Source organism: Eptatretus burgeri, chromosome 8 (assembly GCF_056783735.1).
Source record: "Eptatretus burgeri isolate ZD-2024b chromosome 8, Ebu_testis_v1, whole genome shotgun sequence".
Lineage (NCBI taxonomy): Eukaryota > Metazoa > Chordata > Myxini > Myxiniformes > Myxinidae > Eptatretus > Eptatretus burgeri.
In genome coordinates, this window is record NC_140968.1 from 104226580 (window position 1) to 104358806 (window position 132227).

Genomic DNA, 132227 nt, shown 5'->3' on the forward strand with positions numbered 1-132227 from the left:
ATGAGAGAATTCCATTAATGGCCACACATTGACTGCAACATGAGAGATAGTCTGCAAGCCATGAGTGGAGATTACCTTGGATACCATAGGAAGAGTTTGGTGAGCAGGGCAGGGTGCCAGACTATATTGAAAGCACGTGATATGTCGAGGGAAATGTCTCTGATCTCATGTTTAGCATTTTGGACCTCCATCCATTGTTGGGAAAGCAGAAGCAGTATATTCAGGGTTGAGTGACCTGGTCTAAATCCAAATTGATGGTCAGAATTCAAACCATTGGAGAAGAGGAAGGATTTTATGTCATAAGTGATGATGGATTCCATGACCTTGCTGATGATTGGAGCATGCTGATTGGTCTGTAGTTGCAGGGATCAGTTTTTGCACCTTTTTATGCAGAGCCGTCATGTTTGCTGATTTCCAAGCAGATGACAGATGACCTTGAGTAAATGAGAGGGTGAATGGAACAGAGAGAGGGTGAACAAGAGCAGCAGAGCAGGTTTTTAGGACACGTGGGCTGATGCCATCTTGACCGGTTGCAGAATCTCATTCGAGGTTTGACAGCAAGCTCCCCACCTTGTCAGGAGAAAAGGACACACAGTCCAGGAACAGCTAGCTGGTTGTGACTGCGTAAGGTGGGTACAGAAAGTGATGGGTTTGGGACACAATATTTAGAAGCAAATGCAGAGTTTAGGCATTCAGCCTTTCTGCATGCAGTCAGCTGTGCAGCCATTTCAGTTAAGGGAGGGGATGGAGGAGGAACATACACCAGAAACAGACTTAATGAGGCACCACCAGGATTTGGAGGAGGAAGACAGGTTTGAGAATTCAGACTTGAGATTAAAAAGATGTTTCCTGGCTCTCCTGAGGGAAGACACACACTCATTCTGAGATTTGTGGAAGGAAATGAGATTGCCTTCAGTAGGATTTGCCTTCCAAGAGGCGAAGGAAAGTTGTTTCAGGACAACAGCCTCGCCACAAGCTTCAGTGAACCATCGGCATGAGGAAGGGTAGGACAACTGAAGATGAGATGGGATAAATCTGTGCATGAGAGAGAGAGAGAGAGAGAGAGAGAGAGAGAGAGAGAGAGAGAGAGAGAGAGAGAGAGAGAGAGAGAGAGAGAGAGAGAGAGAGTGGGAGAGAGAGAGAGAGAGAGAGAGAGAGAGAGAGAGAGAGAGAGAGAGAGAGAGAGAGAGAGATAGATAGATAGATAGATAGATAGATAGATAGATAGATAGATAGATAGATAGATAGATAGATAGATAGATAGATGTGAAAAATTCCCAGGATGAATTGATGTTGGTGAGAGTAGAAATGTGAGACCAGTTTAGGAGTTTGATGGCTGCCCCAGGGGATCCAAAAGACCCAGAGGACATAAAGTAACGAGAGGACACAAAAGACCCTGAAGACCCAAAATACCTAGAGGACCCAAAAGAACCAAGGGACCCAAAAGACCCAACGGGACTATCTGGGACCCATGGAAATTCAGCACAATGCAAAAAGGTGATTTCATTTCCCTAACCCCTCCTACACAAACACACACACAATCCCAATTCATTAACCCCCCTCCCAACTCTGGCCTCTCACTACTCCCCAACTATCACCACACCAAAAACTCTGTGCTCCCCTTCACCTTTCTTCAAATCCTCAAACCCCCCTCCCAACCCAATGTTCTCAACTCCCCCCTCCCACCTCTCAAAAGCTTCAAACACCTCAAACCTCTGGCTACGGCTTCCCCTCCTCTTCCACCTAATGTTTTTATGTATGTTGTACCAACCACGAAACAGTGATGACTCCATTTACACCTCACTATCCTAAAACATGGACCAACTTCTATACTCTCATTCCAACTCTCTCTTCCTCATATGTGGTGACTTCAATTGTCATCATGCCAGTTGGCTAGGTGTGGGTACCTCTCTCACCTGCCATGGCACTTCAGCAAAAGACTTCTGTGACTCAATGGGACTGACTCAATCGGTCAACTTCCTGACCCGGATCTCAACCAATGGTACTCCATCTCTTCTGGATCTGATTTTGACAAATTTCCCTGAAAATATCTGCTGCTCTTCCTCCGCTCCATCGGTTCTTCTGACCATGTGCTTGTCAAAGTGGACGTCTCTCTGACTATTACGAGAGAACCACCTCAGTGCCGTTGAGTCTGGCATTTCACTCAGGCTGACTGGCAGGACCTCCAAGCAGCCATCAAACTTCTGGACTGGTCTCCCATCGCTACTTTCTCCAACATTAACTCATCCTGGGAATTAATTCAAAAAACTTGCTGTCTCTCATGCACAGATTTATTCCATCTAGTCTTCAGTTGTCCTTCCCTTCCTCCTGCCCATGGTTCAGAAACGCTTGTGGCGAAGCAGTTGTCCTGAAACAACTTGCCTTTGTCTCATGGAAAGCAAACCCAACTGAGGGTAATCTCAGTTCCTTCCATAAAGCTCGGAACAAGTGTGTATCTTATCGCAGGAGAGCCAGAAAACAACACCTTTCTCATCTCAAGTCTGAACTCTCAAACCTCTCTCCCTCCTCCAAATACTGGTGGTGTCAAAGTAAATCTGTTTCTTGTGTATTTTCCCCCTCCATCCCCTCCCTTACCTCAAATGGCCGCACTGCTGACGCCACAAGTGAAAAGGATGAATGCCCAACCTCGGTGTTTGCATAAAAATCTTGCATCCAAAAACCATCGCTTTCTGTACCCACCTTACCCAGTCATGCCCAACTGTCCCTGGACTCTGTGTCCTTTTCTTCTGACAAAGTGGAGAGCTTGCTGTCAAATCTCAACTCAGGTTCTGCAACCGGTCCAGACGGCATCAGCCCACATGTCCTAAAAACCTGCTCCTCTGCTCTTGCTCGCCCTCTCTCTGTGATAGTCACCTTCCTCTCATTTGCTCAAGGTCATCTGCAATCTGCTTGGAAATCAGCAAACATTACTGCCCTGCACAAAAAGGTGCAAAAACAGATCTCTGCAATTGCAGACCAATCAACCTTCTCCCAATCATCAGCAAGATTATGGAATCCATCATCACTGCAGACATTGAATCCTTGTCCTTCTCCAATGGCTTGACTTCCGATCATCAATCTGGTTTCAGATGAGGTCACTCTACCCTGAATATGCTACTTCTGCTCTTTCAACAATGGATGGAGCTCCTCAATGCTGGACATTAAATCGGAGCCATATCCTTCGACATATCAGGTGCTTTTGACATGGTCTGGCACCGTGCTCTGCTCACCAAACTCTCTTCCTGTGGTGTCCAAGGCCATCTCCACTCATGGCTCGCAGACTTCCTCTCCTGGCACAGCCAACATGTGGCCCTAAATGGAGTTCTTTCATCCCCTCTTCCTGTCCAGGCTGGAGTTCCTCAAGGCAGTGTGCTGGGACCTGTTCTTTTGCTGGTTTTCATCAATGATCTCTCCGACTCTGTGAAAAATCCTCTTTATCTCTTTGCTGATGACTCCACCCTCTGCTGTACCATCTGTCATCCCTCAGACCGGCAAGCAGCAGCTTCTTCCTTCACTGCAAATCTGGATAAAATCACAAACTGGTCCAACATGTGGAACATGTCTTTCAATCCTGACAAATCTCACACTCTCACTATGTCTCTCCGAAAGGACCGTTTGGAAAAAAAACCCCCATACACTTTCTCAACAATCCTCTTGAAGAAGTCCTTTTATTCAATCTTCTGGGTCTCACTATCTGCCATGATCTTTCCTGGGAAAGCCCCATTTCCAATCAGGCCTCCACAGCTAATCTTCGAATGGGATTCGTCCATCGTGCAAAGTCCTTCCTTGGCCCACCTGAGCTCCTGACCACATTCAAAGCTTTCGTCCACAACCTGATGGAGTACTGCTCTCCCCTCTGGGATGCTGCTCCTGTCTCTCACCTTTCTCAGCTTCACGCTGGGAAACCAAGGCATTTAGGATTATTGGTATCTCCCACGGTAGGGCTGAATCGTTGGGCCTCTCACTCTCCCACCATGGGCAGGTCGGTAGTCTTTCTGTCTTCTACCATCTCCTCTCCGGTCCCCCTTCCCCCTCTCAGTCTGTGATATGTCCCCACCCCACCCCACCCCCCCCCCATACTTCCATAGGGAGGTGAATGTCCACCAGCAACCCCCTTCTGGTAAAACTACCAAAATTACGAATCACTGCTCACCTTCACTCTTTCGTTCCTCTTTTTTTCCCCACCTTTTGAACAAAGTCCCACACTCTCTTCAATACCATTCTTCCCTTCAGGCCTCCAAAACAGCCGGTCACCACCACCTTTTGTCTTCCCCCATGCAACACCTCGATCTTTTCCACCCCCGTTAATCCACCCTAACCCCACCTCTTTCAAATTCCCTGGTTTCCTTCCTGAAAGTCCCTGTAATGTCCAGCTTGTATACCCCGTGTTCCCGGCCCCATCTCTGTCCGTTTCACAGATCTCCTAATGTCTCTGTTCCCCACTGTTTTGTTCTTCCCTCTCCAGCTGCTTGTGTCTCCTGCCCCCCCCCCCTTGTTATGCATTGTGTTTTAGCTCTCATACGAGCCTCGACAATGTATACATAAAAAAATCCCAACTCTGTGCCCTCTCTGCCCTCCCACCCCCAAGCCAACTCTCTTATCCCCTCCCCCTTTCTTCTTCAAGTCCTCTACTGCCCCAAACCCGAAGTACTCAACTCCCCTTCCGACCCAAGTCCTCAATCCCTCTCCTTCCCAACATCTCAATCTCCCTTTTCCAACTTCTTACACCCTCACCTTCAACTCTCTGTCCTCCCCTCCCCATTTCTTTCTGTTCTTAACAATGTTACACAAAGACACACAAGGGACTTTGGCGCATGCGAAGGCTATTTGGCCTGTCATGGCTCCGTTGTTCCTGTCCCTGTTTGTGAATTTAACTGTTCATCATTATTTACTTTTAACATTGTTCTTACCAATCACTTCCTCCTTTTTCACCTTGTCCTCACTACAATTCTCGGACTGGTGTTTGTGTGTTTTTTGTTTGTCATGCGACTCCTGCAGTTATGGGCTGATTCCATCCAGACTTGTTACGTAGGATCAGCATGACACCAATTCGTGCACAAGGATGTTTTTATCTTTGCCAGTGGTCTTGGGGGGGGGGGGGTGAAGGGGATGGGATGCAAATGATCTCGGTAGATGTTTATCGTGTAGCGCCGCCTCCAGATGGTTGAGGGTATTACAAGTCTCCACCATTTACAGTGCAGTATTCCTGTCTCCACGTTTTTCAGTGCAGTGAGGTGTTTTGAATTATAAGCAGTAGGTATGTTTTTGCTTCATGCACATAACTTCATGGGTTTTGGGGTTTTTTGCCAACACAGAACTATCAGTTGCCTACATACCACCCAAATAAAGGCATGCGTCAGAAGAACGTGTTCCATGCTTGTGTGGTGGAAAATAACTCAATTTCCACAAGATGGATCACCATACCAAAGGAGAATCTTTCATTTTGTATATACGGAGGAAGAACATTCAATGATTCACTGAAACATTCGAATGGACTTCACTGAAACAGATGCCCGAAGCAATTCCTCTTATACACAATTTGACATTCCAAAGAATGGGAGGGCGAGACATTTGGCAATTCAACTCCAGGATGAGCTGATAAGCATGAGGCAAAATAACTCAAAAGTTTCCACTTTGGGTGGGAGGGAGAGAATGACACAATCATGGCAAAAGTTGCAGTGTTATCAACCAGGTCACCCTGGCTCTATACAGCGAGGAAGACCTTTTTTCAGAGGAAGTTTTTTTTTTCTTCAATATGTTGGTCAAAAGACTCTTGAGAAAAGGGAAACATCACTGAGATCCAATTCAACTGCAGTACAAAAATTAAATTTCTAAAGTACCAGAAACAATTATAATTGAGAATACATGAATATAATTATTTTTCTTCCACATTCCCCCCTTTTTTCATTTCAGGAACATTTTGAATAATTATATTACACATGATCACCATACCCTGTTCCTAGAGGAGAAAAGATATCCCTTTCACAAGTTCAATCAATAATGGCAGCAAGCGCTCATAGGAGAAGAATGGTGGATGACGACCATTTCAATAGTGTTCCAGCCAGGTTAGTGAATGTGTTTCCATTTAATTCATGGCCTGTTCATCAGCAGGTGTCATGAATCGAGAATACGTGCTACCTGATGCCAGAAGATAAGCAGGTCAGGGTGGATATAGAGCAGCACCCAATGGGAAACAGTCAAAGGTGCTCTTTGAGCTGCAGAGAAGATAGATCTTGGCAGGTACAAGCTTCGGCCTGACACTGGGTTGCAGATGACACTGGGTTGAAGGAGATGAAAAGGACTCAAGATGTGACCCAGAGATCCCAGCCCCAGGAGAGTTTGGGGCCTCATAGCAGCAGTGCGAGTTGCCGAGCTGCGGACCACACTTTGGCTGCAGAGCGTCCATTTGGAAGCATTTGGGAATGAACTTGACAACATGGTTAAGAGATACAAAATTTCTCCAAACAGTTTAAACACTACCAAATCCTAACGTTCTTTCATCGATCTGATGAGCGTCCATTTCTTTATGGTCAATGGAGCTGAAAAATCTCGGAAAAAATAATCTCTAACCAACCTTTCTCATCACTATTCGCATCACTATTCACTATATGGCCTATGTTGACCTTTTGACCTAAGATAACCTCAAAAGTAATAGGTGATTGAATTCAATGACCTGATACGCAAATGCTGTTCAAATTTCAAGTCGATCGGATGAAATTTGAGGATTTTAGAAAATTTGGCTCAAATTTGCCGATTGGCCTATGTGGACCTTTTTGGTCAACCAAATCTTACGAAACTTCAATGCTCGACCGTCGCAGGGTGGGTGACATTAATCTCCGAAAATTTCAGAACGATTGGTTGAGCAGTTTGGGCTGGAGGCGAGCGGACAGACAGACAGACAGACAGACAGACGCAATCAACATACTTGTCAATTTTTAAAAAAATTTTGCCAAGTAACAAATGCAATACCCACTCCGAATCCTTCGGCGAGGATAAATATCATGCTAAACTGTAATATAGTTTTTGGCCAAATATCTCAATGGTGAAGAATCAATTTTAAAATAAAATAATTCTCGTATCCAGATCCGGATCTTCACCAAAGTCGAATCAATTCGCCCATGTGATACACCCAACGTGTCCACCAAGTTTCATCCGAATCCGTGCACAACTTTTTGAGATATCCTGCACACAGGCAGACAAACAGATCGACAAATAAACAAACAAACAGGCAGGGAGGGGTGAAAACAAAACCTCCTTCACCTTCTGTGGTGGAGGTAATGATCTGATTAGATGCATTTTGCGGAGCAACAAAGGCAATTCTTTTCTTGCTCGCTCACTCAACACACCCATCACAAAAAAACACAGAAGACCTGATCCTTGATGCAAGACTACCTTTATCTCAAACGCGTCTGAGCAACAATTCCTCATAACCCATGTCTTAGTACCCCCATGTTTCACCTCAACTATCCGTACTCGTCGTGCAGGTACCTCCTTATTCCACAAACTCCAATACGTTACCTCATTGGAACCCCATCGTGTTCTTCACACACATCCACAAACTCGCAAGACAACTCGCTGTTCACTTTCAAAAATGTTCTTTGTCTCTACTGACTAATGAAGATTGCATCTGTTGTCCCCCTTATGGTCATGAACCCAAACTGCATCCCATTAGTCACCGCTCACTCTCTTAGTCTATCATTCCTCACCCTATGCAATCCTTTGAACGAAATGCTCCATCAGTGTAGGATACCCTTGTAATTTCCTCACTCTGTAATATCTCCGTTATTCTTGTACATGACCACTAATAAACCCTCCTGTCATTCCTTTGGTATCCTCTCCTCTTCTCAGATCTTAACCGAAATTTACCAGAGCAACTGTACTCAAACATCCACCAAATCGCTCATTCATCTCTGTCCATAGGAGGACAATTGTCCCTGGGATGTGGGTCGAGTGTCCGAAGAGAAAGGATGTGGGCACTCGTGTTCAAGTCGAGATTGTACATCAGCAACTTGTACATCTCTCCTGGAAGGTCACTATCTATTCACTGGCTATAAGGGGTGAACCTCAATGGGTGATTGGCCCAGTGTTTCTGTTTCTCCTCCTCCTTCTCCTCCTTCTCCTTCTCCTCCTTCTCCTCTTCCTCCTTCTCTTCCCTCAAAAAGGGGGTGAGGTCCGATGGCACCAAGCTTCTGCCCTGCTTTGACCACGATACATCTCCACTTCCCTCTATCCTCCACCTCCCTCTATCCTCGACCTCCCTCTATCCTCAGCCAACTCCATCCACTCTCCAACCACCCCTGCCTTACAGATACCTAGATATCGGTGTGTGCATTGATAAGCTCATTAATTATGTTCGCACACATTGCATCTTCAGAAAGTTCATTCCTATGATGAACAGCCTTCTGGTTCTGGGAACTAAATCTCGAGCAAATAAGTTATCTGGGTGAAAATTAAGTAATCTGGGAATAACTTATTACTTGGTGAAGGGCGCTGCCCCTGCAGAGTCCCTGAGCCCACAATATTGACTAAAGTTGGATCCAGGTGATATGCTAAATACTTATATGATAACTTATGTTCTTAGCAAAAGCTTCTGAGCTTAAGTTGAATTTATAAAACCTCACACTAAACTGTTGACTTTCCTACCCATGCTTTCATTTGCCAATCATTCTTTTTAGCTCTTTCAGGTACCACAAGTATGCCTGTGGTTTGCTTTGGAATGAAACGAGAGACACAACTTGTGAAACGGGCTTGTTTGCTTTGTTCCTATCCCCAGGCAGATTCATGATGTTTCTTCAGAAGCAGGTCACCCAGGTAAATAGACCTGCTATGGGGAAACAACCTTAGGGGTGGGAAGGTGTGGACCGGGGCAGGTTATCCTCACCGACAGCAGTTGAGGTTTATCTCTCAAAAACGTACTCATTTGAGTCGCTGTTCTGAAGTTGAACTACTGATGGAATATAGTTTGTGTTTGCTATTCCATAAGTTTTCAACAACTATCTTGTTCAACAGAAAATATTAAAATAAACTCAGGTGATAGAACTATTCTCGACAGGTAAACTTGTACTTTTTGATTCCGACACAAGCTGAACAATTTTTTTTCATTCCAGGTACAGCATTCCCATTTCCTTCAGTGTTCCCTAATCCGGACACAACGTATAGCAGGTCCATTGGGGAATTGAAGAGGAATGTGTCGATATATACAACCCGTCGCTCCATTGATGGGAATATTAAGATAGAGGGGGGGAGGGGGGAGAGAATGTGGCCTCAACACACAACGCTATATACTTTGGGAGGGGGTAGGGAGCAAATAAGATGGGGAGGGAGGGGAGTAGTGATGAGGTGAATGGGGTGTTCTGGACATGAGTTTGATCCAGGGACTTGAGGGAAAGCGGGGGGGGGGGGTGGTGCCCTTATGCTGGCATTAGTACAGGAATGAACGAAATTAGGTATGCCAAACAGCATGTTCAAACAAGTCGAATTAAACAACGCCCCGACACCGCCCAGAGGCATCCTTGAGGGGTGGAGGGGCTTTGGGAGGAGGTGAGCATGAAACCACGCCAGTGTTTGTTCCTTCATTTAATTTCCACACATGCCATAAGCTCGAGAATCCCTTCATGTGAGACGAATTGTGAATTGATCTGAACAGAAGTTCTAACTGAAAAAAATAAAATAAAATAAATCTTTAATTTGTCCAATTTGTGCATTCATTGACACCCCTTCCTCTCCTCAACCCCTGGGGAGGGTGTTTGGGAGGCGGGTGTCGTGACGGGAGGGTGCGGAAGGGAATATGAGGGAAGGGGAGGCAGCGAGAGAGGGGGATGGGAAGGTGGCATGGGGGGGTGGATGGGAAGGCAGCGTGAGGGGAGGGAATGGGAAGGCGGCGTGAGGGGAGGGAATGGGAAGGCGGCGTGAGGGGAGGGAATGGGAAGGCGGCGTGAGGGGAGGGAATGGGAAGGCGGCGTGAGGGGAGGGAATGGGAAGGCGGCGGGAGGGAATGGGAAGGCGGCGTGAGGGGAGGAATGGGAAGGCAGTGTGAGGAGAGGGAATGGGAAGGCAGTGCGAGGAGGGGGATTGGAAGGCAGCATGGGGGTGGGAAGGCAGTGTGAGGGGAGGGAATGGGAAGGCGGCATGAGGGGAGGGAATGGGAAGGTGGCGTGAGGGGAGGGAATGGGAAGGTGGCGTGAGCGGAGGTAATGGGAAGGCAGCATGAGGGGAGGGAATGGGAAGGCAGTGTGAGGAGAGGGAATGGGAAGGTAGCGTGAGGAGGGGGATTGGAAGGCAGCATGGGGTGGGAAGGCAGTGTGGGGGGAGGGAATGGGAAGGCGGCATGAGGGGAGGGAATGGGAAGGCGGCGTGAGGGGAGGGAATGGGAAGGTGGCGTGAGGGGAGGGAATGGGAAGGCGGCGTGAGGGGAGGGAATGGGAAGGTGGCGTGAGGGGAGGGAATGGGAAGGCGGCGTGAGGGGAGGGAATGGGAAGGCGGCGTGAGGGGAGGGAATGGGAAGGTGGCGTGAGGGGAGGGAATGGGAAGGCAGCACGAGGAGGGGGGATTGGAAGGCAGCATGGGGGTGGGAAGGTAGTGTGAGGGGAGGGAATGGGAAGGTGGCATGAGGTGTGAGGGAATGGGAAGGCGGCGTGAGGGGAGGGAATGGGAAGGCGGCGTGAGGGGAGGGAATGGGAAGTAGGAGTGAGGGGAGGGAATGGGAAGGCAGCGTGAGGGGGAGAATGGAAAGGAGGAGTGGGGGAGAGAATGGGAAGGGGGCATGAAGGGGGGGAATGGGAAGGCGGCATGAGGGGAGGGAATGGGAAGGCAGCATGAGGGGAAGGAATGGGAAGGCGGCATGAGGGGAGGGAATGGGAAGGCGGCATGAGGGGAAGGAATGGGAAGGCGGCATGAGGGTAAGGAATGGGAAGGCGGCATGAGGGGAGGGAATGGGAAGGCAGCATGAGGGGTGGGAATGTGAGGGTAGTATGAGGTGGAGTGGGAGGGAACCCAGTGTAAGGGGAGGGTAGGCAGTGTACCAGGGCGTTACTGCAGCGATAAAATGCACACAAACATCAATGTTTTCTTTTCAATTGCCTTGTTCTATATAAAACCGGGCGGTAGCATTTAAAAATAAAAACCCATGCTGTCCACCTGGCAAAAGCTTGCCTGCATGCTCCCCCTCCCCCACCACCACCACATGCATTCCCCTAACCTCCTCACACACACACACACACACACACACACACACACACACACACACACACACACACACACACACACACACACACACACACACACACACACACACACGTCCATGTATGCCATCTATGTTCCTTTTCATTTTCAGCAACTGCGGACTATTAATATATAGAGTATTTTAACAACTATTAGTGTATTTGTATTAATATTTTGTGATGAAAGCAGATCGCACAAAACGGTGAAAAAGAAAACTATGTAGGTAATTGCCAAAAATAAGGACCCGTGTGGACTGTATCGCCATGGCTTGCAAAAATAGTTTACAGATCAAGCATGAATAATGAGTGACAATGAAATTTTCTTATAACCCTCTCCTGAACGGTGTTTCTCCACCACTTAATTTCTGACGTCTTTGGAAAACAACTTGGTCTTCCTTTTTGCATTTTTGGTTGACCAAGTGAGTTGCACTTTAAAACTCCTTCGATAAGTGGGGGAGATTATTTTTTAAGTTAAACCACTGATTACATACAGGTGAAACCTTTCAAATAAATAACTGGTCCGGAAGTGATTTAGGGTGAATTAGGTAAAGGCTTTGAAATCTTATCTAACTGAGAATCATCTGATTTTCTCAGTTAATCTAACTTATTCACATTTTATCTGAATTTTTTTTACCTTTATCACTTTGTAGTTTTATCACCCCTGGTGACTAAGTCGCCGGTGGCATTATGTGTTTTTGGTTGTCCGTCCATCCATATGTACATATGTACGTACGTCCATCCGTGCATGCAAATTTTCTCTGTTTTCTCTACAACCGCTTATCCAAGTGACACAAAATATTCACCATCGATGTAACTACTCATGCGTAATTTTAAAATGATAATTACGACGTCATGGATCATGGTGGGTGGCAGCTATGTTGGAAAAATGGAAAAACTTTGGACCTCTGTATCTCTGAAACCGCACCATGGAAAATATTGAAACTTGGCAGCTGATAACTGTGCTACATAGGGAATAAGAGTGATTTGACTATGACACCGTCGGTGTGATCAGTATGAAAATTTGTTAAGCTCATCGAGGGATAGATTGGTGAACAGAATTTTTTTTTGACGTCATTGGTCATGTGGTTTGGCATGATATATATATATATATATATATATATATATATATATATATATATATATATATATATATATATATATATATATTATCCCTGCGTTGTAAGAGGCGACCAGGGTTGCGTCAGGAAGGGCATCCGGCGTAAAACATGTGCCAAATCACTATGCGGATCATACGGATGATCCGCTGTGGCGACCCCGAACGGGAGCAGCCGAAAGAAGAAGAAGAAGATATATATATATATATATATATATATATATTTTTTTTTTTTAAAGGAAAGAAGAAGCTTCTCCAGAACCGCTTTAAAGATCAAAGTGAAACTGCACATAAATGATTGACTAGGCATTTTAATAAAGTTTGATAACTATGATGTCATAGGTCACATGGTATGGAGCCATCTTGGATTTACCCTCAAATCTTCAAAAATCTTCTTCTCCAGAACAGCTGGACAGATTGAGGGTAAACCTAAACTTCACACATGTATTCACCATGCCTTGATGATACTAAGGCGATAAAGAATAATTGATAAGTTACGTGGTTCGGTGGCCATATTGGATTGAAGAAAAATATTAAATAATGTTTTCTCTTGAACCACTCATCTAATCGAAGCAAAATTTACCAAATATCATTGAACTCTATAGCTGCATACATTGTGTGAATGATGACGTCATATGTCACGTCGTGTAGCAGCCATATTGGAGAGAAAAACAAAACATCAGATCAAAACGAAACGTCTCAAACACGATCCTCTACCAAATCATGGGCAAAGTCCAAATTTTCAATGCCATAAGTCATGTGGTTTGGCAGCCATGTTAGTTTAAAAACCAAAAATTAAAAAACCGTTTTCTCCAAAACTGCTTAATGGATCGATGTGAAACATTTTTGCCTTACATGGAGCAACTGCAGTGGATCACAACTGCAAAGTTTCACATCGATCTCCACAGCGGTTTCCAAAATATAATTTTTGAATATTATCCTTGAAACCAATGTGGCTGCTACACCGCGTGACATCATTTAAGTCAAATGTATGCAGCAAGGGCCGTGGATCATAAGTGCAAAGTCTAGTATTGGTAGGTTAAACGGTTTCAGAGAAATAATTGTTTAATTATCTCCTTGAAACCAATCATGACTGATGAGGTCATTCTTAAATAAAATATTTGAAGCAACAGTCGTGGATCATCACTGCAAAGTCTCGCATCGAAAGGCGAAGCGGTTTCAGAGAAATAATTTTTTTTTTAATATTATCGACTCGGCATTGGGAATATTGGTTGAAAATTTCAACATCATCAGTCACATGATCTCGCAGCCACATTGGGCGAAAAACCTTATCCGATGAACGCGAAACTCCAAATATGCGATCGGCCACCCATTCTGAATTTCATTTGATAAAGAGGACGTTGTGGGTCAGGTGTCCGATCGAAGCGTGGTTTAATCGAAGCGGGACGGCATGGTTTGTTTTTTTAACCATAGAAATTTCACTAAATTTTCACCATAGATGCAATGACTCTTGTGGAATGTTTTGTAAAAACTATGACGTCATAGGTCACGTGGTGTGGCAGCCATGTTGGAAAAAAGGAAAAAGTTTGGACCTCTGTAGCTCAAACTGCTCCATGGAAAAAAATTGAAACTTCGCACATGTCAAGTACTCCCCATGGGAAACAAGTGTGATTTTTTTTTTGATGACATTATACGTGGCTTCGTTATGACGTCATAATTGCAAATGTCAAATGCTTTATGCGATCAGAATGAAAATTTTTGAGTCATCTACGGCTAAATTGGTATTCGGCTAAATTGGTATTCGCAAAAAAAATGATGATGTCATCGGTCAGGTGGTTTGGTCACAACATAAAACCTTCAAAGATGTTTTCCGTAATGGCTGAACGGATCAAGGTGAAATTTTACAGGCACGATCGCCTATCCATGAGGAACAAAAAGTTCTCCACCTATGACGTCATAGGTCACATGGTTTGACAACTATGATTTTTTTGAAGAATAAACATTTTAAAATCTTTTTCTCCAGAATGGATTGACAGATCAAGGAGAAACTTCACGTACTTGTTCTCCAAACCTCGGGAATACCAGGGTGTTCACGAATATTAATAGTCACATGGTCTGGCAGCCATATTGGTTTGAACAAAATTCTTTAAAAAAAAAAAAACATTTCTTGAACCGTTTCATCAATCGATGTGAAACATCACAGTTATGATCGAGTAGACATGTGGAATATGTGTTTTGAATTTCAACCTGATCGGACGCATGGTCTGGCAACCATAATTATTTAATATTTTCAATCTGGTGTAAGTCAAACTTGATACAGAGGATACAGAAGACAGAGAAACCACCAAGTTGTCAGCCAAGTGATAAGCCCAAAGACTCAACTTCATCGCAAGAGATTCCAATGATCTTGGAAGCCTTGGTCTCCACGGGGTGTCGAGTTGATAAAGATGAGGCAAGGAAGCCAACCCAGTAGTCCATCGAGCTATGGATGTAAGCCTTGAATGTGGATAGGAGCTCAGGTGTACCAAGAAAAGACTTTGCATGACAGGATGCCCAGTTTGTGAAGACTACATATTGTTTGATTTGAAGGCATCGTGAAATGAGCTCAAGTGGCATCAAAATGTGAAAACTTTTTGGCGGGGGTGAATACTTTTGCAGGCCACCGTATGTAGCCTAGAGTGGTGCAGAGTATGGGTGGATTTTCAAGTCGAAACTTGCACCGAAAAGCTTTGTGACCTTTAAAAAAAAAAAAAACTTGTCAGACTACCAGTGAAAACTCGAGACATTTAATTGTTCGTATCTAAAAAGAGGATGAGCAAAATACTGACGATGCACAAGAATTGATAAAAGACCACAATTTCGAGAACAATTTGTTCTACACCTCCTGGGATATGAGGATGTTCTTTCTGGAGAATTTCAAACTGTCTATGGACGCGATTGGGCTTTCACTGCTCCATCAATCGAATTCCAAAGATGACGACCAAAAAAAATCTCATTGTAATCTTGGAGTATCATGTGCGAGTGCGTGGGAAAAAAAAAAAAACAAATTGTTTTGGGGATCCAGTGCAATAAATGTGTTTATCATGTATGAAGGTGAAGTAAGAAGAGAGTGCAAGGACGGAAATTGTGGACATAGTTGAACATAAAAAAATACCTGTGTGTAATTAATTAACAACAATTTAGAGAGTCAAAGTGTTGAATGGAACGAAAAGAGGTGCGGTGTGCTTTCGAGGATGACAGAAGATTCTGATCCTTGTGACCCTTTTTTGAGTTACAATGAGTAAATGAGGTTTATCGGTACTAGTGTGTGCCTAGACGATATAACAGTCAGATTGGTGTGTTATCGAGTGACATTATGATAGTTGAGGGTAGAAATGAACGTATTCTAGACGATACACCCTGTATTGAGAGAGACAGTTTTAATGATAGAGGAAATGTGCTCAGACATACCAAACGTATCGATGATGACTCTTAGAAATTTGGATGACCTATGATATTGTTAATTTCGATGAGCTTTGTGCTATTCGGCGATTATTTGGAAGAGAAAGAAAATCGTGTATTTTGTTAGCCCGTCTGTCCGCATCGTCGGAGACGGGGTTTTGCAATCGCTTGTGTGTCTGTCCAGGCCGTGACGTTTTTACCATTTGAGCTTTTGTCGTTGAATTTTCAACAAACCTTCATGATGAAAATAATAATGACAAATTAATAATTGGGTCAAAAAGGTCAAGGTCACAAAATCGTCAATTTTCATCCGATTGAGGTGAAATTTGAACACGGTTTCAATATTGGGTCTCTGAATTGGCTCACAAATCAAAATCTCGAAGGCTATTGTTTTTGAGGTCAAAAGGTCAAGGATGCATAACATCATCAATTTTCATCTTATTTACTTGAAATTTGAACATAATTTGCACATTCGGTTACTGAATCTGTTCACCAAAGAAAGGCTAGAAGACTATTGTTTTTGAGGTCAAAAGGTCAAGGTCACAGTGACTTTTTGCAAGTACCGGTCTCGGAATGCTTTTGTCTGTCTGTCTGTCTGTCCAGGCCATAACTTTTTTACCATTTGAGCTTTTGTCATTATATTTTCAACAAACCTTTATTCTGAGAATACAGAGAACACTAATTTCTAAATTTTTATTTATTTTCTTTTTTTTTGTTGATGTTTTCATCAAGTTTAGTTTGAGTACAAAGAAGACATGGATGGGCTTTTGCATTTTGAGATGCTTTGTAGTTTTATTACGGTTAAAGGAAAGTTTGTTGGCTTTGAACCACAGGGAGACCTTCCGGGACCTCACACACGTGAAGCGTAAAACGGGGTTCAGCAATTATTGGTTCATTTCGTTTGTCTGAATGTCTGTAGACATCAGTCTATTATGGAGGAATTACTTAATTTCAATTGAATTACGCATTTTAAGCAAAGTAGAACACAAATCGGAACACCAACCTGCAGTTTAGCAGTAGTTTGGCTCTGAATTTGGCAAATTGTATGGAACCTTGTTCTGATCAAATATGTGCAGAGAGGATCACATGTGATCAAACTTCTGAAAAAGAAAAACAAAAATTTCCTACAGCTTTTAAAATCTTTTAATTTATTTCAATTGAATTATATACTTGCACACTGTAGAACAGAAATCTCCTTCCTGGCACTTTCAGAAACCTTCTGTTTAGCAGTACTTGGACAAAATATTCATGCTGTCTCATGCCCTGAGGGTAGAGTAACTGTGAGGTTTTGCATTCAGACAAATATGGGGTGCCCAGCACTGTTTCACTCTCAGCGTTGGGGAATATCGACTCACTCACTCACTCACTCACTCATGACACTACTCGATCGCATAAGCTCACTGGTTTAAAGTCAAGGTGAGCTAAAAATAAATATCTGTTATTATCCTATCAAGCTTTGATTGAAGTGGTTAGTAAGTTTTGAATCTGTACATGGAGAGATTAAATAGTTCCAAGATTATTGTTTCATTGTTCACCACTTCTCTCTCTCTCTCTCTCTCTCTCTCTCTCTCTCTCTCTCTCTCTCTCTCTCTCTCTCTCTCTCTCTCTCTCTCTCTCTCTCTCTCTCTCTGTCTGTCTCTCTGTCTCTGTCTCTGTCTCTGTCTCTGTCTCTCTGTCTCTGTCTCTGTCTCTCTCTCTCTCTCTCTCTCTCTCTCTCTCTCTCTCTCTCTCTCTCTCTCTCTCTCTCTCTCTCTCTGTCTCTGTCTCTGTCTCTGTCTCTGTCTCTGTCTCTGTCTCTGTCTCTGTCTCTGTCTCTGTCTCTGTCTCTGTCTCTCTCTCTCTCTCTCTCTCTCTGTCTCTGTCTCTGTCTCTGTCTCAGTCTCAGTCTCAGTCTCAGTCTCAGTCTCAGTCTCAGTCTCAGTCTCAGTCTCAGTCTCAGTCTCAGTCTCAGTCTCAGTCTCAGTCTCAGTCTCAGTCTCAGTCTCAGTCTCAGTCTCAGTCTCTCAGTCTCTCTGTCTCTCTGTCTCTCAGTCTCTCAGTCTCTCAGTCTCTCAGTCTCTCAGTCTCTCAGTCTCTCAGTCTCTCAGTCTCTCAGTCTCTCAGTCTCTCAGTCTCTCTGTCTCTCTGTCTCTCTGTCTCTCTGTCTCTCTGTCTCTCTGTCTCTCTGTCTCTCTGTCTCTCTCTCTCTGCTACACAATGTCATCGGCGAGGCACCGAAGGAAGAGAGTACTCAGTTTTTACTCAGGTTGTTACTTAGAGGAAAAACATTTTCGCCAAGTATGTTGCTTTATAGCGTTTGTCTGTCTGTCTGTCTGTGTGTGTGTGTTACTTGGCGAAATATTGACTGTGTGACGAGGAATAATTGTTTCGATTTTGGTGAAGATCCGTATCCAGTGATTCGATAAATTTTTTTTTAAGTGATTCTTCACCATTGAGAGATGGCGCCAAAAACTATGCACAGCATGACATCTCTAAAAGTTGTGTACGAGTTATAACAAAACGAGGTGGAAGAGTTGGTGATGGGACAAGAAGAAGCCGATTTGATTTTGGTGAAAGTCCCGAATCGGATCCGGCCTATCAGTAGGATACAAAATGTGAACGATTCAGCCTGGTGGTGGTATGTGCTCTACCGAGTGCCGTTCCGATTCGCCAAGTGTCACTCCTTGAGTGATTTTGCCTTTGTTTGTTTGTTTGTTTGTTTGTTTGTTTGTCTGGGCGATATCTCGGCCATCCTTTGAGCTCGGAAGCTGAAATTTGGGGACAAAAGTGAAGATGTACTTTTGCAAAAACTCTATGTTTTTATGTTTGATGAATCAGTTAATTGATTAATTAATTATTATCGATTTCTTAATTATTGATTTTGCTTTCTCATCTGGGTAATACCTTTGATTAGACCCTAATCTATTGATACTTTTGTTTAATACTGTTGTTGTTGTTGTTGTTGTTGTTGTTGTTCGTCCTTCGGGTTCGAAGATGACCATGACTTCACTTTCAGTTGGAGGATTGGTGACTGTGGGTCCGAGAGTGACTGGTGAGGCCAATCCGGGCCCGGAAGGCACGCCCACACGTAGGACGTAAATGGATGGGTGCCGCAGTGGACGTGGAGGTAGCCCGGGCCTTGCGCGTGGTGCGTTTCTTCTGTGCCTCTGCAAGTGCTTCTGTTCTCTGCTGCACGGGCTCCTGTGGTGAGCTTGCTACGCCAGGTTGGACGGTCTAGATCAAGAGATTCCCAAGTGCTGAGGTTGATGTCCAAGTCTTTGAGGGACACTTTGAGGCAGTCCTTAAACCGTTTCTTCTGTCCCCCTACTGAGCGCTTGCCCTGACACAGTTCTCCATACAGTAGCTGTTTTGGCAGTCGACTGTCGGGCATTCTAACTACACGACCTGCCCATCTGACTTGGGCTTTCCGGAGAAGGGTGTGGACGCTGGGGATTCCGGTCTGTTCCAAGACCTCTGTGTCGGGAATTTTGTCCTGCCACCTGATGAAAAAGAGTCTGTGTAAGCAGCTCAGGTGAAAGTGGGTGAGCTGTTTGGCGTGTCTGCTGTAGACAGTCCATGTCTCACTGGCATAGAGAATAGTGGTGAGTACCACTGCACGATAGACCTTCAGCTTGGTGGTAAGGCTGAGTCCTTTCCACTCCCAAACATTCTCACGGAGTCGCCCAAAGGCAACGCTGGCCTTGGCAATCCTGTTGTTGACCTCAGCGTCAATGTTCACCACTCGCGAGAGTGCACTCCCCGGATAGGTAAAGCTGTCGACAGCCTGTAGATGCTGCCCCTTCACAGTGATGTGTGGTTCCTGGTAGGGCTTTCCAGTCACAGGCTGGTATATAACTTCAGTCTTTTTGGTGCAAATGGAGAGACCAAAGTTGTCACAGGCCTGTGAGAAGCAGTCCATTTCATCCTGTATCTTCTGCTCCATGCAGGCCTTGAGGGCGCAGTCATCAGCAAACGAGATCTCTGATGATGGTCCCCTTCACCTTTGTAACAGCTTGCAAGTGCCTGAGGTTGAACAGCACGCTGTCTGTCCTGTACCTGATGTGTATTCCATCCTGGCAGTCACGGAAGGCATCAGTCAGCATGGCAGACAAGACCATGCTGAAGAGTGTAGGGGCAAGAACACAACCTTGCTTCACGCCGTTTGTCACTGGAAAGGCTTCCGAGTCGTCTCCATCATCTAGCACTTTCACCATCATGCCGTCATGGAACTGATGGACAATCGTGATGAACTTGCTTGGACAGCCAAACTTCTGCATTATCTTCCACAAGCCATCTCTGCTAACAGTGTCAAAGGTCTTTGTGAGATCGACAAAAGTCACGAACAGGTCGCTGTACTGCTCGAAGCATTTTTCCTGGAGTTGGCGTGCAGCAAATATTATGTCAACAGTTCCACGTCCAGCACGGAAACCGCACTGGCTTTCTGGAAGGAGACCCTGCTCAAGGTGTTGATTGAGACGGTTGAGCAGGATGCGAGCTAAGATCTTCCCAGCTATGGGCAGAAGGGAGATGCCTCGATGGAAAAAGGAAAAGGGAAAAATTGAAACTTGGCACGTAACAAGTACTCATGGGGAATAAGTGTGATTTTTTTTGACGACATTAAAGGTGCCTTTGTTATGACGTCATAATTACATATGTAGAACACCACATCCCATCAACATAAAAAGTTTTGAGGGTCATCTTGGGATAATATGGTCCACAGAAAAAAAAATCATGACGTCATCGGTCAAGTAATTCAGCAGCCTTTTAAATATATATTTTTTTAATTTTCAAAAATCTTCTCTGAAATGGCTGAAAAGATCGAAGTGAAACTTTACACATATGACTGCCTGTCCATGAGGAACAAAAGGGTCACACATATGATGTCATAGATCGCATCGTTTGGCAGCCATATTGGATTTACCCTAAAACCCATACCAATACACCACTCAAAAGAAGTCCTGGCGAGGGTTTGCAATCTCTGATTGCTCTTTTTCTTCTTAATTTAACAAATTGAACCCTGACTTTCGAGACTTTAAGATGAGAAGGCACAGATACACGAAGGAAAAAAAGATTAAAGGTCAAGAGATAAAGGAAATCCCAACTTGAACCACTGATTAATTGGTTCCATCAAAGCCACAACTTTAGCGAGTCATCAATTTGGATAATTTCATCAAAATTCGTCTTGGCATTAGGAAAATTGAACTCTTGTGGATATGCAGATGATTCATAAGATATTATTGGATAAGATAAGATATTATTCATTTCACGCGATGTATTTTAACCTCCGCCACCTACGTTTTCATCCGTTTGCTTGTCTGTGAGCATGATGTCTCAAAAAGTTATGCACAGATTCAGACAAAATTTGGTGGGGAGGCGCAAAGATCCCAATCCCGCCACCCGGACCACTAAGCCAACACCAGGTAACAAGGACGAATTGATGTGATTTTGGTGAAAATCTGGATCCGGATACAATTCTTCAAAAATGAAAGATGGGGCCAAAAAACAGTATCTGGTATTAGCACGATATCTCAAAAAGTCGTGGACGATTCGGACAAAACTAGGTGGATGAGTTGGGTAGGTGACAAAAACAAGTCGATTCGATTTTGGTTCCATTGCGGACACAGATCCGGCCGATTGGTGGAGTACAAAACATAAACGGTTCAGCCTGGCGGAGGTACGCGCTCTCCCGAAGTCCCTTTCTGGTCTACCAGAAGCACCCGCTGGACGAATGGACCGACGGACGCTTGAAGGTCTGAGCTCCTTTTATGTACTGTATTAGATTAGTGTGGCTCCATGAGCCGGTGATGTGAGTCGATTTGTCCATTAAGGGATGATAATTGAAAGCGAAAAAGTGTTAACAAAGTCATTCCAGTGGTTATTTGATAGTACCTCTGACTTACTATTGTGGATACAGACACACAACGTCAGTCCAATTTAAAACATTTGTTGAACAAACAAACAGATTTAAATGTGCGCGCACAGGAAATTCTGGACAGACAGATTCACTCCAGATCTCTCCACATAACCAGAGAATCTTCGTCTTAATATAGTTTCCAGGAAGACACAGTTTTTATCATTTTCTGGCACTGATGCCAGTTTGCCCGGTCTTGACAATTTCCAGGTGAACCTTATCTTCAGTCTTCTTTGAAAGCTCCTGCTTAAATGGTTGGAACACATATTCAAATCCAGACATATTAATCGTACAGAATGCTGGAATGACATCAAAAGCCAACCCTAATGGCCATTAAAATAAGTTTCCATCTTATGTAGGTTAAAAAGTCAGCCTACTTCTCCCAAAACTGGGAAGATATATTATCTTGAAGTGACTAGAGCTTAGTGGATACATCTGGACACCTTCTCAAATCCACATTCCAACTTGTTTGTGTCTGTTTTTAAAATTCCTTTCGATAGCTTTTAAAATGATAGGCAATTCTTCTTGTATTCAACTTACTGGCAAAGTTCAACCTGATACAAACTGTAATAGTCAGGTGATCTTTCCATACAAAGGAAAAATATAATTATGTTAATTCCAAATGGATACATACTTAAAAAGAACCATATCATATTTGAGTACATTCTACTTCAGGTTTAACATTTTCATTTTAATACCAAGTTTTAATAATCATCGTGAATTTATTTATTTTATCACCCCCAAACTCATCATGATAAAATGTTTTTCTACACTATCAATATTTGCTCCATTTATTGTGCTTCACCACCATTAAGGACTCAAACAGGTGTTCGAATGGTTTGGGTGAAACAGGTGAACACCCCCTGGATCGACCATTGATTTTCTCAACAACGTGAAGCTCGGTCGTTTCCCTTTGAGTCCAGGGATGAATTGAAATTCCAGGGATGAATCGGTGGATGTCGTATGGGAATTTACAATGGTGTAAAATTGTTGGAGTTCAAGCTGTAAGATTAATATCCTCGATTCAAGTTTGATTGTTGGAGTGAGAACGTTTTCCTCTAATTACGCTGCACCTCTTGTTCTTCCAGGTTATGTGATGAATATATTTGGACTCTCTTTCCAGAAGAAGTATGAAATGGTTTGTATTCTGGTTCCAACTTTGCAGCAGCTTGCATTTTCAACTTTTCTTCAGGGGTTAAGTTGGAATTTAAAAAAAAAAATTATTTGCAAAACGATATCAATTTGGATTTTTCTTCTCTCTCAACTGTCTGAGCACAAAGCACACCATTCACCTTCCATTCCTCATAATCTTCACCGGGTTGTCTCGTTTTGGCATTTCTTATTCATTGGTGCAGAGAACCAATTTTTCTTGTGTGGGTTCCTGCATTTTTAGCTCACCTGGACTTTAGTCAGGTGAGCTTATGCGATGTGAGCAGTGTCCGTAGGTGCGTGATTGAGTGAGTCAGTAAACACTTCAGTCATTCTTACTTGAACGAAACACACGATTTTGATGAAACTTGGCCACAAGTTTCATATCTGATGCCGAACGATGGTGTGTTGACCGTATCAATACCTGCTCTCAAAAGTGGGTTTACAGGGGCGTTTTTGACCCCCCCCCCAAAAAGGTTTTTGTTCTCTTTTCTGAAATTACACACATGATTTCGATGAAACTTGATCACAAGATTCATATCTGATGCTGAGCCCACAGTGTACAAATTTCACTGAAATGATGCTTACACATGTTAGTCAGCCAGCAATTGTATTTTACCTCGTTTTTTTGCCAACTCTGGTTTTTCATTTTTTTTAGGTTTGTCCACTTGTCCAGGAACAAAATTCAACTTGTTGTCAAGTTCTCAGACACATTTTTGATGCAGTATTGACCTATCCAAAGTATCGATACAAAGTACGCTAAATGGGCAAAAACTGCAATATGTGAACCAGATGTTTATGAGATCGTAATAAAAATAACTCAAACTAAATGTTTTTAAGCAGTATTTAATCATTAAAAATACTTTTCTGATGTTCATTAATACATGCAAAAGACAACAATAATTCACATTTTGATGTAGTAAAACCCCATTTGTTCTTACAATATAACATCACCTAAATGTCGAAATTGAGGCTGCACATCACTTATCTCAAGACTTCTTTTTAACATAAGTAGATCAAACTGCACTATCTTTTCTGCACAATGTACCTTTTTGGCTTGTATTTAGCCATAATTGCACTAGATCATGTACAGTTATCAACCGTAGTTCTCAAATGCAAAGATGTAATATGAAAGTACTTAACTGGAATATCAGTCTGTCTCATCTATATCTACAGGTTTGTCCAGTACAATGTTCTCACATATCTCTCCACATCCACACAGGTCTGTGCATACCAAATGGTTCTTCTTGCATCCACATGATTGTCTGTTACAACCAGTTTTGCATTTACATTTCCTTCGCTCTAACAAGGCCTCTGGCTAGGGCGTAGCCAGGCTGAGGCAGACGAGGCGGTTGCCGAGTCGCTCATTTCCTGAAATATGATCTGGCCTGAGCCCTCTGGCCATCTGAGCTCCCTGGGGAGTAAACTATCAAAGCTACCCGGCAGTGCTCTGAATACTCTTATCTCCACTCCTATCACAATACCTAAATAGGACAATACCCCCCCTCCCCCGACAGTGACTGAACAACCCTCCTCCCAGGACACTGATCTCATGAGGACACCTTGCGCATCCTCAAGGCTTGGGATGCCAGTCTGCACAGAAGAGTGGCACTAGCCTTCAACCATCATAAGGATGATGAGGAACATTGTGATTGAATGATGAGAGAACATGTGGGGTTGGGCGTGGTGTGAGGGTGTGGGGTGGGTTTACCTTGGGGGCTAAAATGTTTTGACACAAACAAAATTTACTGTTTGACTGTATGGATATATATATATATATATATATATATATATATATATATATATATATATATATATATATATATATATATATATATATATATATATATATATATATACTTTTTTTTTCGTGATTAATCGGGTTGAAATGAACATTAACATTTTAAAATTTTGAGCATTGAAATTAGCCAAGAATAGGTTTCTGGGCATCAAAAATGCATTGGCTTCTGGGGGCCGCTCAAGGCCCCCAGACCCCTCGCCATAATGGCTTCACGCCGTTGGCGCTCACAACGCTGCGCTACACGCACCGTCACATCAACCAAGTTCACCTCTTTTCGCCTCATCGCTTTTGGACCTCTGGCTACGCCCTTGTCTGGGGCTGGTGCATTTACACAGAAGATTGGTTTGAGGTGACCCTCTACTGACTCCCAGCAGTAGTCCGTTGGTGAGGGTATTTTGGGACAAGGTGCTTTAGATAACTTCCACACAAGAGCCATATAGATCAGATGTGGACCTATTAGCCTGATATGAAGTCAGAGCAAGGCCAACTGAAAGTGGGGTTGTCTTCGGTTTTTGAAATTTGCCATCGGCTTTTGCTTTGTATTTCACTTGTCGCTTCGACCTCAATGACGATATAATGTGTTGAGCAAAATTTCTCGAGGATTTTTCTATTTCAACCTCTCGAGTTACATTGAGATTCGTATGAGGCCCACTGATCACCCATTTCAGAAATTATTGTAGCTTCATAGGCGTATTGAAGTCAAGAAATGATCCAGTAAAATGCCAGTCATCCGTTTTTGTGATTTCCCTGCGAATAATCTGAGATGCCTTGAACACAGTTTCCATCTCATCTCCTCCGACGTTTTCATGCATTTGCATCATTAACTTTTCCTTGGTCAGTGTTGAGAAAAATTTTTCTGGCTTCGGTCCACGCTTTGCAAAGTCTATTCCTGGTACTTTTTCCAGCAAGATATTCTTGATATGTTTCTTGTAAGATGTTTTAGGGTGTGTTGTCACACCTTGTTCTTCAAGAAGGAGTTTATATGTGTCCTCTACAGAATTCATGTCAAAGCTAGGAAATTCTGATTCACTATCATCTTTAATCATAAACTCTACAATTTATGTTATTTCTATATCACACACTGCCTTGTTAAAATATTGACAGCTGTCAGTAGTAGATGTGGATGAGCCCATAGCTCTTGTTTCATTTCTCAAGCAATTAATATGATATTTCATATTTTGAGCAAAAGCATCTTTTTCACTGTAAAGATAAGCAAGTCTAGCGGCAACTTCCTCACTTTTAGTGGACTTCTTGATTGCCAAAAAATTTTCCCCATGTCACTGGAGGAAACACTATGCACTGCACTATTTTCATTGCTTTGGCAAAATATGCAAAGCTCCTGATCAAATGTTTTTCTCGTTTAAGATGAAGAAGGCTCAATGCTTGTCCTCCCGCGTTTCTTACTTTCCGCAGCTGATGCTATGTCATCCTCGTATTTCTTTTGAGCTCGTACCAGATTACCTTTATGGCACAGAGACTGGTAACACTTTCTATGGTAGATGTGTTTGGTGTCATCAGAAAATATCAGATCTCTCACTCGGTTTAAAATATCAAAATTCTGTCCGATTTTAGTCCAGTCTTCACAAAAGGATTGTATGGTCTCTGAGGACTTTTGACTTGCAACTGAATAGTGACCACCGCCTGACTCTTTGCAAATGATGCATTCATCCATTTTTTCAAAGTTGATATGATCAAGCTGACAACAGATGTGTACCTACAGCTCACCAGTTGTCTTGAATCTGGAAAGAGAGACAAGATTTTGGTAGTATTATGATGCATACAATTTAAATAGTTATGCATGTTTTTAGCTTTTAAAATAATGAAATGGACACAGTGGCATTAAATTTGTTTTATTAAATAAAATTTTTGTGTAAAAAATAAATATTCTGGCAGAAATATAGTTTGCAATGTATCTAACACATGTAGTTTCCCATATGATTGCACCCGATATTATGCGAAAGTTTAAAGCATTGGCATTTCAAGAAAAAATTACATAGAAACTTGACAAGTTGAATTCCATTTATTTACACCTAAACCTTATGAATATGTAAAGAAACTGGAGTTGGCAAACAAGACACGAAGTAGTGCCATTATATGAACAAATGCCGCCTGACTATGTCCTCGACTACAAATGTCAAGATTATTGTGATCAGATCACCGTTTGTGGTTTTCGTTCCCAAAATAAGCAATTTTTAATTTTTTTTTTAAACTTTCACTTAGGTTGTTTTTATCAAATTCGGTGACATTTTAGAAGTATTTCATTGAGAACAACCTGCCCTCAAACCTATTATGAAAACGACCCATTGATGTAGGCTGTATTTAAGGGGTCAACTGCGTTTCTGTATGGAAAAATAAAAAAAGTATCGCCAATCTCCCAAAACTGACCCCTTAATCACCATAACAACCCCCAATATCAACAAAGTCATATAACTTGATAACTAATCAACATAGAAAGCTAATTCTGGAATCGAGCTGTTGATATTTGGATTGAAACCAAAATCAGACCAATTAGAACATTCCTTATTAACACTACTCCTAAATTACACTTTCAACGACTGCCAAAATGACCTGCGGTATCAACTAATACACCAAAAAATATCAAATACCATGTAATATCCGAGCTTGACTGATCCATCTAAAATCTAAAATGAGTACGGATCACAGTGATATCAAAAGGAACAGCGCGTCTAACCAAGATCCACTCGGCTAATCCACGTCTAACTAAGATCCACTCGGCTAATCCACGTCAAACCAAGATCCACTCGGCTACTCCACGTCTAACCAAGATCCACTCGGCTAATCCACGTCTAACCAAGATCCACTCGGCTACTCCACGTCTAACCAAGATCCACTTGGCAAATCCACGTCCAACCAAGATCCACTCGGCTAATCCACGTCCAACCAAGATCCACTCGGCTAATCCACGTCCAACCAAGATCCACTCGGCTAATCCACGTCCAACCAAGATCCACTCGGCTAATCCACGTCTAACCAAGATCCACTCGGCTAATCCACGTCTCACCAAGATCCACTCGGCTAATCCACGTCTAACCAAGATCCACTCAGCTAATCCACGTCTAACCAAGATTCACTCGGCTAATCCACGTCTAACCAAGATTCACTCGGCTAATCCACGTCTAACCAAGATTCACTCGGCTAATCCACGTCTAACCAAGATCCAAAATCCATTTTGGAGAATTTGGAAGTGGTCCCATGACCAAGTGATCCAATTTTGGGTCAAACAGGCAAGAACAAACCTAAATGTCTCGTGACGTTTCATCCCCTTCCCAGTAGACCTCCTCAGGCCAAAATATCTATGCCACAACACGTGGCTGCTTTTGTTTCCACACAGCCATTTCCAGTCACGTGCTGGTCCACGAGTGAAATGCATGGGTAGAACGTGACAGTCCATGCATGACACGTCAGGGTATGTGCAACACTGTGAATGTGGGGGATATGGTTGCAATATATACAAGTACAGTTATCCAGTGGTGTGGATTGGGTTCTCGGTAAACCTCTGTATCCAAAAAGGTTAAATTTCGTATTTTTCAATCTCTTTCATTAAAATCTATGCTGTGAAAGACTCGGTCTAACGTTGTTCGAGAAGTTCAAGCTAAAGTTGTTTGAGAAGGCGAAGCGCAGCGGTGAAAGTGTCATCATCATTCCTGTTCCAGTAGCGTCTCAGCTGGGTACCAATCTGGCTGTGAACGTCACATAAGGTCGGTTAAAACAATCGGACGATTGTAAAATAGTCGATGACAACAGCCGTTTGACACCAGATGATATTGTGGCCTGCTTGGAGACGTGTTTGAGTCGCACAACCTTCATTTACAATGAGGCACACCATCGACAGATATTTGATATGGCTACTAGTTTGCAGGTGTTTATGGTTGAGTTCTTGAGACCTGGCAAGTTAGAGTCCAAGAAAATTGTCCAACTTGGGAGACGTCGGATAAAGTCATGCAGTATGGTACCCATTCAATGGAGTGTCAAAGTGAAAATCTCAAATCCACTGCACTCACAGTCAAAGATCTGTTCTGGATGGCCGATGGAGCAGGAGAGTTGTTATGGATACATGGATGGCCGATGGAACTGGAGAGAACTGCACAGATTTATTACCGCGTCCCTTACATCTGCCAAGGTCTGAGCGAAGACATGTTTTTGTGATTTGTCACTTTTCTACACTTCTTTCATCTAGACTTCATCCTCATTCTTTGGTAAAAGGCGGACAATGGCATGGGAGATTAATTTAATTCAGAAGTGGCGGAGGCCTTCGTCGACATGACTCGGTGTGCACGATACCTTGAACACCAGGTGATATCAGTTGAGAAAGCTAAAGTACTACATTGCTGTGCTTTACGTTAAGACGAGCAACGTGCAGTCCATGAATGAAGAAAGGCAGAACTATTCTGTAAGAAATATACTGTTAGCACCCGAACCTTCCACCTCAAACTAAGGGAAATGCACTTTTGTCAGATTTTTTTTTTCACTTGTGTATGTATTTAAGTTTGTTTTAATGTGGTGGGATACATTTCAGTAATTTTTTTTAATGCATGTTAATGTTAATATATAATTAATGCTTGAGTGGTAGCCACGCAGTCCTGAGGAGATGAGTGGAGGAGTCGGAGAAGATGCCGTCGCGTGGTACCTCGCTGGGCTGGGTGTCTCCACACAAAACCGTGTCACATGTTCGTACGCTGGCTTGGTATGACGCACGCTTTGTAGAAAGGCACCATCTGGTGGAAAACATTCTTCAGGTGGTATTTAAGGCATTTACTGAACTGGTGAAGTGTGACCGCAAGAGCCGAAACGGCTGTGGAAGCAGATTCCTGGGTACGCGCACGGACTTGTCCGACTGATGCGGCGGTCATCACACTTTGTCTTCTGTCCTCAGAGGTCACGAGACTCGTCTTGGTTTTCAAAGTTGAGAAGTTCAAAGTTGTCTCGAATTCCGCTTAAAAACTGAGAAGGGAAAATACATCCGTTCAATACGTGCTGTTACTTAATGCGCAGCCGAATGCTTTACGTACGTGACACCTGCTATGATATGGGTAGGGTTGACTCAGCCTGTCATCCTTCTGAGGTTGCAACAGAACTTGCACAACCAACAGCTACAACCGAACTGAGACCCAAATTTGGACACAACATGTCTTTTGCCGAAAGAGTTTTGCTTGTCGAATTTGAGTGGTTTGTCAAATATGTTTACGTTAGCAACTAGAACGGCACTTGGTGGAGCGCGTACCGTCGTGGACAAAACTATTGGCACCCTTGCACTTTGTTCAAATAATTCACCATTTGTTCCAGAAAATTGTTGAAATTAAAAAAGAATCTTTTGTTCTCCACAGATGTATTTGTTTGGTTTGCGGTGGAACGAAACAAAAAAAGCTGATTTTTTTTTTTTTTTACTAAATCTTAGCTTTATTGCACACAGAAATCAGAAAATGGCCCGGACAATATTATTGGCACCTTTTAGAAGTTGTTAGAAAGAATTAGATTTCAAGCAGGTGATTCTCCTTCACTTTGGAATTGAACTCACCTGTGGTGAGTTGCTGGTGCCTGCAATATAAGAATTACTCATTCAACCAGTTTGAATTGAGAAAAGGAGTCATTCTGCTGTTTTGTGTCACTGTGTGTACCACGATGAGCATGGAGAAAAGAATGAAAATCAGAGAATTGTCTGTGGTCAGACGCAAGATTATAGCCAAGCATGGACAATCTCAAGGTGACAAGTCCATCTCCAGAGACCTTGATGTTCTTGTGTCCACCGTACGCAATGCTATCAGGAGGTTTAAGGCCCGTGGTACTGTAGCCAACCTCCCTGGACGTGGCCGCAAGAGAAAACATGATTGAAGATTGCAGCGAAGGATTGTTCGAATGGTGGAGAAAGCACCTCGATCACATGCCAAACAGATTCAAGCTGACATTCACACACATGGTACAACAGTTTAAATTCACACCATCCGTCACCAACTCAATGAAAGGGGGTTCTATGGAAGGAGACCCATGAGGACCCCGCTGCTGAGAGACAGAGAGCCATAAGAAAGCCTGACTGGAGTTTGCCCAAACACATTTGAACAAGCCACTGGGAGAATGTCCTGTGAACAGATGAGACAAAATTAGAGCTTTTTGGTGAAGCACATCATCTCTGTTTACAGAAAACAAAATGAAGCCTTCAAAGAAAAGAACACCTTCCCTACACTCAAACATGGAGGAGGTTCAGTGATGTTTTAGGGTTGCTGTGCTGCCTCTGGCACTGGGTGCCTTGAATGTGTGCACGGCATCATGAAAACAAGAGATTACCAAGGAGGCATTTTGGAGCACAATGTTCAACCCAGTGTCAGAAAGATGGGTCTCCGTCATAGGTCATGGGTCTTGTAGCTTGATAGTGACTCCAAACACACTTCAAAGAGCACCCAGGAATGGTTCAAGACAAAACACTGGACTGTTCTGACGTGGCCAGCAATGAGTCCAGATCTAAACACCATTGAACACCTGCAGGGAGATCTGAAAACAGCAGTTGGGAGAAGGCGCCCTTCAAATCTGGGAGAACTGGAGCAGTTTGTACAAGAAGAGTGGGACAAACTACCAGTAGTGAGGTATAGGAAGCTCATTCATGGACATAGGAAGCGCTTGACTGCAGTTATTTTGTCCAAAGACTGAGGAAATTGTGAGTTATTTGAAAAAAGTGCAAAAGGGTGACAATATTTTTGGCCACCACTGTACCTCCACCAAAGCTGAGCAGTTGTTGTTTTGTTTACCAGTGATAGGCTGGATCTGCATCCCAACCATTCATCCTTGTGACACTCCAAAATCTAATCGGCTTGTTCTTGTCACCTTACCCAACCTATCCACCAGATTTTGTCATAATCCGTCCACAACTTTTTGAGATACCATGCCATATCATGTCGTGTATATCGTTTTTGGCCCCACTCTCAATGTTTAAGAATTACTTGAAGAATTAAAACAAAAAAGATCCGGATGTTCACCAAAATCTAATCATTTCTTCCTTGCCATACACTCAACCTGTCCACCAAACTTCGTCCGAATCCGTCCAAAACTTTTTGAGATATCATGCTCATAGACAAACAAGAAAGATGTCTTGCATGGCATGATACTTGCGAAATCCAAATAAACAAAAGTTTCCATGGAAACATCAATTTAGTAATTTGGTATATTTGACCTATCAAGTGTTTTACATGATGGGATGTTTGGCATAAATCTGGTTGAGACATTTTCTAATTGTGGCCTTGTGGGTGTTTTACATGTTTTGGATGGCATTGACCTTGATCTTTGACCAATTTTGAGCAGATTGTATACACACACGAGCACAGTGCCCACTCCCCGGTGGGTCGAGTTTGCACATGACTTGCTGAAAAAAGTATCGTGTGTTTTGCAAGAAGACTATAGATGTTTGCTCAGTGTGCTCCTAAAACGTTTGAGATGGTCTTAAGGTTTAAAAGATGGATACGTTCCGATAGTAGTTGGGGTCTAAGTGGTCTAAAGCTCAAAATGATCAAAGGAACAAGCTGTCCAACATGTCTGATGGGTTTAAGGGGTCTAAAGGGGGTCAAGGGATTTAAAGGGTGTCATGGTCTAATCCAAAGGGTCTGTGGGGTCGAAATGTTTAAGGGGTCTAACGGGTATAAAAGGTCGAAAGGGTGAAGGGGTCTAAGTAAGCCTAAAGGGTCTTAAAGGTAAAAGGAGCCTTTTGTGGTTTTAGAGGTCTTAGGTGGGGTTGACTCAGCCTGTCATCCTTCTGAGGTCAGCAAAATGAGTGCCAGCTTGCTGGGATGATTGAGCCAATAGAGTATCCTGTGTCGGAGTGGCGACCCATCCAGGATTGTGCCCAATAGCCCAGGAGACTACTTCGGCAGCACCGACGCTCTGTACAGAGTATGGTCCCAATGGATTTGGATTTTTGGACGGGTCTTTGGGTCATAAAAATCTTCGATGTCTTTGAGGGATTTTAGGGGTCTTGGGGGGGTCTTTAAGGGTCTCATTAGTTTTAGGGGGTCTTGAGGTTTGAAACGGTCTTAAGGGGTCTTTGTGGTGTCAAGGGGTCTTAGAGGTCTAAAGGACGTAAATGTCTAACGGCGTCTCAAGGGTCTTAACGGATCTTCAAGGGTCTTAGGAGTCTCAGCAGTTTCAAGCGTTTGCCGTGTACTTTTCATTGGTGTCAATTTGTTTGTACTTTTAAATCATTAGCTTTGTTCCATTTACTTGTCCAACCAATGACAGTAGTGTAGGTGTGGTTTTTTTTTTTTTTTAAGTTGGTTTCTAACCAATCATTTTGCCCCACACTACTATCAGACTCTTGGACCTCTCCCTTGGGCGACGAGCGGTGAGCAAAGCTTTTACAAAAGTGTGACGATGCTTTCCTAACTGGCAGCTTGCATTTTACACCGTCATGGAAATGACTCACACACTTGAGTTTCACTTGAGTTAAATTAAAGTTCACTGGAGTTAAATTATAGTTCACTGGAGTTAAATTATAGTTCATTGGAGTTAAACTGCATTCACAGCCCTATCTTCAGTGACACATTTCCTCTCTTGACTCAGAGTTTCGTACCACGTATCTGTTCAAGACCCTTTCCTCCAGCAGCACTTTGCCCTCTGCACCCGCAGCTTCATACTAGGTTCCGCGTCGTGGCTCTATCTTCAACCACGGGACGATCATCAAACCCCTTTTGGTGAGTAGCTTATTCCCACGGGTACTGGCCTTTTATGACACCAGTCACCGTGTGGATCATATGATTTCTTGGACGTGATGCTGAATTGGTCCCCTGGTGATGCGCCATTTCTTGCTTCTGATTACCTCCGCCACTGAAGGTGAAGGAGGTTATGTTTTCACCCCTTTCTGTCTGTTTATTACTTGTAAAATGGAAGATTTTTCTAGTATGTCGGTTCGTCGATTTTGTTATTCTGTCTGTCTGTTTGTCTGTTTATCGCCTCTACTGTAAGTCACAATTTTAAACCGATCTTTACCAAACTTCACCATATGGTAGAGTTTGTCATAGGAAGAAGCCTATTGTTTTTGAGATCAAAAGGTCAACATAGGCCAAAGGTCAACAACTAAGGTGGGATTTCTAAAATCCTCAATGTTCATCCGATTGACTTAAAATTTGAAGAGGATTTATATTTCAGGTCACCGAGTTAAACCATCCAATTATTTTTGAGGTCAACATTGACCAAAAGGTCAACATCGGCCCATAGTCAACAACTAAGGTGATATTCCTAAAAGCCTCAATGTTCATCTGAATCACTTGACATTTGAAGAGGAGTTGCATATTTGGTCATTGGTTTGAAGAGGAGTTGCATATTTGGTCAACCACCAATTATATTTTTGAGGTCAAATTTATTTTATGGATTTTGCAAGTATCGTGCTCTGCATGTCATCGTCTTCTTGTTACTTATGAAATCTAAAGATTTCGTAAGTATATTGATGACTTCCATAATCTGTTTGTGTGTTTGTTTGTTTGTTATCTTGCCAAAACGAAGTTTTTGCAAGATATGTTAGTCAGCTTGTATGTTTTTATTTTTTTGTTACTTACGAAATCTAAAGATTTCGTAAGTATATTGATGACTTCCGTTTCTGTTTGTTTGTTTGTTTGTTTGTAGGCACGATAACTCGAGAACGGTAGAAGCTACCAATGTCAAATTACACCACGTGATTCAGGAGGGTCATGGCTAGTGCTGATTAGATTTTGGTCAAAATCGGTCAAAGGTCAAGGTCACAGTGAGGTCAAATATTCGATTTTTGATGGTTTGGTACAGATAACTCGAGAACAGAAGAAGCTACCAATGTCAAATTACACCACGTGATTCAGGAGGGTGATTGCTAGTGCTGATTAGATTTTGGTCAAAATAGGTCAAAGGTCAAGGTCACAGTGAGGTCAAACATTCGATTTTTGATGGTTTGGAACAGAATCATCGTAGAAACTTCTGGTTTGCGTCGCTACCTTCTCTAGAGACAGCTTTTATTAGATAAGGTCAGAGGTCAAGTTGACGATTTCGTAAGTACCAGTCTATGACTGCTTGTTTGTTTGTTTGTAATCACGTATAAAAAAATCTGCAGAGCACAGTTATCATTGGAAATTTTTGTAACCGCATATCAGAGGCCTATAGAGGTCCCTTTCAGTGCACAAAATTTTGAAGGTCAAGGTCAAAGGTCAAGGTCACTTTGTCGCAAATCAGGGGAGTCGACGAAACCCTTATTTTTTGAGTAATTTTGATCGGATCGTCTTCAAACTTCATGGGAATATAGTTCATGGTCTGGCACTCAGCTGATTAATTTTTGGTGGCGATTGGCCTTGACCTTCATATGTTTTTATTTTTTTTTTTGTTTGCTTCGGTCGATGTTACAAGTTCGTTTTAACTCAGATCGCAATTCTGTTTTCACTTTTGGTAACGGTTAAGTATGCTTAACACTCGGTTGTCGAAATTCTGGTAAAAATCGGATGTTTTATGAGATTTATGTCGGGTGTCTTATCTGAGGCTTAACTGAAGATTATGCTAATGAGGGGGATTGTAACACACGGCATTACGCGCTCGTTTTAAAGTCAATTTCAATCCTGTCTTCAATTTTGGTAACGGTTAAGTATGCTTAACACTCGGTTGTCAAAATTCTGGTAAAATCGGATGTTTTATGAGAGCTTTGGTACAGAATCATCGTAGAAACTTCTGGTTTGCGTCGCTACCTTCTCCAGAGACAGCTTTTATTAGACAAGGTCAGAGGTCAAGTTGACGATTTCGTAAGTACCAGTCTATGACTGCTTGTTTGTTTGTTTGTCTTTATTTGTGTACAGGATATCTCAACAAGTTTTGGACGGATTCGGATGAAATTTTGTGGGCAGGTTGGGTGTGTGACAAAGACGAACTGATTAGATTTTGGTGAAGATCGGGATCTGACTATGAGAATTTTTAAAGTGATTCTTCCCCATTGAGAGAAAGGATGAAACCAATTTCGAGCACGATTTCTCAAAAAGTTGTGGACGGATTCGGATGAAACCAAATTGATGTTTGTAGTCTTGTCTGCCCAGCTGGTGATTTTAACTGCACTTTCAAAGTCATCTCTGAACCGTAATGGTGTTGAACCTCACCTGAGAGCGCAAAACATTTGGCAGCTTTTCTCGTAAGTCTTTCGTAAGGAATAGAGTCTTTAATAGGAATAGAGAATAGAGTTGGTGCATGTTTTTGGATAGTGAGGTGAAGATGGAGTCATCACTGTTCGGTGGACAGTACGGTACACATATAAGCATGAGGTGGGAGTGGAGGGGAAGCCGTAACCAGAAGTATTCCTGGTGGTGTGGGGGAGTGAGGGCAGTGCATGGAGAGTGAGGAATAGAGTCTTTGATGAAGAGAGCAATTCCTCCACCAGGCCGAGGCTCAGGTCTGTCATACCGGAGGAGGGAGTAACCAGGGAGAGATACTCGGGAGTCAGAGACGTCTTGAGGGAGGAAAGTTTCTGTTCGGCAGATTATGTCTGGTTTGTCAGTGGCAATCTGTATGGAAAGATCTGGAAGGTTTGAGCGAAGGCCTCGGATATTTGAGGTGCACACTGTTAATGAAGAGGGAGGGGAGGAGGCTTTGGGTGCAGGGAGTGGGAGGGAAGGTGGAGGGTTGGACAAGAGAGGAGGGGAAGAGGTAGGGGAGTTGTTGAAAGAGTGTGGGGGATTGCAGAATAGCGAGGGAGGGGGCCGGATGAGGAGGAGAAAAGGCTCTGTGGTGCTGGGGGAGAGGGGGGGACCAGAGGGGGAATAAAGCAGTTGGGGATTTGAGGGGGTGGAGCGATAAGAGGGACGCGAGGGGGGAGTGGAAGGAGGCAGCGTTGTGGATGTGAGGGGGGAAACTTTGAGAAGGGTGAATGAGGAGGGTGAATGGTGGGAGAAGCGTGAGTGGGGAGAGTTGAGGGGGAGGGTTTGAGAAAGGTGAGAGGGAGGCTTGGAGGGGGGAGAGTGTGATGGTTACTTTGAGAGGGAGGGGTGAGTCGGCACTGAAGTTAGAAAAAAAGAATGGTTGATGTAATGTGAACATTCATAGCAAACTCGGGTTTTTTGTTTTTTTAGGTCAGAGATCCGATTAAACACAATTCTTGATGGATGCAATAAAGGCAAATTTAAGAGAACTAGTGTGGGCCCGTAGGTGCAGCTTCGTTCCTTCACTCTCGTAAACGACGACTGGATTGGGGCATTATTTCAATTAGATCGGCCCAACCGTATCATAAATGGCCATAACTTGGGAAACACCTGGGAAACATACTCAGGTCCCCAGCGTCAATTGTGACGTCATATCAAACGAAGAAGAAGAATTGTGACGCCCCTCTCTCTCTCCCCCCTCTCTCCCCCCTAGTCTCATCCTCCTCTCTCGCTCCTCTCTCTCGACCCCACTCTCACCCCTCTCCCGCCCCCATCCTCTCTCGAATTGTGACGCCCCCTCTCTCTCTTGTCCCTTCTCTCTCGCCCCCTCCCCAAACCTTGGGATTAATTAATAATTTAAACAATTAATTCTAACCTTGGGAAAACACAGCTTTCAAACCTTGGGAAACAGCTGAAACGGATGAAGAATGATATCAAACCTTGAAAAGGCACATTTTTCCCAGCGTCCATTGTCCCCAGCGTCAATTGTGACGTCATAGCAAACGAAGAAGAAGAATTGTAACGTCAATCGTGCAATAAATAAATAAATGTTAGTTGTGACATCATAGCACCGTGTCTTGTCATTGGTTGACAGATAAATGGCCGTAACTTGGGAACCGCTTGTCCGATTAATATCAAACCTTGAAAAGACACATACTAAGGTCCCCAGCGTCGATTGTGATGTCATTCGTGATGTCATAGCACCGTGTCTTGTCATTGGTTGACAGATAAATGGCCGTAACTTGGGAACCGCTTGTCCAATAAATATCAAACCTTGAAAAGGCACATACTAAGGTCCCCAGCGTCGATTGTGACGTCATACCAAACGAAGAAGAAGAATTGTGATTCCAATCGTGCAAAACAACAAAAAATATATATATTGTGACGTCATAGCACCGTGTCCTGTCATTGATTGTCAGATAAATGGCCGTAACTTGGGAACCGCTCGTCCGATTAATATCAAACCTTGAAAAGGCACATCCGCGGGTCCCCAGCAATATTCCTGGCAAGTTTCAATCAGATCGGACCGGGGGTCGTCGAGAAACTGCGGTCGCATACAGACACACATACACACACACGCACACGCACACGCACACACAGATTGCTGGAATTATAGATAGATGGAGAGAAGAAACGCTGTGACAGTTGGATTTTTTAGGCAAGGTATGAATGAAAGGTCGAATTGACAGCAGTCTGTTTAAATAGAAGAAGAGTAGTGAATTATGATACAGCAAAGATTACCACACGTGTGAAAGAGGAAGATGAAACATTATAAGAGATCGTTTTTATTCTAATTATTATTTTTTATTGAGAGTTTTCATCAGATCAGGTAATGGAAAGGTTATAAAAAAAATTGAGGTGAATTGGATTGGAAAACGCAGGGGGTGTAAACAGATCACGTGGTTACGGGAGAAGCACACGGCTATGGGAGGTGTATAGTCAAAAGTAAATTAATTTATTTATTTTAAATAAGGATTGTGGAACATTCAGAAAAGGGAAGGTTGAAGTAAAATTGTGGAGGTGTATGGTGAATTTGGAACGGTAAACGCAGAGTGAAGCTGCTGGGTCGATGAAAAGTATCAGGAAGGGGGTGGAGAGAGACACGTGGTTACAGGAGGTGTATAGATCGAAAAGATAAAAGGAAGGTTATAAATTTTTGAAGATTAGGTAAGACTCGGGAATGGAAGGTTGCAGGAAGAAATCGTGAAGGTAATGGAGAGAGTGTGTCAGCTCAAATAGAAGAAAGATGGTGTGCCAGCAGGAGGAGGAAGAAGAAAAAGAAAAAGAAAAAGAAAAAGAAAAGAAGAAGAAGAAGAAGAATTCGTGGATACGCAAGAAGGTATTTTTTTTCCTTAAAATTTAAAACAAGAAACAGTGTTTAGGTGGGAGGGATGGAGCATTGGGAAAGTGGGGAAAATAGGAATTGAAGGTAATAGGGAGAGAATACAAACAAAAATGATCGTACACCTTGAGGGTGAGGATGGGTAGGCCTCAAGGAATCCTGTAAGACAAGGTCGACGAAAACTCACAAAATAGCACGATTTTTGAAACAAAACCAAACTTGAAACACACAGTAATATAGAGGTGAGAAAATAAACAGTTAAAACAGGACAAAAATCAACCGGAGACTTAACTTTGAGAAAGTCAGCAGAGACCCCTGAGAGAACCTGCCGATGCTCCAAACCCGGAACAGTTGTCCTACCCTTCCACCCGCCCTTGGTTCACTGAAGCTTGTGGCAAGGCAGTTGTCCTGAAACAACTTGCCTTTGCTTCACGGAGAGGTAACCCAACTGAGGGTAATCTCAGTTCCTTCCACAAAGCTCAGAACAAGTGTGTATCGACCCTCAGGAGAGCCAGAAAACAACATCTTTCTCAGCTCAAGTCTGAACTCTCAAACCTCACTCCCTCCTCAAATACTGGTGGTGTCTAATCAAATCTGTTGCTGGTGGATGTTCCCCCTCCATCCCCTCCCTCACCTCAAATGGCCGCACTGCTGATACCGCACGTGAAAAGGCTGAATGCCTAAACTCGGTGTTTGCATCGAAATATTGTGTCCGAAACCCATCTCTTTTTGCACCCACCTTACTCAGTCGTACCCAAATGTCTCTGGACTCTGTTTCCTTTTCTCCTGACAAGGTGGAGAGCTTGCTGTTAAACCTCAACTCAGATTCTGCAACTAGTCCAGACGGCATCAGCCCACGTGTCCTAAAACCTGCTCCTCTGCTCTTGCTCACCCTCTCTCTGTGATAGTCACCTTCCTCTCATTTGCTCAAGGTCATCTGCAATCTGCTTGGAAATCAGCAAACATCACTGCCCTGCATAAAAAAGGTGCAAAAACAGATCCCAGTAACTACAGACCAATCAGCCTTCTCCCAATCATCAGCAAGGTTATGAAATCCATCATCGCTTCAGACATTAAATCCTTCCTCTTCTCCAATGGCCTGATTTCCGATCATCAATTTGGTTTCAGACCAGGTCACTCTACCCTGGACATGCTGCTTCTGCTCTCCTATCAATGGATGGAGGTCCTCAATGCCAGACATGAAATCAGAGCCATATCTCTAGACATATCACATGCTTTTGACACGGTCTGAACCCTGCCCTGCTCACCAAACTCTCTTCCGATGGTATCCAAGGTGAACTCCACTTATGGCATGCAGACTTCCTCTCCTGTCGCAGTCAACGTGTGGCCCTAAATGGAGTTCTTTCATCCCCTCTTCCTGTCCAGGCTGGAGTTCCTCACAGCAGCGTTCTGGGCCCTGGTCTTTTTCTGGTTTTCATAAATGATCCCTCCGACTCTCTGGAAAATCCTCTTTATCTCTTTGCTGATGACTCCACCCTCTGCCGTACCATCTGTCATCCCTCAGACCAGCATGCAGCAGCTTCTTCGTTCTCTGCAGATCTGGATAAAATCACAAACTGGTCCAACATGTGGAACATGTCTTTCAATCCTGACAAATGTCACACTCTCACAATGTCTCGCCGAAAGGACCGGGTAGAAAACCCCCTCCATCCACTTTCTCAACAATTCTCTGGAAGAAGTCTTCATTCAAGCCTCCGGGTCTCACTATCTGCCATGATCTTTCCTGGGAAAGCCACATTTCCAACCTGGCTTCAAAAGCCAGTCGCCGTCTGGGAATCCTCCATCGTGCAAAATCCTTCCTCGGCCCACCTGAGCTCTGACCACAGACAAAGCTTGCGACCGCAGCCTGATGGAGTTCTGCTCTCCCCTCTGGGCTGGTGCACCTGCCACTCACCTTTCCCTGCTTCACCCTGTGGAAACCAAGGCATTTAGGATCATTGGTATCTCCTGTGATGAGGCTGAGTCTTTGGGCCTCTCACTCTCTAAACCGCAGGCAGGTTGGTGATCTGTGTTCTACCATCTCCTCTCCAGTCTCACCCCCTGCTCTTGTCTGCGATTTGTCCCCACAACATTTCCGTAGGGCGCTCAAGGTCCGCAAACAACCCCCTTCTGGTAAAACTACCAAAATCACGAATCACTGCTCACCTTCACTCTTTCATTCCTCTTTTTCCTGCCTTTGGAATAAACTCCCACACTCTGTTCAATCCCATTCTTCCCTCCAGCCCTTTAAAACAGTTATTCACCACCACCTCTTATCTTCCCCATCCAAAACCTCGATCTTTTCTACCCCCGTTCATCCACCCCAAACCCACCTCTTTCAAATTCGCTGCTTTCCTTCCAGAAAGTCCATGTCGTGTCCATCTTGTTTAGCCAGTGTACCCCACCCCATCCCTCACCCTTCCACAGTCTTTGTTCCCCACTGTTTTGTCCTTCCCACTCCCACCCCTCTTGTCTCATGCCCCCCCCCCCTTGCTGTGCGTTGTGTGTTAGCTCTCACACAAGCCTTGATATTGTATACAAAAAAAAAATTAAAATGATGTGTGTCATTCTGTGCCGGGAGAGAATCTACGCATATGGGTTTGAAATATGTGCTGCAATCCTTCAACCAAATCAAGCTGGCGGCTGCACGAAGGTTGAAAATGATCTCCACCTGGGAATATAAACTGTGGCACCAGCGTTTGGAAATAAAAAAGAATTATGTCTCACTGAACACTATTTAAAGAACTCAACATTTCCATGCATCTCAGAGATCTGGAGAAAGACTGTATTCTTCTCTCCAGATTCCTCTATATGCACATATGTATTTGTGTGTATGTATTTGTTTATGTTGTTTGTTAAATCAATGACTCGAATGTACAGGATGACTTAAAATTTCTTCTACACATGCAATCACTCAAAAGTGTTAAAAGGAAGAATTTATTGACAAAATACAATGCTCCAAGATCTTTGAATGCATCAATGAATCAAAATATCAATATCGTGTTCATGTGAACGAGAAAACAGGAAAAATAACAATCATTATCATCATCATCATCATCTCAATGATCCCTGCTTTGCAGTTTCTTTATTTGCTGTCAGAGGTCCAGATGTTGTATCGATCCCTGCTTTTGTGGAAGAATGAAACCACACTGAATGAAGCTGTTCGCTTTGAGCAAACAATTTCATTTGTTCAGCCTCGACCTGTTGCAGGATTAGTTGGTGCCAAAATGATTTAGCATCTGGACGGTTTGCAGGAACGTCATGTGGGCAAAGTGCTCCGCTTCTTTCCTTGCATTACGGACGCCTATTTGTTGAAGGATTTCGTTGTTCTTTCTGAACCATTTTCCTCTTCCACCGATAAGGAAACCATGCACTTCAACGTAATTGCAGTTGAGGATTCTTTTTATCGTGTTTACAAACGAGGAGTAAGTTCGCCGCTTTTCCCTGTACAACTCGAGCAATGCCGGCAAGTCCTTTTCAAAAGGGACGATTACGTCGATGACAATTGCATGTTTGTTCTTCACAAAGATGAGGTCAGGTGTGCGAACATTGCTTTTTTCATCTTGGATTGTGGTTTTCTTTGTGCATGTCCAACCTGACGCTCGAGCTAGTCTCGCTAACCGATCGCAGATGCGTTGGTGTTGTGTTGTGCGAAATCGCATTATCGCCGGGCACTGGGTAATTATGTGTGACAACGTTTCTTTCTTTGCACTGCAATGGCGACACTTCTGATCTTTTTTTGCTTGTCCTTCACTCAGTGTTGCTTTGGTTTGGATCGTGTTTGACCTTACCTTTAGTGCCAAAATTGTTTCATTCGGTTGCCCAAATTTCAAATTTTTGAGCCAGTAATTGCTGATGGGATCGTTTTTGAACACACACAGCCCTGTGTCCAGCACCATTTGACTTCTCCAGTTGATCAGTTCGTCGCTTCGCCATCTGCTTTGGAAAATGCCAGTGCCGGTGAACTTGAGCCCGAGCTTGTCAATACGTCGTTTGAGCGTCAGGCCGGAGCGCGAGCCAAGCGCGATCACTCTACACACCGGGCTGGAGTCCAAAGTCAAGCTGATGTCCCTTTTAACAATCATCTCTGGAACGGCTTTAGCCAGTCGTATTATTCCCAGACCACCATCCTCCTCTCTGCAATACAAGAAACCATCCACAGTGTGAGGAGCAAGGTGAAGCAAGCTCTTCACTGCCTTTGCTATCAAATCATCCATAGCACACAAGGTGCTTTTCCGTGTAGTTTGATACTTCAACACATGCATCAGCCTGGGTATGGCATGGGACTTCAGGACGTCCATTTTTTGTGTTGGCTTCAACGGTGCACACTTTATTCTTTCAATCCAAGTCTGGAGAGTTCCTTCCATATCCATTTTATCCAGAGGAATCCAAGGGTACAGCTGTGGAATGAAGCTCTGCTTGTACTTATGAGTTTCAAGCACCGAAATTTCTTCACCATTCAGAATCCATGGACATACAGGGAGTGAATTGGTGTTTTGATTTAGTGGAGTCAGGAAGAAGCCACGCGTCTTACAGACATCGAGCTGAAGGCCGGTTTGCACACAAAATGTGCTTACTATTTTGAGGTTGTTTTGCATTCCTAACCAGCTATCACTGATCAGAATTATTTCCTCTGCAAAAGCTAGGCAGCACAATTTAACGGAGCAACTCCAAGAAAAATCCGTTTCCCTCTCCACCGTCACGTTCTCATCATTGAATACACCCAAGTTTGCTACCACAGTACCATCATCATGAAATATAAATTTGTACGGGGTGCCTGAACATTCAAGTTTATTGAAGAGATGGTCTAGAGCAAGTTTGAAGAGAAGAGGGGAAAGTGGATCACCTTGTCTAAGACCAGCATTTAGGTTTATGTGGTTTCCATCAATTTTGCCCAACGAAGTAGTTGCCCCAGTGAAGACATCAAGGATGAGATGCACAATATGTTCAGGAATATTCCTTGCACGTAGTGCCTCACGGATGTGCAAGTGAGATATTGTGTTAAGGGCTTTGTTACAGTTTATCTTCACCATAGCTAACTGTTCAGCATTGTCTTTAGCATGCCGCATGATGTTGGAAAGCGTCCCAATATTTTCACAGCAATGGGATATATTCATAAAGCCCTTTTGTAGCCAGTGAATCGGACAAGCCGCTCTCAGTCTTTCTGCAAAGATAGCGCTAAAAACCCGGGGGATTATAGAGCCGAAGGTTATTGGTTTCCAGTTTGTTATATCCTGCGATCCCACAGCATCAACAGTCTGGGGAATTAATCTGGAGTGACATTCTTTAATCTGACATGGGATGGTTCCACTTTTTAAAAAGCTGTTGAACAATCTGTGCAAAAAGTCAGTGTCTTTGTTCATCTTCACAAGCCGAGACAGGTCAAGTCCGTCTGGCCCAGGTGCACTGCTATTTTGCATCTCAGCAAGGCCATTTTCAATCTCCGCTTGGGATATTTCGGATGCAAGGGCAAAATAATTAAGGTCGATGGAGGGAACGTTGTGTTCAAGATGGACAAATTTATCATTCGGTTTCTCCCAGGTTTCTCGAAGTGTTTGCACAATGACACATGGCTCGAAGGGACATGTTCTAGCGTCTTTACTATCGAGGACAAACTGTGCCAGTAAATCTTTGTTTTGGTTGTATAACACTTGGTGAGAAAAATATTCAGTCTTCCTTAATGCTGTACGAGTGCAGCGTTCCCCAGTGCCACCTTTGGTTTTGAATTTGACACGTCTTCGTGGTTTTGGTGGTGGAGGATATCGGCGCGAAGATGGCAGTTCCTTGCCTTGGTCAACCAAATGTTGCCAAATTGCAATGCTCTCCAGAGTTTGGTCTTGAAAATCTTCATTTCTGGACATTTTTCCCACTGTCGATCATTTTTCAATGTGGATCTGTTTTATCGCCTTCCTGCAAAGGCAAAGAAAGGAGATGTATAATTACAATAGAATATTTTGAAGGATAAAGGGTAGTAGTTCATTCAAGTCAGGTCAGGAATGGGAGCATGCGCTGGAGCAGTGCATCGCTGTGTCCACTGTCCGCCGGTACTCCAGGGGCCTCCATCTCACCATCTCCCAGACAGATGCCTGACCGATCAAGCTGCTGCAACCACGAGGAACGTGGTCGGCCGATTGGCCTCCTCCACTCACGAGACTCCCTTGCTGAGAAAATCTGGTGAGCAGGATCAGCGTCAGGAAAACGAGCAACATGTCCATACAGCCACAACTGACGCTCACGGACAATGCAGGTAACAAATCTCATTTGATCATCTGGGAGCTTGGGATCTAAATTTCAGATGTTTACTTTCTTTCCCGGCAAAGGTTTGACAGTTTCATTTGATAGGCCCATCAACACAGTGTATCACCTGGGTGGCAGTGCAGAAAATTAGGTGGGTACAAGGTAGCTCCAGCTCGACAAAAAACAAATGTCAATATGCATCAATGGCTTAACTGAAGAAATAAGAATGGGGGTAAGAGTACGTCTTTCTATTGTAACTTTATGAGTTTTAACAGTAGAAATACAAATGACCCCTCAAAACATTTCCAGTGCCTCCAGTGCAATAACTTCCTTGCCAAGAACTTCGTATCATCGTTTCATCTTTTCGATGTTCGGCTGCTTTTAATAAAGTTCCATGCACTTGAGTTGGAAGGTCCTGTGACGTTACCCTTTCACCACTACATTTGGCCTGTTGGCAGATCAGACACAGGGACCAATTTATTAAGGAAAGAGACTTTCTGGTCTGAGGACCTGACGATGGATCTGCGATGTCTTCACCAGTAAAACCACACTCGGTACACGTAAGATTTCTTGCACTTGTATAGCTTGCGTAGCATGCTTTGTGCCATTTCACATCACCAACAGTCAGCAAGTTCTGATTTATTTCAGGCTCGATTAGCTGTGAGACTTCATCATCTGAAATGTGAAGCTTCAATGAACTTCGAAATGGAATATTGAGATGCCGTTTGCAGCTTCTGTCCCTTTATGTCTCTCTGACATTTAATTCATTTGTTGAGGTTACTTGATATTCTGCTTTTCTTTCGTACAAGTCTTATACCCGGACTCCTGCTTATACTGCTGTCCATTTTGAATCTGTAATCTGTACTAGTCTATACTATGAAGCAAAGCATTACTGGTTAGACTACATCTATTGAGTCGTTAGGTGTGGGGTTAGTCTATCGAAGCAATGTCTAATGCTGCATCAGGGGGAGACTCGTGCTCCTCATGCATTTACTTGGGACAGTCCTTCAGGACAGTCATACCTGAAAAAAAACAAAGAAAATATTATATGCTAATAGTTCAACAAGATTACCATTATTTCAACCCCAAAATATATACACAGGTCCATGTATAATTTGCACGAATATGCAATAATTAATAGACCAGGCGTAGTGGCGTGCGCCTGTATTCCGGCTACTCGGAGGATCGCTTGCGGACGGGGGCTCTGCGCTGGGTCGCGCTATGAGAGGGTGTAGGGCAGCCCGGAATCATGGCGAAACCCAATCCTTATCCCTGTGTTGTACGAGGTGACCAGGGTTGCGTCAGGAAGGGCATCCGGCGTAAAAAAAAAAAACCTATGCCAAATCAGTATGCGGATCATAACGGATGATCCGCTGTGGCGACCCCTAACGGGAGCAGCCGAAAGACGAACAACAACAACAACATGCAATAATTATTAGAAAACACATCACGTAATGTTGAAATATAAAATATTATTAACAAGTACACTTACAAATGTAGGAAGAATGTTTTTTTTTTTTTTAAAGTGAAAAAAAAAGAAACATTTTATATTTGTCTCCGTTGAGGCACTGAGTTTGCACTTGATGACCATTCTGTGATCTTTGCTGAAGGTTGAAGTTAATTATTCTGAGATACATTAACAAGATGAATGTCCCAGAAATATTTTGAGGAGTCATTTGTATTTCTACTGTTAAAACTCATAAAGTTACAAAAGAAAGACGTGTCCCGACACCCATTCTTATTTCTTCGGTTAAACCATAATTGACGCATATTAACATATGTTTTTTGTCGAGCTGCAGCAACCTTGTGCACACCAAATTGAGTGCACAAGGTTGCTTCACCAGTCCAGTGATGAGTCTGTGGGCGCTGAAACCATGAACCAGCCACCTTAAGTCCATGACCTTGGTTGTGATTCTCATTCACAGTTCCAGACCCATAGGGACCAACACATGTCTCATAACCATCCCTATCAGTTCCAGTCAATGCATTGACATCCACCAAGACCAGAAGAGCATCTCGCCTGTGGCACTGATCAACCACAGACTCGAGTGCGGCATCGAATGCATCCTTGACGGTGAGATCACTCGCCTCAGTTGGAGCATATACAGAGACCAGGGAAATGACACCCAAGGAATGGGAAATCCTTCATCTTATAATACACTCGTTGACCGGTGTTACCTCAATTATCATAGGAGTCAGTTTATTGAACACAGCTTCAGCAACTCCTTGGGCATGGTAACCATCAGAGCGACTCGACCAATAGTATTTGGAACCACCCGTCATGATTTTGCCATTATCTGGTCTCCGAACCTCAGAGAGTGCTGCAATACCGATGTTCAAACACGAGCTCAGATCAGAGACAGGTGATCATCCTCTCTTACGGATAGGACATTCCAGGCACCCACCCAAAGTGACCACCGTCTGATGGACAACACCTCAGCACCACCCAGACACACACTATCACAATTTGACCAGGGAAGGTTACCCCGTGGTTTTCTTCCTATCATCAAAGAGTGGGGGGTCCCAAAGGCTTTGCTCCAAACCTGTGAACCGGTGATTTGTCCTGCAAAGGGCAGCTGCACAGGAGGTACTCACACAGAGTGGGTTTTCAATTTTATTTGCATTTTTCTTGTTTTGCATTTTGAAGGGTTTTATGGTGGTCAGAGTGCAAATCCTGCCACCAAGCTCTGTCCATTGAGAGAGAAGATCTAATTCTGGCCTGACCTGACAATCTGGGTTGTGAAATGATCAATGACAAAGTGTCGGCTTCTGGTTACATCTGGCAGACAGGCAATCAAAAGTCTTAAGACTGGCTAACTCAGGTGACCCCATATTTAAAAACAAATACGAGACAAAAAAAATGTGAGAGATGGAGTGAATATTACTACTAACTGCTACTACTACGTTGCATTTTTCTTGTTTTGCGGAGTGAAGGGTTTTACGGTGGCTGCTGTTGTCAAGTCAGGCCAGATCAGATCCGTGACTTGCTTCAGGTGTCATGTAAACCTGTACTAACCTGTTCCATGGTCGGGTTGTCGGCGACTAAACAGTCTCCTCCACCAGCTTTTTTGGTGAGGAGGGTGTTTGGATATGGAAACCCAGCAGGATTAAAAACAGTGGAGTGGAGGAGCTCCTTGTGAGCCAACAGTCATCCATATTGAGTGCCCCAGTGTCTGCGGACGTCCTCCTGCAGTTGGGTTACTTCTTATTCAGAGGATTTGCACTCCGGCCACTGTAAAACCTTTCGTTCCGCAAAACATTCTCAAAGGACAAAAACAAAATCTGAAAACCCACTCCATGGGAGTACCTTCTGTGCAGCTTCCCTTTGCAGTGCAGCTCACCGGATGACGGGATTGGGGCAATCGGGATAGTTATGAGATGTGTGTTGGTCCCCATGGGTCCGGAACTGTGAACCTGAATAGCACCAAGTTCCTTGACTTTGCAAGAAGTCACAATCTTTGGGTGGCTGGTTCATGGTTTCAGCGCCCACAAGCTCATCGCTGGACTTGGTATTCCAACGCTGACGGTGTGGCAAAGGAGATTGACCATGTGCTCGTTGATGGCCGCTGGAGGATGATCCAGAACTGTAGGGTCGACCGGAGTGCTCAGTTCCTCAATACTGATCACAGGCTTGATGTAGCAGCACCTTAAATCCTGGAGAATTGTACCATTCCAGCCGAGGCTGGATGTTGGTAAGCTCAAGGATGAGAGGGTAGCTGAGGAGTTTGCGAACATGCTGAGTGGCGATTTTGGGGGGGGGGGGTCTGGGTGCTTTGGGAGATCCTGAAGAGTTGTGAAGTGCCTTCAAGACCACCTCCTTAATGTTGCCGGTGGATGTCTTGGAACTCACCGAAGGGCAAATAAGAATTTTGTCTCTCAAGGGACACTGGATACCATTGACCAGTCACAGGGCCAGGCTGAATGGCAGAGCTGAGCTGTTCAGGGAGCTGAGGCGTAAAATTGTACGTGTGCTAAGGGTGGACAAGGAGGCCGATGTGCGAAGAATCTGTGATGGGGGTGGAGCATCACCTGTGGTCAAATGATTCTCGTCCTGCTTGCAGGGGAATTCGCGCATTGCGTTCATCAAAGCCCATCCCTCGGTGTACTGCAGTTAGAATGGAAGGTGGTAGGCTCTTTACAGAGGAGTCCGAAGTGAAGGCCCGCTGGGCCAGTTACTTTGAGCGGTTGTACCAGGCTGATCCCCCAGCTCTCGAGTTGGACGTCAGGGGTGTTACATTCACTGTTGCTGACCCTCCAATCAACTGTGGTCCACCTTCGTTTGTGGAAACAAAGGCTGCGGTGAACCGGTTGAAATGGGGTAAAGCTCCAGGGATCTGTGGCATCCATGCCGAACTTCTCAAGGCTGGTGGAAATGCTGCACTCGTGTCGTTGAATGCAGTTCTGTGCTCTGCCTGGAACACAGGCATCATCCCAACTGACTGGAAGAGGGGCCTTGTTGGCCCTCTCTGGAAAGGGAAGGGTGATCGCCAAGACTACAACAACTACTGAGGGGTGACGCTGCTCTCAGTGCAGGGCAAGGTCTTTGCTTGGATAATTCTTGATAGGGTTCGCCACCATCTGCTTGACAAAGCAGTCAGGCTTTACACCAAATAGGTGAATGATTGACCATATCCTTGCTCTTTGGGTCCTCACCGAACCCAGACGAGAGTTTCGGCAGGGGCTGCTTGCAGCCTATGTTGATCTCTGTAAAGCGTTTGATTCAGTGAATCGGGATGCCCTCTGGAGGATTCTTGGTCTTTGTGGAGTGCCACCAAAACTGATCGATCTGATGTCTGAACTATACTCTGGTACTGAGAGTGCTGTGAGATGTGACTTATTTCCATTTGTAACTGGAGTTTGTCAGGGGGGTGTACTTGCCCCCACACTTTTCAGCACTTGTATGGACTGGATTCTGGGGAGGATGTTGGAGAGATCAAGCTCTGGTGCATCATTTGGGAATGTCAAGATCTCTGACCTTGATTTCGCAGATGATGCAGTCGTCTTTCTTTGACATGAGAAATCCTTTTGGGTGCCCTCGAGGTGCTGAATGAGGAGTCTGAGCCGCTGGGATTACGGGTTTCCGAGGTCAAAACTAAGATCCAGGCTTTCAATGACATATTGGATGCTGTTGTCCTGTCTGTGCCCGTTTGTGGTTTGGATGTTGAGGTTGTGGAGAGATTCACTTTCCTTGGCAGTGATATTCATGTCTCTGCTGGCTGTGAGTCAGAGGTCAATAGACGTCTGAGTCGGGCTTGGGGAGTCATGGATTCACTGGATCATGGGATGTGGCTCTGCTGGTACCTGTGCGGGACGACAAAAGTCCGAGTCTTCAGGTCCTTGGTGCTTCCAGTCTTGCTCTGTGGATGTGAGACTTGGACTCTGACCAGGGATCTGAGACGGAGACTTAATTCCTTTGGTACTAGGTCTCTTCAGAGAATCCTTGACTATCGCTGGTCAGACTTTGTGTTCAACAAGCGGTTGCTTCGAGAGACTCAAATGAGATTTGTTACCTGCATAGTCCGTGAGCATCAGCTGCAGCTGTATGGACATGTGGCTCATTTTCCTGATGCTAATCCTGCTCACCAAGGAAGTCTCGTGAATGGAGGAGGCCAATGGACCGACCACGTTCCTCGTGATTGCAGCAGGTTGATCAGCATCTCAAGGAGATGGGGGTGGGCCGGGCATCTGCCTGGGGGATGGCCAGACAGAGGCCCCTGAAGTAGCGGTGAACGGAAGACGCAGCAACGCACTGCTCTGGCACATGCTCCAATACCTGACATGGCTTCTACTACAACAACAACAAAAAAAATAATGTATTTGACCAGGCCAAAATGAATTCAGAAATACAAAACTCACAGCACTAGCAGTCAAACAAATGTACGAGACATACGCTGATACGTATGTGTATATAGTACTACACAGATTTAACAGTGTATGTAGAGTAACTCATGAGGAACAACTTCCAATTTCATTTCTTAAAAAAAACAAACAATGGAAAGCAAATCAAATTTTCATCCAGGTGATTGGACATACCAGTATTGTGGTGGGTCACATGACATCAAGTTGGCAGTGCACAAGAGAAAGTCCTACCCTCCTAAAATCCAATTGCTTTCCTCCAGTCTTAAGGCGCTGTCACACCTTGACGATTTAGCCAGCAATGGCAACGTATAAAAATGTATGTAAAACGTTGGCGTACGCTGAAATTTAGATGTTTTTTTTTTTTTTTAAGTTTTTGTCGTATTCATGACGTGTTGGTTGTATGCATAAGTTATTAGTAATGGGCACAGAACGTTTCGTTGTCTTATAGATAACTTATACCAACGAATGCTTTTTTTTTTTTTTTTTTTTTTTTTTTTTTTTGTATACCTTGGTCGAGGCTCGTATGAGAGCTAACACACAACTCACAGCAAGGAGGCATGAGACAAGAGGGGCGGGAGTGGAAGGGACAAAACATTGGGGAACAGACACAGGTGAACTGTGGAAGGGAGAGGGATGGGGATGGGACGGGGAACATGGCGAGGGGAAGATGGACATTAAAGGGACTTTCAGGAAGGAAAGCAGGAGAATTGAAGGAAGTGGGCTTGGGTGGATTATCGGGGGTAGAAAAGATCGAGGATTTGGATGGGGGAAGATAAGAGGTGGTGGTGAACAGCTGTTTTGAAAGCCTGAAGGGAAGAATGGGAAAGAATAGAGTGAGGAAGTTTATTCCAAAGGCGGGAAAAAAGAGGAATGAAAGAGTGAAGATGAGCAGTGATTCGTGATTTTGGTAGTTTTACCAGAAGGGGGTTGTTGGCGGACCTTGAGCGCCCTGTGGAAATGTGGTTGGGACAAATCGCAGAGAGAGAACTGGGGGCACGGCTGGAAAGGAGTTGGTAGAAGACAGAAAGACCACCGACCAACCTGCGGTGATTGAGTGAGAGGCCCAAAGACTCAGCTTCATTGCGGGAGATGCCAATGATCTTAAAAGCCCTGGTTTCGACAGCGTGAAGTCGAGAAAGGTGGGAGGCAGGAGCACCAGCCCAGAGGGGAGAGCAGTACTCCATCAGGCTACGGACAAAAGCTTTGTAAGTGGTCAGGAGCTCAAGAGGGCCGAGGAAGGACTTTGCACGACGGAGGATTCCCAGTCGGCGACTGGCTTTTGAGGCAAGGTTGGAAATGTGACTTTCCCAGGAAAGGTCATGGCAGATAGTGAGACCCAGAAGCTTGAAAGAAAAGACTTCTTCCAGAGGATTGTTGAGAAAGTGGATGGGGGGGTTTTGTAAACGGTCCTTTCGAAGAGACATAGTGAGAGTGTGAGATTTGTCTGGATTGAAAGACATGTTCCACGTGTTGGACCAGTTTGTGATTTTATCCAGATCTGCAGTGAGCGAAGAAGCTGCTGCTTGCCGGGCTGAGGGATGACAGATGGTACGGCAGAGGGTTGAGTCATCGGCAAAGAGAAATAGAGGATTTTCCAGAGAGTCCGAGAGATCATTGATGAAAACCAGAAAAAGAACAGGGCCCAGAACGCTACCTTGAGGAACTCCAGCCTGCACAGGAAGAGGGGATTAGCCTGTTTTCGGCGTTCACAACCTATGCCCAACGATAGTTTAACTTAGGCATAGCGCGCTGCACGTATCGCCGACGAACTCGTGGCGTAGCCTGTTAAAAAACTGCCGCACGCCGATTTAAATCATAACCGCCTGAAAATTGAAAGTGTCAACCATGCAGTCACACCTTGACGATTTAGCCAGCGTATGCCGACCTATGAAAAATTTGCCGAACCAAGCTGGCACACGTCGAATACGGTATGGGTAAGTTGTGTATACGTTAAGAGCACGCTGAAAAACTATGAAGTACGCTGTCATATTTCGTGGTACGTCTCGTACGTCGTGAAATTTCAAGCATGCTGAAAATTTTACGATGCACTCGCCGTATGGCTCACACGTTCCGCTACGCTGGGAATAAGTTGTAGGCACGATATGCGATCTTTGACACACGTCGACACAACTTCCTTGTAAGTTACTCATCAGTCGAAACACGTCGAGGTAATGTTTAGCATACCCGAAACTTATTTTCTCCGTCAAGGCACATTTTTTTTTTCTTCTTGGCTCCGTGAAGGCACGTGACGAAATATCTGAAGTTGTTTTTTTTTTTAGTCTATCACGAATTTTAAAATGTATTCGGACATTTGCTTTTAAGTTTCGACGTCGACGTGACAATATCCTCAAACAGAAAATATTCACAGAGGAGGAACTAAGAATAAGACATGAGTAAACTGAAGAGGCAATCGGATGTGACGTAACGGCACGTGACGAAATATCGGAAGTTATTGTTGTTGTTTAAAAAAAAAAAAACGCTGCCAATACGCCATTATACGGTAGTTGTAAATTAGAAACACGTTCAGTAAGTTCTGTGGTCGTCCGGAAGACGTCAATCAAATACGTCTACATACGTCAATATGCATTGGAGGTACGTTACACATCGGTTCAAAGCACGTTACTCATAGGTTAGAAATAAGTTTTGGGTACGCTAAACATTACCTCGACGTGTTACGACCTATGAGTAACTTACAAGTAACGTGCCTCGACGTGTGTCAACAATCGCATAACGTGCCTCGACGTGTGTCAACGATCGTGTAACGTGCCTACAACACGTTACTCAGAGGTTATAAATAAGCTTCGGGTACGCTAATCATTACCTCGACGTGGTTCGACTTATGAGTAACTTACAAGTAACGTGTGTCGACGTGTGTCAACGATCGCATAACGTGACTACAACTTATGGCCAGCGTAGCGGAACGTGCGAGTCATACGCTGACATATGTCGTAAAATTTCAAGCATGCAAAAATGAGGACAACCGCAAAGTACAACGATGAAAGCCAATGTACTACGACGTATGGCAGTGTTTTTCAGCGTGCCCTTAACGTATACAAACTTACCCATAACGTATTCGACGTGTGCCAGTGTTTTCGACAAATTTTTCACAAGTCGGCATACGCTGGCTAAATCGTCAAGGTGTGACAGCGCCTTTACCAACCATAAATCTTAACAGTAGTCTTGCTCGCTGTATGCTGTAATCGCTCATCCCAAAATGTCCATATCATACACCCTCCTCACCAGGAAACCACGACCGAGTCACCACATACCCTCATTTTACACTTCTTGTAGGTTTATCTAAAAGCTAGCTTAAATAGCAATCCTGGAACTACTATTATGCTTTCACGGCCCCAAGAATTCCCACCATTTTTTCAAATACAATCAAGCCCCGTATAAGAGCTAACACACAGAACGTTTCACAAGGGGAGCAGGAGACAGGAGGGATGGGAGAGGGAAGCAGAAAACAGTGGGGAAGACATATTAGGATATCTGTGCAAGGGAGAGAGATGGGGTGGGGAACATGGGGAATACAAGATGGACATTACAGGAACTTTCAGGAAGGAAAGCAGGGAATTTGAAGGAGGTGGGATTGGGGCGGATCAACGGGGGTAGAAAAGATCATGGCTTTGGATGTGGGAAGAGAAGAGATGGTGGTGAACATCTGTTTTAAACACCTGGAGGGAAGAGTGGGATTGAACCATAGACTCCTATAGAGAAGGACTGGAACGTCACGATCTCGGGGTTTGTAACTTGAGTCTGAAGGATTAACTTGAGTCCGGGGCTAAAATGACTTTGAGAAGGGCTGGAGACACGATCTCGGGATCAATACAGGGGCTTTTGAGGACGGCAAGTTCAATAGTGCCATTTTCAACACCACCTGAGGTCATATTCAAGGTCAAAAGGTCATATTTCAAGGTCAAATTACTGAATTTTGGTATTTTTTGTCTAACTCATAGAGGAAAACCTTTGTAAAGTCGATGACAAAACATGACATTGTGCACCTACTTGCTGATTTCTATCATCGTTAACTAATGTATGTTTTGTTTGTTTCTCTTTCAGAAACTGTCCAGCTGGTGATCTCACAGGATCTTTGTGTTGTTTCCTGCTTTGGTGACAATATGCCATGTCGTTGTAGCTGCTTTGGTTGGAGAGGAAACTATGATGGGACGCCTTATGTAAAGGTCATATCCTTCCCAAAAGATCCTGAGGTGAGGGAGAGCTGGATATTGGCAATGCCAAATGAGAAAGAAAGCTTGAGGTGCTTAAAGGAGATATATATTTGTGAGACACATTTCAATTGTGATTGGGTGTCAGTTCGGGGTGGCAAACGACCCAAAGAACCCCCTCAATATTTCCTGGAGTACCGAAATCAGCTTTGAAGCAGGTGACCTCAGCCCCCGCCCAACATCATCTTCGACGTCAGAATCAAGAGCTAAGAAGATGCAGGCAGCTGATGAGGCTGCAGACAATATCCAAGATTTCGACCACTTCTGTGCTAAAATCAGCTCCTATTTTCCTGGCTTTGACATCATAAAAGACCAGGAAAACCTTTACCTATCAAGAACTGATGTTAGTGGACAAACTGTCAAGCAGTTCTTTCATTTCCAACAAGTTCACTCACCTTTTGGATTTCTATTCTTGAACAGAGTTGAGAAAGATGGCATTGAGGTGCCCAAATGACTTTTTCCTTTGCAGAAGAACATCCTGCTCTCAAAATGCTCCCAGATTAGATCCATAACTGACCAGGAAACATCTATGAATGCACAAGCAAGGAAATTCTTCAGCTTGTAATAAGCCAACTCTGTTGGATGACTGAGGCACACGAGCTTCCTCATTTCACCTTCCTTCTGTCGCAGCTGCATCTTATGTTCAAACCTCTTGATCGTCACCGATTTGATACTGATATTATGATTTTCGCAATGCAGCTTCACAACATATCACCCAGTGCATACAAAATGATTCGTCGATCCGGCTTAATCATTCTAGCATCAACAAAAAAGGTAAAACAGATGCTTGCTAGTAGTCAGCAGGACTCCAACCTCAAAACCTTGTTCGACCAGCTTAAACCACAGCAGCATTTGGTCAATTTAATGTTTGACGAGGTAAAGCTGGTCGAGACATTGCGATTTTCTGGAAGGCATGTTGTAGGATATGCTCAAAATGCAGCAGCGGGTGGTGAACATGAAATGCTTCCTTCACATGCGATGGTTGTTGAAGTTGCCTGCCATTTCGGTGGTCCACGCTATATTCTACGCATTTTGCCCTGCAAAAAACTAACTGCCGATCAGCTGAAGGAACTCCTTATCGAAGCTGCATCTGCTGTAGTTGGTGTTGGCGGTACTGTGATTTCTTTGATACGTGACAATTGCAATACCAACCGCAGTGTTTATTCAAAACTTGGAGGACCAGGAAGTTGCCAAGTGCTGTCAATTCAAGGGCAATCTATGTTCTTCGTGTACGACTACGTGCACATCTTCAAAAATGTTCGCAACAACTGGATTACTGTTGATGGCAAGACACTCTCATTTGTCGTAGATGGTAATGAGTACAAAGCTTACTGGAGTGATATTCAGGTTTATGAGATCGACCGGGCTACTCCTATTCGTTTAACCAAGTTAACGCACACCGCTGTTTTCCCCAAGCCCCTTCAACGCCAGAGCGTACCATTGGTATGCCAAGTGTTCAATGACAAGACTGTCGCTGCTTTAAAGACCTTCAAGGATTCACTGGGCATCAGCAAAGGCACAATCATCCTCACCCAGATAATGAGTGAGTGGTTCAAGATGATGAACGTGAAAGACCGTTTCTCAGCTATCCATCTGCGCGACAAATCCAGACAGCCTTGGACAGCTGCAGACTGTACAAGTTTCACTTGGCTGGAGCAGGCCTGCCAAATTATATCTACCTGCGCATGGCAAGGAGGTGGTGGTCGTAAGCTAAAGCAAACTCAGTAAACTGCTGAAACCTTCACTGTGTCCACACGTAATAATGTCGATGCTGCCAAATTGCTTCTGGCAGAGAAAGACTTTGACTACGTTATTCCTGCTATATTTGCAGATGAAGCTTTGGAAAAGTTTTTCGACCAAGCCAGGCAAAGAAGTGGTGGAAACTTCTACATTGACGTCGTTGACATTATGGCTGCAGATAAAATTGTAAATTTGCAAACACTCATTAAGCATGACATTATGCCCGAATCTAGTTCTCGTGTGATTGATTGCGACAAGAACTGTACAACTTCCATAAATCCAGATGAGCGCAGTGAACTCATTGAAGAGATTACTCCTCAAGGCACTCAGGATCTCTTTGGGTCTGACGATGCCCTTAAGCATAAAGTAGTTTATTTGGCCGGACACCTTGTTCATAAATATGGCGATAGCACTAGTATGGAGGAGATCATTGATGATGAAGATGGTAACGAGGTGTCATCTGAGTTTCGAGATAATTTGAATAGAGGTGGATTGAGTGTGCAGACTATGACGACCGTCTTTTTTTGTACATAATGCCTATAATTTGTATGACAAGACTAAAATGCGTTACCGATTTCATTTTGCTGAGCTGTTATCCTCTGTAGATGCACCTTTAGCTAGTAGTAATGCTGCATGTACTACTTTAGCTAACATTCTATTGAAAGCTCATGTGCTCAATGTAAGTGACAAAGAAAAAGCTTTGGGATGCCTCAGGAGGCAAGAAAAGCTCTCCAACTAGTGATAGACATAGACATAGACATAGTTGTAATAGGCATAGTGTTGTGACATGCATATAATGTTTATGTAATACAATATATGACAATAAATATCAAAGTTTGACAGCTCTACACACTTGCATCTTATTATAATGCGCTATGAGAGGGTGTAAGGCAGCCCGGAATCATGGCGAAACCCAATCCTTATCCCTGTGTCGTAAGAGGCGACCAGGGTTGCGTCAGGAAGGGCATCCGGCGTAAAACCTGTGCCAAATCAGTATGCGGATCATAACGGATGATCTGCTGTGGTGACCCCTAACGGCAGCAGCCGAATGAAGAACACATTCAGTGTTTTCAGACCTCAAATAATACAAACAAAACAAGTTCATATTCATTTTTAAACAACGCAATACTAATGTTTTAACTCAGAAAGAGTTCAGAAATCAATATTTTGTGGAATAACCCTGATTTTCAATCACAGCTTTCATGCATCTTGGCATGCTCTCCATCAGTCTTTCACATTGCTGTTGGGTGACTTTATGCCACTCCTGGCACAAAAATTCAAGCAGCTCGGCTTTGTTTGATGGCTTGTGACCATCGATCTTCCTCTTGACCACATTCCAGAGGTTTTCAATGGGGTTCAGGTCTGGAGATTGGGCTGGCCATGACAGGGTCTTTATCTGATGGTCCTCCATCCACACCTTGATTGACCTGGCTGTGTGGCATGGAGCATCGTCCTGCTGGAAAAACCAATCCTCAGAGTTGGGAACATTGTCAGAGCAGAAGGAAGCAAGTGTACTTCCAGGACAACCTTGTACGTGGCTTGATTCATGAGTCCTTCACAAAGACAAATCTGCCTGATTCCAGACTTGCTGAAGCACCCCCAGATGTCACAAAGCAGAAATATCTTTGCCTTGGGGAAATCCCTCGTTTTTCAGCGTTACATTCATAACAAGGACAAATGTGTTCAAGAGCAGCATCCTAAAGGTTTTGTCGCAAAAAAAAAAAAAAAAAAATTCCGATATTTCGTCACGTGCCTTGATTAAGCCAATAGCGAGACCCGTCATAGTGTATTTACGTATTTACGAAATTACAACACATTAAATGGAATAATCTTTTAATAGTAACGTGAACTTTTCGAAACTTTAAAGCAAATGTCCGAATATATTTAAAAGTTCATGATAGACGCTCTCAAAAGGCACCGTCTATGTGAGGATGTGTACATGTGCTTAGGATTTAAGGATATCCGGATCGTGTATATAAAGGAGCCGAGTCCTAATAGAAAGGTTTTGTCTGAAGAACGACGACGACGACGACGACGACGACGACGACGACGACGACGACGACGACGACGACGACGACGACGACGACGACGAACAAGAACAAGAACAAGAACAAGAACAAGAACAACAACGCCGAGCGCTCTGAGAGCAGCGTCTCGCGTACAGCGAGTGCTTCACACGGGAATCACGTGATCAAGAGAAATCTCGACTCGCGGTTTCTCGTCAGTCGATTCGCTCCGTACCTTTTCCGACGTTAAACTCTTTTTACCCCAAAAAGCACTTCGAAACCTGATCTTACAGAGCCACCTGTAGAGACATGTCACGATCAACTCGAGGCCGTGTTGATATATTCCACGGCCTGGTTACGTGTTACAACCACATTGTCTCGACTTGTCTCCCCCCTCCCCCCCCCCCCCACTCCCATAGATCCAGGTGGATACGAGACGTTTCTCGAGTCAGGGAGGACAAATTACAACTTTGTTCGGAGGATTAGTCGGTAAAGAATCCAAACGCAAGTCTAAAAGGACGAGGGAGGATTTACCTGGGTCGTTGTCCCCGGCGAAAATGCTCTAAGCCCAGGACCTCAAGCTGGAACCTTTCACACACGTCCCAAAAGTCAAACGTCCACACTGCCGAAATGAAATTGGGAGCAGATATCGCGTTGTTACGACAACTACATTTTATGTTCAACTTTGTTCCTCATCGATGACGATACTTGCATGACTTTTGGAGAGAAAATGATTAAAACAAAATAATTACTTAAAAGGTAAAACGCGGATTTGCTGAACAAAAACGTGTTGTATACATCACGATATTTCAGCCACCGTGACGGCGTCATTTCGTCACCGCGTCACTGTCAGTACGTTTTGCGTCACTATCAGTACGTCACGCGTCACTATCAGTGCGTCACTGCGTCACTCTCATTGCGTCACTGAGTCAGCATCGATTCCGACACTTGAAAAGCGGGGTTAAGCAATTGATTCATGTCTGTCCGTCTGCCCGTCACATCAGTTTATGATCGAGGAACAACTTATTTAAATCGATTGTTATGTGTTTTTAGCACAAATCGGAACATGAACACTTTTTCTTGTCTGAATATATTCTGAAAAGTGCGTGCGTGCGTGTGTCCTCCAAATCTATAAAACCGAGCAGCCTAAAACTTTACATGCATACTAAGGGAAATCAAAGGAAGTGCAAGAGTGAAATTTGGGTGTTTGGGTTAATTAAAACGTCCCTTTTGAAGATAATTAACGGCATTATTTAATTATATCCTTCATCAGGCGATCCTCGGCCACCTCGCTCTCTGGGGGTCTTAAGGTGTTTCCTAGGCAACCTCACTGGGTCTGAAGCCGCCATGTTTTTGGGCCTGCTCAACAATGCCTTGACTTGGAACAGGCCGCAACGATTTCTGAACCATAAAGTTAATTTTTTTCACTTTCCTCACTCATATTATCGAATATGTATTCATGATAGCGAGGAATCGCTGTATACATCGATTTTGTAAGTACTATAGTTTTGAAATTAGGAGCTTGGAGCAATTTCATGCATTATATGATACTATTTTCCACGATCTACTCTCATGGACTAATTAAAGTATATCATCGAAATATTGTTTCGGTTTTGAGGATCGGATATCATCCGGACTAAATAAATGTCGAAATCTGTTGTGAAATCTGATAATTTAAAGAAATAATGAGTCTTGTAACTAAGCCGATCTACCTATTTACTTTAGAGTAAGCAAGGCTATGTTACCTCCTTCTCTGCACATACACAAGAAAATGTGAAATTTCCAAACATTAAACTGATCTTTTTCTACTGTTTGGAGAATTATATTGAGTGAACAAAAATTGCGGAACGTGCCAAAATTAACGAGCTTCATTGAGCTATATGATTTAATACATTCACTGCTGGATCACGCGGCCCTGTCTCCCAGAGGGACTGGCTCTCCATTGCATCTGCCAGATCTGTGTCTCTATTTTCAGAGGTTTCATGAGGTGCTCTACAGGGGATCTAAGCAAATCTGGTGAAAAATGGATGTTTAAAAAAAACAACGTTACAACTTTTGCGCGGACCCCGAACCGATGTACCACGTGACATGTGCACAGATGAACAGGCAAAATGGCGGATTTCTAGATTCATTTTATTTCATTAACTGCTGCATGTGCAGTGAAGACCGGCTTTGAAGTTAAAGGGATGCTTTATGGTATGCAACGACAGCCTGGCCAACCGTTCCTTATCAACCATTGAATTGGAGCACATAGGCCACTTGCCGAGCGCCCATTGTCGATAACGGCACCGCGCTACATCATTCTGAGTGAATCGTTAACTCATTGCGTATGCTTTTGCTGCGCCACGTCATTCAGAGTTAGTGGTTTGTGCTTGATCATTCATAGCGAGTGGTTCTTGCTCTATCATTCAGAGCGAGTGGTTCGTGCTCCATCATCCTGAGCGAGTGGTTCGTGCTCCTTCACCCTGAGCAAATGCTTTGCGCTCCGTCACCCTGAGCGAGTGGTCTGTGCTTCGCTGCCTTGAGCGAGTGGTTCGTGCTCTGTCACCTTGAGTGAGTGGTTCATGCTCCGTCGCCCTCAGCGAGTGGTCCGTGCGACATTGCCCTGGGTGAGTGGTTCACGCTCCATCACCTTGCGCAAGTGGTTTGTGCTGCGTCACCATGAGCGAGTGGTTCATGCTGCGTCACCATGAGCGAGTGGTTCGTGCACTGTGCCATTTCATTTTGTGTCATTTTCTTCCAAAATACATCATAAAATACATCATTTGACCAGCCAAGCCTGATGTTGGCTAAACCGTTGAGGTGACTGCGTTCAGATTGCAGGATCTTGAGTTCGAGCCCCTATCTTGCCATTACCTAACACCAGGTGAGTTGACTCAGCCTATCATCCTTCTGAGGTCCATGAACCTTGCATTGAGCTGGCTCTCGGCCTCGGCAGCATGAGCCCTGCATTGAGATGGTCCTGCTCGACACCATGAGCAATGAGATGGTGAGTGTGTGAACACCATCCATCTGCATTGAGATGGACGTCAGTCTCCACACCATGAGTCCTGAATTGAGATGGCTCTCGGCCTCAGCACTATGAGTCCTGCATTGAGACTGATGTCGTTCTCGTCAACATGAGCTCTGCATTGAGATGGATCTCAGTCTTCGCACCATGAGTCCTGTATTGGGATGGATCTCCGTCTCGGCATGATGAGTCCTGTATTGAGATGGATCCCTGTCTCGGGAACATGATTCCTGCATTGAAATGGATCCTGGTGTCGGCACCATGATCCCTGCATTGAGATGGATCTAAGTCTCGGTAACATGATCCCTGCATTGAGATGGATCTCAGTCTCGGTAACATGATCCCTGCATTGAGATGGATCTAAGTCTCGGTATCATGATTCCTGCATTGAGATGGATCTAAGTCTCGGTAGCATGATCCCTGCATTGAGATGGATCCCTGCATTGAGATGGATCTAAGTATTGGTAATATGATCCCTGCATTGAGATGGATCCCGGTCTCGGTAACATGATCCCTGCATTGAGATGGATCTAAGTATTGGTAATATGATCCCTGCATTGAGATGGATCCCGGTCTCGGTATCATGATTCCTGCATTGAGATGGATCTATGTCTCGGTATCATGATCCCTGCATTGAGATGGATCACTGCATTGAGATGGATCTAAGTATTGGTAATATGATCCCTGCATTGAGATGGATCCCGGTCTCGGTAACATGATCCCTGCATTGAGATGGATCTCGGTCTCGGTATCATGATTCCTGCATCGAGTTGGATCTATGTCTCGGTATCATGATCCCTGCATTGAGATGGATCACTGCATTGAGATGGATCTAAGTATTGGTAATATGATCCCTGCATTGAGATGGATTCCGGTCTCGGTAACATGATCCCTGCATTGAGATGGATCTCGGTCTCGGTATCATGATTCCTGCATCGAGATGGATCTATGTCTCGGTATCATGATCCCTGCATTGAGATGGATTCCGGTCTCGGTAACATGATCCCTGCATTGAGATGGATCTCGGTCTCGGTATCATGATTCCTGCATTGAGATGGATCCCGGTCTCGGTATCATGATTCCTGCATGGAGATGGATCTATGTCTCGGGATCATGATCCCTGCATTGAGATGGATCACTGCATTGAGATGGATCTAAATATTGGTAATATGATCCCTGTATTGAGATGGATCCCTGTCTCGGTAACATGATTCCTGCATTGAAATGGATCCTGGTGTCGGCACCATGATCCCTGCATTGAGATGGATCTAAGTCTCGGTAACATGATCCCTGCATTGAGATGGATCTCAGTCTCGGTAACATGATCCCTGCATTGAGATGGATCTAAGTCTCGGTATCATGATTCCTGCATTGAGATGGATCGAAGTCTCGGTAGCATGATCCCTGCATTGAGATGGATCCCTGCATTGAGATGGATCCCTGCATTGAGATGGATCTAAGTATTGGTAATATGATCCCTGCATTGAGATGGATCCCGGTCTCGGTAACATGATCCCTGCATTGAGATGGATCTCGGTCTCGGTATCATGATTCCTGCATCGAGTTGGATCTATGTCTCGGTATCATGATCCCTGCATTGAGATGGATCACTGCATTGAGATGGATCTAAGTATTGGTAATATGATCCCTGCATTGAGATGGATTCCGGTCTCGGTAACATGATCCCTGCATTGAGATGGATCCCGGTCTCGGTATCATGATTCCTGCATCGAGATGGATCTATGTCTCGGTATCATGATCCCTGCATTGAGATGGATCTCGGTCTCGGTATCATGATTCCTGCATTGAGATGGATCCCGGTCTCGGTATCATGATTCCTGCATTGAGATGGATCTATGTCTCGGTATCATGATTCCTGCATCGAGATGGATCTATGTCTCGGTATCATGATCCCTGCATTGAGATGGATCACTGCATTGAGATGGATCTAAGTATTGGTAATATGATCCCTGCATTGAGATGGATCCTGGTCTCGGTAACATGATCCCTGCATTGAGATGGATCTCGGTCTCGGTATCATGATTCCTGCATCGAGATGGATCTATGTCTCGGTATCATGATCCCTGCATTGAGATGGATCACTGCATTGAGATGGATCTAAGTATTGGTAATATGATCCCTGCATTGAGATGGATCCCGGTCTCGGTAACATGATCCCTGCATTGAGATGGATCTCGGTCTCGGTATCATGATTCCTGCATCGAGATGGATCTATGTCTCGGTATCATGATCCCTGCATTGAGATGGATCACTGCATTGAGATGGATCTAAGTATTGGTAATATGATCCCTGCATTGAGATGGATTCCGGTCTCGGTAACATGATCCCTGCATTGAGATGGATCTCGGTCTCGGTATCATGATTCCTGCATCGAGATGGATCTATGTCTCGGTATCATGATCCCTGCATTGAGATGGATTCCGGTCTCGGTAACATGATCCCTGCATTGAGATGGATCTCGGTCTCGGTATCATGATTCCTGCATTGAGATGGATCCCGGTCTCGGTATCATGATTCCTGCATTGAGATGGATCTATGTCTCGGTATCATGATTCCTGCATCGAGATGGATCTATGTCTCGGTATCATGATCCCTGCATTGAGATGGATCACTGCATTGAGATGGATCTAAGTATTGGTAATATGATCCCTGCATTGAGATGGATTCCGGTCTCGGTAACATGATCCCTGCATTGAGATGGATCTCGGTCTCGGTATCATGATTCCAGCATCGAGATGGATCTATGTCTCGGTATCATGATCCCTGCATTGAGATGGATTCCGGTCTCGGTAACATGATCTCGGTCTCGGTATCATGATTCCTGCATTGAGATGGATCCCGGTCTCGGTATCATGATTCCTGCATTGAGATGGATCTATGTCTTGGTATCATGATTCCTGCATCGAGATGGATCTATGTCTCGGTATCATGATCCCTGCATTGAGATGGATTCCGGTCTCGGTAACATGATCCCTGCATTGAGATGGATCTCGGTCTCAGTATCATGATTCCTGCATTGAGATGGATCCCGGTCTCGGTATCATGATTCCTGCATTGAGATGGATCTATGTCTCGGTATCATGATTCCTGCATCGAGATGGATCTATGTCTCGGTATCATGATCCCGGCATTGAGATGGATCACTGCATTGAGATGGATCTAAGTATTGGTAATATGATCCCTGCATTGAGATGGATTCCGGTCTCGGTAACATGATCCCTGCATTGAGATGGATCTCGGTCTCGGTATCATGATTCCAGCATCGAGATGGATCTATGTCTCGGTATCATGATCCCTGCATTGAGATGGATTCCGGTCTCGGTAACATGATCTCGGTCTCGGTATCATGATTCCTGCATTGAGATGGATCCCGGTCTCGGTATCATGATTCCTGCATTGAGATGGATCTATGTCTCGGTATCATGATCCCTGCATTGAGATGGATCTAAGTATTGGTAATATGATCCCTGCATTGAGATGGATCTCGGTCTCGGTATCATGATTCCTGCATCGAGATGGATCTATGTCTCGGTATCATGATCCCTGCATTGAGATGGATTCCGGTCTCAGTAACATGATCCCTGCATTGAGATGGATCTCGGTCTCGGAATCATGATTCCTGCATTGAGATGGATTCCAGTCTCGGTAACATGATCCCTGCATTGAGATGGATCTATGTCTCGGTATCATGATCCCTGCATTGAGATGGATCACTGCATTGAGATGGATCTAAGTATTGGTAATATGATCCCTGTATTGAGATGGATCCCTGTCTCGGTAACATGATTCCTGCATTGAAATGGATCCTGGTGTCGGCACCATGATCCCTGCATTGAGATGGATCTAAGTCTCGGTAACATGATCCCTGCATTGAGATGGATCCCTGTCTCGGTAACATGATTCCTGCATTGAAATGGATCCTGGTGTCGGCACCATGATCCCTGCATTGAGATGGATCTAAGTCTCGGTAACATGATCCCTGCATTGAGATGGATCTCAGTCTCGGTAACATGATCCCTGCATTGAGATGGATCTAAGTCTCGGTATCATGATTCCTGCATTGAGGTGGATCTAAGTCTCGGTAGCATGATCCCTGCATTGAGATGGATCCCTGCATTGAGATGGATCTAAGTATTGGTAATATGATCCCTGCATTGAGATGGATCCCGGTCTCGGTAACATGATCCCTGCATTGAGATGGATCTCGGTCTCGGTATCATGATTCCTGCATCGAGTTGGATCTATGTCTCGGTATCATGATCCCTGCATTGAGATGGATCACTGCATTGAGATGGATCTAAGTATTGGTAATATGATCCCTGCATTGAGATGCATTCCGGTCTCGGTAACATGATCCCTGCATTGAGATGGATCTCGGTCTCGGTATCATGATTCCTGCATCGAGATGGATCTATGTCTCGGTATCATGATCCCTGCATTGAGATGGATTCCGGTCTCGGTAACATGATCCCTGCATTGAGATGGATCTCGGTCTCGGTCTCATGATTCCTGCATTGAGATGGATCCCGGTCTCGGTATCATGATTCCTGCATTGAGATGGATCTATGTCTCGGTATCATGATTCCTGCATCGAGATGGATCTCGGTCTCGGTATCATGATTCCTGCATTGAGATGGATCCCGGTCTCGGTATCATGATTCCTGCATTGAGATGGATCTATGTCTCGGTATCATGATTCCTGCATTGAGATGGATCCCGGTCTCGGTATCATGATCCCTGCATTGAGATGGATCTATGTCTTGGTAACATGATTCCTGCATTGAGATGGATCTATGTCTCGGTATCATGATCCCTGCATTGAGATGGATTCCGGTCTCGGTAACATGATCCCTGCATTGAGATGGATCTATGTCTTGGTAACATGATTCCTGCATTGAGATGGATCTATGTCTCGGTAACATGATTCCTGCATTGAGATGGATTCCGGTCTCGGTAACATGATCCCTGCATTGAGATGGATCTCGGTCTCGGTATCATGATTCCTGCATTGAGATGGATCTATGTCTCGGTAACATGATTCCTGCATTGAGATGGATCCCGGTCTCGGTATCATGATCCCTGCATTGAGATGGATCTCGGTCTCGGTATCATGATTCCTGCATTGAGATGGATCTATGTCTTGGTAACATGATCCCTGCATTGAGATGGATCCCGGTCTCGGTATCATGATTCCTGCATTGAGATGGATCTATGTCTTGGTAACATGATCCCTGCATTGAGATGGATCCCGGTCTCGGTAACATGATTCCTGCATTGAGATGGATTCCGGTCTTGGTAACATGATCCCTGCATTGAGATGGATCCCGGTCTCGGTAACATGACCGGTTGCTCCTGTACATTAATTTCAAATTATTTTCATGTGATTATATTAACCGTAACCTCCTTATTTCATCGCCTCCTGTAAACACAAACTCGCGCAAAATGCTGACACATGATGGGGTGTGTGTCCCATTATCCACGAGCTTGCTCTGGCTTGCTGAGGCAGCCGATCCTCATATATTGTTTCATTGGATGGCTTGTTTGAGTGCTTCGGTCACTTGGCGAGCACTCCACAAGGTCATCGGTAAAGGAACACACCCCAGCACACGTGCTCGGCCTCGGAACCTTTTCTGCTCTGCCGTTTGTGATGAAGGAAGTTAATTTCAGGTGAATTTGTAACCCTTTCCCCCTGTTGTTGAGTTATTTTCTCGTTTTGGGTTAGTCCATTTACTAATGAGGGGGTGTTTTGGAATCGTACAATAAATTGTAGTGTGGATTTGATAAAACAATATCGATATTTATTAACATGAGGAATTGTACAACTATTATTTTGATGATTTTTGTATTTGTAAACATTAAACGTCGTTATTATTCCACTTTCTTCCTCTACTAACCTAACCTCACCCCCTAATTTTGTAATAGTCCTGCCTCGTTTAATATCAGGGGAAAATTATTTTGAATCCTTTCATGACGTCAGAGGGCTTTCTTTCCTTGAGAGATGAAGAATTCCCTTTGCGTTGTGTTTATCACCACTCACAAGGTGATATGTTTTGTTCGTAAAGTGAGAACCTCACCCTCGGGGACTATGTCTCAAAGGATTGTAAACCACGATCGGTCGTGTGAGGGCCACTTGTCATCTCGGGGTCCCTTGTCGGTCATCTCGGGGTCCCTTGTCGGTCATCTCGGGGTCCCTTGTCGGTCATCTCGGGGTCCCTTGTCGATCATCTCGGGGTCCCTTGTCAGTCATCTCGGGGTCCTTTGTCGGTCATCTCGGGGTCCCTTGTCGGTCATCTCGGGGCCACTTGTCGGTCATCTCGGGGTCCCTTGTCGATCATCTCGGGGTCCCTTGTCAGTCATCTCGGGGTCCCTTGTCGGTCATCTCGGGGTCCCTTGTCGATCATCTCGGGGTCCCTTGTCAATCATCTCGGGGTCCCTTGTCGATCATCTCGGGGTCCCTTGTCGATCATCTCGGGGTCCCTTGTCATCTCGGGGCCACTTGTCGGTCATCTCCGGGTCCCTTGTCGGTCATCTCGGGGTCCCTTGTCGGTCATCTCGGGGCCACTTGTCGGTCATCTCGGGGTCTCTTGTCATCTCGGGGTCCCTTGTCATCTCGGGGCCACTTGTCAGTCATCTTGGGGTCCGTCATCTCGGGGCCACTTGTCGGTCATCTTGGGGTCCCTTGTTGGTCATGTCGAGGCCACTTGTCATCTTGGAGTCCCATGCAATTGCATGGGATGCAGATCCCTAACATCGCCTTTTTTATGTGTGTTCATTGTCGAGGCTCGTCTGAGAGCTATCATACAATGCACAGCAGTGTGACCACTCCTTGGCTTTTTTCACAAGATCTTGGCTATTCGTTGTTCACCTTGGCGTCTTGATTTTCTATAGGTTTTCTTGGCGTATAGGTTTTCTATAATCATCGCTTTTCCGAAACCTTGTGAATTCTTGGCTTTTTTCATTGGCTCACCTTGGCATTTATGAAAATGAGGAGTGGTCACACTGACGCACAGCAAGGGGGGGGGGGCATGAGGCAAGCGGGGTGGGAGAAGGAAGGACCAAACGGTGAGGAACAGAGATATTAGGAGATCAATAAAAGGGAGAGGGATGGGGGTGGGGAACATGGGGAATACAAGGTGGACACCACAAGGACTTTCAGGAAGGAAAGCAGGGAATTTGAAGGAGGTGGGTTTGGGTGGATTAACGGGGGTAGAAAAGATCGAGGATTTGGATGGGGGACGAAAAGAGGTGGTGGTGAACAGCTGTTTTGAAGGTCTGGAGGGAAGAATGGGATTGAACAGAGTGTGGGAGTTTATTCCAAAGGTGGGAAAAAAGAAGAATGAAAGAGTGAAGGTGAGCAGTGATTCGTGATTTTGGTAGTTTTACCAGAAGGGGATTGCCGGTGGACCTTGAGCGCCCTGTGGAAATATGGTGGGGACAAATCGCACACAGAGAGGGGGGGAAGGGGGGTGGCGAGACCGACAAGGAGACAATGGAGGATAGAAAGACCACCAAGCTGCAGTGAGAGAGTGAGAGGCCCAGAGACTCAGCCTCATCTCAGGAGATGCCAATGATCCGAAATGCCTTGGTTTTCACAGCGTGAAGCTGAGAAAGATGAGAGGCAGGAGCACCAGCCCAGAGGTGAGAGCAGCACTCCATCAGGCTGCGGATGAAAGTTTTGTATGTGGTCAGGAGCTCAGGTGGGCCGAGGAAGGAGTTTGCATGATGGAGGAGTCCCAGTCGGTGACTGGCTTTGGAGGCAAGGTTAGAAATGTGGCTTTCCCAGGAAAAATCATGGCAGATAGTGAGACCAGAAGCTTGAAAGAAAGGACTTCTTTCAGAGGATTGTTGAGAAAGTGGATGGGGGGGGGGGTCCAAACGGTCCTTTCGGAGAGACATTGTGAGGTTTGTCCGGATTGAAAGACATGTACCACGTGTTGGACCAGTTTGTGATTTTATCCAGATCTGTAGAGAGCGAAGAAGCTGCTGCTTGCCAGTCTTAGGGATGACCGATGGAACGGCAGATGGTGTAGTCATCAGCAAAGAGATAATGAGGATTTTCCAGAGAGTCGGAGAGATCATTGATGAAAACCAGAAAAAGAACAGGGACCAGAACGCTACCTTGAGGAACTCCAGCCTAGACAGGAAGGGCGGATGGAAGAACTCCATTTAGAGCCACACGGTGACTGCGACAGGAGAGGAAGTCTGTCAGCCATGAGTGGAGGTGGCCATAGATACCATAGGAAGAGAGGTTGGTGAGCAGGGAAGGGTGCCAGACCGTATCAAAAGCACACCTTCAGCTTTAGGGTGGAGGATGATCTGAGATGGTGGTGAACAGGTGTCTTGCAGACTTGGAGGGAACAATGAGATTGAAGAGAAGGTGAAAGTTTATTCCAGAGGCGAGAAAATGGAAACGCAAAAGAGTGGAGGTGAGATCAGCGATCCCGGATTCTGGGAGTTACATTTACACCAGAGCTGGGTTACATTGACATCGAGTGAGCATCCTGTAACCATGTCGGTGCGAAGGCACCGACCTGGGCTCGAGCTCCAAGACCAGAAAGGAGAAGAGGTTAAAAAAAAAAAAAGGTCACCGTGTGAAAATGACACCACCTTGGTTCTTTGGTACACTGTATATACCGGATGGGGTTTGGGGGAGGAGTTAAAGGTTTTCGTCACATTATGCGTACGGAATAAACAGATAACTCCTCCTGCAACACAACACCACGTGGTATTTGTTGTTGTTGTTGTTGTTGTTGTTGTTGTTGTTTTAAACCCTCCACGAGCCTCGACTCTGTAAACAAGAACCCATTGTAAAACGTGCACAGACCGTCACGGTCACGTTTTCAGACCACGTGTCCACTCCGTCACACTCTACGCTTAACGCATAGACATACTTCCGGTTTCACTTGCGAAATTTACCTTTATTAGTATTAAAGTGTTTATGGGACTCCGGATGGCGATTTGCAAACTTGTCTTTTACAAAAACCGTTTTATAAACACCATTTTTATTTCCGCTACGGTCGAGAACGTCGAAACCGTGCGGAATACGACGTCCCATACACCATCCGAAGTATTAACATTATATATATATATATATATATATATATATATATATATATATATATATATATATATATATATATATATATATATATATATATATATATATATATATATATATATATATATATATATATATATATATATATATATCGCGTTATCCTGAGTTAATGTGCAGATGAAGGTGGAAATGTGTCGATTTCAAAAACGCGATGATCATCGGAACCCGATTTACCAACTCACCTGCTGTGGAGATCACACTCGGAACGGTTCAAGTTGGCTCAGACACTCTGACCTTATCGTTTATGTTTAGGAGAAGCTTCAACGGGAAGGATTGAAACTCTCGCGGAGCATCAATGTCTATTTGACGGTCCGAAGGTTCTTGTTGGAGACGAACCGACGGGGAGGTAGAGTAAACATGTCCACACTGACCATTCCTCGAATTAAATTCTCTTGTTCTCCTCTTCCCACGCGCGCTCTCTATCTCTATCTCTATCTCTATCTCTATCTCTATCTCTATCTCTATCTCTATCTCTATCTCTATCTCTATCTCTATCTCTGTTTATCCTCTTCTTCCACGATCCTCTCCTACGTTCCCCATCGTCTCCCTCTCTCCTCACACCATCTCTCCAACCCTCTCAGTCTATCACTCCTCTCAAACGTCCACTCACACTCACACTCTTCTCCCTCCTCCCTCTCCTCTTCCAACCCCCTTTTCTTCCTCTTCCAACCCCCCTTTTCCTCCTCTTCCACCCCCTTTTCCTCCTCTTTCACCCCCCTTTTCCTCCTCTTCCACCCCCTTTTCCTCCTCTTCCACCCCCTTTCCTCCTCTTCCAACCCCCTTTTCCTCCTCTTCCAACCCCCTTTTCCTCCTCTTCCAACCCCCTTTTCCTCCTCTTCCAACCCCCTTTTCCTCCTCTTCCACCCCCTTTCCTCCTCTTCCACCCCCCTTTCCTCCTCTTCCACCCCTTTCCTCCTCTTCCACCCCCTTTTCCTCCTCTTCCACCTCCTTTTTCTCCTCTTCCAACCCCCTTTCCTCCTCTTCCAACCCCCTTTCCTCCTCTTCCAACCCCCTTTTCCTCCTCTTCCAACCCCCTTTTCCTCCTCTTCCAACCCCCCTTTGCTCCTCTTCCAACCCCCTTTTCCTCCTCTCCGCACCCTCCCACGTAACCTTTTCACCCCCACCCCCTTATCAACCCCTGTCTTCACCATATCAACCTATTTACCCACCTCTCCCATATCAATCGAGTTGTACACCCAGACATCAACGTCTTTCTCTCCCCCAACAATCTCAACCTCATTTCCCCCCTGGCACCATATCAACCTCATTTTCTCCCCATCTCCTTTATGTCCCTCAAGTCGAGAGTGATGGAGGATTCCAACCCTCTCTTCCAACGGCGCTTCGAGGCTGCAGTGCAGGTCGTGAGAAGCTTACCCAAGAACGGTATGTGCACAGTGTGCGAAGCCGAGTCCTCTGAAACCACCCACTCCACCACCAATTTGATTGTGTTTATTTCTAATCACGAAGAAGTTGTGGTGAACACCATTTGGTTCATCATGCTGGTGTCATATCCTCACCCTGCTGTGTGATCTCAAACACCCCCAACCTCGAAACGCACACTGAACGGCACACTTCACACTCCTTTTTAAGGTTGGGGTGCTCCGTGATGCATGCTATCTAATTGGCACTGCTCCAGAGTGGCGGCTTGCAGTTATTTTACCCTATTGAGCATCGAGTCCAGATGATGTGAGGAAATTTTATCTCTGGGTTCAAATCCTGCTCTATCGTTGAATTAATACCAGGTGGGGTTGACTCAGCCTGTCATCCTTCCGAGGTTGGCAAGATGAGTGCCAGCTTGCTGGTATCCAGTCCTGTGTCGGAGTGGCGACCCATCCAGGATTGTGCCCGATAGCCAAGGAGACTGTTTAGGCAGCACCAACGCTCTGCAACGAGTATGGATGGATAGGTGGTTATTGTTGATATTGGGTCCTTCCGTGTCAAATCAGCCAAAAAAATGAAATTCTGCAGTGACCCCCTCAGATTTTCTTGAAAAAATTATCAAAGCTACCTTAACATATATGAGGAAGGTTTGCCAAGTTATAGCTCAAAATTCCAAGTAGTGTCCGAGATATGGCCCGACAAACACCCTCGGGGTGTTTCAATTCTGGCAGTCGCGAGTTGCAGATTTGTATCTGAAGCATTTTTGGAGGGCTGTAAATTCCAGTTTTACAAACAGAGTTCTGAAAATTCACACAAATGGTGTCTATTAGTGAGGCTTTCAGAATCTGATGTAAAAAAATGTTCTACTTAAAACACTTTTTAAGATAAGTACTCTCAAAAGTAGTGATTTGTAACATGCAGTCAAAAAAAATTGAGTTTTCAAATTGCTGCCAACAGTCAGTTTATTCATCATGAAGAATTTTGTTGCCTGATTTACATAATCTAGTGACTGGATCATTTACACAAGAAAACTGAAACCTTTTGGAGCAAAATCTTGGGTGCTATAGGTGTCTGAACTTTGCTCCAGACTCAACGACACTGAAATTTACCCTGGTTTTACCCCAAGTGTTCACCATGTTGACAGTTACACAGCTCTTTTAAATTTTTGTCACTTCAAGACACATACATAGGCAAACTGTGGGAGAAAATTCAAGTTGTTCTCAATCCCTTCTATTTTTAAACGAATTTTTTTTTTAAATGCATCAATTTCTAATGATTGTGCAGTCCCAAAAGCTACTTTTTTTGAAATAAATTTTTTACGAACAAACATATAGAAAAAATAAAGATATTGTAAGGAAGTATGACTTAAGTGGAATCTAACAATATATAAATCAGTTTATTAAAGCTTAAAGAAGTGTTAGAACCAAAATCATTTCCAAAGTTAGGCATGAAGCACAACTCTCTATTTAGGGTTTAACCTAATACACAGCCCTGTAGTAACTGCCAATGCTCAGTGTTACATTTTATTATATCCTGGCAATTATAAAACTAATCACTGTTCACTTTGTACAATGGATCCAAGTACATTTGTCCAAACAATTTGATATGAAATTACGAAAAAAAAAAGTTGAATGACATGTTGTATCTACATTTACAAATGGATGTAGACTTTCGTACAATGTACACGAAGTATATAAACAATTATATATGCAAATGAATATTTATAATGGTGATTATTATGATCACATTTTGTGTCTTAATTTGTAGTTGAGATTGGCGGCGGCCTTAAGCTAAAATATCCTTTAAAAAAAAATGTGAGCCAACTTAAAGGAACCACATACTTGTTCTGACCAAAAAACAACAATTTGATCATTGTGGTTCCAACTTATGAATGTTTGGCATGGCTTCCACTTCAAAAGCACACCTATTGCTTTTATTCTCCATCTTTCATCAAACATGTTTTTTTTTAAATAGTGGGCCTTTATAAAAATCGTTTAAAAATAGAAGGGATTGAGAACAACTCTTGAATTTTCTACCACAGTTTGCCTATGTATGTGTCTTTAAGTGACAAAAATTTAAAAGAGCTGTGTAACTGTCAACACGGTGAACACTTGGGGTAAAACCGGGGTAAATTTCAGTATCGTTGAGTCTGGAGCAAAGTTCAGACACCTATAGCACCCAAGATTTTGCTCCAAAAGGTTTCAGTTTTCTTGTGTAAATGATCCAGTCATGAGATTATGTAAATCAGGCAACAAAATTCTTCATGATGAATAAACTGACTGTTGGCAGCAATTTGAAAACTCCAATTTTTTTGACTGCATGTTACAAATCACTACTTTTGAGAGTATTTATCTTAAAAAGTATTTTAAGTAGAACATTTTTTTATGTCAGATTCTGAAAGCCTCACTAATAGATGCCATTTGTGTGAATTTGTAAAACTCTGCAATTTGGAGCCCTCCAAAAATGCTTCAGAAACAAATCTGCAACTCGTGACTGTCAGAATTGAAACACCCCTAGGGTGTTTGTAGGGCCATATCTTGGACACTACTTGGAATTTTGAGCTATATCTTGGCAAACCTTCCTCATATATGTTAAGGTAGCTTTGAGAATTTTTTTCAGAAAAATCTGAGGGGGTCACTGCAACCCCCGGCTGAAATGACACGGAATGAGCCTATTTGTGCCTTAATAAGTAAACTGGCTTTCCCAGTACCAACTCTTATATCGGTGGACGATAGTTAGTTAGAAAATGAAGAAAGCAGTAAAACATTTACGTGGTTTACTTCCATGGTCCACATGTGTTTACTGCGTTATAACATGGCGCTATAAACCTCCAACTAATGTAATCAAGTTTCAACTTTCAACAAGCAATAGAGGCCGATCTTTCCTTCGAGTAATTACAACATCTGTCAACAGATCCTGTGCGCACATCTAACTACCACAACTTCCCGACCTCGGCAACTACCCCGCTACCCTTCCATACATTATGCTGCTCAGCCTCTCACTCTTTCCTTTCCTACAGCCAAAGTGGATCGAATCGCCGATCTCATGGTCAGATCGTAAGTGATGGTGAATCGGCAAATCGCGCACGCGGTCACCGGCAGTAAATCGGTACCGATGGTCGAATCCTCCTTGGGTCGTTCACTGGGGATCGTTCTTTCTGTTGGTCGATCAGAATTGTGCAGCGAGTGACCGCTCATTGTTAAGCAGGTTTTGAGTGCAAATCGTCAACGAATCGGTCGAACTTGAGCATCCAGGCCCGGTTTTATTTTCACCTTATCGTACCCTGGAGGCAAGCACCATATTGGATGATCCGCTTTGGTGTCAGCATCCATTTACAGCAATTCCAAATGACAGACTGACCGAATGGAAGATGACTTGGTGACATTGTTGTCAACTGGGTCATTGATCAAGTGATGATCTGATGATCGGGGTCTTTTTTGTTCTCATCATGGTCAGTCATGAAACGTGGGAACTATAATGAAGACAACTTGTTGAACGGTAAATTAAATAATGCACTTTTCCTGTTAAAATCCATCCATCCAGATTCAGTGGCATTATGGTTAGAGTGTCTGCTCGGGGTTCGAGAGGGTGGTGGTTCCATTCCGACCCTGGCCCAGTCGTACCAAAGACTTTTAAAATGGCACGTGCTGATTCCTCGCTTGACACTCAGCATTTAGAGGATAGAGCAAGGACAAACCGTATGGGTTCCCACCCATGTGGAGGTAAATTTCTCCTTCAAAGCCCCCCCCCCCAACCACTTCTCCATCCCTGAACCGCAGAGATGTCACCGCCACCTCTCTATACCTTCGCCCGCACCCAGTGTGTTCCGTTAAGTTCCTTCTCCGAAAGTCAACGATCGTGTTTGTCTCGTGTCAAGTCCTGTGCTGTCTGCTCTCCGTGTCTGCATGTGAGTGCTTGATTTGTGTCACAGATCTTCCATGAGCATTCGAAACGGTATCAATGAAAACGAGAACTTTGTTTCCTGCTGTTTTGTTTGTGTTTTTCAGGATCTTATCAACCTTCTCAAGAGCTAATGCTGAGGTTTTATGGTTTTTACAAACAAGCCGTATGTGGTCCTTGTGATGTCGCCCGACCTGCCTTCTGGGATCCTCTGGGTCGTCATAAATGGTACGAGTATTTGTGGTGACGGACAAAACTTTTTTATACTCCTTCCTTTTGTGCGTTCTGATTCAATGTTGAAATAACAAAGCTCGGATTACGCCCTGGAGATTACTGTCGCTGCCTAACGTGTGCCGGTTGTGTTTCCCTTCAAACTGTTCGTAAGTTCAAGGCCAACAATGTCCCTTCGATGAAATTGGTCGACATCGTCGTTACTCGTGGTCCTTGTACAAGTTTATGGATGAAGGAGAAGAAGAAAATAGTTTTGCAATCACAAACCCAACCAACCAAAGAAACCCTGCGAAGGACATGAACCGGGGTAAAGTGAGCCACAGCTCGACCCTGTTTATCGGTGGGTCAAAGGGCATTGGCAGATTTTTAACAACATAATCATGTCTATCCATTCGGTGGATGTCTCTCCGGCCCTCCTAAAGGAAAATCGATCGATGTTGAGATTAGGACAGAAATGAAAACGATTCCTCGAATAAATCGGCATGATGGATATGGCACCCGATTTGATCTTGAACCACGTGATACTTGATTTCCCCAGCCAAGTGACACGTATCAAACTCTGCAATGGCTTTTACTAAGTTAGTGATATTATTGCAGTACAATATTGACATTGAAGGTCTATCAGATGAACTTCACTTTAATTATACTACGACAATACCAACTGGTGTATACATCTTATCTGTTTGGCTGGTCACATGCAAATGATGCCTTCATCTATCACCCAAGAAACTTGATAAACACTTTCGCTGTGACCTTCAAACGTTGACCTCTGAACCCTGATATTGATGTTTTACTTGTATCCGCATGAACCACTAAGTGAAAGATGAATTAGCTGCTGCAAAATCTTGTTGACAGAATGTAGCAGCTATTGTTGATTCTGTTTTTAAGAAGTGTTGTTATTGTTTTGTGTGTGTGTGTGTGTTAGGGATGCTTGGAAAGCTGTTGGGAACATGTCCAAGGAAGAGGCAATGATTTCCTATGTGGAAGAGATTAAAAAGGTGGGACTGCAGGTACATCAGTGCATGTCTGTTCGGAAATCGTTCTTTAAATGATTCCAACCTACATTCAAAAAGGTGGGACCATTTATTTATTTTTTGCTGTCTTTTTTTTGCATACAAAGTTGAGGCTCGTGGAACACCTAGAACTATAAGCAGATCAGGAGGCAACAGAAGAAATGGTACAGTAGAAAGAGTGGGGGGGGGGGGGGGACACAGCAGCGTTGAAGTAGAGGGAGATTTGGACAACAAATATGGGATGTGGGCAATACACATTGGGGGGACAGGATGGATACAGAAGCAAACTCTCAGGAAGAAAAATTACTTTGGAAGGATTTTGGCTTGGGGTGGGAGGGGGTGGGCGGTTGACAGGTCAGGTCAGGTATGGGAGCATGCGCCAGAGCAGTGTGTCGCTGCGTCCACTTTCCGCCAGTACTCCAGGGGCCTCAGTCTGGCCATCCCCCAGGCAGATGCCTGGCCCATCCCAATCTCCTCGAGATGCCGATCAACCTGCTGCAACCACGAGGCACGTGGTCGGCCCATTGGCCTCCTCAACTCACGAGGCTCCCTCGCTGAGAGAATCTGATGAGAAGGATCAGCATCAGGAAAACGAGCCACATGTCCATACAGCCGCAGCTGATGCTCACGGACTATGCAGGTAACAAATCTCATTTGAGTCTCTCTCAGCAACCGCTCGTTGGACACAAAGTCCGACCAGCGATAGCCAAGGATTCTCCGAAGAGACCTGGTACCAAAGGAATTAAGTCTCCATCTCAGATCCTTGGTCAGAGTCCAAGTCTCACATCCATTGAGCAAGACTGGAAGCACCAAGGACCTGAAGACTCGGACTTTCGTCCTCCCGCACAGGTACCGGCAGCGCCACACCCCATTATCGAGTGAATCCATCACTCCCCAGGCTCGACCCAGACGTCTGTTGACCTCTGACTCACAGCCAGCAGAGACATGAATATCATTGCCAAAGTAAGTGAATCTCTCCACGACCTCAACATTCTCACCACAAACAGGCACAGACAGGACATCAGCATCCAAGATGTCATTGAAAGCCTGGATCTTAGTTTTGAGCCAGGAAACCCGTAATTAGGGGGTTAACGAGGGTAGAAAAGATCATGGTTTTGGATTGGGGATGATCTGAGATGGTGGTGAACAGCTGTCTTGAAGACCTGGAGGGAAGAATGAGATTGAAGAGGATGTGGAAGTTGGTTCCAGAAGCAGGGGGGAAGGGAAACGAATGAGTTGAGGTAAGCAGTGATCCTTGATTTTGGTAGTTTCACCAGAAGGAGGTTGATGGTGGACCGTATGATCCCAACCCAAACCCCAGCGGGGTGGGGTGGGGGGGTGACAAAGCACAGAAAGAGCAGAGGGGCAAAACCAGAAAGGAGGCAGTAGAAGACGCGACAGAGACAAAATGGATGAAATGAAAACCACGACTGACTGACTCAAAATGAACGAGTGTGTTCCGTTTGCATTTTTATGGAGCAACACAATTCCAAACAAGAAAGAGCAATCAGAGATCGCAGACCCTCGTCGGGGCTTGTTTTGTGTGATGTATTTTGCGTGGAAAAGAAATGGAAGGATGTTCCAGAAGAAAGGTCTAAATGGCTCTTGCACCTTTGTGCCATGTGGTCATCATAACTACCAAGTTTGGGGAATTTCTGCACATCTGTTTCGGAGGAGATGGCATGACGGACAGACAGACAGACGGACGGACGGAGCCGATTACAATGTCCTCATTTTTTTGTTCCCCCCCAAAAAGCGTGGGGATAATTAGCCAACTCTACTGTTGAAGCCGGCATATCACAGATAAAATGCAGTTGGAGGTTGAATCCACGTCCACTCATTATTCCAAAGCATTCCGCAGCAGAACGTGCCCTCGATACTCCACATTCAAGGTCGACACCATTTAAGGTAAGATTATAATCCGATAATCAAATGATTGAACGTTGTTTTATTTTGTTTGTTTCGATCGTTGTACTTGGTTCTCCCAGTCCTACACGCAAGTGAAGAAATGTGGAGTAATTTGTAACAACAACAATTTTTCTTTGTTCACAGGTTGTGGTTGACTTCTTCAATGTGGGAATGAAAATGGTGTTGACAGAAGCAACATCCAAAAATCTTTCCCAATCCATGCTATTTTCACCCCTACAAGTTTCAATCTGATGAGCGATTTCAATTTGGAGTGGATTCTCCTCATCCGAGACTTCTGATCCAAACGTGTGGTTGAAGGTCGCCAGCAACTACTCTGTCCTCAAACAAAGACTTCTCAAGCTTCTCAATGAGCCTCGACTTTTTATACAAAAAAAAACGTTTTCATGATAAAAATGTTAAAAACTGTGCCTGTTTGGTGAGATTCACCTCCAATTTGAACAGCGATGCTCATTGCCGTGTTTCATTTGTCGTATAGATTATAGAGACCATGCCTGTGACAAAACATGTGGAGAAGTTCCTTCACCAGCTTGGACCTTTCTACGAGATAGTCGATGATGTTCCCAAAGCATCGAGTTTCCTTCCACATGGTACAGCAGGTGAACTTTCATTGTGGTACGCGTAGGCGTGTGGACTGTGAACACCTACCTGCCCTTTGTTAGCTTGGATGATTTTTTTTTTCTTTTCCTTTTGTATGTCAAATCTTCGCTCATGGAAGAGCACAAGGAGACAGAGGGCAAAAATGTACTGCCCTGACAGTGGGGCCATGGGGCAACAGGTGTATATGAGCAAACATGGGAATGAGAGAGAGAATTTACAGAAACCTACATGTAGAATATTTGAGTTTGGTGGAGTTAATTGGGTTGGTGGGGGGTGGGGGAGGGAGTGGGTAGAAAAATTCAATGGGGGGGGGGAGGTGTGTAGGTTAGAAAAGATAATGGTTACACGAGATGGTGGTATGCCACCAAATTGAAGGCCAAATTGGACGAGTGTGAATGAGTCTCAGGAAGGCAGTTTCAAAAGGGGGAGACAAGGTGAACAAAAGAATTGAGGTGTGCGGGTAAGCCTTGATTTGGGGGTTCAACCAGGAGAGGTTACTAGAAGAAGATTAGCATCCTGGGGGAGTTTGAGAGGGTTACGGGGCTGAACACACAGAGGGAGCTAGACTGGGGAAGAGGCCTACACCGACCTTCTTGCTATGCGAGGGTAGCAGACCTTGTGCACCAGCCTCATCATGGGAGATACCTATTACATGAATGGCAGGATGATTTGGTAGATTCGTTATTCCTTCCCATGGAATGTTTCTGTGGTTGCTGTGTAAGCATTGACTACAGAAGCTGAAATCGGCAAATAAAAAGGAAAATATCAGCGAACTGAACCAGTTACTCTACAGTGATACCCTAATCTTGAGAACGCCGTATGCATGTGAGTGGCTGCTCTCGTGTTTCCGTGACTAGTGTCTCTGCGTGTCCACTATGAGTGAGTAGAGTCGAAGAGTGTTGACTGTGCAAGAAGTGAATCGATTTAGTGGGAACAACGTGGGTTACAGCATTGGTAATAGTCGGGCTTTTACTCCGAATTCAACGTACCTGGTTGACGACAGATATACCTGTCTGCTTCGTTGAACAGAACAGACATCGAAAGCATGCGCTATGTGTGCCCCTTAGTATTTACAGGTTGCTTAGTTTGATTACAAGGGTCTCCTGTTAAAGTATTTACCGGATGCACGTACCCTTCTTTTTGAGTGATTCAAATGTACGGGATATTCGGAACATGTTCTTTTGTTACAATCTTTCAAATGGGAATGAAAGCTCATTCGTGTGAATGTTCAAATTCTCTCAGTGGGGAATGGTTTGATTCTGTTTTTGTCTTTTTCCTCATTGTTATTGCATTCGCTGAAGACTGCCTGGATAGAATGGCAGAATCTTTGCAAGGTAATGAGTATTCAAAGTGCCGTTGACATTGTTGCTTCGATTGGACAGCATGTACAGGGTGACCTTTAAATAGGAACCGTTGATATTTATCAAATATGACGAGTATACACAACTCTCTAGTTGAATATCAGATAGTTAGAGTGATTTTTGAAGTTTTGTTTCATACTCGACACGTCCATCTTCTCTTTCAATACACGTCAGGAGACGTTGAACGAAATTGTTCAAAACATTTGTACAGATGACATGGGATGTCCCCCAAACAGCATTCGTGATGGGATCAGGTAGCTCATCCAAGGAGTGTAAGCGTGTGGCAAAACTATGTCCTTATCATACAAACAAACGAGATCCCACAAACAAACGAGATATCTGAGATAACAAAGTGACCACCAAGCGTAAGCCCAGCCTGCTGCCCGTGATCCAATAATGGCAATATTTTGTTTGGATTGCCACATGACCTTGACCTTCAACATTTAGGGATAGTGTAAATTAAGAAAATGTGTCCTCATCTTCAGTGTATGCCTGGTGTTGGCTTCATGGTGAGGGTGGTGGGTTTGGGATCCAAGGATCCTGAGTTCAAATCCCACTCGGCTGTTGAATTAATACCAGGTGGGGTTGACTCGGCCTGTCATCCTTCCGAGGTCGGCAAAATGAGTGCCAGCTTGCTAGTATCCTGTGTCGGAGTGGCGACCCGTCCAGGATTATACCCAATAGCCAAGGAGCACCAACGTTCTGCACAGAGTATAGTCCCAATAGATGGATGGATGGATCTGCAGTGTATCCATAAAACTCAACATCATGAAAATCAGATGAAGATTATTCAAGTTGTGATCAAAAAGGTGTTTTTTGTTAATAAGGTCACAATTCAAAATGAGAAAAGAGCAATCGGAGATTGCAGACCCTCACAAGGACTTGCTTTGTGTGATGTTTGTGTAGTTTTGTGTGGTGTGTTACATAATTACTGTACTGGTGTGTTACATAATTAATGAGACATAACTAGAACTGCCACTTTATAACTGCTGGCAGTGATGATCGGGTGCCAAGATGTCCCGCTTTGATTGGGCACCTGACCCTGACCCAATATTTTTCCTTAATATTCATTTGAATTTAGAATGGGATTAAAATAAATTCAATTCAAATCAAAAGTAAGACCAAATGGGTACAGCCCTACATTGGAGGAATCAGAAGGAACCCGAACAAGCAAAAAGTAAAGATGAAGTCATCAGGAGGAACCTGGATAGGATTCACATTTCAGCTGTTACTCCTCTCCTCTCAAACCCATCCAGGAACAGCCAAGTGAACCTTATTAAAAAAAACAACAACAATAAATCAAGAAAAAAAAAAAAAAACCAGATCAAAAAATTAAATAATTCTGGCTGCCAGACCATGTGTCCAATCAAGTTCAAATTTAATATATGTATTCCCCATCACGACTGGATCATAACTTTGAAGTTTAATATCGATTGATTAAGCGGTTCCAGAGAAAACATTATTTAATATTTTCTTCAATCCAATATGTTTTCCAAACCATGTGACCTATCTATTGTTCATGAACAAACTTGTACACCCAAGGCTTAGGGAACATTTATGTGACGTTTCCCCTCGATCTGTCCAGCTGTTCTGGAGAAGAAGATTTTTTTAGTAGGTTTTAGGGTAAATGTAATATGGCTGCCAAACCATGTGACCGATGATGTCATATGTGTGAACTTTTTGTTCCTCATGGATAGGCGGTCATACGTGTAAGTGTAAAGTTTCGCCTTGATCTGTTGAGCCACTTCAGAGAAGAAGATTTTTGAAGCTTTTTTTTTTGTTTTTAAACAACATGGCTGCAGAATCACGTGACCGTTGATGTCATTGATTTTTTTTCTGTGGACGATTTTATCCCTTGATGGCCCTAAAAAATTTTCATACTGATCAGATGTAGCGTTCTACATATGCAATTATGACGTCATAACGAAGGTACCTATGGCGTCATCAAAAATCACACTTATTTTTGAGGAGTACTTTCCGTGTGCCAAGTTTCAATTATTTCCTTGCTGCGGTTTCGGAAATAGAGGTCCAAAGTTTATCCGTTTTTCCAACATGGCTGCCACACCATGTGACCTATGACGTCATAACTATCATTTAATCACTCTATGAGTAGTCGCACACATGGTGAAAATTTGGTCGCAATCCGACAAGCGGTTGCAGAGAAAAACACAAAAGTTCTGTGCAGACAAACAAACAGAGACAGACAGACAGAAACAAACAAACAGACCCAAACGCAATACCCACTCCTTCGGTGAGGTTAAAAAGGTGGGTTAAGGAAGCTCATCAAATATCAGGTGTACAACTTCAGTGCAGGTACACGATTATGGTGCAAGAACATCTTGGAACGTAAGTGGTCTTTGAGATTCCGCATTGGCAAAATTGAACGTTGACAACAAACGCGTTATTTTTTTGTTCAGACCGCCATTTGACCTTGACCTTTAATCCGGAGTGGTATGATTTAAATTGAGCGTACATGTGGCTTACTGTAGGCTATCTAGAGCAGGCAATTTCATTCCAATCAGGAAAAACCTGATTTGAGTTGTGATGAAAAAAAAAAAAAATGGGGTTGGGGGGGGGGGGTAGGAGAGGATGCATCATGGGATGAACAATATGGATACAGAAGGAAGCTCTCAGGAGGGAAAAATGTAAATTTTGAAGGGGGTGGTTAACGAGGGTAGAAAAGATCATGTTTTGGATTGGGGACATCTCAGATGGCGATGAACGGCTGCCTTGAAGACCTTTTGTGGGAAGAATGAGATTGAAGAGGATGTGGAAGTTGATTCCACAGGTGGGGAAAAGGAGGAACAAATGGGTGGAGGTGAGCAGTGATCCTAGATTTTGACCATTCAAAATTGGGGGGCACCAACTGTAGAAACAAACCTTACAACAGGTATAAGCCTCCCTTTATTCCATAGGGGGAGGGTTAAAATCACTTAGAGTCAGGTCCGGGGATCATGGAAGGGGGGGTGGGGGGTAAGGAATGGGTGCACCATGGCTGATTCATTTGTTGGTGAGAGCATTGAATCGAAAAATTCATGAACAGTTCCTTCACGAAAAAAAAAAAACAACAGAAAACGAAGGTAAATGGTAAAAGAAGGTGGACATGTTGAGTACTCAATAAAACTTCAAACATTACTCCAACTGGTCGATATAAATTTCAACTGGAGAATTGTGTTTGCTTGTTGTCTTTGATAAATAAAAATGGGTACCAATTTAATGGACATCCTGTACATCACCCTGTGTTTGCGCTATAGCTGTCTATGTTCCTGTTGCTTGTGCTTGGTTTTGAGAGTTTCTCCTCCAGGGTTGGTTTGAGGGATCCAACTAACCTTATTTAATATGGATGTCATGACAAGAGACTGCATTCATTGTTTAATTTCCTGCCAATATTCCTGCTTAGGATTAAATGATGCGTTGGCATCTTCAGAGGAGTTTGGAAAGATGAACGGACAGCTGCATGGCATATCATGCTCCGAAGACGGCCACTCAGACGATGAAGATGAGGAAGAAAATACAAACTTTGCTGTGCAAGGTAAAACCCCCCAAAAATATTTTTTGAATAGTTATCTCGAGGGCCAGCTGTGTGATGAGTCACCTGTGTGTTTCCCTCCCACCTTGTTCTGCCATTGTTGCTTGTGGCACAGCATGTGTCGCACATAAGCGTGGATGTGTTGTGCTTCTTCCCGTCCAAGTTCCATATATCACTCTTCAAGCTTCCACCTCTCTCCCCGTGCAGGTGTCCACCTCCTACACTCCCCCTTGTTTATCAGTGCATCCATAACTCTTGCACCCTCTCCCCCTCATCCTGGTTGGACAGCTGATGCTCCAATGGTACTGTCACTATCAATTTCTGCAAACATGTAACAAGCAACACTTGAGGTTAAGCGAAGTGATGTGACCATTGCCCATGCATGCACTGCAATCCTGGGTTTTGCACCAATTATCGCATGAGTGATGAGTTGTCTCTGACGCACCACGGGCCTGAGGCCATATAGGCGGGTGTGCTGAGGGGAAAGGAGTTTCCCAGATTCTGCATCGGAGAAGCTGCACTCCTTGGTTATTCGTTCCATTCAGATCTATGTCCTCTTCTCTACTCCAGACCAGACACCACGGGAACGTCACGAGACATTCCCCAGGCCAAGCTGCCGGGATAATAGGAGAACCCATGCTGCATACTGTTGGGTTTGCCCGCAACTCTCTTCTGTCTTGTCGCCCTACGTTTTGTCTCTCACGTTGTGTGTCTGACCGGTCCTTAAAGGCCCAGTCACACTTTGACGTTTTAGCCAGCTTATGCCGATTTTTGAAAAATTTGTCTAAAACGCTGGCACACGTCGAATACGTTATGGGTAAGTTTTGGAAACATTGAGAGCACGCTGAAAAACACTGCCATACGTCGTAGTACGCTGAATTTCATCGTTGTACTTTGCGGTTGTCCTCAAATTTTAGCATGCTTGAAATTTTACGACTTATGTCAGCGTATGACTCACACGTTCCGCTACGCTGGCCATCAGTTGTAGGCACGTTATGCGATCGTTGACACACGTCGACACACGTTACTTGTAAGTTAATCATAAGTCGAAACACGTCGAGGTAATGTTTAGTGTCAGTGTTCCAGACTCCCTGGTTTTTTTTTTCTTCGGTATGACGGTGATGTTGACACTTCGATTTCTAGTGCGGTTACGATTTAAATCGTTGAGCGGCAGCCTATTAATTATATTATATTATAACCGCACGAGAAATCGAAGTGTCAACATCACCATAATACCGAAGAAAAAAAACAAACCCCCCCAAAAAAAAACCAGGGGGTCTGGAACACTGACGCTAACCATTGCCTCGACGTGTTTCGACTTATGAGTAACTTACAAGTAACTTTTGTCAACGTGTGCCAACGATCGAATATCGTGCGTACAACTTATTCCTATCGTATGCGGAATGTGTGAGGCATACAGCAAGTACGTCGTAAAATGTTTAACACGTTTAAAAGTACAAGACGTACTCCACTTACTACGACGTATGGTAGCGTACTTTAGCGTTCTATTCACGTATACCAAACTTACCCACACCGTATTCGACGTGCGCCAGCGTTTTAGACGCATTTTTCAGAGGTCAGCATGCGCTGGCAAGATCGCCAAGGTGTGACTGCGATGTTAACACTTCCATTTCTCCGGCGGTTATGATTTGAATCATTGTGTGGCAGCCTTTTAATAGGCTACGCCACGTGATCGTCAGCGATACGTGCAGCACGCTATGCACAAGTTAGACTATCGTTGGTCATAGGTTGTGAACGCCGACAATAGGCTAAGCATTCATTGGTATAAGTTATCTATAAGACAACGAAACGTTCTGTGCCCGTTACTAATATGTTATGCATACGACCAACACGTTATGAATACGACCTAAACTTAAAAAGAAAAAACATCAAAATTTCAGCGTATGCCAACATTTTACATACATTTTTATACGTTGCCATTGCTGGCTAAATCGTCAAGGTGTGACAGCGCCTTAATATGTTATGCATACGAGCAACTCGTTATGAAGACGTCCGAATCTTGAATAAAGACATCAAAAGTTCAGCGTAAACCAGCGTTTTACATACATTTTGATACATTGCCAATGCTGGCTAAAAACGTCAAGGTGTGACTGGGCCTTAAGGTATAGGATATTTAAGGATCTCCCCGTTCATTCGTTTGGTTCTTGGACAAGTAAATGGTTGGAGTAAGGGTTTTGTTATTGATTTATTACATATACTCTATTGCTTCCTTGCATTTCCTTCCCTGTGCCATTTACAATTAAACTCACTTGTAATCGGGGTGGATTCCAGCTGTGGTAGTTCTCATTGAGTGAATAAGGGAACACCTGTTAAGGTGAACAAAACACTCGTCTCGGGCTCGCTCAGCCTGATTGGATGCTAGATGGTGGTGTTGATTGGAGTAATGCTGTGTCGATTCAGACTTCAAATCCATACTATCCATTGGGACCATACTCTGTGCAGAGCGTTGGTGCTGCCTAAGCAGTCTCCTTGGCTATTGGACACAATCCTGGACGGGTCGCCACTCCGACGCAGTGCACCAGCAAGCTGGCACTCATTTTGCTGACCTCGGAAGGATGACAGGGCGAGTTGACCCCACCTGGTATTAATTCACCCCCCCCCCCCCAAGTTAAACACACTCCACCGAGTTAACCCAACAGCTGAGTGGGATTTGAACTCAGAATCTCAAGCAAGCCCACCACCCTAACCATTAAGCCAACACCAGGCAAAAATTATTGCAAAATTAGGCACATAATTGACGGGGAATACCCCGAAGCAGTCAACCATATCGGTTGCATTGAAGCGACTCGCAAGATTCGAACCAGGCAACTGGGATGACTGGACGACCACAACACTATATAATAATTATATTATTTTTTGCTCACCTGGAATGTAGTTCCGGGGAGCTTATGGGATGGCGCGTCGTCCGTCCATCCGTCCACAAACACTTGCAACTTCTTCTCTGAAACTACTCACACAATTCCGATGAAACTTCACTGCAACCTTCATCACCCATGATGTACCATCGTTTGTTCACAAAATTAAGGACAGGTAGAGGAGATGAAAGGATGCCGTTGAGAGCCACATGTTCGCAATGAGAGTGGAGGAAGTCAGTAATCCAAGAGTGGAGTTTTCCTTGGATCCCACAGCGAGAGAGTTTGGAGAGCACTGCTGGATTGCAGACTGTATCGAAAGCTCAAGATGCGTATGTCTCGAGAGACGGCCATGATCTCATGTCTGACATTGAGGGCCTCCATCCATTGTTGGGTGAGTCGAAGCAGCATGTCCAAGGTAGAGTGACCTGGTCTGAATCCAAATTGATGATCTGAGATGAAGCTGTTGGAGAAATGGAAGGATCTTATGTCAGTTGTGACGATGGAGTCCATGACCTTGCTGATGATTGGAAGTAAACTCATAAGTGTGTAGGGAAGAGGATTCGTTTTTGCACCTTTTTATGTTATGCCGTGATGTCGTCTGATTTTATTTTTTTTGAAGCAAACACAGAATTGAGGCCTTCAGTTTTCTCACAAGTGGAGTCGGCTGTAGTGCAAACACCAGAGACCGACTTAACAAGGAGCCACCAGGTTCTAGTTTGAAAGTTCATTTTTGAGGTTGGACAGATGTTCTGGCTCTCCTGAGTGGACACACACTTGTTTCAGGTTTTGTGGAATGACCTGATATGATAATAAATGTGCATAATATGATGGAGTCTATCATTACTCAAAATCATCGTCCGTCACCCTGAAGGTTTGTTCTTCAGCATGCATTGTTACGAATGTGGCAGCCATGAGCACACAACAGACAGGTCCCCATAGCTCAGTTAATTCGTTAAGTATATGTGTATAGTTGGAATCCATCCCCTGTGACTAATGGGTGATTAAATGTTCATGTGCTGCGGAGTTATTTTGATAGTCAAGGTTTTCTTTTACATTTTTAACTACAACAACAACAACATCTTCACCTCGCTGCATCCTGATGCCATAAAGCTCGCGGTGGGCGGAGTTCAATGAAGGACTTGGCGTCTCTCTCGACCAATCAGAGAGATGCGAGCGAGTTTGCCGTCATTCGGCCAATGGGAGCCAATGCAGGACAATAATACCCATCTTCCGGTTTGAGGGCTGGTCTGCCGTGACACCCGCCACGCCCCCCCCCCCGGTCCAATCAGCGGACTTGGCGCCCCTTTTGGCCAATCACAGGGGCAATGAGCGGATCGCGCGCCAAAACCGTCCAGTAAGGGGGGGCGGGTTACGAGAGGGAGTCCCCTCCCCCCTGGATGGGGAGTGAATATAATTGATCGGCGCGATCCGACTGGAAGCGGTTGCAGTTGGGGGTTTGCCTGCCGGATCAACTCGGATCGCCTTGCCTTGCCTGCTGGCGCTTGCTGCCTTGTCCTTCCTCGCGCTGGTTGGCATCCGTCCTTCATCCTCCGTCCCTGGTACTTGGAGTGGCATCGTTGTTGCGGGTTCGAGTCCCGCCGATTCAGAACGTCGAAGACCACACGAGTTGGACAGGTCCAAGCTTGCTCTGGTTTCCAGCTCACCTTATCTCGAGCTGGAAGCCTTCAATAAAGACCCGACGGGGTCCATTTCTGGGTATCTGTGTGTGCGTGTGTGTGTCCGTGGGCCCCGTCTGATAAGTAGAATTGTTAAGTGCTTTTTGTTGTACATTATTTGCCTTGCTTATTGAGATAACTCTGCCCTTACGTGCTCCCCTCGTTCCCCAATTATTGTTGTAAATAAATTCCCCTTTTGTTGAATGTACCAGCTCGTCCTTGTCCTTTCTCTCATTGGTTTGCCGCGCTGCGAACGGGAATTAGGAGGCCTCATTGCTGCCGTAATCGTGCAATCGGCCTGGCAGGATTCTGGTACTCTCCACTTGGGGTACGACTCGGATCCGGCTCGGTAACAGCCCGGATCGCACAGATCCTGCCGAGGGTGAATTTCCCCAGTAGTTTGGACGACATGGGTATTTAGGTATATTGAAATTGGCAATTGACCCTATCCCACATGGTCGATCTATTGGCGATCTTCGGTCCGATAAGGGACCTGTGACCTTTCGGATTTATCTGAAAGGTACGACCTAAATTCCGGGTGTTCGGTGGAGCCGACTCTACTGCTCCATCGAGCGGTCGTGCTCGCTACTGAGACCCGGCCCCACAACAGTATCACTGTGAAATTGTATGAAATCCTCCGATTAAATAAAGACCGACTACATCCTCCAAGCCACACCACGGCTGCGATCTTGCTATTTTATAGACAACCTCCTTTTTTTAACAGATGAATATTCACTCAATGTGATGGACAGAGAATTGTAGAATTTTTTTTGTTGTTGATCAAATCAAAAATTAATATTTCTTCAGCCATTGAGAAGAGGTTCAGTGAAACCCTTGTTTAGCCCGGTTTGTTCATTACGATACCTTTCTCAGGTGGAACTGCTGATTGAATCATACTATACTTATGAGGTGAGATGTAGGTTTTACCATGTATTAATTTTGTGGTGTTGCCATGACGGTATGTCCTGTTCACCTGCCTGTGGTGCTCGGGGTACCCCATTTATCTTCTTTTTTGTTAATTGGAGGAGGGTGGTCGGTATTGTTTGGAGGAGGAGTGTTGACGGAATGAACTGTGAATACAGTGACCATTTCAGCAGATTTGTGTGTTCATTTATAACAAGACTCTGCTGTATAAATGGAACCTTTCATCATGCAAGTTTGGAGCAGAGCGAAGCTTGAGGTCGGACTACCGAATGGACTATTGGCTCTTCATGGCCAAAGGTAGTTCTACTGGCGATTTAATTCCAAATTGTTTACAGTATTTCCAATTGCATACAATTGTGGTCAACGGAGGTCTTTCAATCACGTGATTGTGTGACCCTACCTCCATTTTAACAGCCATTGTAGATGAACATAAAGGTAGCAGCGTTTTTAACTTGATGCAAACAGTTTTGGTGAATTTGCCAAACGTACGAGTTACAGAAGCATTCTCAGTCTCAGTTACACAACAAAATGGTAAATACTACATTTTATTAACTATTCTAAACTACGTTGGCAGGTCAGGTTAGATCTGTGACCTGCTATAGGTACCATGTAAACCTGTACTAACCTGTTCCATGGTCGGGTTGTCGGCGACTAAACCGTCTCCCCCACCAGGTTTTGTGGTGAGGAGGGTGTTTGGATATGGACACCCAGCAGGATTAAAAACAAAACCTGTCAAAGGGCGGAGGAGCTCCTTGTGAGCCAACGGCCATCCATATCTAGTGCCCAACTGTGTCTGCAGACGTCCTCCTGCAGTTGGGTTACTTTTTTATGAGGAGGTTGGTGGCAGGATTTGCACTCCGGCCACGGTAAAACCCTTCAATCCGCAAAACACAAGAACGCAAAAAAATCTGAAAACCCACTTCGTGGGAGTACCTCCTGTGCAGCTTCCCTTCGCAGGGCAGCTCACCGGATGACTGGATTGGGGCAAAGCCTTCGGGACCGCCAATTTTTGATGATAGGAGGGAAACCACGGGGTAACATCCCTGGGTCAGATTGCGGGAGAGTGTGTCGGAGTGGTGCTGAGGTGTCGTCCACCAGACGGCGGTCTCCTTGGGTTAACCTGAGGCGGTCCCTTCGGGTGGGTGCCTGGAATGTCCTATCCCTAAGAGAGGATGATCACCTGTCTCTGTTATCATCTGAGCTCAAGCGTTTGGACATCGGGATTGCAGCTCTCTCTGAGGTTCGGAGACCGGATTGCGGTGAGATAATGGTGGGTGGTTACACCTACTATTGGTCTGGTTGCTCTGATGGTTACCATACCCAAGGAGTTGCTGTAGCTGTGTCCAACAAGCTGACCCCAATGATAATTGAGGTAACACCGGTCAACGAGCGTATTATTAGATTAAGGATTCGCCACTCCTTAGGTGTCATTTCCCTGGTCTCTGTTTATGCTCCGACTGAGGCGAGTGATCTCACCGTGAAGGACACATTCTACGCCACACTCGAGTCTGTGGTTGATCAGTGCCCCAGACGAGATACACTTCTAGTCTTGGGGGATTTCAATGCATCGACTGGAACTGATAGGGATGGTTATGAGGTGTGTGTTGGTCCCCATGGGTCAGGAACTATGAACCAGAATGGCACTAAGTTCCTTGACTTTGCAAGAAGTCATGGACTTAGGGTGGCTGGTTCATGGTTTCAACGCCCACAAGCTCATCGCTGGACTTGGTATTCCAACGCTGGCGGTGTGGCAAAGGAGATTGACCATGTCCTCATTGACGGTCGTTGGAGGATGATCCAGAACTGCAGGGTCTACCGGAGTGCTCAGTTCCTCAATACTGACCACAGGCTTGTTGTAGCAACTCCAAAGCTGCACCTTAAATCCTGGAGAATGGTACCATCCCAGCCTAGGCTGGATGTTGCCAAGCTCAGGGATGAGAGAGTAGCTGAGGTGTTTGCGAACAGGCTGAGTGGACACTTGGGGGGTCTGGGTGCTTTGGGGGGTCCTGAAGAGTTGTGGAGCGCCTTCAAGACCACCGTCCTTGATGTTGCCGGTGGATGCCTTGGAGCTCACTGCAGGGCAAAGAAGAATTTTGTCTCTCAAGGGACACTGGATACCATTGACCAGAGTCGCAGGGCCAGGCTGAATGGCAGAGCTGAGCTGTTCAGGGAGCTGAGGCGTAAAACTGTACGTGCACTGAGGGTGGACAAGGAGGCCTATGTGTGAGGAATCTGTGAGGGGGTAGAGCATCACTTGTGGACAGGTGATTCTCATCCCGCTTACAGGGGAATTCGCGCATTGCGTTCATCCAAGCCCATCCCTCGGAGCACTACAGTTCGAGCAGAGAGTGGTAGGCTCTTGACAGAGGAGTCTGAAGTGAAGGCCCGCTGGGCCGGTTACTTTGAGCGGTTGTACCAGGCTGATCCCCCAGTTATCGAGTTGGACGTCAAGGTTGTTACAATCCCTGTTGCTGACCCTCGAATCAACTGTGGTCCACCTTTGCTTGTGGAAACACGGGCTGCGGTGAACCAGTTGAAACGGGGCAAAGCTCCAGGGATCTGTGGCATCCATGCCGAACTTCTCAAGGCTGGTGGAAATGCTGCACTCGTGTCGTTGCATGCAGTTTTGTGCTCTGCCTGGAACACAGGCATCATCCCAACTGATTGGAAGAGGGGCCTTGTTGTTCCTCTCTGGAAAGGGAAGGGTGATCGCCAAGACTGCAACAACTACCGAGGGGTGACGCTGCTCTCAGTGCCGGGCAAGGTCTTTGCTCGGATAATTCTTGATAGGGTTCGCCACCATCTGCTTGAGCACCAGCGTCCAGAGCAGTCAGGCTTTACACCAAAGAGGTCAACGATTGACCGTATCCTTGCACTTCGTGTCCTCATTGAACGCAGACGAGAGTTTCGGCAGGGGCTGCTTGCAGCATATGTTGATCTCTGTAAAGCGTTCGATTCAGTGAATCGGGATGTCCTCTGGAGGATTCTTGGTCTTCGTGGGGTGCCACCAAAACTGATCGATCTGATGTCTGAACTCTACTCTGGTACTGAGAGTGCTGTGAAGTGTGGTGGTACCATCTCTGACTTATTTCCAGTTGTTACTGGAGTTCGTCAGGGGTGTGTTCTGGCCCCCACACTTTTCAGCACTTGTATGGACTGGATTTTATGGAGGATGTCGGAGAGATCAAGCTGCGGTGCATCGTTTGGGAATGTCAAGATCTCGGACCTTGATTTTGCAGATGATGCAGTCATCTTTGCGGAGACTTTAGATATCCTTTTGGGGGCCCTCGAGGTGCTGAATGAGGAGTCGGAGCCGCTGGGATTACGGGTTTCTTGGGTCAAAACTAAGATCCAGGCTTTTGGTGACATCTTGAATGCTGCTGTCCTGTCTGTGTCTGTTTGTGGTGAGGATGTTGAGGTCGTGGAGAGATTCACTTACCTTGGCAGTGATATTCATGTCTCTGCTGGCTGCGAGTCAGAGGTCAATAGACGTCTGGGTCGGGCCTGGGGAGTCATGGATTCACTGGATCATGGGGTGTGGCGCTGCCGGTACCTGTGCGGGAGGACGAAAGTCCGAGTCTTCAGGTCCTTGGTACTTCCAGTCTTGCCCTATGGATGCGAGACTTGGACTCTGACCAAGGATCTGAGACGGAGACAATTCCTTTGGTACCAGGTCTCTTCGGAGAATCCTTGGCTATCGCTGGTCGGATTTGTGTCCAACGAGCGGTTGCTGAGAGAGACTTGGATGAGATTTGTTACCTGCATCATCCGTGAGCGTTAGCTGTGGCTGTATGGACATGTGGCTCGTTTTTCTGACGCTGATCCTGCTCACCAGATTCTCTCAGCGAGGGAGTCTCATGAGTGGAGGAGGCCAGTGGGCCGACCACATGCCTCGTGGTTGCAGCAGGTTGACCATCATCTCAAGGAGATCGGGATGGGCCTGGCATCTGCCTGGGGGATGGCCAGACGGAGGCCCCTGGAGTACCGGCGGAAAGTGGACGCAGTGACGCCTTTTTCCTGCATATGCTCCCATACCTGACCTGACCTCTAAACTACTGATTGACTTCCTTGTTAGTATTGGTAACGTATTTGCAATATCTAAGAAATATTTAATAAACTGTACAATTACTTGCAGAGATTCAGTGCACTTCTCAACCATTTCAGACAGAATACACACACACACACACACACACACACACACACACACACACACACACACACACACACACACACACACACACACACACACACACACACACACACACACACACACACACACACACACACACACACACACACACACACACACACACACACACTCGGTTTTTTTCATTTCTGTTCCTGACAATTCAATCATCCACACTTGGTTACCCTTGCCAGAGGAGAGGGTATTGCATTTAGATCTGTTTGTTTATCTGCTTGTCTGCACAGAACGTGAGTAGGTTTATTAATTCCATGAGACCCCGAATACCTCGAAGACCCTTTCAGCCCTTTAAGACTCCTACTACCAGTTATTATTTTTGGCACACATTCTGGCTGCTTCGAGTGTGGCCGCACAGACGTCTGTGTCCCTTCATTGACTCTCTGTGATGGTTCCAGTCATTGATGGGCATTTTTAGTTCCAGCCAGCCAGATGGTGTTTTCCCCATGGCGCCACGGCTCCTTGTCAGGGGTGACTGATGGCACTCCAAGGAGGCGTGCCGAGAAGGTAAATGGCCAAACCCGTTCTGCCTTGTGCACTTCTTCATCACCTGTTAAATGCTTCCACTGCTGAACAACCATGAGGCCACACAATCACAGTAGCCTCTATTGAACCTCAGCTTTGCTCTTAACTGATGAGGTTTTCTTTAGAAACTGAATTACCTTTCTTATTACATGTTGCCATTTTTTTTTTGGGGGGGGGGGTTGGGGGAACATTACTTTTTTTAATTCCAAGGGTGGCAAGTCTGCATGTTCTGATTGATACTCAACCCATGGATCCCACTACAATGTGAACTGACCTTATAAGTCTGCTGAAAGCTTTCTTGATCCGATGAAAGCCTTTCGATAGTGGAAGAGAGATTTTGAGTCTTTCTAATTTCCTTATATTTCAGTTGTCCATTCGGATGTAAAACTGTCTGCCTGAACAATTTGTTATTGTTTTGAGCAATTTGTGAATGGAAACAAAACTCCTGATGAGGTCAACGCTTTCCCTTTTTCTAGAGGAACCCATCACACTTCCAAAGGAGAATGGCCTTGAAACGGACGAGCAAAGAAGGCCCTCGGGCTTCTCAAAGATTCGGCATGACACTCAGCCACCCGAGCAAAATGTTGGCGTCATAGGCGCCCCCAATATGGGTCACGGGAATGGAGAAGAAAGCAAACCTGGTTCTGATGACGAAGGTTGTTCGAATCGCAAAAATGGACGTGACTTTGTTGAAGATGCTCACGTGCAGGCTGAGCACAACACCGAAAATGAGAACCCATTGGATGAAAACCCCAAGCTAACAGCGTGTGTGGAATCTGGTAAGGACTTGCTTAACACAGCTGTTCTTATGTTGGCCCTTCATCACGTCACCAACCTCTGTATGGGATATTTAAAACAAAAAATATTGCCATAATGTGGCTGTCCTCTTAATTGTGTTTGATGTGATTTGTTAATGTTGGTTAAGGGTTGATAGGATAGCCTTACATGTATGCACACTCACTTCTGAGCCTGGGTTTTAATCCTGACAGCTATAAAACGACCATCCTGGTGTTTTGGAGGCAGGACATGGTACCGATGTGTGCCATCCCTCTCCATCGGATGTACATTAAGCTGAAGGGCACGCCTGACTACGCCTTGTTGCTGCACATTAGATATACCACGGTGCTTTTTCTGAAGATTCGGCAAGCTATAACCACCAGCACCCTGAACAAATGACAAATTCCTGCCCTGAATGACTGCCGAGAAGGCAATGGCAAACAACCAAACAGCCCGGCCCAACCAAACGGCCCAACATAACCCTTGCTCAGGAACTGCCTTGGCAACACCAATGTTCTCTAAATAGTGTTGTACATTGATGACGATGATGATGATGATGATGAAATTTTATATAATTTAAAAACTTTTTTTTGCAAGGAAGAACAAAATATGTGCATTTATGTCTTTCGAGGTGACAGCTTCTTTACAATAACGACCTGGGGATAGGGTTAGCATGAGACTGATCTTCTTATTCATCTTGCAAAGATGGGGTGTAATAAGGTATTAATGCCATTTGATGATGATCAAATTATTTGAACCTTGTAGTAAAAACATTTCGGTTTGCTCATTCGTTAAAAATTGCAAGTTCGCAATTTTAAATGCTGTCTTCGAACAAATTTCAAACAGACATGGCGGTGTGGCGAGGTGTGTGTGTGTGTGTGTGGTCATGCTGATCGATTCAAGAGCCCTCACCTTAGTATTGCCAATGTAAGCAAATTCATTCATGAAACTTGTTTTATAAATTATATGGGCATATCCATCCATCCATCCATCAGGACCAGACTCTGTGCAGAGAGTTGGTGCTGCCTCAGCAGTCTCCTTGGCTATTGGGCACAATCCTGGACGGGTCACCACTCCGCCGCAGGATACCAGCATGCTGGCACTCATTTTGCCGACCTCGGATGGATGACAGGCAGAGTCAACCCCACCTGGTATTAATTCAACAGCTGAGTGGGATTTGAACTCAGGATCCTAGGATCCCAAGCCCACCGCCCCTAACCATTAAGCCACCAACAGACATATACAGGCATATCCTCGACGTAGAGTGTGGCCTAATGCATCACCTATTTTGCTGGATACTTGAAACTTCCGTTATAAATCTTTTTTCGTCGTTCTTCCATTTATTATCCAGGCAGTGAAACGGTCACAGGAATTGGAGCTGGGACCACACAACTTTTGAGTGACTCTGACGGAGAGGTGTTCTGCGATTCTATGGAGCATTTAGCATCGGATGAGGTGGGGTGTTGTGTGCCGCTCTATATTTTCTTCGCCTCCTGAGACGACTGTTGACAGATGTAGTGCATGTTTTTTTTACGATGGGTGCCGTCACAAATGGTGCACTCTGTTGGAGTGAAACGTTCTGGTACTCAGCCAGGCAATGTGCAGCAGGTGTTAAATCATATCAGCGAGGGAAGTAGGGGTTGGAGGGGATGAGAGGGGGATTCTCATTACTCTTCATCTCATTGGCGAATTTGTCCATACATTACAAACAAGACAAGGACAGGAGTAGACTTTGGACCAATGAACGTGCAATGTGGGATGTTGAGCCTGGGTCACGGCATCATGAGCAGTGTGTTCAAATTAGAACAACAAACGAGCCAATCCATTCGCAATCCCCATTTTAAACTTTTATCCATATTTGAAAATAGGAGAAAAAAAGAACAGACATTTTCAAAGCCTTTCGTCTCACAGCTCATCAGGACGCGCGCAAGAATACCGGAGATGCAGACACAAAGTGAAACAATTTATTTGTTCAGATGGTTGGTGATTGGTTCTTTGGACTGTTACTCACACGAACATACACATCTTGGCCTTGAGGCACCGAGGGAACCTGTGACCTCCCATTTGTTATGGATCCAGGTCAGAACAGATGCAGTGTTTGCACATACTCTTTTTGTTTGCAAAGAACAGGAGCTCGTGTGTGTGTATAAATGTGGCTTCAAGAACACGTATATGTGCTTCAGTACGTGCACGTGCCATAATCTGGAACCGAACAGCGTGATAGTCCCGGGCACGTTCAGGATTGTTCAGGAGGTGCTGACCAATGGCAGAATCACTTTGAACAGACATTCTTGCTGGATTCTTACATGTACGGGATGGTTGTGTACGACCAATCTCCAAGTTGTTCTGGATTGCTAATGGAACGTGCTACTTGATCCGATCTTGCAGTCCGAGTGATGTGCGACCTACGTACCTGGCATCACACCGGCACTGAAATTCATAAGTAACATTGTTCAGTTTTATGGTAAGGAACACATCTTTTTGGACTGAGGGGAGCAGTTTGTGGGTGGTAAAAATCACTCTCGTTGCAGCAGAGTTGTAACATCGTGAAACTGACGGTTTCACCTGTTGTTCAAACTTTTAAGAGATTTTCCTCTCCATGGCAGCTTAAGATAAACTGGACACTTTTCTGGTCCAAATACAGTGTCCTCAGACCGACTGGCAGTTTTGCACTGTGTGAACCCACAGATGAGTCGCTCAGGGTAGCCATTGTCATGGAGAATGGTTTTAATGCGCTCAATTTCAGCAGCAAGTCGGCAGGGTGAACATATGGCCCACGCTCTAATTACAAAGGTATTCATGTGGGCAATCTTGCAGCGTGTTGAGCTAAAGGAGTCCCACCATGTGTCCTGCCTCGTGAAGGTAGCCTTTCGGTAGATTGTCGTCAAGAATCCATCCTCGGTCTTCTCGACTAACACATCTAGAAAGGGAAGTCCATTTGACTGCTCGGTCTCACGCGTAAACGTTAATGCAGGATGGAGAGTGAGATGTACGAGGAAGTCAGTGCAGGCAGTAGGAGTATTGAAGATCGCAAACGTGTCGTCCACATATCCGGCATTATACCGTAGGTCCAACGGTCATGTTCATTTCATGGAACACACGCCTCTCATGAAAGCCCACAAAAATGTTTGCGAGCGGTGTACCTAATGGTGATCCCATCGCTACTCCGTCTACTTGCATATACATGTTGTCATTGAAGTTGAACTCCACTGCTCGTGTTGCCACGTTCATGAGTTCTGCAAAGACCGCTTCAAAGATACAGGGTGATTTTATGTTGCTATGAAACAGCGATGCCGTGCATATATCGATGGTTTCTCGGAGAGGAACATTCGTGAGCAGGCTGGTCATTTCAAAGGAGCACTTGGTCATCGCGTTCTGGTCTCGCTGCAATTCACGCATGGTTTCAGCAAACGTGAATGAATCTCTGATTGCATACTCGGAGAAGTCCTCGACAACAGGTTGCAATAATTCACTCAACCACTCTTTGCAAACAAAAAGAGGATGTGCAAAACACTGCATCTGTTCTGACCTGGATCCATGAAAAGATGGAGGTCACGGGTTCCCTCGGTGCCTCGAGGCCATGATGTGTATGCTCGTGTGAGTAACAGTCCAAAGAACCAATCACCAACCGTCTGAACAAATCAATTGTTTCACTTTGTGTCTATTTCCGGTATTCTTGCGCGTGTCCTGACGAGCTGCAAGGATAAAATCTTCGACAATGTCTGTTCTCTTTTTTTTTTTCTGCTATTTTCGAATTTTGTACTACCAAACGTTTTTTTTAAAATCCATATTGTGATCCGATACTCGGCCTGTTTAGGGTTCTCATCTGATCTGATGGCTCACGATGCTCAGAATCCAGGATTAAATGCAATACCTGCCGAAAGGGCAGAGGAGCACCTCGTGAGCCAACTGCATCTGCGGACGTCCTCCTGCAGTTGGTTACGTTCCCGAGGAGGTTGGTGGCAGGATTTGCACTCCAGCCACCGCAAAACGTTTCACTCCGCAAAACACACTGTAGTGTGTGTGTTGGGGTGGTGCTGAGGGGTCGTCCACCAGACGGCGGTCTCCTCAAGTTAACCTGATGTGGTCCCTTGGGGTTGGTACCTGGAATGTCCTTTTCTGAAGAGATCACACAGTAGGCTCATGGAGTACTGACGGAAAGTGGATGCAGCGACGCACTGTGGAGCGAATGCTCCCAATGTATGTATGTATGTATGTATGTATGTATGTGTACATATGTTCCACTATTCTCGTTTTTTTAATAATTGTTTTTTTATTGTTTTGTTCAAGCCCACTTTTATTACGTCTCTGCAGCCAGAGACATTATGTTTTTTTTTTAGGTTGTCTGTCAGTCTGTGCGTGCGTAGCATGTTCTCGTTACCGTGATAAATTGTGACTTGCTCAAGGGATTGCAGCCAAACTTGGCAAAGGTATAAACCATCTTACAAAGATGAACTGATTCGATTTATGGGTTCAAAACGTCGAAGGTCTATGAACATGTGACCTTTTAAAATCATTTTGCAGAACTTAACTCGAGTTCGAAGCATACTGATGTTTTCTCTGTTCTATTCATCTCTTTTTTTTACCTTTCAATTGAGATCAAATGTAACAGTGGGTTGACGTCAAACACAGGTGGAGGTATATCCATCAACGCATTCTCGTTGAATTATATTTTAGAGTACCGTATTGTAATGTTCAATTTTATATTTGTGTACGTAACCGACGTTTTTGTCGGTTTTACGCAGACTCAATGCGATACCTTTGGGTTTCACTTTCCACTCGGCTCGATGAGCCTCCTTTCAAAGCTGACGTTGCAACGCATTTGGTGTTGTATGGAGATTAAAAGTTATTGAAAAAACTTTTGCCAAAACATTCCTCGGACGAACACTTTTACCGTCATCGCCTCGTCACGCGAGAACTACATGTTGCTGAACTTTGCACCATTACCGGTTTTTCTCAACAAAGCATCATCTAGTACTCCCATTAGTCTTGCTCAGTCATGCAACATGGGAGGTGTGTGTGTGTGTGTGTGTGTGTGTGTGTGTGTGTGTGTGTGTGTGTGTGTGTGTTTTGACATGTGGCGTCTGTGTGCATGGCTGGACACGTCCTTTCAAACTCGTTTGCCTTTTGTCCAGCTGCCAATGGCAAACTTGATGGATCAAATGCAAAGTTGAGATGGACAGTTTTATTTATTGTCAAAATGAAACGAGGATTTGGCTCGCAATGCTATCAGGCGAGATCTAAAAGTGGTGCAAAAAGTGCAATGGAAGATTGAGGAGGAGAATAAACTATAAATGGTATCTAAACCTCACACTAAAGAGGAGGAATTGATATGATATAACTTTGTATTTACAAGGGTTAGTTAATCAAAAGCAAGTTTTAAAAAAGTTGTTTTAAAAGTTAATTCTAATGTTACAAAACTTGTAAAGCATGTATAGTGAGAGGGAATGTATTTTTGAGTCCTGGAGAATAAACTGATAAAGCTGTAAATACCATGGTTTCAAAGGGGGTTCAGGGTATGGGTCATGGTCAGGCTTTGCAGACATTATCCCACTTGTCTCTGGTGTCAGTGAAGAGGTCACTGGCCCCGAACGGACTCCATGGACATGATCGCACCTGCCTCAGGGTGTGCATGGTTGGGGGGGGGGGAGAGGTGTTGTTGAGGGGTGGGGTACATGATCAGCAGACATGATCACACCTGACCTCAGGGTACGCGGGAAGGCAAAGGTTGATGGGGTTCGTGGTGATGTGCTCACATTTTCAGGTCTGGTGGTGAGCCTTATAATTGGCATTCTGAACTAGTTGTAGGTGATGAAGGGAGCCATTGGTTATTCCAGGAAAAAGTTAAGTTATTGGAGTTGTCAATCTGTAAGGGAACCAATGCAAGAACCATGATTCCAACGATTTATCCAAACAGGAACAAAACATTGAGCAATTGTGAAGATGATTTCAAAAACAGACACACACAGTGCATATAGAAAGTGTTCACCTGCTTTCAAATTTTTCACCTTTTCTGGCCTTATAGCCTGGAATTAAATTACATTAAATCAGACTTTTAAAACCATTAATTACACATCGTAACCCATAACTTCCAAGTGAAAGACAAATTATACAAACTTCAGAAAGTAAATTATAAATACAAATCTAGAATTTTTGAAAAAAAATACAAAGCGCTGCACTTTGTATTCGAACGCTGGCGGTGTGGCAAAGGAGATTGACCATGTGCACGTTGGTGGTCACTAGAGGTTGATCAAGAACTGCAGGGTCTACCGGAGTGCTCAGTTCCTCAATACCGAACACAGGCTTGTGGTAACAACTCTGAAGTTGCAGCTTAAGTCTGGGAGAATGGTACCATCCCAGCCTCGGCTGGATCTGGGCAAGCCCAAGGATGAGAGGGTAGCGAACAGGCTGAGTGGGGATTTTGGGGGTCTGGGTGCTTTGGGGGGTCCTGAAGAGTTGTGGAGTGCCGACAAGACCACCGTCCTTGATGTTGCCGGTGGATGTCTTGTAATTCACCGAAGGACGAAGAAGAATTTTGTCTCTCAAGGGACACTGGATACCATTGACCAGTCACAGGGCCAGGCTGAATGGCAGAGCTGAGCTGTTCAGGGAGCTGAGGCATAAAACTGGACATGTGCTGAGGGTGGACAAGGAGGCCTATGTGCGAGGAATCTGTGAGGGGGTAGAGCATCACCTGTGGACAGGTGATTCTTGTCCTACTTACAGGGGAATTCGTGCATTGCGTTCCTCCAAGCCCATCCCTCTGTGTACTACAGTGAAAGCAGAGGGTGGTAGGCTATTGACAGAGGAGTCCGAAGTGCAGGCCCGTTGGGCCGGTTACTTTGAGCGGTTGTACCAGGCTGATCCACGAGCCGTAGAGTTGGATGTCAGGGGTGTTACTATCCCTATTGCTGACCCTCCAATCAACTGTTAACCGCCTTCATTTGTGGAAACACAGGCTGCGCTGAACCACTTGAAAAAGGTTAAATCTCCTGGGATCGCCGGACACCTTCGGCGCCCGGCGATCCCGCTTTGCAGCACATGGAGTCGGTATTGTGAGGGAGCGGTGTACAATAATTGATTGATTAATTAATCGCAGAATTAAAATGAATAGATAATAATCGTAAAATAATTAATTTTTCAATCAATTGCCGAATAGCATATCTAAACCACCACTGTTTCATACAAATCTGTTACTTTTTGCAAACGAAGTAGTTAAATCAAACAATGAAGAATTCATTGATTAATCAAATCAAAAATACCCTTTGCAGCCAAATAACTTGGTCACTGCCATGTCCAAATATCAGCTTCCCCGCTCAAAGGATGGCTGAGATATCACCCGGCCAAACAAGAAAGCAAACGGACTAAAAACTGAGTACTCCCTTCCTTCAGGGCCCGGCGATGAGGTCATGCATCACCTAGATATGGAATTTGGAAGGAGTGGTGTACAATAATAGCATAATATTAAAGTTATTGCGAAATAATACTCGTACAAATAATATCCCCCCTTCTCCAAGGCGTTTTTCCTCGAACAAATGCTGCGTTCACGTGTTTAAATAGCTTATCATGGCATTCCATGGAAAACCATTACCGGAAGTTAAATTTTTTAAAATTTGTTATGAACTATAAACATGTGTGATTACCTTTTTAAGCAGTCGCTACTGCTGTTTAACATTAACTGAAAGGGAGGAAACCCAGGGTGTGTTCAATTACCAAGCAGCTCGCTCGCGCCAAGCCAGCCGTTCCTCATCAACAGTTTTGAATGGAGTGCTTGCTTGAATGCTTAAGCCACTTGGCGAGTGCCATTCAAGAAACTTGGCAACTGAACACACCTCCACGTTCTTGAGGCCCGACCCCAGATCCACTGTAATCTATATACCCCAGACAGGATAATAACATGACCCTTGCTGCCACTCTCATTTGGAGTGGGTGTACCAGTAAGCATAAAATAAGTAATTTTTGTTAAACATTAACTACATATATATATATATATATATATATATATATATATATATATATATATATATATATATATATATATATATATACTTTTGATATCATTATCAAGGAGCATCTAACCTTAGTGTTTTCTGTCCTCTTTTCAGAAGCAAAAAGAAAAAGCTTTGAGGAAGTCACATTTAAACTACATCGGTGTGGGAAAAGCTCAGATGTTTTGCAAGCCAGGTGCCTCAAACACCCATGAAATGCAAAGCAGAATTGGGGATGACTGTGAGAGACCATGGGGAATGGAAGCTGGCTTTGCTGTGGGATGGGGTGGAGAGGGCCCCGGAACGGGGGGGACCGGAGGAAGCCAAAGAAATGGATTGAGAAGAGGCGGAGAGAGGAGAGGATTTCACGAGGAAAGGGGTACGTGTTTGCCAAAACAAAACTGACTCCATCTTTTAATCACAATGCCTTTCATGTCATCCCAAAGTGCTTTCTGGTGCATCAACTTTCGAGACAAATTTCCCTGTGAAAATTGAACGGAATTGTCAAGAAAAATCATTGCGTCGCAAGGATCCCCATGAAATAATATTTCAACACAATGCATATCAATTGAAAATCCAATATGTAATTACAGATGTACAATTTATTTAAAGGAATATATATATATATATATATATATATATATATATATATATATATATATATATATATATATATATATTTTTTTTTACAAACCAGTTGTATCATTCCATATTTGATCAACACAGAAAGTGATAGATTTGGCCTCATTTTTCATGCAATCCGATGGAATGTGTTCTGCCGAATGGTGTTCTTCAAATGTACTTTCATGCAAAACCTTACGTCGTTTGTTAAGCCGTTCCCGTGATATTGTTAAGGATTCGGCGGCGCTTAACAGCACCGCCGTCTCAGGGGTTATAACGCCGGCTAGTTCGGCACAGGTCTCGGGTCACGCACCTCAGATCACGATACCAAAGTACCCCTGTGCCTTATCAGTTGGGGATATAGATATGCCTTACCAGTATATAGACCCCGGCTACAGACTGGGTTTCTCAGAGATCGAGCGAAGTCTGCCAGTCCGTAGCCCGTTTTGTTTTAAATAGAAATCGAGCGATTGTTTCTCAGCGCGGCACGAATAAATTCAAGGCGGCAAATTTCGTATAACTCAGCCAGATTTATTGGGGACACATCGGGGAAACACGACACAAGCAAAGCATTCACGACAATGTTATCATTCATCTATAACCCGCTCTTACCTAGGGAGCTTCGGATACGGGTTTCGAAGGGAGCCCTAGCGAAATAAATCTTAGGCCTGGACAACATGCAGACAAGACACTGAGTACTTGGTGGTGCCTCATGGACAAGAGGAAAAGTGTCGAAGGCACGAATGCGGCTCGTGACAAGCCGATAGTGTCGGATTCGAGCGCCCAGCTCGAGCATGCAGCATGGCAAGATGGCGACGATGACGTCCTTTTGTCGGCAGTGCTCACGCACCGGCGTCGGCGCGTCCAACCCCTGTAAGGTCGATGGCACAAGACCTAAAGATCCGGTGTGTTCCAGCTGGTTTCTCACAAGGTCCAGTATGCAAATCCAGGCCTGGCCTGTACACCAGACCAGGCCAAATCTGGCTGTTGGGCTCCGCAGGTGGGTTGATGGGATGAAAAGACGTGGTCCAGCCACGCAGGGAGCAAGAGCAGTCAGAGGCCCCGTGGCTGGACTCAGGATGAACCTGGGGACGACCTGCACGCTGGGTCCATCACCAAGGAGGAACAGCCGACCAAGCCACTCCTCATAACGCAGATCGCAGACAGACCAGAAGCAGTTCCTTCCTTGCCTTTCGGGGCGGGCCTTACGGACCACCTCCGGGGACACGTGATTGGTCCATCGTTCGAGCCCGCAGCAGCTCTCCGCCAATGGGTTGCTGGCACGTCTGGCTGAATGACTGTCAGGGCGCTGGGCGGGGGCTCGTTAGAAGGGGGGAAGGAAAAAAGAAGGTGCCTCTCGATACACCACCACTGTATGAACACTGGACAGCCTGCTACACCTCCCCACACGCATGTAACGTCCGATTACCAAACAACCTGGCTAAACATGCATTTAAGGGGGGATTTGGGCTAATCCTATATTTAATAACCCACAAAGGGCCCATTTCCGCAACAATATGACCTTTCAAGCATTCCGATTCCGATCCTCCACTCTTAGGTCAGGTCAGGTATGGGAGCATGTGCCAGAACAGCACGTCGCTGCGTCCACTTTCCGCCGGTACTCCAGGGGCCTCCGTCTGGCCATCCCCCAGGCAGATGCCAGGCCCATCCCCATCTCCTTGAGATGATGGTCAACCTGTTGCAACCATGAGGCACGTGGTCGACCCACTGGCCTCCTCCACTCATGAGACTCCCTCACTGAGAGAATCTGGTGAGCAGGATCAGAGTCAGGAAAACGAGCCACATGTCCATACAGCCGCAACTGACGCTCACGGACTATGCAGGTAACAAATCTCATCCGAGTCTCTCTCAGCAACCGCTCGTTGGACACAAAATCAGACCAGCGATAGCCAAGGATTCTCCGAAGAGACCTGGTACCAAAGGAATTAAGTCTCCGTCTCAGATCCTTGGTCAGAGTCCAAGTCTCGCACCCATAGAGCAAGACTGGAAGTACCAAGGAGCTGAAGACTCGGACTTTCGTCCTCCCGCACAGGTACCGGCAGCGCCACACCCCATGATCCAGTGAATCCATGACTCCCCAGGCCCGACCCAGACGTCTATTGACCTCTGACTCGCAGCCAGCAGAGACATGAATATCACTGCCAAGGTAAGTGAATCTCTTCACGACCTCAACATCCTCACCACAAACAGACACAGACAGGACAGCAGCATCCAAGATGTCACCGAAAGCCTGGATCTTAGTTTTGACCCAAGAAACCCGTAATCCCAACGGCTCCGACTCCTCATTCAGCACCTCGAGGGCCCCCAAGAGGATGTCTAAAGTCTCCGCAAAGATGACTGCATCATCTGCAAAGTCAAGGTCCGAGATCTTGACATTCCCAAATAACGCACCGCAACTTGATCTCTCTGACATCCTCCCAAGAATCCAGTCCATACAAGTGCTGAAAAGTGTGGGGGCAAGTACACATCCCTGACGAACTCCAGTAACAACTGGAAATAAGTCAGTTTCGGGTGGAACAACACCACTCTTAATCCTTCACATTGTCGTATACATCAGAATCTCTTTTGCCGAGAAAGCTGAAGGAGGCCTTTTTGTGAAGCTTAAAAGCTGTATTTTTACCTTGAAACTATTACAAACTGCCTTTCGAGACTTTTAGGGTATCATACAGTGAGGGGTGACCTTCAACCCGACTCCACATACCTTCATGAATTATCATTTCTCAAGGTTTTTCTCTTACAGAATCCCATTCATCTCTTCTCTCTGTAGGGTCACATTAATGGTGGCCATCTGTCCAAACTGACGTTTCAGGCATTAACCCTACTTCAGAGCAAAAGAGGGATGAAGGGTGAATTTTGTTGCTGCTAACAAAGCGTTAACAACTCTATTTTAGTTTACCGAAGGGTTAACTCCCAAAACGACAGCTTCTCCTTCAGGTCAGGTCAGATTAGATCTGTGACTTGCTGCAGGTACCATGTAAACCTGTACTAACCTGTTCCATGGTCAGGTTGTCGGCGACTAAACCGTCTCCCCCACCAGGTTTTCTGGTGAGGAGGGTGTTTGGATATGGACACCCAGCAGGATGAAGAACAAAACCTGTCAAAGGGTGGAGGAGCTCCTTGTGAGCCAACAGCCATCCATATCTCGTGCCCAACTGTGTCTGCGGATGTCCTCCTGCAGTTGGGTTACATTTTCTTAGGAAGTTGGTGGCAGGATTTGCACTCCAGCCACCGTAAAACACTTCATTCCGCAAAACATTCCAAAAGCAGAAAAAGAAATAAATCTGAAAACCCACTCCGTGGGAGTACCTTCTGTGCAGCTTCCCTTTGCAGGGCAGCTCACGGGGGATTGGGGCAAAGCCTTTGGGACCCCCAATCTTTGATGATAGGAGGGAAACCATGGGGTAACATCCCTGGGTCAGATTGCGGGAGAGTGTGTCGGAGTGGTGCTGAGGTGTCGTCCACCAGAAGGCAGTCTCCTTCGGTTAGCCTGGGGCGGTCCCTTTGGGTGGGTGCCTGAAATGCCCTATCCCAAAGAGAGGATGATCACCTGTCTCTGTTATCATCTGAGCTCAAGCGTTTGGACATCGGTATTGCAGCACTCTCTGAGGTTCGGAGACCGGATTGCGGTGAGATCATGGCGGGTGGTTACACCTACTATTGGGCTGGTTGCTCTGATGGTGACCATGCCCAAGGAGTTGCTGTAGCTGTGCCCAATAAGCTGACTCCAATGATAATTGAGGTAACACCAGTCAATGAGCGTATTATGAGACGAAGGATTCCTTGGGTGTCATTTCCCTGGTCTCTGTATATGCTCCGACTGAGGCGAGTGATCTCACCAGCTCGGAAACCCATTTCCTGAAGCTCTCGACGAACAGTGCTTGTGCTGGCGTTGCTTCCAGAGTCAATTTGTAACTTGTTAGCGAGTGTTGCAACTGACGTCCGACAATTTTTCCATGCTACGCGCTTTAGCACTCGGTGGTCCCATTCTATGAGCTTGTGTGGCCTACCACTTCGAAGCTGAGCTGTTGTTGCTCCTCGATGTTTCCACTTCACAATAACAGCACTTACAGTTGACCGGGGCAGCTCTAGCAGGGCAGAAATTTGATGAACTGACTTGTTGGAAAAGTGGCATCTAATGACGGTGCCACGTTGAAAGTCACTGAGCTCTTCAGTACGGCCCATTCTACTACCAATGTTTGTCGATGGAGATTGCATGACTGTGTGCTTGATTTTATACACCTGTCAGCAACGGGTGAGCCTGAAATAGCCGAATCCACTCATTAGAACGGGTGTCTGCATACTTTTGGCCATGTAGTGTATATTATGTCCCGGTAAGTACAAGTACTTACAAAAGCTATTTCATTTGAAGTAATAACCTTCGCCTATAAGCAATCGACTGATTTCCCAACTTCCCGGATCATCAGCTGGGCACCGTTTTTCATCGAGGTTTCGATCCTTTCAACCCAGAACCTCTCCAAACGGTGCATCCACAACCCCGGTCACAGGTCCACATCAGTGGATTACTCAACGTCAACGGACCCACAACCTCAAAGTTGTGGCCAGACAGTCAGTCAACACAGCAATGCAATATCCTTATTCAAACTTATTTAATTATTCCATTTATTTAAAGTTTTCCTACATAAGAATAACTTTAATCATACACCCCTTCATATGTTAATATATTAAGCGATAAACACTTTACCTTGCAGACACGTCCATTACACAGCACCTCCATCTAACCATCGACTCAAACTGTCATTCAAATATTCATACTGTCATTAACAACCGATTTTAACATGCTCCACTGTGTATCCTAGCAACCACCAATAAATTATATTAATGCTTATTTATAATGTATTTTATAAAAAATATTTATTGATTGTATTTATATCTCAATACCTTCTGTAAACATATATATATATATATATATATATATATGTATGTTTAATCAATAGTATTAATTAAATAATTTACCTTCCTAAAATAATTAATTCATTCTTATTATATCAAATGCAATGCAATGGGAACTTGTTTTCACGAAAACCAACCGAACCTGAATAAAAGGTGATGATGAAGTCCAAAGCCATTCTCACAAGACCTGATCAAACGATCAGATAAATATCCTCTGTTTAACATGATGGGAAAAACCTTCTCAGCACGTTCCACAAAATCATCCTTTACCGAACAAATTCTTACAAATCTAAGTAGCTGAGATGAAAAGACATTGTAAGCCATTTTAATTGGTCCATTGTTACCTGGAAAGGTGTACAAGACTCCAGGTAAACTGAAATCATCAACTTCATGATACATATACACTTGTACTAAAACCATTCTGTCCAACTCTAACCAACACATTCGGATATGCATCAACTGTTCAATCGTTACCACTCGTGTTTACAATCAGGCTCTCTGGACCAATCTTGTGAAGCTGCCTCTCAAAAAAATTACAGTTAACCACACAAATATCATCTGTTTCACATGTGTGACATAGTATTTTAGTTAATCGTAATATTATTATTTTTTTCCTCCTTCATCAGTTTCTGCATGAATGAAAATTCACAGAAAATAAGAAAAATTTCAGCTTTTCATTTTTTAAATTAATTTGCAAAAAAAATTTCTAAAAACATGTTTTCACTTTGTCGTCGCGTGGTATTTTGTACAGATCGGTGACAAAAAATTTAAATTTAAATCCATTTTCAATTCGGCCTGTAACACAAATGTGATAAAAGTCGAGGCGTGTGAATACTTTCTGAAGACGCTGTATTTCCGAAGAGCTATTTCAATGTTTTGAGTGAGTTTTGGCATGTGTATCAAGGAATTGGTACATTCTTAGCTCTGCTGACTGTTTGTTTTGTGTGAGGTTTGAAGCTTTGTTGAAATTGCCAGTAAGGTAGAAAATGATAATTTCACTTTCGGTTGTGGGCTCCAGATCCTTGGGATTGGAGCTGGTACGGTTTCCGACGGATTGTTCGATCTCACGAGTCGAGAGAGAGGCTCGCTTGGATAGGAATCTAAACTTGTAGTTGATTTCCTTGCATGTTTCAACACGGTGTTTCAAGGCACTGATAAGCTGATCAGTGATGACAAGGAACACCTCGGTCTTGAATTTCTCCTTGGATTGACAGCACAGTGTCTTCAGCATCTCCATCAACCTGGTGTTGGCTTAACGGTTAAGGTGGCTGGCTTAAGATCTTCGGGTCTTGAGTTCAAGCTCCGATCGTTTTCTTGAAATAACACCAGGTGGGTGATGGTCGGAGATGGTCGGATATCAGTCTGTCATCCTTCCGAGGTCGGCAAAATGAGTACCGGCTGACTTGTAATGGGCGCTGCATCAGCGGCACAGCTGCGCTTCCAGAAAATGATGCAGCCAGCCACCACAAGCTGCCTACGAAACGACAACAAGCATCTCCATCGTCGAAGCAGTGGTTGCTCGTGAGGATGCACCTCTGGGATTAATTGCACTCGTTATGGCCACACAGTTTAATCCCTAGGTCTTCAAAGTCCACAAACTCCGTCCGCTGGGTTCTTGACAAAATGAACAGGAGACTCCAGTGAGTACAATGCACCATTCAGATTTACGATGGTCTCTTGAAGTGAGAGACTTGTCTGGTGAAAGCACTCGAAGACCGTTTCAAATATCAATGAGAGAATAGCTGAATCCTGTTCGCCCGGCTTGTCGAGGATCCACTGAGATTCGTTTCGGTACATTTTCGGTGGGAAGTGATTGAGAGGGCCATGAGAGAATTGGGTGGACAGACAGCAGATGTTCGGGATAGAGGGGTGTGGAGAGGAAACAATTGTTCGGCCAATCCCCACAAGGTTGGATTAACCGAGGCCTTGAACGTAGTAACAGTTTATTTGCACAAATGTACATGCACACTCGAGGGCCGGTGTGTTGATTGAGTGCTTTTATTTTTCACGCAATCTAATATCTACCCCCGAGATTAGAAACGAGGCCAAGGTAAGTTCCTGCTCTATAATGATCCTGGGGGAGTTTGAGAAACTTTAAATCCCTTTTTGGATTCCGGCTTGCATTACAGAGTAAAGCTCGAAGATTCATTTATATAAGGTAGCCACGTCATCGTTCATCATCTGTGTGTAGCCGATACATATTATTGGTGATCTGCCAGTAAAGAGTCAAACACCGACGACGAATAAAGCTCCGATTCATTCAAATGATGTTTTTTTGAATATGATGCTCTTTATTGTGGAACTCTGCCTTATTTATTGCATTTATTGTGAATTTGCCTTTTGAATCTGTTTGAAATTGTTATAGCATGCATTGGGTATCTCATTTGTCATGAACGATGTTTTGCCCGGTTGCGCCGACTAGGCCTAAGGCGGGAACTGGTCGATGAACGGAGGCAAGGGCTTGGCATTGGAGGGAATGAGGGTGGCAGCGGTGATGGCAGAGGTGGTGAGGATTGGCGTGGACGCGCCGCCGGTCGGATCGACGTCGGTGAGCAGATTGCAACGGCGTTGGTCCGACTGCAGCAGGACATGCATAGTGTCCTACAGAGACTCAACACCCTGGAGGCTTTGACCACGTCGCAGGTTTGTCTCGTGCCTTTTTCATCCCTGTTGTTTTCTGCCTTACTATGTACTTGTAATCTCCAGAGCAAACTTCACTTTGGCCAAATTTGTTTTTCTTCCTCCATTGTTTTTGGCTGTGTCCACATGGAGGAGTGAGTCCGTCAGAAATCCCATGTTTCAAGAGCTGAAGTTGCATTGAAAAACAAGTCCATGTACAGAGACAGAGACAGAGACTGTGTTTGTGTGTGTCATTTCATTCTAAAGGGTTCCTGCTTTCAGGACGTGTTTGGCATTGAAAAGCGATGCAGTTGTTGGCCTCATGGTGGTTACCTTTTGCCTGCGGGCTTGCCGGCAGCACTGCCTGGCTCCACAGCCCAATATACACTTCGAAACAGACGTCAAGGCCGACATGTGATAGCTTAAAACCTCGCCCAGAGTCTGAAGTACCGGCATGGAAAATTTGGGGCCTCTAGGTGTTATGGTTTGACCATGAAAGAATTATGTACAAACACACAATATCTGTACATAGGGACCGTGTGACGGCGAGCCAAGTTTTTAGTGTGCAAGCTTGGTATTATAAGAGATTTTGTTTTGCATTAGGAAGAAATTAAATAAAAGACCAAATACAGCATCGAAGTCATCAACAGGAACCCAAAATAGGCAAAGTCAGAGTATAACAATTTACACCACAGGAAAGCTCTTGTGATGTCATATTGTACTGTATGTACTTACGACAACTCGTGCACTTTTTATTTTGTATTTGTGTAAAAAAAAAAAAAAAAATTGTTCAACCATACATTACTGAATGACTTTCCTGCTCACAGAGGTGTCAAGTGTCTCTTTGCCAATGTATACAAATAAAATAAACGTCGATAACAGTCCAGAGCCTGTGATGACATGACGAGTATCCACCGCTCAGCGACAGGTTTATAGTTTAATTACCTCCGCCACTGAAGGCGAACGGAGGCCGTTTTCACCTCTGTATGTTTGTCTATCCGCTTGTTTGTGAGTAGGATATCTCAAAAACATGGACTGATTTGGACGAACCTTGGTGGACGGTTTGGGTGTGTGTGACAAGGACGATTTGATTCGATTTTGTTGAAGATCCGGATTTGGATTGGAGATTTTTTTTTTGAATTTTACAAAGTGATTCTTCACCATTGAGAGATAGGGCCAAAAACGATATGTCGCACAATATCTCAAACGGTTATGTAAGGATTCAGATGAAACTCGGCGGATGACTTGGGTAGGTGACAACAACAAGCCGACTCAATTTTGGTTAAGATAGAGATGCAGATCCGGCCTATCAGTGAGATACAAAACGTAAACTGTTCAGATTTGTGGTGGGATGCACTTTACCGATTGCGGTTCCAGTTCATGGATGGATTGAGGTGCCAATTGTTGTTGGAAGATAAACCAGAGTGCCTATTTTCATGAAACCTTGTTTCGTTTCTCTCCTCTCCGTTTGACATCCTCTTCCTCCAAGTGACGGTTCCAAACATTTTTTTCAGCAAAGTGCACGCAGTTTAACCCGAGGGAATGTGAATGTTTAAAGGACTGTGTTGAACCTGAGGTTGTGTGGAATCGGCGTGCTTCCTCGTGATGTGATGTTGTACTCCGCGCAGGCACGGACGGTGCAATTCCCGCAGCACTTTGAAATGCGTGTCCCAGTACAATCGGTGAGTAAAATGACTATTTTTGGATTTTGGAAGTTTTGTGTTGAATAAAACTGCTCGATCAAGAGTAAAGTCCACGCAGCGTTTTTTTTCGAGTGTATGAACACCTGTTTTCCAGGAGCCGTCGGTTTGGCCGTTCAACATCCCAGGGCGAACCCTGATATTTGTCTTGGTGTGGCCTTTCATCGCCCAGTGGCTCATTCATGTGTTTTTTCGACGACGCAGGTAATTGATTCCTTCACGTGTTCGCAAACTGAGACGATGTTAATTTTTATTTTTGGCATTTTTGAAGAGGCTTCCTTTACACGCACAAACACCACATTGTTTTATGCCATTCCCTCCTTCTCTTTCGAAGCCGATGCTTCCGAGGGTAGCATTCTTGCATCTGTTTTCTTCTTGCTTGACAACAATGGCCTTTCTTGCCACGTCTCTCACGATAGTTCCCCGTTGTCAGTAGATAGAGAATTTGCTGCTCCTCCATTTGGGATTATGGAAAAATATATACTACGTACGAAGTGGGAGACAGGCACACAAACCTCATCCCGAGTAAGTCCTCACTGATGCTATGAGCTAGAGGGTGCACCATTGGACAGTGCACATTGTTTTCTTTACGCGTATGTTTAGGAATATTTAACAAGAGTGATTCAAGGTTGATGTGAACTTTTATGATATAGAATCAAAATGTAGGTACAAATGAAGTTTATGAAGCTTCACCTTATTCTCAAACAAACGGATCCAAATGCAATACTGTCTCCTCTGGCGAGGGTAACTGGAGCAGCACTCGGTGGAGCACATACCTCTGCCAGGCTGAGCAGTTTACGTTTTCTATCCCACTGATGGGCCAGATCTGGACCCGGACCTCCAAGATCTCATCGACTTATCCTTGTCCCCTACACAACTCATCAATCAAGTTTCGTCCGAATCTGTCCACAACTTTTTGAAATGTCTTGCTATATATCGTTTTTGACCTTATCTCTCAATGGTGAAGAATCGCTTAAAAAATTACAAGTTCTCGCATCCGGGTCCGGATTCGGATCTTCATCAAAATCGAATCAATTCTTCCTCGTCACACACCCGACGTGTCCACCAGGTTTCGTCCGAATCCATCCACAACATTCTGAACGAGAACAGGCACTCGGTAGAGCGCATACCTTCGCCGCCGCAACTTTTTTCCGGGCACATTTGAAAAACGTCATTTTAAAACGTCCATGACGTCACAACCGTCAGTCCGATTGACGTCAAATTTGGTGTGTAACCTCCTTGAAGGCAGTCCAACAAAATGGAATGATAAACACTGAAAAATGAAAAAGTTGAAAAATGACGTCATCTTTTGATGTCATTTTGACGCACTTCCGGGGACGTCACGTCCAATCGGGGACTACCATTCTGAAAGCTCGTAGTTCACTGAACGTTTTAACGTTGGTTTCATGCCAATAGCTCTATTGGATCTGAAGCTATGCCTACAAGTATATTTTGACCTTGAGTGTGACCTTGACCTTGACAACAGAGTTAATTGGAAAAACCTGTACATCAATAAACAGATATTTCGGTACTGATCCTAATGCCTGGATTTGGGAGACTTTGCTTTGTAAATTATAGAGATATTTGAATGTAAAATATCAGGACATTTTAGCCACAATTGAAAAACGTCATGTTCAAATGTCAATGACGTCATAACGGTCAGTCCGATCGAAGTCAAATTTGGTGTGTGACGTCCTTAAGGTAAGTCCTACAAAACGGTATGATCAAAACTGATGAGATCGAAAATTGAAAATTTACGTCATCTTGTGACGTCATTTAGACGCACTTCCGATGACGTCACGTCAAATCCGACACTACATATCTGAAAGGTATCTCGTCATGGAACAATATGGCGGTGGTTGCATGTTGATAGCTGTATTATGAAGGAAGTTATGCTCAAAAGAGTGTTTTTGACCTTGACCTTTGACCCGATCGCTCCCAAAATCTAATCAAATCGTCCTTGGATACTCACGAATCATCCCACCAAATTTCATGCAATTCGGTTTAATACTTTCTGAGTTATGCGAATAACAAACAAACACACATATTCACAAATAAATAAATACACAGCGACCAAAACATAACCTTTCGCAGAATGCGAAGGTAAATATCCTGTTCACAGAAAGACAAGCAGACAGACAAAGGTGAAAACAATCTCCACCCTCCTTTGGTGGCGGAGGTAACAAGTCGCTCGTGCTGCATTGATGTTTTCCCCACATTAAAGAAACTCCAACTGTATTTCGCCTTTAAGGTTCTGAAACCACAAACTGCCATAAGCTCTCCCACCAAGGGTTGAACCTGAAATTTATTTTTGGTGGTTGCGAGACCAAGAGGTCTCCACTCCATGCTGACTTTTTGATTTTGATGTGCAATGATGGACCCACGTCCCATTGCACATGATAATCTTCAAGAAGTCGTCTCCTTCCATCTGCTGGTGTCCCAGGATCTCCATTGCACAATGTCCACACTAATTGCCCTTTTGATCAGATACGAGACCCTGCGATGCCAAACGCACTATCATCCACTTTAATCCCTCTTGGTTTGCTCTCATGTCGACCTTTCTTTCCTGTGACAAAGGGTACAGATACTGGACGTACGGATGGAATGATTGTGTGTTCTTCAAAGTTTTACAATCGGCAGAAACGCCAAGAGGCAGCGTCGAGAAAGAATTTGGTATGGACGAGCATGTCCAAAGAAGGTCTGCCATTGATGGCCAGTTTAGTTATACATGGTCAGCCAAGGGCATGTGACATGGCATACGACATTCATTGGCCAAGACTTTTCTGATCTAAATCCTCCATTTCATCAGGCTTTTCACATAATTTGGTTCGTCTTCATTCTCCTTCTGTATGTGAAACCAACTCGCCAACTTGGTACGGTCTTGATGTTTTGTTTTGTTTTCTACATCTTCATGATGACCATTCACTGTTATCATGCAAAAAAAAAAAAAAAATCTCACATCCATCTCCGATTTGATCTTGTCCTTGGATAACGACTTCCTTTTTCGCTCTTGTTCCTCAACCTTTTTATGATCCTTTCGTATTCCTTATTTTATCGGAGCTCTTTCATGAACAGACACCATTACCTGCAATGATAGGATTCCCGTGTCAGCGTTTACCTTTACCTTTTAAATGCCTTTTTAAAATATGCAATTCGAGGATCCCAATGACTTTTATCGGTTTTGCCGTTTGCAGTGTTACTGTGACCTTTGCCCTGTGTATAAGCTGTGCTTTCCTTGCTTTTTCCCAGGCGTCTGAACAAAGGAATAATGAGGTCATTGCAGCCATGATTTGAAGTGTAAAGTTTCAAATGCCAGCAATCATGGCATTCGCATTTGAAACGTCGTGAACCTGTCTGAGACTGACGCATCAAAATCATTTTGTTCCTCCGAGGTGAAAAGGAGCCACTTCCAATTGGTGTACTCAAAAACGAAATCGACACGGTGTGCTCCAAGATCATTTGTCCCTCAAACCGCTTGATTATATTTCCCTCATTTCACGAGGAGCTCATTTATCGTTCAGTAAAAGCCCTTTATTTAAATGAATCGATGCACTTTCCTTTATATTGTGCCCTTACGATACCTCCTCTAATCTCTCACCCAGTTGCAGGAATCGAAGGGAAGCGGTTGGAAATGAGGCAGTGGGGTAGGGGAGTGTGGTCGTTATTTCATTTCACGTGCAGTACTTGGCTGCTGGTTTACGTCATTGGCTGAGGCTTTAGCTGTGCCGCTGATGCAGTGTCCCCTGTAGGTCAGAGGAGGAATTTGTAACCTGTTCAAGGTGCCGGCGATAGTTCGCCTCCCTTTTACGAAGGACACCGTGGGATCTTCAACGTCCATTAACTAATGCTGACTGATGGGACGCTCAGTTCAACGTCTATCCGAGGGACGGCACACACATTGATTGATTCCTTGCCCTGCAGGTGAAGCACCAGGATGACGGTTTACAGCTGGGTCGGGATTCAAACCCAGGCTAAACAGCTCAGAGGCGAGTGTGTGTACTCGTTGAGTCGTCAAGTGCTAAAATTACTCGAAACGTTATAAAGGCATGAAAATTGCCGGGAACATAGTTGAAGCTGTTATTGTAATATCAATTGGGAGGCATTGAAAAATTTCATTTATATAATATTATGATGTCATCATTAAGGTCCCGACAGTTTCAAGACCCGATGTAATGTTCGTGCCCACCTAAAGGGATCAAATCGACCAACTACCTTTTAAAACTAGAACGGCACTTGGTAGAGAGCATATCCCCACCAGGCTGAATAGTTTACATGTTATATCCCACTGATGGGCCGTTATGGATCCAGGCATGAACCAAAATCTATTCGGCTTGTTCTCGTCACCTAACTAACTCGTCCATCTCGTTTTGTCCGAATCCGTCCACTACTTTTTGAAATATGCTGTACGTACATCGTTTTTGACCCTATCACTCAATGGTGAAGAATCACTTTTATAAATTAAACAAGTCTGGAGAGGGCGATGGTTCACGAGCAATGTACACGGTTCGCCTTTTTTATTTTTTGACCTTCGAGGGGACGCCACGGGCAAACTGGCGGGAATCGGGAAAAACGTAAATGATGAAAGTTGTCGTACTCTAAGAGCACGACTTGCATACCAACTTTCATTCGAAACAGTTGAAAACCCGAGGAGCTCGATGCCCAATTTATTGATTTTTTTTGACATTTTCCAAGTTCGTGGCCTTGTGACCTTGCCCTTGGGACGAAAATGAAAACTCGAGCTCCATGGGGCTATGCAGGTGCCATTGGGCTAACCAAATACCGAAACTCCTGCCAGATTTGACAAACACCCTTGGAGAAGATGTAGTTTGAAATCGGCTACCCCCTAAAAACACATGTTTTTTGGGCGTGGCTCCGCCCATAATGGGCGCAACATGCCCATTCTCAGGAAAACACAACTAGATCATGATATAAACCTTCCACCCAAATTTTATCAGGATCGGATCAAAACCCACGGAGCTATGCTCGGGGCGGACAGACAGACACATAACGAATATAGTGGTCACTCTGGCTGGCGCTCGTGAACCAAAAATTCTCGTATCCTCGTTTGGATTAGGATCTTCACCAAAATCGAATCGATTCGTCCTTGTCACATCCTCAACCTGTCCACTAAGTTTTTCGTCCAAATCCGTACACAAATTTTTGAGATATCCTGCTCACAGGCAAACAGACAGACAAACAGACAGGTGTGAAAACATAACCTCTGTCCACTTTTGGTGGCAGAGGTAACAATGTGAAATGAAACCTTCATCTGAAAATGATCTTATTTGCACGGTATGATGTCATGATGACATAATTCGCTCAACCACGAGTTTTAAATGACTTCACTGCTGAAAACTTCATGCGAGTTATTAAGAGCAGCCAAAAGCACGAGGTTTAGAACCTCGGTTTTGACATTGTTTACGTTTGTATGAACATTTTTTTTTTTTTAGGGTGGCGCATAGACGGGTGACATACAAGTTGTCATTCTTACATAATAATGACATGGCCTGATGAAAATCACAGAAAATTTCTCAATGAATACGTTCACGTTTTTCGAAAAAGATTTAGTATGGAAAACCCTTTAGTTGTTTTCAATGACGACGTGTAGATGCCTCGAAATTACACATGACTATTGACGGCTACTCCCACATTTACAGAGGACAGCGCATGAAAGGTTATGTTCCTACATCTGCACCAGCCTGGAGGGCATCTCTTGCAGCCACATTTAGTGAGTGCTTGGTATAATCTTAGCGATTTCTGGTAATTCAGACCACACTGGAATCCATCTTTCATTGACGAGAACCCAGGCCAAATCCCCAGGGTTTGGTTCGGTGATCACTTTTTCACACATCTGTTGCCATATGTTAGCTTGCGAGCCAGCCCGTTTAGTATGTTCCACCAATGGTGCCTCTGTCGGTGGTACGTTCTCAAAAGGGCCCGTTATTCATCACAAGCAGCTGCAGACGGCATTCATTTACTTTGAGCTCGCTACTTGTCTCATCGTAAAATAATACAATGAAGCGTTTTATCGCTTGCACACACAATACGTGGAAGTGTTTCCTGGCATGACGGCAAGGGTAGCAAATGCTTCTTCGACGCCTTTGAACTCTTCCAACGTCGACCAGCAAGTGACTTTTCCCTTACATTTGAAAAAGGATGTTGTCAATCTGTAAATGAGTGGAACATCGAAAGAGCACGGCCTCTACTGCTTCCTAACGCTGGAGCCATTTAGTGTGCACAAATGTATCTGAAAGAGTTGCCGACAACAAATGTGACGTCGATATCGATTTTAGTCGAAAGGCTGCGGCTATTGCAACACGACGGTGACCATGCCATTATGAACAGATCTGATTAGAATTTGCTTGATATTATCTTGTATTGCTGCATCGTAAAGATGACCAAACGTATGAGTGTCTGCTTCCTCATGATTACATGGCTGCAAGTTCTCATTTCCTCCTAATGTTGCAATTACAATGTTCCCGGTTGGCAAGAGATGTGCATTGACCTACTTAGACACAAATGAAAAAAGCTCAGCATTATTATCGTCATTCCGCAAGAACGATTGCCAGTTGTTTTGTAGATGCGCCGAACCTGCAATCCTTCTCCTGCCTCCACATTCACATGCTGCCAGCTTCAAGCTTTGTGGTCGATATATGTCCCAGACAATGTCTAAACTCTCCACACCTTTGAAGGAATATATGGTAGAAAATGGTTTTTGGCTTTGTCATTAAATGTTTGGTTTCCTTCTGGTTTGATCATGTTTGCAATGGCTGCACCGTCGATGATAACTATTTTTTTTTTACTGTGGATGGATCGGACTCTGATGCAACAACTTCAAGACATTTGAGCAAGTCAGCCATTGGTTCAGTGTTGCAAATTGATGCCATGAGACGACGAATGGGGCGATTTCTGGTTTTCATGATTGGAAAATTCGAGCAGATTGCTATCTCGCGTTTGACAAGCGACGTATAACCGTGAAAACGGGGAACAATCTTGCTTTTAACGATGCTACCTTTTCTTGAATATGGCTTGCTTTTCGTGCAGACAAAGTAGCAAATAACACGAGATTGTTATTTTCAATCTTGTCATAAATCGGTCCATTCCCCTCAATCAACCTATCCTTTGTAGTTCTTCAGTCGTTGACTTCTGGCAAAGAGAACACTGTGTTCAGTCCATCACCTCTGGGTCGTCATACTCCTGGTCTCCAAGCTTTCTATCAATGAAGGGAACTGATGACGAGACCCTAAAAGTTTTTTTTTTTTAATCTATATAATTTCGAATGAATTTTTTTTTTGCAAAAATAACAAATTGGTATAAGCTATGACCTCATTGTGATGTCATCTTCACATAATCTATCAAACAATCGATCAGTTGGAAAATTTGCACTTTGTAGGTTACCAGCTAAGCGATTGCGATGTTTCTTAGATAAACGAATCGAGCGAAACGGCCAGATTATACGAAATACTCATGACGTCATGATTATGATTATGTCATGATTATGACGTCATACATGGGATTTTTGTATGCCTCTCAAAAGATTTCAATGCAGGTCGGCATAAACTATCTTTTTGCCAATTTTCACACTTTAATGGCATTTTGTGCAATTCGAGCATATTTATGCCCATAACGACTCCGCTCTACCTCGGTTATCCGCCAGCCCTTGGTAAGCAGGGATAGGGGTAATGGGAAAAGATGGACCATCTGAAGGGAGGTTATTTTTGGGGGCAAAGGGAAGGATTCATACAACTATTCTATTTGCATATCCAATGTGTTCTACATACATGGCCTCAAACCACATGTACAGCATTGATTTTACTTTTATGCTTCACACGGTAATCTTGTAATAAAATTGCTGCTGCGCACTGTGTTCATGGACCCAATGTGCTCACTCTCTCACTTTCACTCTCATTCTCTCTCAATTTGTTTGTTATTACATCTGGGATTTGAAATTTCATTGATTAATTAACACGAAAACTTGTGCATGAATATTTGATAAAGGAGTCGTGAACTCATCCGATGTTAAGGCGCTGTCACACCTTGACGATTTAGCCAGCGTATGCCGACTTATGAAAAATTTGTCTAAAACACTGGCACACGTCGAATACGTTATGGGTAAGTTTTGATAACATTAAGAGCACACTGAAAAACAGTGCCATACGTCGTAGTACGTTGGCTTTCATCGTTGTACTTTGCGGTTGTCCTCAAATTTTAGCATGCTTGAAATTTTATGACATATGCCTGCATATGACTCACACGTTCCGCTACGCTGACCATAAGTTGGAGGCACGTGACGCGATTGTTGACACACGTTACTTGTAAGTTACTCATAAGCCGAAACACGTTAAGGTAATGATTAGCGGACCCGAAACTTATTTATAACCTGAGTAACGTGTTGTAGGCATGTTACACGATCGTTGACACACGTCGAGGCACGTTATGCGATCGTTGACACACGTCGAGGCACGTTACTTGTAAGTTACTCATAAGTCGAAACACGTTGAGGTAATGCTTAGCATACCCAAAACTTATTTATAACCTATGAGTAACGTGCTTTGAACCTATGTGTAACGTACCTCCAACGCATATTGATGTATGTGGACGTATTTGATTGACGTCTTCCGGACGACCACTGAACTTACTGAACGTGTTTCTAATTTACAGCTACCGTATAATGGCGTATTGGCAGCGTTTAAAAAAATAGAAAAAACAACAAACTTCCGATATTTCGTCACGTGCCGTTACGTCACGTCCAATTGCCTCTTCAGTTTGCTCATGTCTTATTCTTAGTTCCTACTCTGTGAATATTTTCTGTTTGAGGATATCGTCACGTCGACGTCGAAACTTGAAAGCAAATGTCCAAATATATTTTAAAATTCGTGATAGACTAAAAAAAAAAAAAAAAAAAACAACTTCAGATATTTCGTCACATGCCTTCACGGAGCCAAGGAGAAAAAAAGAAAATGTGCCTTGACGGAGAAAATAAGTTTCGGGTACGCTAAACATTACCTTGACGTGTTTCGACTTATGAGTAACTTACAAGGAACTTGTGTCGACGTGTGTCAACGATCGCATATCGTGCCTACAACTTATTCCCAGCGTAGCGGAATGTGTGAGCCATACGGCGAGTACGTCGTAAAATTTTCAGCATGCTTGAAATTTCACGACATACTAGACGTACCACGAAATATGACAGCGTACTTCATCGTTTTTTCAGCATGCGCTTAACGTATACACAACTTACCCATAACGTATTCGACATGTGCCAGCGTTTTAGACACATTTTTCATAGGTCGGCATACGCTGGCTAAATCGTCAAGGTGTGACTGCGATGTTGACACTTCCAATTCTCAGGCGGTTATGATTTAAATCGGCGAGCGGCAGGTTTTTAACAGGCTACGCCACGAGTTCGTCGGCGATACATGCAGCGCGCTATGCCTAAGTTAAACTATCGTTGGGCATAGGTTGTGAACGCCGACAACAGGCTAAGCATTCGTTGGTATAAGTTATCTATAAGACAACGAAACGTTCTGTGCCCGTTACTAATATGTTATGCATACGACCAACACGTTATGAATACGATCAAAACTTAAAAAAAAAACATCAAAATTTCAGCGTGCGCCAACGTTTTACATACATTTTTATACGTTGCCATTGCTGGCTAAATCATCAAGGTGTGACGGCGCCTTTATTGGCGAGATGGGTGCAGCACCACGGCTCATCGAGAACCAATGACAAAACGACCGAGTGGTTTATTGTTCTACGAAGCCAAAGGATAAACCTGCCCAGGCACAGAGATCGGCCATTTTGTGGGCCTCAGTGAATGGATCAAAAACATTGGAGATGGACCAGTTGAAGTTCTCATTTAATATCAAGAAGCAACATAAAAAAATTCTCATCATCCTGGGAAGTTAAAAACCAAATGCACTTTTTAACTCTCACACTTGCATCAAAGCAAGTTTAGTTCAAACTGATCCACCAACTCTGTTACCATGAGATTTTGAATGATGGTTCTCCTAACAATTGGCTCGTGTGTGTGCGTGTGTTTGCATATGCCCACAAGGTGTCCATAAAGTTCTTGTGCAATATATAATATATATATATATATAAATATAAATATAAATACACGCATATATATTTTTGATACAATATCGAGGCTCATATAAGAGCGAACACGCAGAGCATATAACAAGGGGAACAGGAGACAAGAAAAGGGGGGCGGGGGAGGGATAGGGAAACACAAAATAGTGGGTAACAGAGACATGAGGATATCTGTGGAAGGCAGAGGGATGGGGTACACAGGGTAAACAAGCTGGACACGACAAGGACTTTCAGGAAGGAAAGCAGGGAATTTGAAGGAGGTGGGTTTAGGGTGGATTAATGGGGTTAGAAAAGATGGTTTTGGATGGGGGAGGGGGTGATAAGAGATAGTGGTGAACGGCTATTTTGAAGTCCTTGAGGGAAGAGAGTGTGGGAGTTTTTTTATTATTATTATTATTATTGTTATTTTTTGTATTCCTTGTCGAGGCTCGTATAATAGCGAACACACAATGCACAGGAAGGGGGGCATGAGACAAGAGGGGTGGGAGTGGGATGGACAAAACAGTGGGGAACAGAGACATGAGATCTGGGGGGGGGAGAGGGATGGGGCGGGGAACATGGGGTATACAAGATGGACACTACAGGGACTTTCAGGAAGGAAAGCAGGGAATTTGAAGGAGGTGGGCTTGGGTGGATTATCGGGGATAGAAAAGATTGAGGATTTCAATGGGGAATGATAAGAGGTGGTGGTGAACAGCTTTTTTGAAGGCCTGGAGGGAAGAATGGGATTGAATAGAGTGTGGAAGTTTATTCCAAAGGTGGGGAAAAAGAAGAATGAAAGAGTGAAGGTGAGCAGTGATTAATGATTTTGGTAGTTTTACGAGAAGGGGGTTGTTGGCGGACCTTTAGTGCCCTGTGGAAATGTGGTGGGGACAAATTGCAGAGAGAGCAGGGGGGCGAGGCTGGAGAGGAGACGGTAGAAGACAGAAAGACCACCGACCTGCCTGCAGTGAGAGAGTGAGAGGCCCAAAGACTCAGCCTCATCGCGAGAGATGCCAATGATCCGAAATGCCTTGGTTTCCACAGCGTGAAGCCGAGAAAGGTGGGAGGCAAGAGCATCAGCCCAGAGGGGAGAGCAGTACTTCATCAGGCTGCAGACGAAAGCTTTGTAAGTGGTCAGGAGCTCAGGTGGGCCGAGGAAGGACTTTACACGACGGAGGAGTTTGTTCCAAAGGTTGGAAAAAAGAGGAATGAAAGAGTGAAGGTGAGCAGTGATTCTTGATTGTGGGAGTTTTACCAGAAGGGGGTTGCTGCAGACCTTGCGCGCCATGTGGAAATATGGGAGGGGTGGGGGTGGGGGGACATATCTCAGAGGGTGGAATCATCAGCAAAGACATAAAGAGGATTTTTCAGATAGTCGGAGAGATCAATGATGAAAACCAGAAAAAGAACAGGGCCCAGAATGCTGCCTTGAGGAACTCCAGCCTGCACAGGAAGAGGGGGTAAGGGAACTCCATTTTGGGCCACACGTTGACTGTGACAGGAGAGGAAGTCTGTCAGCCATGAGTGGACATGGCCTTGGATACCATAGGAAGAGAGTTTGGTGAGCAGGGCAGGATGCCAGACCGTGTCAAAAGCACGTGATATGTCTAGGGACATGGCTCTGATCTCATGTCTGGTATTGAGGACCTCCATCCATTGTTGGGAAAGCAGGAGTAGCATATCCAGGGTAGAGGGACCTGGTCTGAATCCAAAGTGTTGATCGGAAATCACGCAAACTTTTCACGTTTCTAACTTTAGATGTACACATGATAGAAACAAACTATAAATGGAACATTAGAGTATAATTCAGAAAGTTCTTACTCAATACATTTCAATTTTTAGGTTTCAACATAACCGCCATCTTTCTTAATATGGCACCATCGTTCAATCAGATTTTACAACTTGTTGAAAACATGCTCCAGTTGCTGCTGAGTTATTTCATGATTTGCATTTTGTCAGGTGCGACTATTGATTGGCCACATATGGTCCATATTTGAACATTTGATTCCTTTAAACATTCGGTAATTGCATTAATCAGTTGTCCGGATTCAAACCAGTGTCACCAGTCTCCTTGCTGTCTTAAAATGCATTTTACGCAAGCCTACATGGCTTCTGTCCTTTCCATAAACAAACTTGCAGCAGGCAACTGTTATGAATTCCAGCCCTTGAAACCTCAGAGCTGTTTATGAATATGTGCCGGCTTTGTCTCGCAGCCCGCTTACAACCGTGGGAGAGTTATTGGATTGCCAAACTTCCCTTAGGGTGTAGGGAGGGGGGAAAAAGCCCACTTGCACCTTTGTTTCTTGCTTTGCCTTGCTTTTCTCCGCCGAGGAATGGGTTTTTAGGAATAGGAATATGAAAGTTTTGTAGTGTGACTTTTAGTGTGGTACAGAGTCTGACTGCTGTGGTCGGTCCCTGTGCCACCTCCACATGCATGCGCTGTGCCGCTTCAATAAACCGCATATTCGAGAATTTTCTGTTGACTCCCCTCAATTCTTGGCCAGGATTGAAGGGTCTTCATCACACATTTGTAATCATAGCCCTAAGTTCATCCTCAGTATGTGGTTTTGATTGAGTGAACAAGTCTTATATAAACCCATAAAATGTAGGCCAATTGGGGACAGGTCAGGTGAATGAGGTGACCAAGCAATTGGTCCACGTCTACTAATCCACTTATCTGGGAAGACCTCATTCAAGAACCATCGCACATTCGAAGCCTCGTGGCAGGGAACCTCATCTTGCTAGTACAAGAGAATAGTATGTCAAATATTTAATTGTTGTAGTTCGGGAACCAAATGCGGAAATTGTGGTGGTTAACTTTACGACTGATGCAGAAGTTTCCTCATCAGAATATGTCAACTCATCAAGAAACTCAGGGGAATCGCGGATTTAACAACAGCGATATCAACAACATTAACATTAACAAAACTTTTTTTTTTTTTTTTTTTTTTTTTTTTGTATACCTTGGTCGAGGCTCGTATGAGAGCTAACACACAACTCACAGCAAGGAGGCATGAGACAAGAGGGGCGGGAGTGGAAGGGACAAAACATTGGGGAACAGACACAGGTGAACTGTGGAAGGGAGAGGGATGGGGATGGGACGGGGAACATGGCGAGGGGAAGATGGACATTAAAGGGACTTTCAGGAAGGAAAGCAGGAGAATTGAAGGAAGTGGGCTTGGGTGGATTATCGGGGGTAGAAAAGATCGAGGATTTGGATGGGGGAAGATAAGAGGTGGTGGTGAACAGCTGTTTTGAAAGCCTGAAGGGAAGAATGGGAAAGAATAGAGTGAGGAAGTTTATTCCAAAGGCGGGGAAAAAAGAGGAATGAAAGAGTGAAGATGAGCAGTGATTCGTGATTTTGGTAGTTTTACCAGAAGGGGGTTGTTGGCGGACCTTGAGCGCCCTGTGGAAATGTGGTTGGGACAAATCGCAGAGAGAGCAGGGGGGGCAAGGCTGGAGAGGAGTCGGTAGAAGACAGAAAGACCACCGACCAATCTGCGGTGATTGAGTGAGAGGCCCAAAGACTCAGCTTCATTGCGGGAGATGCCAATGATCTTAAAAGCCCTGGTTTCGACAGCGTGAAGTCGAGAAAGGTGGGAGGCAGGAGCACCAGCCCAGAGGGGAGAGCAGTACTCCATCAGGCTACGGACAAAAGCTTTGTAAGTGGTCAGGAGCTCAAGAGGGCCGAGGAAGGACTTTGCACGACGGAGGATTCCCAGTCGGCGACTGGCTTTTGAGGCAAGGTTGGAAATGTGACTTTCCCAGGAAAGGTCATGGCAGATAGTGAGACCCAGAAGCTTGAAAGAAAAGACTTCTTCCAGAGGATTGTTGAGAAAGTGGATGGGGGGGTTTTATAAACGGTCCTTTCGAAGAGACATAGTGAGAGTGTGAGATTTGTCTGGATTGAAAGACATGTTCCACGTGTTGGACCAGTTTGTGATTTTATCCAGATCTGCAGTGAGCGAAGAAGCTGCTGCTTGCCGGTCTGAGGGATGACAGATGGTACGGCAGAGGGTGGAGTCATCGGCAAAGAGAAATAGAGGATTTTCCAGAGAGTCCGAGAGATCATTGATGAAAACCAGAAAAAGAACAGGGCCCAGAACGCTACCTTGAGGAACTCCAGCCTGCACAGGAAGAGGGGATGAAAGAACTCCATTTAGGGCCACACGTTGACTGCGACAGGAGAGGAAGTCTGCGAGCCATGAGTGGAGATGGCCTTGACTTGAAAACTTGAAGAATTATGCTTTCATTGGCGGTTCGGCTGTCAATCAAGGTGTGCCCCACCCTTGGACTTTGTGCAAGTTCTGCAAACTACCACATAATTAACAACACGTCACCACCTCGTCATTAAAAACACGTCACCGCCACGTCGTTAATAACACTTCACCGCCACGTCGTTAATAACACTTCACCGCCACGTCGTTAATAGCACGTCACCGCCACGTCGTTAATAACACGTCACCGCCACGTCGTTAAAAACACGTCACCACCATGTCGTTAAAAACACGTCACCGCCTCGTCGTTAAAAACACGTCACCGCCACGTCGTTAATAGCACGTCACCGCCACGTCGTTAATAGCACGTCACCGCCACGTCGTTAAAAACACGTCACCGCCACGTCGTTAAAAACACGTCACCGCCTCGTCGTTAAAAACACGTCACCGCCTCGTCGTTAAAAACACGTCACCGCCTCGTCGTTAAAAACACGTCACCACCTCGTTGTTAAAAACACGTCACCGCCACGTCGTTAAAAACACGTCACCGCCACGTCGTAAATAACACGTCACCGCCACGTCGTTAATAGCACGTCACCGCCACGTCGTTAATAGCACGTCACCGCCACGTCGTTAATAACACGTCACCGCCACATCGTTAAAAACACGTCACCACCACGTCGTTAAAAACACGTCACCGCCACATCGTTAAAAATCACCTCACCACCACATCGTCAAAACACCTCACCGCCAAGTCGGTAAAAACACCTTACCTCCACGTCGTTAAAAACGCCTCACCGCCACGTCACCACCATGTTATTAAAAACATCTCACCTCCATGTGACCGCCATGTTATTAAAAACATCTCACCGCCACGTGACCACCAAGTTATTAAAAACATCTCACCTCCACGTGACCGCCATGTTATTAAAAACATCTCACCACCACGTGACCACCAAGTTATTAAAAACATCTCACCTCCATGTGACCGCCATGTTATTAAAAACATCTCACCGCCACGTGACCACCAAGTTATTAAAAACATCTCACCTCCACGTGACCGCCATGTTATTAAAAACATCTCACCTCCACGTGACCGCCATGTTATTAAAAACATCTCACCGCCACGTGACCACCAAGTTATTAAAAACATCTCACCGCCACGTGACCGCCATGTTATTAAAAACATCTCACCGCCACGTGACCGCCATGTTATTAAAAACATCTCACCGCCACGTGACCGCCATGTTATTAAAAACACCTCACCACCACCTTGTTAAAAACACTTCACCACCACGTTGTTTAAAACACCTCACCGACACGTGACCACCAGGTTATTAAAAACATCTCACCGCCACGTTGTTAAAAACACCTCACCACCACGTTGTTAAAAACACCTCACCAACACGTTATTAAAAACACCTCACCAACACGTTGTTAAAAACACCTCACCAACACGTGACTGCCATGTTATTAAAAACACCTCATCGCCATGTCATTAAAAACACCTCACCTACTCATGACCGCCATGTTATTAAAAACACCTCCCCACCACTTAACCACCATGTTATTAAAAACACCTCACCGCCACGTTACCGCCATGTTATTGAAAACACCTCGCCGCCATGTAACCACCATGTTATTAAAAACTCCTCGCCGCCACGTAACCGCCATCTATCTATAATTCCAGCAATCTGTGTGTGTGTGTCTGTGACTGCTGTTTCTCGACAACCGCTGGTCCGATCTAATTGAAACTTGCCAGGTATATTGCTGGGGACCTGAGGATGTGCCTTTTCAAGGTTTGATATTAATCGGACAAGTGCTTCCCAAGTTATAGCCATTTATTTACCAAACCAATGAGAAGACACGTTGTTGCGTGGGCGTGGCCGATGGGGAAGGGAAGCTCAGCCGCGTTCGCCATTACGGATTACAACGTACGGACTTCCGGATCCATTACGGGTTTCAACGAACGGACTTCCGGATAATGATGACTTCGTGTATTCTAATAATTTCTCAATTTCTTCTGCGCATCTTTGATAAACACAATGCCCCGAGTTATGATCGTTTTCATATTAGACGGTGTATAAATTTCGGTAATATCAGAGTGCTGGTATGCTCCGAACCAGGAAGTAAATTTTTTTTCTCTGTCTTCTCTTTTTGTTTTTCCTTGCCACGACATTGCGAAAAGGTAAAATACGTTGGCGCTAATTGAATAATTGGGTATTAAAACTAAATTGCGAATAATCGTAACTGCGAATAATATTCGAACTTCTGGGCAACGCATGTACGGGCACTCGAGAGCGAAGAAACGGCCTGCGTGGTTGTTGTTTGTTGCTCGCGGTTTGAATATTTATTTATTTTTTTATTTTATTTTTTTATGGGCATGTACTCGTGTTATTAAAAACCCTTCACCGCCACTTGACCACCGTGTTATTAAAAACCCTTCACCGCCACTTGACCACCATGTTATTAAAAACACTTCACCGCCATGTAACCGATTTGTTATTAAAAACTCACCTCCACTTGACCACCATGTTACTGAAAACACTTCACTGCCACGTAACTGCCATGTTATTAAGAACTCATCACCGCCACGTAACCACCATGTTATTAAAAACATCTCACTGCCATGCAACCGCCATGTTATTAAAAACATCTCACTGCCATGCAACCGCCATGTCATTAAAAACTCCTCACCTCCACTTAACCACCATGTTATTGAAAACACTTCACCGCCACGTAACCGCAATGTTATTAAAAACACCTCACTTCGTGACCACCATATTATTAAAAAACATCTCACTGCCATACAACCGCCATGTTATTAAAAACTCCTCACCTCCATTTGACCACCATGTTATTGAAAACACTTAACCGCCATGTTATTAAAAACTCCTCACCGCCACTTGACCACCATGTTATTAAAAAGACTTCACTGCCACGTCACTGCCTTGTGATTAAAAACACCTCACCTCCTCGTGACCGCCATGTAATTAAAAACACCTCACCGCCACGTTATTAAAAATTCCTCACCACCATGTAACCGCCATGCTATTAAAAACATCTCACCGCCACGTAACCACCATGTTATTAAAAACACCTCACTTCGTGACCACCATGTTATTAAAAAACACCTCACCGCCATGTAACCACTATGTTATTAAAAACATATCACTGCCATGTATCCCCCATGTCATTAAAAACTCCTCACTGCCACTTGACCACCATGTTATTAAAAACACCTTACCTCCTCGTGACCGCCATCTTATTAAAAACATCTCACTGCCATGTAACCGCCATGTTATTAAAAAACACGTCACCACCACTTGACCACCATGTTATTAAAAACACCTCACCTCGTGACCGCCATGTTATTAAAAAACACCTCACCGCCATGTAACCACTATGTTATTAAAAACTCCTCACCGCCACTTGACCACCATGTTATTAAAAGCACCTCACCTCCACGTAACCGCCATGCTATTAAAAACATCTCACTGCCATGTAACCGCCATGTTATTAAAAAACACCTCACCGCCATGAAACCACTATGTTATTAAAAACATCTCACTGCCATGTATCTGCCATGTTATTAAAAACTCCTCACTGCCACTTGACCACCATGTTGTTAAAAACACCTCACCTCCTCGTGACTGCCATGTTATTAAAAACTTCTCACTGCCATGTAACTGCCATGTTATTAAAAACCCCTCACCGCCACTTGACCACCATGTTATTAAAAACAACTCACCTCCTTGTGACCACCATGTTATTAAAAACACCTCACCGCCACGTAACCGCAATGTTATTAAAAATTCCTCACCACCACGTAACCGCCATGTTATTAAAAACTCTCACCAGAACTTCATTCAAAACAACTCCCACTGTGCAATTCAATGTACCTCACCATGCATTGCTGTAGAGATGAGCTTGTTTTCACTGAGAACTAGAACGGGCACTCAGTAGAGCGCATACCTTTGCAAACGCTACATTTTGCCCCTCCCCCCCCCAGAAACCGTTGATTGTGAGGGTATTTAATCCCATACCACATCTGCCATCTCATATGTGTTATAATGGCTTAAAAACATTAAATTTCCTGCTGTTTGACACTGATTCACGTACATTGTACAATTTCTGTATGAACTCCCTGACCTTTTTGGGTGTCGGTGTCAAGTCAATCTGATGACAACTGGTCACATAAGAAATCAAATATTACACATCACAGGATAGGGAATTGAATTCTAAACATTTTGAATCTACTTGCATACAAATTGTATAAGAATTGACCGCGTTATGATAATAAAGGTCGTTGACCCCCCCCCCTGCCCTTTGACCCAAACCGCTAACAAAGTTAATGACGTCATTGTGTCATATCAAATATC

The 132227-nt window shown here is 44.4% G+C and overlaps 1 protein-coding gene and 1 long non-coding RNA gene across 11 annotated transcripts; both read left to right on the forward strand.

Annotated features, from left to right (window-relative positions):
* The first annotated feature begins 17922 nt into the window (after positions 1-17922).
* On the forward strand, positions 17923-55980 carry LOC147022473 (uncharacterized). Its single transcript, XR_015061267.1, has 4 exons — positions 17923-17980; positions 22714-22763; positions 33135-33265; positions 54708-55980. It is a non-coding gene; the product is annotated as an uncharacterized LOC147022473 (long non-coding RNA).
* Positions 55981-60097: 4117 nt separating this feature from the next.
* ACBD5 (acyl-CoA binding domain containing 5) lies at positions 60098-121450 on the forward strand. Of its 10 annotated transcripts, none has more exons than XM_085893395.1 (15): positions 60098-60113; positions 71022-71115; positions 72068-72152; positions 76157-76277; positions 77206-77290; positions 79698-79818; positions 81121-81153; positions 84581-84712; positions 95388-95690; positions 97040-97143; positions 103794-104055; positions 111652-111872; positions 113477-113530; positions 113646-113752; positions 116798-121450. In XM_085893395.1, exons 3-15 carry the CDS (start codon positions 72077-72079, stop codon positions 116835-116837), a joined length of 1659 nt encoding a protein of 552 aa, XP_085749521.1. In that variant the 5' UTR covers positions 60098-60113; positions 71022-71115; positions 72068-72076; the 3' UTR covers positions 116838-121450. The 10 variants fall into 10 exon arrangements, with proteins under 10 accessions (XP_085749521.1, XP_085749529.1, XP_085749522.1 ...); XM_085893396.1 differs by lacking the exon at positions 60098-60113 and adding an exon at positions 67303-67318; XM_085893397.1 differs by lacking the exon at positions 60098-60113 and having other exon boundaries at positions 77206-77278.
* Positions 121451-132227: the final 10777 nt, after the last annotated feature.

What these genes read in the sequence shown, in the direction of transcription:
- ACBD5 (XM_085893395.1), top strand. Translation starts at nt 72,077, where the DNA reads ATGGAGGATTCCAACCCTCTCTTCCAACGGCGCTTCGAGGCTGCAGTG. An exon ending in TTAAAAAGGTGGGACTGCAG is followed by an intron (nt 77,291 to 79,697) that starts GTACATCAGTGC and finishes TTTGTCGTATAG; the next exon opens with ATTATAGAGACCATGCCTGT. An exon ending in TACAAACTTTGCTGTGCAAG is followed by an intron (nt 84,713 to 95,387) that starts GTAAAACCCCCC and finishes CCCTTTTTCTAG; the next exon opens with AGGAACCCATCACACTTCCA.